The sequence below is a fragment of the Trematomus bernacchii genome, unplaced genomic scaffold (assembly GCF_902827165.1).
Source record: "Trematomus bernacchii unplaced genomic scaffold, fTreBer1.1, whole genome shotgun sequence".
Taxonomy (NCBI): Eukaryota; Metazoa; Chordata; class Actinopteri; order Perciformes; family Nototheniidae; genus Trematomus; species Trematomus bernacchii.
In genome coordinates this window covers 32,501-152,969 of record NW_022987617.1, presented here as the reverse complement: position 1 = coordinate 152,969, position 120,469 = coordinate 32,501, and the positions used below count along the sequence as shown (strand labels likewise).

The following is a 120,469-nucleotide window of genomic DNA, read 5'->3' as shown; positions in this document are numbered from 1 at the left end:
GTCCAAAATCCTTATTCTACAATCATTTAATCAAGACACTTGTGTATATTTTACTTTAATTTGTAATAAACAAAAAAATATGAATGGTTGTCATCAAGCTGGGTCGCCGGTAAGGCAGTCCATTCCTCCCTGTACTCATCACCACGACGCTCACACAGGTTATGCAATACGCAACATGCTGCCACCTGGATTTTGATATTGTCCATGTTGCAGTCGTTTCGCTTCATCAAGCACCGCATATCTGGAACACATACAAAGACACAAATTAGCCCTACATAACTCCATAAATCCTACATTAGATAGTATTAATGTGATTTACTGAACGTACCATTGCTGTTCTTTGGGCGTGATAACGGTCATCATCCTCAGCTGACGAAACATGTCCATAGCGTGTGCTTGTCGCCGTCCAGTCCTTTTGTTAAGGCTTCTTAACCGCGATCTGTATTTGTGGCTGAGTTATTGGCTTAAATAACTCAGCACCAAAACCACAACTTCAGTCAACTCCATAGCGTGTCTGACTGAGGTCGGAAGGTAAACACAAGCATACAGCGGAAGCGGAAGTTTTTTTTCTTCTTCTCTCGGTTTTTTGGCGGATTGCAACTTTAAGGTGCATACCGCCACCTACTGTACTCGCCGTGAAGTTGTTTGCGGCCTGCCAGGAAAAGCTAAGCAGAAGAAGTAGAAGTGACGTCAGCGGCTCATTTGCCTAATCCACCCCCAGGAACTCATTTTGGTGTGAACGCGATCTGCTTTAGTTCGTCAGAACTAAAAGAACTCTCATGAACTAAAGTTCTCAGGAACTACTGTGGGAAAAGTACTTGGTGTGAACGCGCCTTATAATACACCGTTTAAGCCCGGATGCCCCCGGGGGAGACATGCTAACGCTAACGCTACATTAGCATTGGCGATCTTTTCTACTTCTTGCCATCTGCACAAATGGTTAACATTGAACATTAAAAAGATCAGGCAGTTCAGGGAGAATCGAAGGAAGGCAGGCAGGCAGGCAGCTTTGCATGACATTCTTCTGGATATGTTTAATTGTGGTGATAGTGCAACCCAGTCTCACGGCATTTCGTGTTTATAGTCACGAAATTAATTTAATCTATTGATTCGTGTTCACCAACACGACTTTTGCATTTTTTTCGTGTCACACAGAACGATTTTAAAAGCAATGTATTTCTATTGGTAGTATGTTTCGTGCCTGCACCACATCTTTTTGCCCGGTCGGGTCTTGGAAGACCAGAAGCTGTGTGGTTCATAAAAACATTTTCTTACTCAATATCTTACCCTAAGCCTAACCCTAACCCTTTTATTTTAAATTGTATAATGTCGGAGTTTTTTTGCCGTCCGCGAGGAAAAGAAATGGGGCTCAGAGCCTCAGAATACTGAAATCTGTATTTAAAAAAAAAAAAATCCTTCTAATTTGTTGGTACAGGCACGAAACACACTACCAATAGAAATACATTGCTTCTAAAATCGTTCTGTGTCAGAATACATTTTTTTTTACATGCAATATTATCTTTTAAATTGACAAACATCATATGTGTAAGATAACTTTTCTCTCGCCATTGAATTCAATACATAATTTTTCCGAAATAAGGTCCCATGGAGGTCCACCGGAAAGGGAGGGACTTCGCCTCTTTATATGAATACCCGTGGATTTTGAATCATGTAAGTATATTTTTGTACTTTATTCTATTAACTCTGTACATCCCTGTTAGCTTGTCAGCTTAATGTGGATATCAAAACAAACGTTAGCTAACGTCAGTGTTTCAGCTTAGCAATTTAGCTAGTTAGCGTGCTAGCTAATTTAGCCTGCTGTCATGGACGAGGCACACACAACATGTAATACTTAGTGGTTTAGTAGTTGCTTCAAATTAGTTAACAGCTGGCGAAATTCACCGTTTTGAATAAAACATGTGGCAGTGGGGCATTAGTAGTTCAGAAGAGTTTTTTTGTTGGTGGTGTTCATTTTCAAATGCTGCTCGGTAGTAAAGCAGTGCGTCGCCAAACTGAGTTTTCCTTTACTGTGGGAGTCAAGTCAGTTCACTCACATGCATCCGACTGTGTGTGATGCACATGTGTGCTTTTATTTCCTGTGTACACTGAGACAGATAGCGGCACCAGATTCCTAAAAAAAGGGTATGTCACATTCACTGCCATGGACACTGCTCTGTGGGCCAGTCTGTGATGCGGCCTGTTTCACTGCAGCCTAAAGAAGGCGAGGGGTGATCCAGGAAGACTACTGGGAAGTTGAACTGTTGGTGCCTCCTTCTGTAGCGTGTTAAATTGAAGTTAAGCCATAATCTTTGTTTCCAATCGCTACAATAATTGACATGTCTGTTAAATAGCACCACGCTGAAGTTAGACAGAAGCCGCCCTCCCGCCTGGTGGAGCTTCTGGAAGAGTCTGCAGAGGAGCTGATTAAAGATAACCAGTTAAATGTTCTGCTTGATTTTAGTTAAAAATGTGTCTGCTGTCCTGTTTGTACATGAATATCTCTATTCTCTAAAGGTGAGTACATCTTTTCATTATGTGAAAAACCTCTTCAGTCTCCAGTTTTTAAGTTAACATTTAGATAAAGTACATTGGACTCTAATTTGACTGTATAATATTTATATATATTTTCAAACTTACTCAATTTCAATGTTTAATATTCTGATTCAAAATGGGTTTTTCAGGAGAATTGATAGTTTGAGCCTGTTGAACCCAATTATTTAATCAGGTTTACTTCCTGTTGGGAACAAAGCAAACATTTAATAAACTGAGCTTCCTTACTTGTAGTCATACTTTGACCGTAACAAATAAGAGTTAATATACATTCCCATATCCACACTGTGCACTGTGCATATGATAATAAAGCCCTTTGAACCTTTTGAAGCTTACCCCATCCCCCCTGCTTAAAAAGAACATGTACAATCAATGGCTACTTAAATACTAAATTAAATAGCTAACTCAACCCAATCAGTCTTAGTAAATTCACAGAAAAGTTTACAGTACTGTATGTTAACACTGATTTACATGTTTTGACAGAATGGAGGCAAAGATATCGTCGAAAAAGGACTATGCTGAGTGTCGTAAAGCTCCATGTCCCCCATGAAGTTCAGCAAAAGAAGACGCCACACCTCCCAACGTGTCCATCTCCATCAAGGGATCGGCGGTGCTTGATGAGGGTGAATGCCTGCCTTCTGCTCACGGACGTCATCCATGCAATACACTTAAGTAACACATCAAAGTTGAAATACGCTTCTGTCGTTTGCAAAAATCTTTCTTGAACTTAATTTCCTCAAGATTTCTCTTGAAAGTCCACATTTTTGCATAAGCAATGGTGTAATGTTGAGATACTTGATAATTTTCTATTCGTTGCACTTTATACTCCACTACAAACCAAAGGGAAATATTGTACTTTGTGCTTCACTATCTTATATAGAGTTTATAAAGTATAAGGTTCTGTTTTTTTATTTCCAAAAAAATGTAAATATTGTTAGAAATCCTTGAGCTATTACGTTTTTTGTTTGTTAATATTGGATTTTTTTACTACAGGGTACTTTTTACGTGTAATACTCAAACAGCATTTAGCTAATTATACTTTTACTTAAAGTGGACCTATCATGCTATTTTTAGGCAATAGCATAGGTCTCAGATATATAAAAATATATAAAAAACATGTCTATGAAGTTTTTTGCTCAAAAATACCAAACAGATCACCCATTCTAGCCATGCCTCATATCCCTCTATTTCACTTCCTGTTTCAAAAGTGCTGATTCGGGGTATAAAGCTTTAAAAAAAAAAAAAAGGAGGGGGTTGAGCTCACGCGGGACGGGCAGCTACTGTCTAAACTAAATACTGCCGTGATGAAACGCCATATCATGGATTATCAAGGATTATTTCTGAAACAGTATGGAGCTCAAAGGCTTTCTCTCTTGCTGGTTTACCACAAGGTGAGTTCCTTTTTATTTCCTGCTTCTTTACACATGTGCTCTACAGCAGCGGTTTTCAAAGTGTGAGGCGCGCCTCCCCTGGGGGGCGCCAGAGAGCTTCAGGGGAGGCGCAGCGTGAGAAACAAAATAACGAGAAAAAGACGAGTAAAGTGACACTTGCACACTCTTGGCTGTCTGTGGAGACCGAGTTCCCCCACCTCGCCAAATAGGCTGTAAAAGTGCTCATTCCCTTCACCTCCACCTACCTGTGTGAGTGGGGGTTTTCCGCATTGACTTTGATCAAAAGTAAGTGCCGGTCAAGGCTGCAGCCAGAGTATGATCTGCGTTTATTCCTGTGTGCATCAAAGACGCAGACTCATTGTTCCCACTAAAGTAGGGGTGAGTGTAATAAGGAGGCAAAGTTGACGTTCAGTGTGTTGCCGGGAGCATATAAGGATGTATCCACGATGTTGAAAATGTTAAAAAAATATGTGTTGAGAACACGGCGTGCGAGAATATACGGGTCGTGCTGCAGCTAGATTTGCCTGTCCTCTGTAAGAAGGTGTCGGCGACTGACATGCAAGGAAGAACGGCTGTCCGCAGGCTGTTCCAACTTTAACAACTTTATTAACTTCCAGGGTAGTGAATTGAACATGCAATTGTAATTGGGTGTGTGGTATATTTTCATGCACGCACACGCATGTTCCACAACACACAAACTGAACAACACTCAATTGTCCGATCGCTACTAGTGTCCTTGCGATCTTGTTATAGCAACAACAACAATAATAATAATAATAATAATAATAGCAATAATAATTGGGAGGGGGGGCGGGGCTGTTCTTATGTTCTCTGAGGGGAGGCTCACCTTCCCACACTTTGAAAACCCCTGCTCTACAGTACAGGTTAGCTCTGAGTGTTAGTGTAACGGGTCACAACTGTAAGCGACCTGTTATCATTCAGGAAACGACAGCGAAGCATCTGGGGTGTTTTCTGGCATTTATTCAGCAGCACTCACTTCAATGTGAGGGGAAAGCGGAAATGACATACAGGAAATAGAAAAAGATGTGCAACGGGAAAGTGTTCCCACTAGAAACATAACTCAAAAACATCAAAAGGAAACAATCTCATAAAAATAAAATTCACAACCTATTATACATCGTAATTTATAACTAATAATTATGTCTACACATTTTTAACTCCGTTACACACACCCCCACTGAATTTGACTGAATATGAGCATAGACTACATAATAGTCACCTGGCATTACACTACATCACAGAATAAACAACACAGAGGGGTTTTACATAAAACAAACCAACATGAAATGTATCCCTTTAGGATGAAGTGATATGAGAGCAGCGCTTATCTCTCAACCCAGCAACTGGTAACAGGGTGCCTTATACACCCCCACTAAAACCCCTACACACAGTGTAGTACAGCTCATCACAAAAGAAAAGAAAATCAGCAGAGTGTAACATCAAAGTCAATATCTCGGAAAACAAACAAAAATAGAAATAAACACATATTACTGTCCAAGACCCTTAAACAGTAAAAGCTCGAAATGCAGACCTTCAAACAGACTTAACATTAAACCTGACCGGTATAACGTCCTGTCGGGACATGGTCTGTATCAGTCTGTCCACGGGTTTGACCAGCCGGCCAAGTCGTGTTCTAAACTGAGTCTGCACAGTGGAAAGGAGAGACCGTGCTCGTGAAATCTGGTCAACGGAATTTAACACCTCTGAATCAGTACCCCGAGTCACGGTGTCAGAGTCCGACAGTCCCACTTGCGATCGAGAGTCCACAGCAGTCACAAGCCCAGAAACACAGGATACAGTGTCATCCGGCAAAACCGAGATGCCTCGGGGGTTAGAGGACGTACTCTGCAGGTCAGAAACATCAACTTCTGATGGACCTGGTGTGGACAGTTCTGTGATCCATGCTATGGTTCTCCTTTCAGAATCCACAGAGTTCGGACCAGTCAACGGGCTCTGACTTTCGCCATCAGGCACAGATGAATTCATGTCACATTCAACATCAAGACTCCCACCGGCTGCACTAGGAGAGACTCCACCACCCTGAGATTCGGACTCTTCATTTACCCTCACGAGGACAGCCTCTGAAGTCGACAAATCTGTAACAGGCTCGGATGAAGCAAGTTCAGATGAACGTCTGATCCGTCTCCAACAGGGAGAAAACTAACCAGCATCAACAGGTTCCTGTGGATAACTTTCTCCTGACCACTGACCGTGTCACGGATCCTGAATGTATGTGTCCCTTTGTTCATGTCCATGACAGTGTAGATAGTAGAGTCCCATCTGTCAGCAAGCTTCTTCTTGCCTCTGTCTCTCCTGTTGGCCATTAACACCCTGTCAATGGTAGAGCCTTTCACTTTCCTGTTGTACAACTGTGCATGTCTGCGCTGCTCCTTTCCAGCATGAGCCTGAGCGACCTTCAGGTCAACAGCAAGACAGGCTACATATTTGTCGTAACTCATCACAGCAGAGTCATGGAAGACTGTACTAAAAAGCACATCAACAGGTAGGCGAGGGACACGGCCAAACATGAGGTAGAAAGGCGCATATCCCGTTGTCTCGTGGGCTGTACAGTTGTACATGAATGTTAGGGTCTGTAACCGTCTTGGCCAGTTACTTTTCTCCTCAGGCGGCAATGCACGAATCATACCACCTAGGGTGCGGTTGAAACGTTCCACACTCCCATTTCCCATAGGGTGGTAGGGGGTTGTGTGTGACTTTCTGATGCCAGACACTCTGAGAAGCTCACTTATGAGATGACTCTCAAAGTTAGCACCTTGATCACTATGGATCCTCTCAGGAAATCCATACACACAGAAGTACCGATCCCACAGCACTTTCGCGACTTGTTTAGCTGTTTGGTCCCTACAGGGAAATTCCTGAGCCATCTTTGTGAAATGGTCTGTTACTACTAGAACATCGATGGACTTGTTCTTGGAGTCTTCAGCTGACCAAAAGTCTATACAGACTAGTTCCAGCGGCCTTGTAGATGTTATACTCTCTAGAGGGGCTCTCCCATCAGGCTCAGCTGTCTTACTCACTATGCATCTCTGACAATGACGCACATAATCTCTCACGTCTTTGTCCAAACTTGGCCAAAAGAACCTCTGTCGTGTTAAACTAAGAGTTCTGGACTGAGCTTGGTGTCCGGCTCGGTCATGGACCCCTTGCAAAACGATTGTCTTGAGTGAATCAGGAACAACATACTGGAAACGTTTGGCTTTCGTCTTGTGGTCTCTCGAAACTCTGTACAAAACACCATCATTGACAACTAATTTGTCCCAGTGTTTGAGGCACTTTGTGACAGTAACAGGCTCTCTGAACTTCTCTCTCCTTGAAGGTCTCCGACGCCTCTCCACATAGAACAAGACACGAGAGAGAATTCTATCATCGAGTTGCTTGTCTCGAAGGTCTTTCTCTGTATAGGATGGCAGGGTACCTGAGCAAGGTGGAACCAACTGAGGTAAGTGTTGCAACACCTCAACAGCACGGACTCTCGGACCAGAATCCCATTCAATATGCGACTGCAACACAGCTGCAACATCTTCCATCACAACAGATTGAGCCTGCACCTGAACTGGTGTGCACGTGGACTGAGGACTGCAACTCCCTTGACAGTGTGAATCGTGACCACAAGATGACTTGAATGCATCTCGGACCAAAACACATGACACTTTAGAAACTTCGTTGAGAAGACCATCGTAAGCATCCACAAGTAGTCTGTGACCAACACTCTCTCTGACAAAGGGCACACAGCTAAGAGCATCAGCTACAACATTTTGCGGACCGGGAATATACTTGATGTCAAAATCATAACTGGCCAGCTTGGCCACCCAGCGTTGCTCACAACAGTCCAGTTTTGGCTTTGTCAGGATATGAGTCAGCGGGTTATTGTCCGTCCAAACCGTGAACTTGTGGCCCTTTAGCCAATGACTAAACTTGTCACACACGGACCACTTCAGAGCCAGAAACTCCAACCGGTGCGCTGGATAGTTCTTCTGTGACTGAGAGAGTGACTTGCTGGCGAAAGCAATGGGTCTGGCACGTGTATCACCTTCCTGGACTTGAGAAAGAACAGCCCCTAATCCATACAGAGATGCATCAGTTGACAACAAGAATGGACGGGTGAAGTCAGGATGAGCCAGGACAGCACTGCAGATTAGTGAAGCCTTTAGGTCGCCAAAAGACTGCTCCTGCTCATGAGTCCAATCAGACTCACACAACCTCCTGCTCGACACTTTGACGTTAGGCCGTTTACTCTTTTCACACCTTTCAACAGGTCAAACAGTGGCTTGGCAACAGCAGAGAACCTTGGCACAAAATGCTGATAATAATTGACCATCCCAAGGAAAGATCTTATCCTCTTCTGAGACGGTGTCTTGCCATCCAACTCCATGAGGTCTGCACTTGTCATGTTCGCGATGCTCTCCACCTTAGATGGATCAGTTGAAACACCATTCTCACCAACGATATGGCCGAGAAACTTCACTGTTCTCCGCAGGAAGAAGCACTTCTTGGGGGACAACTTCAAGTTGTGACCGCCAGGGGCGTCGCCTGGACCTGAAAACATTCGGGGCTTAGCCCACAGTGGCGGCGGCACTACAGTGGCATTTTTTTACTGCAACACTCCCCACACGCACACACACAGTACACCCGCGACTGTTACAATGAAGGCTCGATAATAAGCTCACGGCATATAGGCAGGGGTAAAGTGGTATTTTTTATGAGTGACCAAGTAACCAAGTCTTCTTCGCTGCTTTTGTGGCAGACTACAGCGCCACTTACAGGCCTGGCATATGTACTCCAGCGCTTTCGAACAGCAATGGCCGTGGCTGTCTCCTCCTGATTGGTGGAGTTGGCCCAATAGCCGTAGCGCCACCGTCCTGACGTCAGGACAGTGTTCAAATCTGGATCAGTTTTTATCAGATCCGTTGCAGCCCCTTTTTTTGAGATTTGGGTATGGAGGAAAATAGAGAGGGTTGTGTTTTCTGACACTTGGTGAGTTCTCTGGAACACCGGGGACACATATTCATGTATACAAGACGTACAAAAGTGCATTTTGCATGATAGGTCCCCTTTAAGTGCCTTTAGTAACAAACACTTCTTAACTGTAAGTAGAAGCTACTTGAAATATACGTTGTTACATTTACTTAGGAAAATCGAGGTAAGAAAACGCACTCAGAAAACCTAAGTAAATCTTACTCTCCGTTTTTCTCTGTAGCAACCACGTTACTATGAAAACGCCGACACGGGAAATACTGTTTTCATGCCGAGAGTCGATGACGATAACTTCACATGGACACTGGCCAATCTAAAACCTCTTTAGTAACATACGTAGTACATATACATTTGCTTGACAAGAACTGAAAAGATCTTCGTATTCTCCACAAAAATGTGTGTTATAGTGAACTAAAAGTCGTGATAGAGGCTTGCTTGTCAACATCCGGGTATTTATGCACTGGTGGGCCATGTTAACAATCCTGTGTCACAATATCAATCGATCCAGCAGAGCAATAGCCTATAGGCAAAACACAGAAGTTCAACAAAATATATGACATAAAATGAACTTACCAAAGCTGAAGTAGATGGTCAACTTCATTCATTATCTTTCCGTTTTACTGATTGTAATCGCTATACGCTGCTCTCTCTCGTCTCCTCTTCACAACTACTATGTTCGCAGCACACGTACTTATAGCCAATCAGCTCTGAATTATGTGAGATGACATTTGGTGGGGATGCCAGCACAGTGCCCCTATGTGATTTTTTTTTTGCCGCACACATTGAACAGAAAAATACTGAGCATGCGTGGTGTAGTTTTTACAGCACCCATTCACTTTGACAGCAGAGAGAGGGGCTAGATCGGGGCTTGCCCCACATCGCTCAAAACGGCTCAATAGGCACACTGTGGACACTAATTAGAAGAACGCAGACTAAAACAGCAGTCTACAGAGTACAGAGGAATCAGATGATTAAACATGATCTTAAAATATATTTTAAGATGTATTTTTTTTTAATTATTATTTGAATTAGTTTCTGCTGACACTAGGTGGGACTGTGCCTGTGCTCCACCTGCCCCTAATGACCAGTCGCCACTGGAAATATCTCTCAGAGGGGCGTGGGGAGTGGCTCCTTATTTTCATCTAAAGTAACAGGGCTGAAACAGAGGGGATTATGGGATGCTACAATGATCTGTTTGGTATTTGGAGTCAAACACTTCAGAGACATGTTTTGTATATATCTGAGACCTATAATATATTGATGAAAAACAGTATAATAGGGGACCTTTAAATAATTGCGGTACTTCATCCATTTTAGCTAGGTGAACCTAACAAACTGAGAAACACTTGAAAACAGATGGATACAAATTTGATAAAAATGTTCTAATGCATATATTACCCGGTTTGTGATCAATTCTACTTCCATGCTTAGTTCTTCTATTTACAATAGTTTTTCCTCAGATTGTTGGGTCACCTTTGTTGGGTGCTTTTCTTACAAAAAGTTTTTTTGTACGTACCATTATTTTTTATATCATCCCTTCAAGAGTAGGTTTCTTTTTTGTTACTTTTGTATATTTAATATTTACTAATAGGATATGTCTCGAAGAAATGAAAAAACATGTTCTATTTATTCATGTGTGCCGCTGTGGACCGCAGCACGCAGAAGTGAACAGTTGAACTCAAACGCAGCACTGTCGTGTTGTCTTTACATTTTATTGCAGTTGAGGTTTACTTCGTGTTTACAAAACCGGAGCATATTGCAAGCGTCCATGGGGGGTGAGAGAGGCGGGACCTTCAGTGCTCGCTTCATCAGCATGCTGCGTCAGTAAAGGTATGCAGCTACACCCCGATATACACTCACACCTCATCCAGATACACCTCTACAAGCACGTATCAAATGCAAAAGGGACCTATTTTATGCAGCAGCCACTCTGTACAATTCCTTTTCAGTCGACCAAAAACAAATGTCATTGTTCTGCGTACAGGCCTGTCATTTTACAACTCTGTTTCTGTGTCCTAAGTTACATTCATGAAAAACAAGGCAACCAAAGAGAGCTAAAATGATACACAGGGTTACATGTTTACTTTATGCTGCGTGGCAATTGTCCTCAAACTACCACCACACACCTACTTTCTCACAGTGTTTACTCCCACAACCACCCTCACTTTCCTCCCCCACCCTCTCCCGCCCTTAAGCAGCAGTGAGCATCAGGGGTGAGGTCATGTGCTGAAGGTAAAGCAGATACAGAACTGATGGTTACTGCAACATTATAAAGTGACCATAGGAAGGCTCTATGTGTGTGCACTGAAAAAACTGAAACGTTGACTTCAATCAAATGTATTATGTCATCAGATTTCACATAACTGTATTAAGTTAGTTGAAAGGAATAATATTACGTTTAAATAAAAAAATATTAGGTTCAGCTTAATAATATTGCTTTCAACTAACCTAATACAGTTATGTGAAATGTGTTGAGATAATACATTTAATTAAAGTCAACGTTTCAGAGTGTGTGTGTGTTTGGGGGGGGGATAAAAGGTCAGCCAATCTCCTCATTGGTTCCCATTGTTGATGGTGTTGGTGTGGAGAGGAGCCGCTGATGAGGCGTGAGGCCGCTGCTGCTGTGGATGATGCTGATGGGACTGTGGAGGGAGCTGGGGGGGGCCCTGTGACTGTGGGTGAGGGGGAGGGAGACACTGAGGGTGAGGGTCAGTCTCCAGGTGTGACTGGCGCTGCAGCTGTGGTCTCTGGGGGGCCACCCTGGCTTCCCTCTTGGGGGTGTTGTTGAGGATGTCCACGCTGCGGCGGCTGGAAGAGATCACGTCGGCCACGAACTTGGTACACTCAGCGCAGACGTCCCGCAGCGTGCAGCCCTGAGCGTACAGGTGGGGGAACTCCTCCTCCACCGGGCGCCGGGACAGGCTTCGCAGGGACCTGCAGTGGGGGGGGGGGAGAGGGTTGTGTTCATAGGCGGCACTTATCCTGGGGACATGTCCCTCCCACTTTGCAATAGGATTATTTGTGAAACATGTTCTGATAGTAGTGTGCACAAAAAAGTGTACACAAGAGAACATGTAGAATCTGGAGGACTGTTCTCACTTTCTGGCTGTATTTCTGGTAACCTAAGTGGTGCACCCTCTCTGCTCTCTCATCCCTGTCAGAGGCAGAGAGTGGATTACTGCAGCTGGGTAATTATGACATAATGGAGGCTGCACTGATGACATAACAAAGAATGGGTGGGGTCGCCGCTGCTGATTGGATTGAGTCTGCTATCTGTGATTGGTCGGGTCACTGCTTACGCTGCAGCAGGTTAGCAATCAGCTGCAGACTGACATAGATCTGACCTGTGTTCTTAACCCAGAGCCGCTGTCCTTTGAGAGAACACACAGTGACCGGCTGAAGGTACGCTGATGACCTGTGTGTCACACAGAGGTGGGAAGTAACTAAGTACATTTACTCAAGTATTGTACTTCACTACAATTTTAAATGAGCTATTCTGCTCTGAGGTGGGAAGTAGTAAATAAATATCCTCCTCAGCATCAGAACATAGTCACGTACAGTGGAAAAACTATAATAAAGTAATGGGTCCTGCTAATGGGCCCTGGAGACTGACACTTGTGTTACCCTTTAACCAGGCTTGGGGAGTATCTGGGATTACGTTATCATGATACATACAAAGGTAACTTAATTCACCTACAGTGACATGGAAGATGTAATCCCATTCCGAGTACTGTTACATTTAAACAAATTGGGGATTACTAGAATAATTTAGATTTGAGTTGTAAAAACCTAAAAAGATCATACAGTGTTTGTTGTAAAGGATTAGATGTTATCTCTTCTTTGTAAACTGTACTGTTCTGTAGGATAATACTTTAAGCGTGAATCTATACTTCTACTGCCTGAATCTGCTTTATGGTTTCACTTTCTTTGCTTCATTTGTTCTGTTTTTAATCAGTAGGTCAACCTATATGTTCATAAAATAGTGGTTGTGAGTTTAACTGTGTGTGTTAAACTACCACTACTTGGTTTCCTCTTTTCTAAGGTCACATTGTTCTGTTATCTAACATAATACACTTTATTAAAAACATCTTATTGTTATTTCTTCTTCTTTTATTTATTTTCATTGCATTGGATATTGATGTTATTCAAAAGTAAAGGATCATATTTTGATTTTTCTTTCTGAGATTAAACTCCGGGGGCTATAAAATGTAATCAGGGGTGAGGTCAAAGTAATAAATTATACATTTTTAAATGTCAGAAAAATAGGTGTCTGATGCATGGACAATCTTTAGCCATTCTGCTCTCTCAGACCGAACCTTTAAATCGACCATAAATCCATCTTTATTGAAAAATAAACTTGCTGGTTTCCATTGTTTTTTTGGCTCATTAATGCACAAGGCGCTCATTTAAAATCAGCTTTAAAGTACACATGGCCCTGAAATAGATCTACAGTATTCAACATTTTAATATAAATTAGGTGTTAATAAACTGCAGTAGTAGTACTATAAGGAAGTGAAAATGTTGACTAACAAATTTCAGGAAATGTGGGAAGCAGCTGTCCCAATGAAAAGTTAGAGATATCTGGAAAATTATAGTTGTAAACGTGAATTAATAAATGATGGCGCTCCATATATGACAGATGTGTGTAGACAAAGGATACTGGCCTATGCTGAAATATCAAAGTCTCTGCAGAGCACGACACATGGCCAAAAAGACTGAGACCAAATGACCTTTGACCCTGACTGACAGTGTGACTTGAGAAAAGCACTGTCAATGACTGACTCTGGGGTGAACCTGACCAAACTTGACTTTACAACCTGACAGTGTGAGTGTGAATGTATGTCTGCATGTGATCAGTGCAACTGCATGATTTAAAACAATGACTAACAAGCATGTTTTTGGACTAACACATTATTCTGGGGCTCTGTGGGAAACGAGAGGTTTCCTAAAATTCCACAAAATTGGAAAACCGCACATGTGACCCGTTTCTAATCTACTTGATGATATTTTACTCCCACAGGCAGCGCCGGTTTGCAAAAAGTGAAGCTCAAACTACAATCTGAAGATTCTGTTTCTTTTAGGACTGAAAGATGGAGAGACACACTTCTTTTCACTGGAGTGTCTACTGTGGAAAATAATGGATGTAAATGTGTGAATAATGTTTGGTATTTTCTTATAATCACTGAAGGTTTTCTTCCCATACAGGATGTTGTTACACATGAGTTCATGTGTAAAAAGGGGGAGTGTGTGTATAATGTATTATATCAACATGGCTGTCAAATTCACAATCTACATTTTTCATTTAGGGATTGAAAGAAACCGGCCGCCCCAACTCGAATGTTCAAACTGATCATTGAATGATAGTTTTAGAATGAACCTGCTCCATGTCCATAAGATACTGTTTGATGAATGTTGACATGTTTCTAGATATTGATTGAATTATAACAGGTAACACAGATGCAGAAGCAGTGGCCAAGGGGCTTCTGTGAGAGATGTGAGTCCAGAATGGGAATACCAAAGAAGCTGACCTGTGATAATGAAACCATTTTGTAATGTGGATATTTTAACAGATATTAGAGTAAGTGGGGTTTGAAATGTAGAACGAACATATTACAGTTAAGTTAAGTCAAAACATAGTAATGTAATGAGAAGGAATTTAACTTAGACAACATCCTGTCTCTAGCCTGGTAAATAATTAGAAGTAAAAGCCATAGACTTTATTGTTTAGGTCATTATGGGGATAGAAATGAACACAAGACTAGTTTCACAAGGGCCATTTAAATTCATAATAGAAAGACACTTGATGACAGTATATTGGAATTCTGCATTCATTTTTTCAGCTTGATAATATCTAAGCAGTGACAGGTAGAAGCAGTATCACCAGGAAATCATTCACTTTGACAGTATCATGATTCTAGTTGTTATTGAATCCATAACATGAGTGTGTTTCTTTACCAGAAACATGAGCAGTTCATTATTATATTTAGATTTTAAATAGGATTTCAAGGATTTGATTTAAGAATAACACAGATGCTTGTCAGAAATTCAGAGCTATTGAAATATGTGATTTAGTTCACCTAAAGATGTTGGAGTTTTATTTTGTTGGCACAGTCCAAGTATTACGATTCTGAAGCTGCACTGGCAAATAGGAGGTCTACAATTAATTTAGAAAACATTAACATTAGAAATAATAAGCACACCATTTATAATTTCGGAAATGCAGTAAAAAGAAAAATAGACATAGATTAGATTCACACCTTAAAAGGTGTGAAAGGAGGGATTTGTGGAGTCTATTTTTATATAACATTACAAGACTGATTCTTATTATTACATTATATGCTTATTGTGCTCATGAGATTGCTATGACTATAAAATAAATAGACACAATCACTAATCCCAGGTTCTGATGGGTTAGATACCAACGAAGGGAATAGTCAGAAGAAAGTTTTCAGCTTGCAATAGAAAGTAGCAGAAGCCAGATGCAGGCACTGTAGAAACAATGAGTTTTTGAGGCTATGGCCTGGGTTAGCTCCGCACCCACGCATAGCTGGGAATCAGTATAACCAAGATTCCACTTTTCTGTAGAAGCTTCATCAAAACAAATGACGTATGATGGTGCCAGAGTAGGGAGGGACTTCCACAGGCCGGCCGAATGCTGATTGGAAGGTTGTGTTGCCAAGAGACCCTATCTGAGTCTGCGCACCAACCAAAGAGAACCAAGTCTAAACCACGGTATCTCTTCAGCTAGTCTTGACCAATCATAAATGTACGGGCAACGCGCTGTGTAATAAAATGTATTGTCGCACGTGGTTCGAGGCTCTTGACGGATTTGGTTGTTACAGATTACAGCTTTGCTGCCTGTGATTTCCAAGACGTGATGAGTCCTTGGCCAAGTCATATATATCTTTTGCTCTCTTTACAATAAATAGTTCAACTTAGAAGTTGTCTGTCTTTTCTGGAATTCTGAACCCAACAGTCTCCATGGTGACAGACTCACTTATACACTTGGCTCTTGTGTCCGTGGCTCTTCGGAGTGCTGTGGAAGCCCACAGTGTACACGGGGATGTGGGCCATCTTCTTCGAGGGGATCTTCATCTGCAGCAGAGGAAGAGGAACACAACAGAAGGCAAAATACATAAAGGTATTTAGTGGGTTTGTTCTAAGATAAAACTCAGAATTCTGACTTTGTTCACAGAACTAAAAGAGATCACTTTTGGTCAGATGTCATTGTCAAAATAAATGTCACACTTGTACTTTTTTATATTTCTTAATAAAGTGTGCTTGTCTCTTTCTTTAATATATAAGTCTACTCTTGCTCGTTTTGCCCTTTATCTGCACTGTACCTTTGCTGCTGCGGCAGGATAAAGGATTTCTGATTCTGATAACTCAGCAAATAACTACAACCTTTAGTCATCTCACTGAAGAACATGTCAACTGAACACACATGTTCAAACTGAATTATTATTATTTCAAACTGAAATAATGTTACACACCACAGGTTCAGGTGCAGGTTATTTATTTGTACCCGTAGGTAGATTCTGAGTGCAGAGGGTGGGAGTCATCATCTAATATGGAGCTGGATAACCGCTGGAACTGCCTGAGGTACAGGGTCTCCAGGTTTAGCTGTTGCTCACCAATCACTCTGCTGGACCACTTTATGATCTTACTCAGAGAGTTTCTGCTCTTTAAAGTCAGGTTCCCAAACCATGACATTAGTGAAAAAGACAGAATTGACTCGATAAAAGCACGATAAAACAAGATCATCATGGTTTTGTCAATGTTAAAATAGGACAGTTTCCTAAGACAGTACAAATGCTGGTGCCCCCTTTTGCACACAGCTTCACAGTTTGGATCAGAGCTCAATTTTGAGTCAATAATTGTCCCGAGATATTTGTATGATTGCACAAATTCTACTTTCTGATTCTGGATTGTTAAGACTTCATGTATGTGGGATGTCTTCTAAAATCAATGATCATGTCCTTGGTTTTGCTTATGTTCAGTTGTAGATAGGACTCCACACCACCTGACAAAGTCGTCAATGACAGGGCCGTGGCTGGTCTCATTGTCCTGGAGCCTACTAACAATTATTGCAGAGTCATCTGCATACTTTAAAATAGTCCTATTTTCCCACCTACTTTGACACATATTAGTGTAATGATTCACAGCACACACATCACCAAAAAACACTCAATTCAAACAGCCTTCAAACCTACAGAGCACAGAATCAGACATCCAACAGGGTCTGAGACTGAGGCGACAAATCAAAAGAACAAAAGACACCAGGGGCCTCATTTATAAAGCCTTGCGTAGGATTGGCGTGGGAAGGTTGCTTACGTAGGACAAAGCAAATAAATACGCACAGACATTTTCCGATTCATAAAAGACTGCGTACCGGCGCAGGACTTGCGTACGACACATCCTACGCCGGTTTCCCTTTATAAATCACAATCAACTCGAAATGCGGCGCAGCTTTTGCGGGCTTCACGTAACGCCCATATTTGCCTATAAATAGTCAAAGAAACGCCCATTCATTCATTTTGACTGACTGCATGAAGAAGATCGCAGGAAATTACGACAGAACAGCTAAAAAAGACATCTCACACCGTGTCAGATTTAGGTTATTTTGGGGAGGTGGAGATAAATCATATTGTTTGGTGGATGCAGTTTGAACCAGAGTAGCAGCATGGAGGTCGGATCGTCACCAAAATAAATAAATAAGTGGTCCGAAAAAAGTTAATGACAAAAAAAATACACATAACCTTCCTCAGGCAGTGTGTTTGTACCGGGGACAGGAGACCCCCCCTTGATGAGAAACTCTAAGAAATGATCGGGGAATCCCTCCGGAGTGGAGTCATGACGACTGGATCTGAATTATTGTGTTGTATTTGGTGGTTTGTGTTCCAGCTGTCGATCAGCAACTATATATCCATAATCCACCAGTTAAAGGAAATACAACTAATGTGTTGTGTTATATTAGCTGTACAATTTACCGCATATGGTGTTCTTAGTTTCCATACCTCCTGTGTTTTACGAGCGACTTATCAAGTCTTGGCAAACGGCATAAAACACGATTAAACGTGATAGTATATAAAACCATGCTCGTATCTACAACCTATAGAAATGCAAAACGGCGTCAGTTTAGACGTCATTCTGTCCTTCTGTCTACCGCATCATTTATGAGAAAACATTTCATAACATTAACACAACATATTCGAGGTGGTTTTAAATAGCATATCCGTATTTATTTATTTCTCCAAGTTATGTTTTTGTGTGCACTGAGGAGTCTCAAACAGGCGTTTGTTTAATCATTTTAAGATTGGCTTTAATCAATTTGTGAAAATGAATTCTTCATATTTGATAAATTAGAGGTAACATTTTATTTATGGTATTATTTCCACATATTTCTCTCCATTCTTCCTTCTGCCAACGGTGTCGCAGTTTCTCCTCTCTCCCGTTTGTGTGCTTAGTGCGTACGCATGGGTCAGAGTGTCCGTGGAGGACCGCACATTTTCCCGTCAAGTTAGTATTTTATAAATCGCAAACATTGCGTAGAAACTGGCGTACGCCATCTTTTGAGCGTACGCACCGTTTATAAATGAGGCCCCAGGTGATCAGAAACATAGACTTGAAATAAGGTGTAAAAAGCAGTAGATCAATTATCGGTATTGTATTACAAAACAATACCCAAATAACTTCAGAACCATACCTAAAAAAATACAATAAAGAAAAAAAAATGCCATCACAAAAAAAAAAAAAAAGTTACCTTTGCACAGCAGGAACTGCAGACAGATCTGTAAGAGAAATACAAATAATCATCACGCCTGTACCATGGATGTCAACAGGTCTGAAGTATCATTCTTACTAGCTTGTGTTATAATATGACCATGATAAATTAAAAATTAAAAATGTCCACACCGGGTCATTTGGTCACCGTGGAATCAGTTTAAACTACATTATTTGTATCTATAGTAATAATATAATAATAATCTTCTTTGCATAAAAAGTCCTTATATGTAGAGTGATCATTAAAAATATATATTAAAAAAAAAATCAGAGCGAAATATAAAATTAGTTAAATATTAATTTAATATGAAATTATACTAAAATGCTTTGATTTTTTTAACCGATTTGTATGAAATATAGATACTTAATTGTATCTGTTGAATTTGTAGGCCAGTCAATCTGCATGCAGCAACACAATCCTTAAACATTACATTTGATATTTTGCCTCTAACACATATTGAGCCTACTATGACTTCAGATGAGTTGTGCAGCCCTTTTATTTATGGCAAAACATTCATAATTTGACAGTATAGAAGCTTTGAGACAGCACGCACACATGCATGTTGTGAAATCAAACTAACAGAAAATACATGTTTCATTTGTGAACTGAATAAATGAACCATAGATGGTGGTGGGGAGTGCTTTTGCCTTGAAACAAACAAAAGAAAGGAACGGAACGTTATCTCTGATACCTTTTACACAGCAAGCAGGTAGACGGCCATGAGAAGAGAGGGAACTTCACTCTGCAGCAGCAGCACACCTGAGAACACACACACACACACACACACACACACACACACACACACACACACACACACACACACACACACACACACACACACACACACACACACACACACACACACACCACACACACACACACACACACACACACCACACACACACACACACACACACCACACACACACACACACACACACACACACACACACACACAACACACCACACATTGAGTCCTCCACTGTGAACAGAGCCCAGTGGAGAATGCAGTGAGGGCTCCGCTCTGTTACCCTGCCTCTCTTCAGGTTGTTGTAGAGCTCTTTGCTCTGAAGGAACTTCTCCATCTCTGCTTTCACCAGCACTCTGCGCACGTTGATGACCTCATCCACCGTCAGTGCCAGACTGCCCACAGGGTGGCTGAACTCCTCCTGAACACAGCAAGAGAAGAGAGGAGAGCCTGTCAGTTCACTCCACACATTACTCTGTATGACAGTCATGTGACACTGAAATCTCAAAGTCACACATTGCCACAACGAGCGTAGATGTTATGGTGGTTGTTAGTGAGAACTAAATGAAGCTCGTAGTAAAATAGATTAACATAATATCAATGTGTTGATTCTGATTTGTTTTGAGACTTTCTAAAAGTGTATTATTACTGGCATATTAATCTGTCATTTTGGAATGCACATTTTTTAACCAATATTACCTATTAAACGATCAACCAGATGAGTAATCTGAAATTTGTTGCGAGTACAGATTTACCATCCAACTTTGCAGTTCCATCAGCTCTAATGAGCGTTTTAGAGTCTTTCAACACATTGTTTTGGTTTTATGGCAACTAAATGTAAAGTTTTGGTAAAACCTCAATACCCTTATCGGCATCTCCAGCTGCACCAGACACCATTACTTTCACCAGGTGGACACAGACATGACTTCTTATGACTGCTGGGGTCTTTCTATTTCTTCTTGATGTGTAAAAAGGTGTCTGCAATTTAATAAGGTTTTAAATGCCACTGGGACTTGAGAGGTCAATAAGCCATACGCGAGCCCCCCTATACTTTAGGAGGAAAACAAACTATTACAAAACAGAAACTTAAAATCAATTTATCAATAAACAATAATCCAATAAAAAAAGAAATACTTAAAGAAATAAATCCACAAATAATCACTGTTTTGCTCATTTAGTAGTTCAGTGGGACTGTGGAGAGGAGAAAACATCACAGTATGACTACTAATCTTACTAAATAAGACGATATTAAAGGGTTGTTTTTGAATACTTTTGAAGGCTTTCTTAAATTAAGTGCGTTTTTTTTTCTGGAATTTGGTATCTCACTCTGTCATCTTATAATGCTATTTTTCGCAAAAATATTGGAAACAAGTTGATAAGCATTTCACCTGTTTTAAAAAAAATGAGTCTTTATGGACTCAATAATAGCTGAGTTGAATGGTGCTGCAGTGCTTTGGGCTGACTCACCATCAGCTGCAGCTCGTGTCCCGCTCTGGAGCCGGACGTGCTCTCGGACCCCTCGGTGGTCTCGTCCACTGAGCTCAGAGAGAGGCGGGCCGGAGAGGGGGGCACCCAGCCGTGAACCGGGAGGGAGGCTTGGGGAGGGAATGAATGAAAAGAGTAAAATATGGGTTAACTAAATAGGACCAAATCAAACAAGGACATGATCAGGCAGGGAATGAGAGGAGGCCACAAATCCCAGTCTGAAGTCCATGAATTACACATCAGCCTCTTTCATTGGGCGCCAGAGTGCATGTCCATCGACTCTTACTCTCACATGTTTTATTAATGTAGTTTCAGAGAGTGATTCTGCTACATCTGTAACCCAGATCCCAGTGAGAGGTCTGCTCAGCAGCTGCTCTACAAGAGGAGCTCAGGTAACAGACGGGGGTGGAAATCAGAATCAGAATTCCTTCATTAGTCCTGCAGCGGTACAGACGTATCGCTCGGACCCCCCACAGCTGAAGCTTGGTCCCTCCTACTAAGGGTAGGTGTAAATGTGGCTCTAATGGAAAGCAAACAGGCTGGAGGAGGGCTGGTAAACATCATCAGGACATCATCTGGATCAGCTGCTGACAGCATGGCTGACCTCATCACAGAGAAGACTGCAGAGTCCCCTGTTGGTAATGAACTGCAGAACACATCTGTTCTGCTCTATGACTAATGCAGGGGTGTCCAACTGATTTTAGTTCAGAGCCCACTGTTATCTCAAGTGGGCCGGTCCAGTAAAATCATAGCATGACAACCTAAAAAAGAACCACAACTCCAAATTGTTCCCTTTGTTTTAGTGCACAAATGTTCAAATTGAATGAACTATCTTATTACAAAACATTCTGAACAACCTGAAATGTCTTAAGCAAAATAAGTGCAATTTTAACAATTTGATGCCTCAGTTTATCATTTACACATTACAACTTACAGATCGCTGTGTATCTATAAAAATATTTAGTCACAGGTATCTGGAACGGTACAACATAGTATTTTACTTTATGATCAAAACGATTTGTCAAGATCTAGAAATGATTTTACATTCATTTCCACATCTGTGTACCGGTTAGTGTGCGAAAAAGCACACGTCCGATCGTCCGGGACGTGTTATTTACAATATCGGACAAGTACATCTTACCATTGACTTGTCCAATGGACAAGTGACGTTTTTCGCCCATATTTATTGACAAATTATTGATAAATTCAGCTTACAAAAGGCAGAACTCATTCGCAAATTGTTAATGTTAATGTCTTCTCTGTAATTTTTACACTTTGCAAAGTCTTCCCCTAGAGGGTCCAATCCGCCCGTTACAGAAGTGCACTGAGGGAAGCAGTTTGGAGGGTTACTTTAAAAATGTATTCAGTTTATGTTATCAGTACCCTAATACAAATATTACAATATAAAAGTAATGTAACGTACTTCTTATTTAGACCATTCATTACTTTCACAAGAATCTGTATGTAACTCTGAGCAATATATATGTTTTACTATTGTCATCTCGATGCTACCAAAATTACATTCTACATGTTGTATCTCATTTATTTTATAAATGCTGCGACCAACTTATCTACCTGAATGTGTACAACTGAACATTGTAATTATTTATATTTTAAATATTATGTGCATGCCTTTTTTATTTATTGTTAAGTGTCTATCTACACTTTTGCTGTAGATTACATTACATACATTACATATAATTTAGCTGACGCTTTTATCCAAATCGATTTACAATAAGTAACAACTGTAACAATGTAAATGTATCGACCGTGGGACAAATAAAGGAATTCTGACTCTGAAAACCTGATTACTTTCTGTTACTTTCGGATTACTTCAATTACAAATGCAATGTTAATAGATGCAAGAGAAAATAAATATCAATAAGATGTTTTTTACTTAAGTGTATAATTTCAGAAAACAGAACAATATAACCTTAGAAAATTATAAAACCAAGCAGTGGCGTAACAAGGTTGTGATCGGCCCCGGTGCAAATATTGTTTTGGGCCCCCCCCCCCATCGCCCCAAACATAAGCGCACACTGATGCGCTCACACACGCACGGACATACACAACCACTCAGAAGCGCCACATGTAGGCTATCAACAACAGCCTGCCCTGGCCTCAGACCACCACAGCCTGACAACAGCACAGCGAACTAAGAAGAGGATTACACCTGTTTCCTTGATATTTGTCTCTGGGGAATGGGTCGATAGGCCTACATGGACCGGTTGCTTTAATATAGCTTTTGATCTTGGCGTCGGGGGTCTCAATAGCGCCATAGAGTCCCCTATCCCTTGGGGGAACTGTTGGACCAGCACAGCCAAATCCAGCCTCTCCTCCTGGCTGGCTGGAGAAGAAGGTTGCACAGCCACGGCCACGGATACAGCTTCACTTGTGGAGCTAGATGGCAATGATGGTGGTGAGGCAGGTGAGCTATCGTTAGCCTCCGGCTCCCGTTGCACGTCAACATTGCTAACGTTAGCGCTCGATTTCGAGGACGATGTATGACAAAAAAACGGTCTAATTTCGTCAGTTTAGCTGTTACATCTCCTTGTTCTCTCTTGTCCTTTCTCTTTTGAGCGCTGCTCTTGTGCTTTGGTTTGCTGTACATTATAAATGCAAGCTATTACATTTGTTATAATGCTGCCGAACTTGCTGCTGCTAGCTACAGTACAGTACAGGTTGATTAAACGGTTCGCTCGTCACGCAAGGTATCACATGACATGAAAGGGAGCAAGGTCATTGGACAGACAAATTACAAATTAATTTAGGTTGCTTGGTTACTTTGAAGACTGCGTGAACCGGTCAATGCCATTGGGGCCCTAAAAAATTAAAAAGATATTTTTTATTTTTTTGCATGGGCCCCTGGCCGGCTCTGGGCCCCGGTGCGTTGCACCGACTGCACCGTCGATACTTACGTCACTGAAACCAAGATATTTAGGATCAAAATGTGTCCTCTAAATGATAGTCTATAGGCATACAGGACAGGACAGTAACGTTTACAAATGCTGTTTTAGTATAATACAGGTATTGAAAGCAAACATCATGTGTGTGTAATAAACCAGGTGTCTACCTACTGCATTCAACCAAAAAGATGTCTAAAATAAAAAAGAATGAAAATAGCTTAAATGAAAAAATTAAGGCAGTATTTGATCTAAAATGTATCGATCTTGTTTTATTTGTATTATTGTAACATTGTACAGTAATCAGTCAGACTGTATCCACACCTCTTTATGTTTGATCATGATCCATCCAACAGCTAAAGCTGTATCTCCCTGTCAGTAGAGGCTGTTGGTGTTCAGCACAGTGGACTGACACAGGACTCGCCTCTCATCCTGAAATCATTTCATGAGCTTTCAGTTTTTTCTCTCCAAAACTGAAAAATGTTTTTGCTTTTAAAGATTTAAATAAAAACTCTGAATGTGTTTTATTCCCAATAGTGTAGATATTACATTTCGATAGTTATGCAGAGAATAGAGGCAGTTGTTGTGTTTTGTGTTGACCTTTAGTTTATTCCTTCCCGGCCTCCAGGCAGAGGAGCTGGAACCTGAGGGTGATCAGACTGGTATTGATGATCTACAGTAAATGCACTCAATGTTGTGGGCCCGAGTTTAACATATTATAATATATTATTAAACTGCATCAAGCTTGTATCATCTGCCACAGAGGGCCGACAGTCTGCAGGTTGTTATTGCACGGAAAACTACTATGTAATACACTTATTTTAGTCGCAATAGTGCCACCAGGTGTATATTTATATAGAAATATAGATCATCAGACATTTTCATTTTCATTTTGAAATGAAAATGAAAATGTATGATGATCTATATTTTTTACTCACTTTTTATTTGAATATTAAGGCCTTTCAATTACAGTTCCTACTTGGAAGAACTTCAATGCGCCTTTATAAATGCATTAAGTTAAATAATTGTTTTCATCATTCTTTCAATTTGTGATAAAAGGGCCATGTAGAATAATATTAAAATAACAATATCCAGAACATCAACTGCATTTTCCTTGAATGTTTCTCATTCGTTTCTTACGGTGGCTGACAGGCGAACGCTCTACAAAGGCCCAAAACACTTCCATCAGAAGAAACACATATTATATTGTTAGTGATCACTGTGTTTGACAAGTCACAATGTCTGTTGGGAAAAATATCGATTTAATTGATGTTTCGCTCCTTCTCCCCCTGGTCATGTCAGCGAAGCCTCTTCACCGACTATACAGCTGCCATTTTTCAATATGAAATTCACAGTGAGTCATGGAGCAGTTTTTAATTTAATTGATATGATATGCATGAAGCTCGTTCAAGCAATCCCACAAAAATGTAATGGCAAGTTGACTGCAAGTGTTGCTATGGCAACATGATACTTTTAAATGGATAACTCAATGGTAATTAAAGGGACTCACTTATTCCTCATTCATTGGATCCTTTTGAATATGAATTGATTCTTGGTTGGGTTGATGCTGATATAATAACATTGACTACATTTGAAACTCTATATTTGCGTTCTCTATTGAAGTCAGGACTTGTTATATTTTCTAAAGTAACTGACCTCTGTGAGTAGGAGGCGGCCCGGCCCCGGTCAGAGTCCTGGACCGAGGCCTCTCCCCCCGCAGCCGGACCGCCCCCCCCAGCTGGGCTGTGTCAGAGAGGGGGGGCAGCATCTCGGCCCGCAGCAGGGCCAGGTCGTGCTCTGAGAAGGAGCGGTCTCTCTTCAGAGGGGTGGGGGAGCTCTCTGCCCGCCTCAGATCCCCGCTTTCTGGGGACTCCTCCTCCTGGGGGGTAGAAGGCAACACTGGATAAGAATGTAATTGTCATCTAGCTCATTAAAGAAGCCCTCCATTGGACTCCTTTATTTACTTCTGTAACATAGTGTCATCACTATGGAACACCCATGCTTCAATTGGCATGATTGGCTAAGGGGCGGACATCTCTAAGCGGTTGACCAATCACAACAGAGCCAGCTAACCAATCAGAGCAGACTGGGCTCTGGTTTCAGACAGAAGGTAAAAAGAGGTGCTGCAGCACAAGCAGTATGAGAACAATAAAGATTTTTTTGAACATGAAAGCATGGAGACATGTCCCAGTAGAGATAGTGGTGGTCTAATGGATAGTGAGGTGGGCTGAAGATCGGAAGGTTGTGAGTTAAAATCCCGCCTGGAACACCACCACTAGTGTGCCCTTGAGTAAGGCACTTAGTCCTTAGTTACTCCAGGGAGAATGTCCCTGTAATTGGTAATTGTAAGTCGCTTTGGATAAAAGCGTCAGCTAAATGAAATGTAATGTAATGTAGAGACACTAGATACTGATATACACCTGAACATCAGCAGGAGAGGACTCTTTAAAGTAGATGCACTACATACTGATATACACCTGAACATCAGCAGGAGAGGACTCTTTAAAGTAGATACACTACATACTGATATACACCTGAACATCAGCAGGAGAGGACTCTTTAAAGTAGATACACTACATACTGATATACACCTGAACATCAGCAGGAGAGGACTCTTTAAAGTAGAGACACTACATACTGATATACACCTGAACATCAGCAGGAGAGGACTCTTTAAAGTAGATACACTACATACTGATATACACCTGAACATCAGCAGGAGAGGACTCTTTAAAGTAGAGACACTACATACTGATATACACCTGAACATCAGCAGGAGAGGACTCTTTAAAGTAGATACACTACATACTGATATACACCTGAACATCAGCAGGAGAGGACTCTTTAAAGTAGAGACACTACACACTGATACACACCTGAACATCAGCAGGAGAGGACTCTTTAAAGTAGATACACTACACACTGATATACACCTGAACATCAGCAGGAGAGGACTCTTTAAAGTAGATACACTACACACTGATATACACCTGAACATCAGCAGGAGAGGACTCTTTAAAGTAGAGACACTACATACTGATATACACCTGAACATCAGCAGGAGAGGACTCTTTAAAGTAGAGACACTACATACTGATATACACCTGAACATCAGCAGGAGAGGACTCTTTAAAGTAGAGACCCTACATACTGATATACACCTGAACATCAGCAGGAGAGGACTCTTTAAAGTAGATACACTACACACTGATATACACCTGAACATCAGCAGGAGAGGACTCTTTAAAGTAGAGACACTACATACTGATATACACCTGAACATCAGCAGGAGAGGACTCTTTAAAGTAGATACACTACATACTGATATACACCTGAACATCAGCAGGAGAGGACTCTTTAAAGTAGAGACACTACATACCAGAGGTGGGACCAAGTCATTGTTTTGCAAGTCCGAGTCAAGTCTCAAGTCTTTGCGCTCAAGTTCAAGTCAAGTCCAAGTCCTAAACTTTGACAAAACGAGTCTTAAACAAGTCATTATGTGCTTTTCACCAAATGTAATGACATCAATCAACAGAATAATACTTAATAATCAAACTGCTCTTTATTAGTCACATTAATACTGTAATAATCTATTTTCTCTCTGCTGGTAAAGTAACGTGTTTTCTTCTATTGTAAGAGGGATCAGTAAGGTAAGGCTACCGTGACGGTTTGATTCAGAAGGAGTTTAATGTATAAGATCCCTGATGTTGAGGTGACCAGAATGTTTATTTCCACTGTGTACAGCATGTTATAAGGGACCCACAATCTATCTTTATGCAAGGGATAATGTGCAGCGAGGCGTCTCTATGGGGAAAAGAACACCTGAATCTAGATCCCTCTGCAGGTGGTACTTTAACTGTATTTTGATGCTAATACTTTTGTACTTTTACTTGTAACATTTTGAATGCAGGACTTTTTATTGTAACCGAGTATTCCTACACTCTGGTATTTTTACTCAAGTACAAGATCTGAACTTCTCCCACCTCTGACAATAAATTCTGAGTGGTTACCAAAAAAAAACCCTGCTCTGAAGGTTATTTTCATTTTACAAATCCTGCACTCAGCTTTGCTTTCTCCAATATCATTGAAATGCAGCCAGATGCTGCTTCTTTTTTCGGTTTTCGCTAATTTCTTGACTTTTCCCGACGCGCTTGCATTTAAATCCGTCTCCCCGTCGCTCTGTGTAGCTGGCCTGTACCACTACACCTGCTGTCTTTGGAGCGTCTGCCCCCCACCCTTCTTTCACATAATGGTATGATCCTAGTGTGTCCTCACATATGATTGGCCGCATGGTGGCCCAGCTAAATAAAGACCCGCCCCTGCCTGCAAGGATTCTCAGCAAGAGTTGCAGCGGCTGAAGATTCTGCTCTCCTAACGGCAGCTCGCGATCGGCGTGTTGGAGACCTCTGAATTAAATGATCAAGTCACCTCAAGTCAGAAGGCTCAAGTCCAAGTCAAGTCCCGAGTCAATGGTGTTCAAGTCCAAGTCGAGTCGCAAGTGTTTTGTGATTTTGTCAAGTCGAGTCCAAAGTCATCAAATTGGTGACTCGAGTCTGAATCGAGTCCAAGTCATGTGACTCGAGTCCACACCTCTGCTACATACTGATATACACCTGAACATCAGCAGGAGAGGACTCTTTAAAGTAGAGACACTACATACTGATATACACCTGAACATCAGCAGGAGAGGACTCTTTAAAGTAGAGATACTACATACTGATATACACCTGAACATCAGCAGGAGAGGACTCTTTAAAGTAGAGACACTACATACTGATATACACCTGAACATCAGCAGGAGAGGACTCTTTAAAGTAGAGACACTACATACTGATATACACCTGAACATCAGCAGGAGAGGACTCTTTAAAGTAGAGACACTACATACTGATATACACCTGAACATCAGCAGGAGAGGACTCTTTAAAGTAGAGACACTACATACTGATATACACCTGAACATTAGCAGGAGAGGACTCTTTAAAGTAGAGACACTACATACTGATATACACCTGAACATCAGCAGGAGAGGACTCTTTAAAGTAGAGACACTACATACTGATATACACCTGAACATCAGCAGGAGAGGACTCTTTAAAGTAGAGACACTACATACTGATATACACCTGAACATCAGCAGGTACTTGTTCATGTGGATAGTTATGTAAATTGTAATCCCTGTAATGATGCTGTATGATGTCCTTTTTGTTGTTCTGTTTATGTTTTTATGTTTCATGTGGAACCTACTTGAGCAGGTCTCCCTTGAAAAAGAGATCAATGATCTCAATGGGATACACCTGGATAAATAAAGGTTTGAAATGAAATGAAAGGAGAGGACTCTTTAAAGTAGAGACACTACATTCTGATATCCACCTGAACGTCAGCAGGAAAGGACTCTTTAACATTATTCTTTGGCTGAAATGTTAGGGTCTGTGTGAATGAACCTAAAAAACTCAACCAGGATTAAACTTTCATAAAGCTGACTGCCAGATGATATGTATATTTTACAGTTTATTTTCTGATTTATTTTATTTGTATTTCAATGCCTTGATTGCATGCTGCTCTAAAGGAAATCATTTCCAAATTGGGTTCAATAAAGTACATCTAATCTAATCCAACTTCACTAATCGCATCATAACTAACTAAATGACTAGTCCTATGAATTGATACATTCTTAAAAAAACAAAACTGTATTTCAGTCTGAAGTGAAGCTGCCCAACATGGCCCAGATCAGGAGCAGGTTAGTCTGGAGGGGTACGTTTCCATGGTAACCTCAAGGTTTCCTGTGGAGTTTTACATCTTTAGCGATGCAAAACTGGGTTTGTTTATCTCGTGCATGCATCTCACGGGGGCACACAGACAGCTGAAGCCACACACACTCCTACCAATAGTAGGAAGGAGAGAAACCCCCTCTGGAGGGAACACAGGGAATTTAGCCTTTGCAGACCATTTACATGCACAGAAGCCTATAGAACACACTAGAGGAAAGGGAAAAACCCAAAAAGAAGAATAGGGCCACTTTAAATCTTCTCGGTTTTCTCAAAATGTCTATTTCGAGCCAAACAATTACAAAACATTTGTCAGCTCTCAAGTATGGGAGACTAATCATTGAACGCCTAATCCATTGTGAACTGAAATTGGCCAACATCTAAAATACATTATTTAGCAGCCTCCAAGAAACTCAAATGTCTGTGGGAGTGCAGGAGTAACCCCTCTTCAACTTTTGATGTTAAACAACTGGAGGGGAAAAATAGACTTTGTGCAAAATAAAGGAGGATTTATCTAAAAAATATTTTCCCTTTCCATCTAACCCACCAGAGCTGGGAAACAACGCATGTGCTACTGTGACCCCTCCCATCTCTGTCTGGCCTCACCTCAGATATGTTCATCTCCTCCATCTCGGCCAGAGTGGGAGCCTTCAGCAGGACGCGGGGGCGGGACGGCTGCCGGGGACCGGGCTCCGATATGGACAGGTCGATGCACGAAGTGGATTTGATGTTAGAAGGACGAGTCTGAGCCAGGCAGGGCAGAGAGCCAAACGCTGAGAGGAGAGAAACCAGAGGCTTTCAGGGAACAGAGAGGTAGGAAACAGATCAGAGGGCAGCCATTCTGCTAGACCCTGTGGAGCTTTGTACCATAAAAGAAGAACTGCAGTCCCTGTATTGCTTGCCTCTATTGCTGTGCGTCAATGGGTCAGAGCAGTGCATTTGCTCTATTGTTTACAGCAAATTTCCTTCAAATGTATTGAGTATGTCTCCGTCAAATGTATTGAAACTCCTCCGGTTTACACCAATCACAAACTCACACAAATACTACTGGCTTTGGGTTCGTATCACCATTAAGAACATGATAACATTATTCAATAATTATAATGACATTTATTTTATTTAGATGACTAGTCCCTAACTGAAGACAGTTAGCGACTATTTGATGAACACTGTAGAGCATGCAGCAGACCACGATATTTCAGGAAAAGGTAAAGATCAAAACTGACCTTAAAGGAGAGTGTACTCAAATTCCCCAGGTAATTAATGCATAGCATACATAATATATTAAATTATTCTCGCAAATAACAGATGGGAGAATGAGTAAAACAATGGGTGGTGGAATTTAAATCTACTACTGTTATTTGTATTTGGTATTAACTCCAAACTCTCATAATAGACAATGATGCAGTTCACTGCTTTAAAAATGTCACAAAAGAGATCGGCGCCGTCAATTAAGCCCTGGCACGAAGGGCAGGGACGTTGTTCCAACAGAGGTGAGTCCATGTTTTTCCTACTTCTCGTTAGCTTCGCTCAGTTGTCTTGCTTGCTGAAGAGAAAAGGATGTCAGTCAGGAGGCGAGGCCTCCTTTTATACGGTGGGATGCGCGCACATTCAGGTAGGCCCGCCCCGGGGCCGGCTACGGTTATAGAAGTCTCAGTGGATGAATGCTTGCGTGATATGATCAAGGGGTAGTACCCATAGAGTCCAGTAGAGGCCGGAGCCTGTGAGAGATATGTTCCTCTAACCATTAGGACATCATTCTTTTCAGCGTACAATTAAAGTATTGCTGAAAATGTAATTTCCAGAATTCTGATACCCTGTGTTTTTGTTTTAAATATCCCATTGCAGCTCTGAATTAAGCAATGTGTGCAGTCAGTGTGGTGTTCTTTAGGTATTATTTTATCAGTGGCATTAAACTGACCTTCATTTATAAATAGCTGGTCAATATTAATGAAACACAATGCCACCTCCACATGTACTGCAGCTATAAATGGAAAAATACTCCTGTTACACACTCCAGCATAAAACTGCAGCTCTGAACTGTGGAGTGACCCTCAGCGGCCACAGGACAGGATAAGTCTGTCGTCATTGTTTATTAACTTGGCTTTGTCCATTCAGCTTCAGTACAACATTTATTTCCGCATAGAACAGCAGGAGCAAAACAGTGAAAGTCATTGTCATTATCGTTTGAGTTCCATCAAGCAACTATAACCTCGGTAAACACGTTTTTAACTAGTTCATGATCCCTGTCACTTCTTTCAAGTCTTCTTCAATACAGCGTGATGATCAGTGTGAAAATGGTGGTCCTATTTACATTCATAAAGCAGGGTATGCTTTGGGGCGTAGCAACCTCGTGATGACAAGCCGCTCTGGTTGAGTTGGTGTTCGTGTTTTTCTATGACAACTTTCAACCTTTCACATGAAGTTAGTGTTTGTCACCAGGGCCGTATCCACCATTGAGAATGGTGGTCCGGACCTCGGTAATAATTTCCGAGCTGTGTATATAACAAAACGTGTGAAATAACTGCACTAAACGGGGTTCTTTGTAGTACTTCCATTTACTGCCGATGGGGGCGCTGCATAACTACGTAGCCTCGATTAAAGCAAACAGAAGAAGACGACATGTATCAACCATCAACAAACCACCGCAGCTCGGACTTGTATCGCTTGTATCGGTCGGAGCAGCGGAGGAGTGATGAGGTATCTAGAGATCTGAGTCCAGCGGGCTGCTTGTGTTTCTGTTCCTCACAGGACATGACCAGCAGATCCTGTGTGAACGCTCTACGTTAGTCAGTGGACGTCCGACAACATGCACACTAACTTATATTGCAGCTATAGGCTATATATAATAAACTAGCTAGAGAGCTAAAGTTAATTACATTCATCCAATGTCAGAAGGATTACCTTTTAACAAACGTTGTAATGCTTTTCTTTCATTTCAATTTGAGTAAAACATTGAAGATATAACATTGTATTGTTTTCTTTTTACGCTGACTCAGATATAATGAAAAGACTACGTCAGTCGAAGCTCAGCTTTGGTAAGGAAGGGACAGGCAGAGAGAGAGAGAGAGAGAGAGAGAGAGAAAGTGATGGAAGTCAGGGAGGAACTGCAGGTACAGTCACACAAAAGAATGTAGGCTTAATAACCCTATCTATCTATCTATCCATCTATCTATCTATCTATTTATCTATCTATCTATTTATCTATGTATGTATCTATCTATCTATCTATCTATCTATCTATCTATCTATCTATCTATCTATTTATCTATCCATCCATCCATCTATGTATCTATGTATCTATCCATCCATCCATCCATCCATCCATCCATCTATCTATCTATCTATCTATCTATCTATCTGTCTATCTATAACAATAGTCTTCATTTACACTATAGACAATAGGCATAATTTTAAAACAACATATATCTATTGCAGTTATGATGTCATAATAACATACAATTGCATAAAACCACACAATTTTCTTACATCTTTGTTCTCTTTTGAGAATCAAACAAAACAGATTTTTATTTTAACAAGAATGCAAACAAACAAGTGAAATGAACTAAATTGCTGAATTGCTTTTAATTCACTGGCAGTGACAAGTGAGATGTGAGAAGGAGCAAAAAGTGAACAACGAGGGAGAGATTGAACAAAGAGAAAGAGTAGAGGACAGAGAGAGTAATGAACAGGAAGAAGACAGAGAGACTAAAGAAGATGGAAGAGAGGCTGCAGGTTATGGAAAGGAGAGAGACATGGAAAATGAATGTTGACAATGTTTTGTGATCATTTTAGCCTCTTCTGCATGTCCAGATCATTAAAGGTGGGGTAGGTAAGTTTGAGAAACCGGCTCGAGATACACTTTTTGTTTTTTGTTATTCCATGGAATGCTCTAAACATCCTGATAGCAATGAATATCTTAAGTGCAATGAGGGCACGAGATAAGTTTGTGCACAGATGGAAGGCTGACAGGCAGGTAGGCCATCCAGTTATTTTAGCTGGGCCGGCTTAAATGATTGGTCGTGCTTTTTACAGCGCCACGGCTTCCACAGATGAAATTTTTTTATGGATTTTTTGTCAAAGCACTTCAGATATTCATTGCTATCGGGATGTTAAGAGCATTCCATGGAATATAACAGAAAGTGTATCTCGAGCCGGTTTCTCAAACTTACCTACCCCACCTTTAATAGTAACAATCAACTGATTCTTATGCATTACACTTTCAAAAATAATTTATGCTGCAGCCCACTGACATGGTTTGAAATCAATATATTATCCAATTTGTGACCCCCCACAGGACTTAAAAAGCACCTAACTAGATCATGAAAATCCCAAAAATCTCAGGGGGGGTATACCCCCGAACCCCCTTATCATGTTTGGACCTCGGTATTTAGGAAATCCTGGATACGGCCCTGTTTGTCACCTAATGAAGTGACGTCTCATTTTCCCAAACTCAAGGCTTCAAAATGGTAGTCCACAAATCAATGGGCGACATCAGTTGTTCGAGTTATATATTCATTTATATAATTTCATAGTTAAACATTTATTTTCTTGCTGTTTTTGTTTATTGTAAATGTACCTTTTATTTAGTGTAATTTAAGTTAGTTGAACTAGCTGTTTTATGCTTTTATTTTGACGGCAGTTTTATGGATTTGGGGGATTTGGGCACCTCATCATGTATATATTGGAGACACGTGGTGGTGGGATTAGTGCTCCAGTATAGGCCATTTTTTGTTTTACAAGGGTGACCAAGGAAAGATACAGGAAAGGCTGCAGGACAATGTGGACTGGATGTGGATCATTTCCCCTGCGTCAGATTCACTATCTGGTGGCTTAGCGGCCATTTTATTTTGAGTTCATTTACAGTTTTATTTCCTTATCATTTTCGCCGCTACAGTACATCAGTGATACAGTCTGTGGCTCATCCCTCCCTTTCCATAGCCTTGACTACTCCAAATACCTCCTGGCTGGTCTACCTTTATTGCCATCCGACCTCTGAAGCTAATTCAGAATCAGCAGCCTGACTTGTTCTCCCACACTGCACTGCTCCTCTGCTCCCTTCACTGCCGAATCCTCTTCAAGACACTGGTACCCGCATACCGTGTTGTGAATGGATCCAGTTCTTCCTACATCCAGGACATGGTTAAACCATACGTTCCAGCACGTGCACGTCGCTCTGCAAGTGTGGATTCTTGGAGAGGTCCCAGTTCACCTGCTGGGCCCTGCCGTGGTGCCCTTGAGCAAGGCACCGGACAACCCCCACTCCCATTGCTCCCGGGCGCTGTACAATAGCTGCCCACTGCTCCTGGTACTAGGATGGGTTAAAAGCAGAGACTACATTTCACTGTGTGTGCTGTGTGCTCTGTTAAAGAGGGTTTCATCGTCCAATTCTATCTATCAGCCAATCAGCTCCCTACTGAAGACTTTTCTTTTTGCCGCTGCTTTTAATTGAACTATTCATATCTTAAACTGCACTGTAACTTTTATCCATGTATTTTTTCTTTTAATGTTTATTTTATTATCTTTGCTTTTTAATGACTGTTTTTAAATGCCATTTTTTGCGGTCTTTCATTGTTGTAAAGCACTTTGAATTGCCTTGTGTTGAAAGGTGCTGTATAAATAAACTTGCCTTGCCTTGCCTTACTCCCTCACTGTGAATGTGATCCAGGTTCCCCTCATCAAAAACACGCCTGTTTGCTATCCTGGCTCCTAAATGGTGGAACAAGCTCCCCACTAACATCAGGGCAGCAGAAAGTCTACATATATCTTCTGTCTTCTGAGTTTGTATTTTTATGGTTTATTGCACTCATTGTAAGATGCTCTGGGTAAAAGCATCATCTAAATGTAATGTAATGAGTTTGGTACAAACATGGTGGTCCCCCCCCCCCCCCCCCGGTTGTAACAGTGAAGTCCTCTTACGTCTGGAGCTGGGCAGGAGCACAGGCCGGAGCTTTCTCTCCTGCTTGATCCCAGCCAGGACCTTATCATGGAGGCACTGCTCCTGCAGGGGGGGAGGGGGGAGGCTGCGCTCTGAAACCTTACGCGGAGAAATAACAACAACACAACCATTATTTAAATAGGATAAGAAATCAAATGTGCTGACTTCTTCACGATGCTGCAGTGAAGTTCTATTAAAAGGCCAAACCCATTTACTGGTTTCAGGGGAGGTCTTGATCTGATGAAATCCAGTATGAGTTCATGGCCGTTTCTCTTCACTATCGTGGGAATGTCACCATCCACCTTAGTATTAAAAGAAACACAACACTGGATGAAGTTCTGTGTCTGTAATCACACAGTGATACAGCAAGCTGTTATCACACCATTGGCATATCACCTGATCAAGTTATTATGGCAAACGTGTTTATCCATTCAGACATGCAGCAGCCATTCGCTCACTTTTGAGCTCTGTTTTGGTATATACCATATCTTAAAAAAACGAAATTTGCAAAAGCTGCGAGTGTGAGCACATACACTTAACCTCCATACCTCCAGATTTCAGTCTCTAAGGGCAGGACAACTATGGCCGCCAAGGGTGTGAACATTTCTTGAAGAGAGAGCTTACTCAGATAGTAAAGTAAGTAAAAGTAGAAGTACCAGAGTGTAGGAATACTCTGTTACAGTAAAAGTCCTGCATTCAAAATGTTACTCAAGTAAAAGTACAAAAGTATTAGCATCAACATATACTTAAAGTACCAAAAGTAAAAGTAGTCACTGTGCAGATTGGTCCATTTCAGAATAATATATATGATATGTTTTATAATGATTGATCATTAAAGTGTTCTCAAAGCTGGTAAAGGTGCAGCTAGTTTGAATGACTTTGTATACTGCAGGGTAGCTTGTGAATTTACTCCAGGTGGAACTAAAGTCTGATTTAACACTTGATTATATTTCACATCATTCATCCACATCTGTGAAGTAACTAAAGGTATTAAATACATGTAGTGGAGGAAAAGTACACCATTTACCTCTGAATTGAAATGGGGTAGAAGTACAAAGTAGCAAGAAATTGAAATACTCAAGTAAAGTACAAGTACCTCAAATTGTACTTAAGTACAGTACTTAAGTTAATCTACCTGGTTACTTTACACCACTGTGAGCTGTTGGTCCTAGCATAATAACCATAAGCATAATTATTGATTATGATAACACTCTCTGCCATTTATCTGCCATTTTTGGAGCAGGCAGTGTACAGCGGGTGTACAGTGATATTATCAGAGCTGACTGAAAACAGCTGCTGCTGGAGGCGGGGTTAATCACAGCTTTGGAAACCAAAACAAATGGCTGAATGATGCTAAGATGCTGCATATAGCTGAGGGGGACTGACAGTTGGTGATGACTTTCTGAGCCTATGCTGAGAACAGAAGGCTCAGAGAAGCCTTCATTAATATCTGTGTGTGGAGGCTGAATTATGGATCTGCCCTTAAGGAAGGCCTCAAGGTGTTTGCATGTAACATAACATTTTCTTCCTGTAGTACAGTATATGCTGCAGTGGACTGCCTGAAAGAGAAAAGTGTTTTCAAGGTCTTCAAATGACAAACAGGCTCCACAGGCTCACTCTTGTCTGCCCTCCATGTCCTCTTGCCTCATTTCAACAAAGTCAAGTGATTATGAAAATATCATCAAGTCCTCAAGATCTGTGATGCTTTGATTAGGCTGATTCCAGCAGCTAACACTTTCATACATTTCCTCTGCTTCTAGCATTTATGACTGTGCCGAATACATTACCTTTCATTTACCATTTCATCTGCTTTCATCTCTTCAACTGACATTTCATATGCATACATCTCTTATGCTGCGTATACATTGGGCGCGAAGGAATTTATGCCTCATGTTACAAGCTCACTGAGTTTCACAGAGATGTATTCACTGCCTTCAGCAAGTCTGGCAACGGCTCAATTAGTCTTGTTCAACCAATAGTAAACCGATTTTGCTGTGATTTGTTTGTTGGTTGGTTGAACAAATGTATTACAGGGATGCCTAAATAACTACATACCGAAAGTGATTTCAAAATGAATTATTTGTCAGATCTTCTGTAAGAGGACAAGCAAACCACTCATAAAACTCTTGTTTTCTAAAAAGAGTGCGAATGCATCAGGGCTAGGCTAAGCTGAAATTGTAACTGCTCCATTACCACTTGATATTAAAAGATCCAGGCAAAAATCCAGCAGCTCCAGTGCCCACAGAGGGCTGCTGTTTTCCTCCAGTTCTGATCCAACTGAGTCAGCATGTCAATGAGAAAGAGGAGAATCTAAACTCTTATGGCTTCCTTTGATACTGCACCATGCAAAACCCGGCTCAAGTTAAATGATCTCAACTCACGTGATTATTCAAATCATTCAAATTTGCCGCTTCATTGCTAATTAGATTTGCGTTTGGTGTAAATGCACTACTTCTCTACAGCTGACATTTCACACATATTCATCCATTACTCTTCAACTGAGAATGCTGTCAGGCATTACCATTCTTCTTCTTTATGGTTGGCTTGAATATTTTAGACCAGGTCTCTCACCATGACTTTGCGGAGCTGGAACTTGCGTGTCTGGATGTCCTGCATCAGCATCTCGAAGGGTGTGAGGCTGAACTCGGTGGGCAGCAGGTTGAAGGGCTGCTCCTGAACCTTCTTCAGCTTCACCCCCTGCCTGAGGTCCTTCATCAGCTGCACCCACAGACGCGCCTGGAAACCAAACCACACACACATTAACATGTGTAAAAAAGACAATATAGCCTTCTTTAATCAAACACACAGCTGTATTGTCCTCCCTGTCTCTCACCCAGTCTCTGTGTTTCAGTGCGTCTAGCTCCGCTGCAGACCTGTCCTCCACAGATTCCTCTGATGTGATCTTCTTCAGCATCTGTGCAACAAATAGAAAAATAGAGCAATACTGCATGAAATGGTTTATTTTTTTATTATAATATTGCGATATCACCAGGGGGCACCAAAGTGGTAGCTTATAATAACTTGCGATTCATAGCCTTGCCTATTTGGTCTACAACTGTATAAATATTTATGTGTTTAGTAATAATATAACCCAAACTATTTCTTAGATTGAGAACATTGCTTAAATAAGTCCCAGAGGGAGACATTGAGGAGTCAGATAAGCAGACAAAAAACAAAAGTAAGTAAGTGTAAATGTAACTAAATTAAATCCTAGCAAACAGGATGTAAACAATGCAGAATTTAAAATAGTCAAAGTCAAATCAAATGTTTTTATAATTATTATTATGACTGTCGAGGTGTCATCTTCAGGCTTTCATTCTCTTCTCTTTGGCGATAAAGACTGACACCTCTCTAATGTCAAACTGTGCACTGATACAGGAGTATAGGCAAGGCAAGGCAAGTTTATTTATATAGCACCTTTCAACACAAGGCAAATCAAAGTGCTTTACAAAAATGAAAGACATTAAGAAAATGGCATTTAAAAAGAGTCATTAAAAAGCAAAGATAATAAAATAAATATTAAAAGAAAAAATACATGAATAAAAGTTACAGTGCAGTTTAAGATATGAATATATCAATTAAAAGCAGCGGCAAAAAGAAAAGTCTTCAGCCTGGATTTAAAAGTAGTAAGAGTTGCAGCGGACCTGCAGATTTCTGGTAGTTTCAGGGTATATGCAGGAATCCTGAAGTCAAATTGAATACCTTTTAAGACCTTTTTTAAGACCCTTTCCATACATTTTAAGACCTCATCGCCACTTCGAGTTTTAACCGGTTACATTGGTGAAACATTTACTATACACAGTATTGATTGTCCATCCTCCTTATCTTCCAACCATTTGGATGCAAACTTGCATTTCCCCATAACGATGTTGTTCAACAACCGGCGTAAACGGACCTTCGCGCGCTATCAAGCAGTGAGCGTGCGATGTCCTGTTCAGATGACGTCAAATCCAACGGGATGCCATAAATAAACTACACAGAATCACACTACACACCTACGCAATGATTACATTCAGGCAGACTGTAGAATACAACCTCTTTGGACAATTCATATACTTATTGAAAACAAGCTACAAAATGTAATACCTTGGAAAATGCCCTTTAATACTTTTTAATACTTTTTAATAGCCTTAATTTTCGCTAAATTGATTTATCAACTTTTAATACTTTTTAAGACCCCGCGGACACCCTGAGTTTGTTCCAGATATTTGGAGCATAATAACTGAACGCTGCTTCTCCATGTTTAGTTCTGACTCTGGGGACAGAAAGCTGACCAGTCCCAGAAGACCTGAGAGATCTGGATGGTTCATAATTTAGAAGTAGGTCAGAAATGTATTTTGGGCCTAAACCATTCAAAGCTTTATAAACCAGCAGCAGTATTTTTGAAATCAATTATTTGACACACAGGAAGCCAGTGTAAAGACTTCAGAACTGGAGTGATGTGATCCACTTTCTTAGTGTTAGTGAGGACTCGAGCAGCAGCGTTCTGAATCAGCTGCAGCTTTCTAATAGATTTTTTAGTGAGACCTGTGAAGACACCATTGCAGTAGTCGAGTCTACTGGAGATAATAGCATGGACAAGTTTTTTCCAAATCCTGCTGTGACATAAGTCTTTTAATCCTAGATATGTTCTTTAGGTGATAGTAGGCTGATTTAGTAACTGTTTTAATGTGACTGTTGAAACTCAGGTCAGAGTCCATGACTACACCTAGATTTCTGGCTTTATCTGTTGTTTTGAACATTGCAGACTGAAGCTCAGCGCTAACTTTTATACGTTCTGCCTTGGCTCCAAAAATCATTACCTCAGTTTTATCTTTGTTTAATTGGAGAAAGTTCTGACACATCCAGTCATTGATTTGTTCAATGCACTTACTCAGTGTTTGAATTGGAGCATAGTCTCCTGGTGAAATTGTTACGTAAATTTGTGTGTCATCCGCATAGCTATGGTAACTTATTTTGTTGTTTTTCATTATCTGAGCCAGTGGTAGCATGTAGATGTTAAAGAGAAGAGGCCCCAAGATGGAGCCTTGAGGTACCCCACATGTCATATTTGTCAACTCAGATGTGTATTTACCTATAGAAACAAGTTTCTGTCCTTTAAGTAGGATTCAAACCAATTTAGAACTGTTGCCGAATGTCCCACCCAGTTTTCTAGTCGGTCTAGTAATATGTTGTGGTCAACAGTGTCAAACGCAGCACTGAGATCTAATAATACTAACACTGAAGTTCTGCCACTGTCTGTGTTTAAGTGGATGTCATTGAAGACCTTTACAAGAGCAGTGTCAGTGCTGTGGTTTGGTCGAAAGCCTGACTGGAACACATTGAAACAGTTATTTAAATGCAAGAAATTACTCAACTGTTGAAAAACAACTTTTTCAATGATTTTACCTAGAAATGGGAGGTTTGATATGGGCCTGTAATTGTTCATTACTGAAGCATCTAGAACAGGGCTTCTCAAACTCCGGACCAAGGTCCGGATCCGGACCGAACTGCAAATCAATCCGGACCGAACCCTGTGTCCCATTATAAAAAAAAAAAAAAAAAAAAAAAAAAAAAAAAAAAAAAAATCTGATTCTGATAAATTAATGTACATCATCATGTACGCGCGTCTTGTGTCTGACGCGTTGTGAGATTGAACGTGCATATATATTTACTTGTGTGTGCGAGGGTGACACGCATAGCAGACCGCAAGTTAACCGGAAGTTTACCTTGACTTTCTGATGCTTCTAATGCCTTTTTTGCCGAGGTTCAAAGCATTGACTACAGACAAACAGTGCCATTTCTCCCACTAGTTCAAGCCACCATACTGTATGTATGTATTGAATGTGTGTGTGTATACAGGGGCGCCGTTTACCGACAGGCAAGGCAGGCAAGTGCTTGGACCAGAAGGGGTCCCCCAAAGAAGGTAGATTAAGAAGGTCCACAGCAACGACAACATGAAACACCCTTTAATGTACTGCAATGACATGTCGGGCCATATAATTTCAGTTTCTCCGCTCGGGGGGGGGGGGGGGGGGGACTTTACTGGCATTGATCCGGACCAGTGACCTTGTATAAAGTTCACAACTGGACCTTTAATAAAAAAGTTTGAGTACCCCTGATCTAGAATCTAGATTATTCTTAATGACTTTAATGACTGCAGTGTTCAGGGCCTGTGGAAAAACACTTGAGTGAAGAGACTTGTTTACTATATGAAGTAGATCTGAGGCCATGCAATGAAAAACATTTTTGAAAAATCATGTTGGAATAATATCAAGGCAGCAGGAGCAGGATTTCAGATGTTGTATAATGTCCTCTAGGTTTTTATCATTAATCTGATGGAATTGTGTCATGATGTCTGAATTGATTTTAAGTGGACACAGGGACAACACATCTGCTGTACCTGATACAGAGGCACTGACTGCTTGTCTGATTTTGTCAGTGAAGAAGGAGGCAAATTCATTGCAGGCCCTGGTGGATAGAAATTCAGAGGCTACTGACACTGGGGGGTTTGTTAGTCAGTCGACAGAAGCAACTAAGGCACGTGCGTTGTTTTTGGTAATGATGTCAGAGAAGAAAGACTGTCGTGCATTTTTCAATTCCAAATTATAAAGGCCAAGTCTCTCTTTATAGATTTCAAAATGAACCTGAAGAAAAATAGTAAAACATTTCCCTAGTATTTTCAGTTAAATATCGCTTTGTGGTTACCTCTTTTTGAACATTTTTGTGAACAGAAATAGAGCTCTCAAAGAAAACACAGGAATGATCAGAGAGTGCAACATCAGTCACCACAACCTTAGAGATATTCAGACCCTTTGAGATAATTAAGTCCAGAGTGTGCCCCTTATTGTGCGTGGGCTCCGTCACATGCTGAGTCAGTCCATAGTTATCAAGAAGAGAAAACAGTTCTTTAGCCCCTCTGTCCTGGGGGTTGTCAACATGGATGTTAAAATCACCAACAATGACTAGACGGTCAAAGTCAATACACACTATAGACAACAGTTCAGTAAAGTCATCAAAAAAGCTTGCACAGTATTTGGGTGGTCTATAGATATTTAGGAACAGAGGAGCATTTCAGCTGAAGGGCCACATATTCAAAAGAAGCAAAGTTCCCATAAGATGTCTTCCTGCATTGAAGGGAATCATTGAACAAAATAGCAACTCCACCTCCTTTCTTATGCATTCTTTCCTGACTCATAAAACTAAAGTTGGGAGGGGTTGATTCGATAAGAACAGCTGCACTGTTATTTAGTTCAATCCAAGTTTCCGTTAAAAACATAAAATCCAGATTGTGCTCAGTGATAAAATCATTGATTAAAAATGTTTTTCCTGCCAATGACCTGACATTTAATAAAGCTAGTTTAAGTTTGTTAAATACACTATGAGTCAGATTTTTTGTAACAAGCTGTGGCTGACATGGAATCACTGCTAAATTAGATAAACTCACACAAACGTTTGAGCGCTTCCTGTTTCTAAGCTGATTCACTGCTCTTAATCTATTACCTATCAACACAGATATCAGCAAAGCTACTGGCAGGCAGGGCCCCGGCTTGTCCTGGAAAGAGTTGAGAGTGCCATACCCCCTTGAGCCTGGACCCAGCACATATCAGTTAGACGTTGCTGCGTTTTGTACACACACATCCTTATCAGACTTCGGAGACCGCAGATGCTGTCTTGAAGGGGGGGAGGACGTTTTGGTCCGGATGATTGTGCATGGTGATGAAGACGGGGGAGATGGTGCGCGTCTCTGCTTCGGTGATTCTGGTGGGCGTCGTTGAGGGACGGGGGTCAAGGATATGCTGCTAACCCTGTGTATCGCCTTCATATTTTCAGTGAACTCCAGGAAGGAATTGGTGGCAACCCTGTGTATCTCTTTAATGTGGTCATCGAACTCCAAGAGGGGAGCGCTGGGGGATGAAGGAAGAGTATCCTCAAAGGTGTTGGTAGGGGGGGTGAAGGGCGGTGGAGACTCCTCCATTTGTCTCATAGGTCTCCCATAATCAAGACATTCCTCAGGCGGGTGCAGTGATACTTCTTCAAGGTTTTCTGCGCGATGTGTCTTTCTCCTGTTTTGATTCCTCTTGTTGCTTGTCCTTGGCAGAGGGAACAGATTGATGACGCAGGCAGTTGAATATGTTAGAGATAAATAATTTTACTCCTGACTTGTTCAGGCAGACTCCATCTGCCTTAAAAAGATGTCTGCGGTCCCAGAAAAAGTTAAAATTGTCAATAAAATGGACAGAATGGTCAGTACAGGCAGTTGAAAGCCACGTGTTTAGTGCAAACAATCTGCTGAATCTCTCCACTCCTCTTCTGACTGGCGGTAGAGGGCCACTGATGAACACCTCCGCATTTAGAGAGCTGACTGTTTCCAACAAACATTTAAAGTCTTCTTTCAGCACTTCTGACTTCACAACATCATTTGTTCCAATATGCAGTACCACATTCTTCACAGTCGGATGTTCAGCCCCAATATGCAGGATCTTCTCAGCCAAGACCATATCCTTGGGAAAACAGAGTACTTTGGTGTTGTTCTTACTACACAGACTTTTTACATCTCTTATAGCAGAGTCACCCACAATCAGAGTTTCAGGCCCAGTCGTTAGCTTTCCCTCTAGCCTTTTACTTTTGGAGTAGCTATTGGTCCTTACCCTGCTGTGTGAAGAGGACAGGTTATCCAGCTCATCAGAAAGAGGTTCTAGGTCAGCGGAGCATATCTGTTCTGGATTGGCACACTCAGTGGTATAGGAGGATTGTTTGTAGTTCTCCCTTTAGCAGCTGTCCACGGCTGTTTCCTAGTATGAATAGGGGTTGAAGAGGCGCTCTTCCTGGGTGATAACAATGCAGGCCAGCCGGTCGCATCACAGATTTCAGAGTGCTGGGCTCTGCCTGTTATTCGTCCTCCCAAATCCCATGGAAATGATTTACTGTTACGGGCCGTCTCCACGGCAGCGTTAAAAAAATCTTGGAGGTGGGCGTATCTGAGGCTTGGGGATTTTTTTGCGATCAACCAATCACATGAATATTCCTTCCGCGACATATGAAGCCAAAAAGCCCAAAGTAAACTGGATATAAACTCCCCAAAACAGGCGAAAACATACCACTGTCTCTGCCACCTCCCTCCATGCCTGGCTCCTCCGGTTTATATCCCGGTAGGTCTGGTCATAAAGCACCGGGTGATTGATTCGCTACCGCTAATTTCTCCTCCATGTTTTGGAATATGAGGAAATGACCTGCGGTCTGTCTCTCCCAGCATACACGCCGTTTGATTGGCTAGAGCTTGAACTGTCAGATTTGCGTACACAGGATTTGATTGGCTGACGCTTCCTCCTCAGCTTCAAAAGTTGAACATTGTTCAACTTTGGATCTTGAAAATCCTGAGAATCTCCGCTCGCCTGCCCACAATGCATTTCGGCGAAAGCGAAAAAAAGTGACGTCACCCCATTCAAAGTGAATGGGCAGAAGCGTTTCAAGATTTTTTAACGCTGCCGTGGAGACGGCCCGTTAGGCTTTGCACCCAGAGAATTCCAGGGAGGACTACCACTTGTAGAAGTATTACCCGGTACACAGCCCTCCTGTTCCTTGGAATCCTTGTAGCTGCTAACTAGCTGTGAGTTAGCATGCCTTTGTCCATTCTTTTGCATCACTGGTAAAGTGGTGTCATTCCCACATAGTCCATTCACTTCCACGTTAACTTCCAACCGTTACATTTTCATTTCCAACACGGCCATCTTCTGTAGAAGTTTGTGGAAGTCATCTGTAGAGAACTGTTAAGAATCGTGGAAAAAGGTAGGACCCAAATGCAGACTACAAAAAAAAGGTAAAAGGTCTAGAAACAAAAAGCGAGCTTTATTTTAAAAGCTGATGAACAAAAACATGGCATGAAACACATAGATAGCACAACACCAAAACTGACCGTGACCAACATGGAGGGAGACAGGAAAGACAATGAACTGACAAGGAACACAGGGGAAGACAAGACTAAATACAAAGAGGGGTAATCACAGGACAAGACACAGCTGGGCAGGGGAGGCAGAAACACAAGGGCAACAGGTGAACACAATCAGACAATCAGACACAGGAGGAAAAACACAGGAAGGAAGACAAGAGACAGGGAGAACAGAATTGCAAAATAAAACCCATAACAAGACAGACAAAACTAAAATCGTGACATAACACTAGGGTCATGACAGAACCCCCCCCTCAAGGGACGGATTCCAGACGTCCAAAAACAAAGACCAACACTTCCAAAAGGGTGGGTGGAGGGGGTCCGGAGGACGGGTTTGGGTTGACAGCCCGGAGGCAAGGCAGAGGAACAGGAGGTGGTCTCGGGCAGACGGCCCGGGGGCAAGGCAGAGGAACAGGAGGTGGTCTCGGGCGGACGGCCCGGGGGCAAGGCAGAGGAACAGGAGGTGGTCTCGGGCGGACGGCCCGGGGGCAAGGCAGAGGCAGAGAAGCGGCTAAGGCCGCGGCGGGCATAGTCAGCGAGCCGGGCACAAGGACGGAAGCCGCAGCGGCGAAAGTCAGGTGGCCGGGCTCGAGGGCGAAAGCCGCTGGGGAACTCAGGAGAGCGGGCACAATGTCGGGCAAGAAGGCGGCGACGGGACAGCTCCGGAGGACGGGCACGAAGGCGGTGACGGGACAGCTCCGGAGGACTGGCAGGACAGCTCCGGAGGCCAACGTTCGCCGCAATGGGACCCCTCCAGTGGCAGCTGGATTGCCGGAACACTGGGATTGAGAGCAGGAGCTGGTGGGACCCCTGTCGGGACAGGCGTATACGGGACCCTGGACGGAACATGGGCTGGTGTCAGTGGGACCACCGACGGAGCAAAGGCTGGTGTCGACGGGACCCCAAACAGGACAGGACAAGGTGTTGGTGGGACACTCAGCAGAACCCCCAATGAAACAGGACATGGAGTTGGGAGGACCCCAGACGAAACAGGTGTCGGCTGGACCCTCAACGGAACAGGACGTGGAGTTGGCAGGACCCCCGACGAAACAGGTGTCGGCTGGACCCCCAACGGCACAGGACATGGAGTTGGCAGGACCCCCAACGGCACAGGACATGGAGTTGGCAGGACCCCCGACGAAACAGGTGTCGGCTGGAGAGGGGACTTGGAAAGGGACTCGAGAGGGGACTTGAGAGGGGACTCGAGAGGGAACTCGAGAGGGGACTCGAGAGGGGACTCGAGAGGGGACTCGAGAAGGGACTCGAGAAGGGACTCGAGAGGGACTCGAGAGGGACTCGAGAGGGGACTTGAGAGGAGACTTGAGAGGGGACTCAAGAGGGGACTCGAGAGGGAACTCGAGAAGGGACTCGAGAGGGGACTCGAGAAGAGACTCGAGAGGCGACTTGAGAAGGGACTTGGAAAGGAACTCGAGAGGGGACTCGAGAAGAGACTCGAGAGGGGACTTGAGAAGGAACTTGAGTCTTGAGTCGGCGGCACCCCCGAGTCGGCGGGACCCCCAACGGTGAAGGACCTTGAGTCGGCCGGTATGCCGACAGGACACGAGGGGTTGGCGTCGGCCGAAGAGCCAACAGGAGACGGGGAGCTGGAGTCGGCCGGTACGCCGACAGGACAGGGGGGGTTGGCGTCGGCCGGAGAGCCAACCGGAGACGGGGAGCTGGAGTCGGCCGGTACGCCGACAGGACACGGGGGGCTGGCGTCGGCCGGAGAGCCAACAGGAGACGAGGAGCTGGAGTCGGCCGGTACGCCGACAGGACATGGGGAGCTGGCGTCGGCCGGAGAGCCAGTACTGGAGCCGAAACTGGAGTCGGGACCATGGCTGCTGGGGCCGGTACTGGAGCCGGAACCATGGCTGCTGGGGCCGGTACTGGAGCCGGAACCATGGCTGCTGGGGCCGGTACTGGAGCCGGAACCATGGCTGCTGGGACCGGAACAGGAGCCGGGACCATGGCTGTGTGGGCCGGCACTGGAACCGGAACCATGGCTGTGTGGGCCGGCACTGGAGCCGGAACCATGGCTGTGTGGGCCGGCACTGGAACCAGAACCATGACTGTGTGGGCCGGCACTGGAGCCGGAACCGCTGGAGCACGGGCTGGAATCCTGGCCTTGCGTCTCTTAGAGGTCTTTTGGAGAATCCGTGGACCTCCAAACGCCAGACGGGATCCCGAGAAAGGGTCAGAGAATGGAGACTGGCCCTCAGGGCTGCGCGAAAAAACTCTTGAGCAATTCAGGCAACAAGCTCCTCAACCATTGCATGTTGGCCACCTCCATTTGTGCCTTTTTGAGGACAGCCTCTTTGTCCCTTCTAGCCGAGGTTCTACTCCACTCAGCATGATGACACCGAAGAGAGTAATCTAGATCAAACAGATCCAAGTCAAAATAATAAAAATCCGCTGGGTCCATAGTTGGTCGGTTCATTCTGTTAAGAATCGTGGAAAAAGGTAGGACCCAAATGCAGACTACAAAAAAAAGGTAAAAGGTCTAGAAACAAAAAGCGAGCTTTATTTTAAAAGCTGATGAACAAAAACATGGCATGAAACACATAGTTAGCACAAAGTAGCAACAACACCAAAACTGACCGTGACCAACATGGAGGGAGACAGGAAAGACAATCAACCGACAAGGAACACAGAGGAAGACAAGACCAAGGTTGCGGTCGAATAGTCCATTTAGCTTAGGAACCTTCCTAACGGAGTGAAATGACCCGGAAGTCCCTCAGTGGCAGCCATGATAAGTGCCGTTCGAATTCTCTAAATGAAAGGAAAGGAGGTTTCAAACTTCCTTTATAACCTCCTTTAGCTTAGGAACTACTGGACCTCCCTAACCGAAAGGAGAGGAGAAAATGCTGCCCCACAGTGCCTTGCGGCCGCGGCATTTGCCGTCACACAACAGTCGGCCGTTCACGGAAACAACCGATTATGAACGAGAAATGATATCATGAAAGTTACGGTGCTTATTAAGCTTTTTAAAACGTATGTGGTAAGTTGCCAAAGTGCTTTGTTTTGAACGTTCATCAGTATTATAATCAAAAAGAGAAATATGAACGTTAGTTTTTACTGAAATGATCAAATAAAGTCAACATTTCACAGTCTTTACTGAGCTGTGTGGGGTTTGTACAACTTTTAAAAGATGTTTGAATGGTGATATACACAGTGATAGATGTTAAGGACTAACGTTTATAATAAATACATTTGTATTGATTTTAAGATCTTTTCATACAATCATACGTATTGGGATCATTTGTATTAATGTGGACCGGAGGGAGAGGGTGACGAGCATAAGTTTCACTTTCCTTTTTTATTTCAATTCCAACTTTGGTCATGAAGAATATGTTTCTCTGTTGTCCCCGTTCATAAAGCATAAAACAACAGCATCAGAGCACGGTGCAGAGTCTCTAGATGAGTTTACAGTAGTCCCTCGTTCTTATTAAACATCCATGTTGTAGTCCGCTGTATCGAAAATTGTAGTTTCCATATTTCCCCACAGCAGCAGGCGCACATTTATGACCGCATCATAAACACGTCGGATAGTGAAAGTGCAGTCGGATTCTCTAAAGTACCGCAGTCTCTTCTCCTAAGTCCTATTGAATTCTCCTATCCACTATCCCTTAACCCCATGACGTTTCACTCAGAGGTCAAGGAATAGACGATAGGGTTAGACGTTAGGAGCTGATTTTTGGACTATTCGACCGCAACCCAAATACAAAGAGGGGTAATCACAGGACAAGACACAGCTGGGCAGGGGAGGCAGAAACACAAGGGCAACAGGTGAACACAATCAGACAATCAGACACAGGAGGAAAAACACAGGAAGGAAGACAAGAGACAGGGAGAACAGAATTGCAAAATAAAACCCAAAACAAGACAGACAAAACTAAAATCGTGACATAACACTAGGGTCATGACAAGAACGGAGGCATTTTGCTGCCAACGAGCTTAAGCTAAGTAGCATGCAGTACCAGGCTTTAGCTGTTGCTAGGCCACGCCTAGGCTGAGGCTGAAACCCTCCATCTATTTACGAAGAATAACTGTCCCAGTGATAAGTTAATGTCCAGGAGCCGCTGCTCGAAGTTTTCCGAAAAGGAAAATAGGAAAATCAGCATAAAAAAGTAAGCAGAGGCAAGAGCAAGCAGAAAAGTGTCTGCACTGTAAGAAAGCAGGAAGTAATATAGATTACATTAGATTAGATATTCTGTATTGATACAAATTGGAAGAAAAAAAATGTGCAGCAGCATGTCAACAAGGCATTGCACATGGGTTAAAGTGTGCAAAGTAGTTGCATTTTAGTCAATTGAAATGCAATGAGGATGTGTGAGTATAATATGGAAAAAATGTATTGTTCAGGGTTATTAAAAGGGGAACATTCAAATGGAATCTAGTTTATTGAGGATATATTCTGCTCATATTCAGGTGTACTGTATATCAGTATGTAGTGTCCACCGCTTAGAGATGTCCCGCCCCTTAGCCTATCACGTACAATGTGTAAGAGCGCTAGCCAATAGAAGTGCCAGTGTTACATTAGTGATGTCATTATGTTACAGAAGTAAACAAAGTAGTCCAATGAATGCGTTTCAGGCAGGCAGGGGGGAGTGTGTGGGAGAGAAACTCCCTCTGGAGGGAACACAGGGATTTTAGCCTTTGCAGACCATTTACATGCACAACAAACCTTTAATTTCTGCTACAGTCAAGTTAGGACATTTTAGGGGACACATTTTTAAGTAGAGGTGATCTTCAAGGGTTACCTTAAATTGCCATGACAACCTAACGCACCTGCTTGGCATCTCTGATCTTGATGAGGAAGGTCTGCAGCTCGAGGGTCTCCACAAACAGAGCCCTGCACACAGCCTGGTAGTGGTCCGCAGCCAGGCCAGGGTCAGCCAGCCGGGACGCACACAGCGCCATCACCTGGCGGATGGTACACACCGGCCTGGTCCCTCCCTGCTGCTCCTCCTCTTCCTCCTCTTCCTCCTCCTGGCCGCTGTAGCCCTCATCTGTGGTGCCGTTCCTGGCCGTGCTGAGCCCCTCTCCGCCCTGGTCCCCCCCCGCCATGCGTTCGATGAGGTGCTCCAGCTGGGGGCTGAGCTCCCGCTCCTCGCTGTCATCCAGCCCCCAGTCCAGAGCTCGGTAGATGGCCACGCCCAGCGACTGCACCAGCTAGAGGTGTGGGGGTGGAGACACAACAAGGGAGTCAATATTGTCCTTGGCCATTTTCCATTCAGAACCAAGATGGTCAAAATCCTCCCAAATAGATGCAACTAATCCATCAGACCATACCTTAACATGCGCTTCACATAAAAGACTTCTGATTGAAGTCAGCCACTGGTGGAATGTAACCAAGCACAGGTCTCAGGTACTGGTTCAGGATTCCCATTTCATGTTACATTTTACTTTTGCTGTGCTATCAGAATCAGAATCTGAATTTTATATTTAAGTTTAAATGATAACTTTAAATACTTTACAGATTTAGTTTTTAATACAAAATGCAAATCAACTAATGAACTGTTTTGCAAGTTCAGTCAGGAAAACTAAGCTCTTCTAATTTCTCATGTTTACTTCCATCCCTCCTCTCATTCAGGCTCTTATCAGCTGGTCACATCATCCAAAGACACACCTACCATGTTAGTCCATCATATCGCTGCCGTCTGTTTTTAAATAAGATTAGATAAGACTTTTCATAAGGTTCCTGCTGTACATGTATGTATGCAAATCTCCATCTTTTCAGACAATAACTTTTAATTGTTGTACTTTAAGTATATTTTTAGGCTCATACTTTTAGTAAATTAAGTACAATTTTGAATGCAGGATTATTTAAACGGTGGTATTGCTACTTAAAGGTCTCCTATCATGCAAAATGCACTTTTTGATGTCTTTTCTACATACATATGTGTCCCGGTGTGTCAGGTAACTCACGCAGCGTCAGAAAATAAAACCCTCTCTCTTTTCCTCCGTACCCAAATCTCTAAAAACGGGGCTACAACGGAGCTGATCCAGATTTGCGTCCGATATGACGTAATATCTGAAATGTGGACCCACGGCCCTATCAGAAACGTTGCTATCAGAAACAATGCCCGACTGTTTTGGACGTAATATGGTCGGTGTTTACATTAGCATCGCTAACACTCAGAGCTAACCTGTACTGGAGAGCATGTGTGTGAAGAAGCAGGAAATAAAAAGGAACTCACCTTGTGGTATAACCGGCAAGAGAGAAAGCCTTTGAGCTCCATACTGTTTCAGAAATAATCCTTGATAATCCATGATATGGCGTTTCATCACGGCAGTATTTAGTTTAGACAGTAGCTGCCGGGTCCCGCATGAGCTCAGACCCCTCCTTTTTTTTTTTTAATCAATTCTTTTTTTTTTTTAAAGCTTTATACCCAAAATGAGCACTTTTAAAACAGGAAGTGAAATAGAGGGATATGAGGCATGGCTAGAATGGGTGATCTGTTTGGTATTTTGAGCAAAACACTTCATAGACATGTTTTTTATATATTTGTATATATCTGAGACCTATGCTATTGCCTAAAAATAGCATGATAGGTGACCTTTAATTTAAATAGGACTAAAGACAACAGATCATGTGATGATCTGTTGAAATTCTTTTTAATATAGGAACACTTATTTCAAGGTAGAATTTACTATATTAAAATGCATTTCATTGTAGAATTTGTCATCTAAAATATAAACAACATAGTGCTTTGTGTCTACTTTTCTTTTCTCACCTGACGCTCTGCAGCAGGTGGAGGAGGAGCTCCATCCGTGTTATCTGAGGAGAGAGGAGGGAACATGCAACCAATAAGGACCAAGGAAAAGACAAAAGATTTGACTCAAAAGACAATTCTCGGTGAACTTTGTATTCAATTCAAATCTTCATTATAGTTTCTACACTGGGTATTTTTGCCAAAACATTAGAGTTAATAATAAAAAACATTTTAAAAAACAGCATAGAAAATGAAAACTCTGACTCAGACTTGAAACGTTAATATAGGGTGATAAACTAAGAACCTGTAAAAATGTGATTAAATTAATCTAGTTTCTTAATTTTCATGTTTGTAGTTTCTCAGTATTCAAAGTCACTGGATTTCTTCATTTAAATCAGTTAGCACAAGTAAAAGATGGTGCTATATGTAACTGTTCATTTTTACTGTCCAAATGTTGTTTTCTTCTGGGTGTTCTTTTTTTCTCTCATTATTAATGAGCCCTAAATTGTGATTACAGCCATGTTAACATTTCTCACACAGATTTTTACAGTCCTATATGAATGTCAACAATTGGGAAGAGACTAAATAGAGACCACTTAAGGTAGTTTTTTCTTTGATTTCTTTTCAAAATAAAACTTTCAACTAACAGCTGATACATATTTATACATCATGTTTGATTTGTCACTTGCTGGGGTCGGAGACACAGATAGATATTACTTTAAGTGTTGCCAGGGGCATATTTTAAAAAAAAATCAGTAATGCTTTCACGTTGAACTGGATGAATACTCAGCAAGTTGTTGGGCATTAGTGGCTCAGGGCTTTAATGCTCCGATCTGGCAACCAGGTATGTCTCTGTATTAAAGTTTATGTTCATGTTCAGCTAAATAAAATGTAATGTAATGTAAAAGAAAAAACTGCTATCTGTGCGATGCTGTGCACTTTATGGCAATTGTTAAAACGATGTCTTCTCGTCATTAAATCAGACGTGTTACTCCATCTGTCCCACAGTCATAACTTAGGCATGCATTATTGTCGCAGCTACGTTTAGCGGGCCTATCTGATTGTGTGTGTGTGTGTGTGTGTGTGTGTGTGTGTGTGTGTGTGTGTGTGTGTGTGTGTGTGTGTGTGTGTGTGTGTGTGTGTGTGTGTGTGTAGCTGTGTGTGTGTAGCTGTGCGAGACAGTAAAAAGCTCTTTCTCCCAGCTCAGATATCAGTAATGACACCCGAGAGCCCTGAAACTCATCCATCAGCAGCTCTCACTGCAGAGCGTCAGGGAAACATCAGAGAAGAGAGGGTTGAAAGGAGTGAGAGATAGAAGAGAGGTGAGAGATCAGCAGAAAGATGAGAAACGAGCAGCGTGGGTCAGGAAGTAGTGATGGGGGTGTGTGGGGTCTGTCTTCCCCCACCCAACAGATTCCCTCTGGTCCCTGACAAACACAGATGCTCTTTAGTGTGCAACAAAAGCTCCTGACCCTGGAGGAGGAGACTCTATTCTGAGATGATAACATGAACCCCTGCAAACCTGTCAGACAGGTCAGCCCGTGAAACCATGATCCCTCTGCCACTTTCCCACAGACACAAGTCAGCAAGCACAAAGGACAGGAATCTGCATGGAAAACCAAGTCCTCACGCTCAGATGTTGGAAAGCACTATGACCCAGTTTGTTTGTTTGTAGCCTTTATTTAACCAGGTGAAAAATCCCATTGAGATCAACGATCTCTTTTTCAAGGGAGACCTGCAGTACATTGGTTACACATAAAAACAACAGAAAACAAAAAGGACATCACAACATAATTACAGGGGTATAAATTAGCAACCTATTCACAGTGACAGGTATCTAATAACAGTGAGCCATAATGACAGGGGGAGGATGCACTGGATCTATAACATCAGCTTTCACAATAGAAACGTAATGATTGCATCTCAAAAGCATTAAGGGGAACCACTGCAGATAAATAAAGGAATACTTTCAATGAATAGAACTTGAAGTAGTTGATTACAAATGAGGAATAGTAACTGTAGTGTGTTCTATAGGTTTCTGTGCATGTCAATAGTCTCCAAAGGCTAAAATCCCTGTTTTCCCTCCAGAGGGAGTTTCTCTCCCACACACTCCAGAGCTGGCCGAACATTGAGGCGATGTCCCCCCCCACTGTCTCCCCCTGATCAAGTCTATACCAGTGGCGGCCGGCCCATAGGGGCGCCGCCCCACCTCTTCCCACATTCTAATCTAGATTGTCATTCAAAAATATTTTTATTAAATTAATTGTATACATTTTTTTTGTAATGAACAAGGTACATATTATATAGTTGGTGTCAGTTAAATGTATAATCTACGATAAAATATCGATACAAATTGCTTTACGATGTCTAAAGTTACTGATAAGTCACGTGTTTCCTTGGGGCGCAGAAGTCTTTGCCCATTGGCGCAGTCCGCACCCCTTCAATGCAACAGATACAGATGGAGCAGCTTATTTCAGACTCCAGCTTACTGCTTCCTGCCTACTACCTGCCAGCTACCTGCCTAAGACCTGCCAAAGACCAGTATCTGGGAATGTTAAGCCCTCCCACTATTTTCCAAGAGGGCGTTGCCAGATTTTCAATTTCAGGATTTAACCAGGAGATGGCGCTTCCTTCACAAAAACAGGAAGACAACTTTCATGGACTTTCAGTTTTGTTTAGAAGAGCATTTGAACACATCAATATTTTAGATCAAATAAAGTATATCTAATCTTGTAATTCAATAATATATAGTCTTTATATATTAAATAACTATGGCCAAACTAAGACTTAGGCCCCGGCTCCACGAGAACAAATACGGCAAAACGCATCGGAGTAACGCAAATGCAACCGCAAAAAACCTTCCGTCCCCACGCAATATACACCGGATTGTGTCAAGCTCCATGAGACGGCTCCGTTTACATCCAAACGCTGGAAAAGCTGCAGTACATATGCCGAACCTGTACGTGGCGCTGTAACTTCCTCCACCAAAAGCAGCAACTTCCTCCACAAAAGCAGCGAAGAAGAATGGTTGTCATGGCTGCACTTCTGTTTATTCTCCGCGGTGGGGGCCAAGGGATCCGGGCAGAGTTTTTCGCCAGTCAACGTGTGTTAAAGTTTAAATCTTCCGGACAAAATTATAAAAGTGCCGGTCAAAGGTCTTCTTTGTTATTTATTGAGCTTTAAAACAAATGAATAACGACGATATAATGATATATGAAAATAAAATACACAGAGCCTATCTCTTTTTCCTCTCTTCTCACAGCGTCAGTGTCTGTCTCATGCAGCAGCTGATCCAGTAATGATGACTCGACAGTAAAAATAAACATATTTATAACTAGTTTAGGTAGTTTGAGAGGTAATTAAAATAGCTATTGTTGTTAACGAAACACATCAGCAATGATGCGGGGTACGCGGAGAGGTGGGAAGAGGTGGGGAGAGGTGGGGAGAGGCGGGGCTATGAAACGGATGACCGTATAGGCGACCCCACGGCCCCGCTGGACCCCCCAGAGCGCTCCGTTCCCAGATCTATCCACCTTTGGACCCGTTGTCGTTTGCGGGGTCTGTTTCTACGTTTCCCTTACGGCGTCGTCGAGCTTAGAGGGCTATACGCATGAGAAATATGCGGATTCAACCCGTTTTCGTCCTCGTGGAGCCTACGCCTTAGTTTTTCAAAAGAGAAAATGCAGATATTATATAAAAAACTAAAGTTAAAATCTTGTTTTTAATGCCCCAAGAGCAATAAAAACACTTGGTAAAAAAATACAAGCTGTAAAAATACTTACATGTATTTAATACTAATAACATAATGATTAATTTCAGATGATAATACTTTTCAGTGTCTGTCTCATGCAGCAGCTGACCCGGCCGACAGTAAAAATAAACATTTATAACTAGTTTAGGTTGTTTGAGAGGTAATTAAAATAGCTAAGGGTGATGATCTGACTTGAAGTGTGTGTTTTTGCTCCTAATTAAATGTGTACAAGATGTGAAGTCAACAGGTATTCACTCAGAGGGGGGTACTGTAGCTACTATTTATTTTCAAATGCATATAGGCTCAGTCAAGAATTTGAATGGGATGGGGAGACGTGTGTGATTAAAAATGAGTGTCCAAACTATGGCCAAACTAAGACTTAGTTTTTCAAAAGAGAAAATGCAGATATTATATAAAAAACTAAAGTTAAAATCTTGTTTTTAATGCCCCAAGAGCAATAAAAACACTTGGTAAAAAAATCCTGAGTTAGTCTTTCATAAATTGCATTTAGCTGACGCTTTTATCCAAAGCGACTTACTATTTAATAAATGATAAATGATTATTCATAACAAATATGAGTGATGTGTGATTATTATTCATGCTATATACTGATATAGGGCTAAGTAAGCAATCAATCCTGCAAATTAACCCTTAGTTGTTCAATATATTTATTCAGACAATGTGAGTAGAAATACAGAAATTCTGCTCCCACCTAAGGCCAACGTTGCAATATTACAACATTTCCCTAAAAACTTACCAAAACGTAAACATTTTTAAAACTTTCATTTCTGCTCCAGAGGCCAGGGGTTAAATTGGGATTTGATATGTGGGGGGGCTCTGTTAGAAGGTGCGACGGGGGGGGGAGAGTTAGACGCTCGTGAATTGTCAACGGGGGGGGGGGGGGGTTGTTGTCGGTCGCGAACCGTTGGCGTCCGGCCGTTCTGTGATTCTCCAGAACTCACAGCTGGCCAGCGGCCCACCGGGATAAGTCCCAACTCTCCCGACGGCCAATCCGTGCCTCCCCTGACTGCACGTTGCTGACACACACCGCTGCTAACTCTCTGCACGGAGGAGCCGCGGAGGAAGAGACACAAGTTCACTAAGCCGAAAAAACGATATCCGGTCACAGTGATCTGCTATTTTAAAGTAAATTCAACACATATCGACCCTAAATATAGCATAAGAACGAGAAAGTGTTAACATCGTTTTTTGTAAACATATGACAAATGTGCGAGGGTGATGACATCAGAGCATCGTCCTATGTGCCGGGGCTTAGCCCCGGACAGCCCCGGCCCAATTTAACCCCTGCCAGAGGCTATACAACAACATCTGAAAGGTCAAAAAAACAAACAGGGCTAGACAGCCATTTGTAGCATATGGGAGAATGGTGATGTGAACTCAACACGTAGTCACTCAGAGGGGGGTACTAATTATTTTCAAATGCGCATAGGCAATGCTATCTATTTACATGTACTGTAGGCTCTTTCAGTCAAGAATTTGAATTTGAATGGGATGGGGAGACGCTCTGCCAACACTGACCTAATCTTCTGCTCCTTACAACCCACTCACTGCCTGTGTTTTAACATTCGTACATTTCTGAATGAGGCCTAATATTCCGAGGTTATTCTGTATTTTCTGAGTTCTTGGTCATTTTCCACGGGGGCGTTGGGAGATGGCACATCAGCATAAATACAGCGCTGTGACACCACACCTCAGCAGGAGCCGAGGTAGCGTGCAAACCATAGGCGGCTACCCTGAGTTAGGAATTTCATGCTTAGTCACACTGCAGATGGCCGTTTTCCAGATTGTATCACGCTGCAGCATGCACTTCTTGATTCCAAACTGGTATTGAACAGTAAGAAAACCAAAGCAATGCTTTTTGCTCCCAAGTCAGCGTCCTCCTCTTGCCTCTCCATTGACACAAGTTTGTGACAAGATGAGAAGTCAACAGGTATTCACACACAGGGGGGTACCCAGATAGCAAGCGGATGTGGCCCACTTCAGGCAATGATGCGGCACTGCTGGCCTTCTTCTGGCCCGGACGAAATGGATGTGTGCCTAAAGTGGCCCACTTGTAAAATAGCAAATATGGCCCACATATCCCAAAGCAAATGTGGGCCTTTTTTGGCAAAGATGCGGTGCTCCTGCAATGTGTAATCTGGAAGTCACCCTAAAGTGGCCCATGTGGGAAATGGTGAATGTGGCCCAAATATCACAAAACAACTGTGGGCCACCTTTGGCAAAGATGTGGCAGAATGGACAAAGGCTAATCTGGGTGTAAACCAAAAGTGGCCCATATATGATGAAGCAAATGTGGCCCAGTTATCTTAAAACATATCTGGGCCAGTTTAGGCAAAGATGCGGCACAGTCAGCACTGGCTAATCAGACATTCAACTGCTACTCAGTAGTATGTATCTAATACCTAATATATATATATCATTCCAATAACTTGTATATAGACTCATACTGCACTATTCCACATCATAACTTTATTTCATTTTTATAACTATTATTATTTTTGTATTGCTCATGCTCTTATTGTTATTATGTTATGTTATTATGTTGCATTGTTGGAGAAGCCTGTGACATAAGATTTTCAACTGCATAATTACTCTGTAGCTATGTCAGATTGACAATAAAGAACCTTGAACCAGAGTGTGAGCCTAAAGTGGCCCACATTTGACATGAAAAATATGGCCCAAATATTAAAAAACAGACGTGGGCCACTTGTGGTAAGGATGCAGCACAATTGGTACCGGCAAATCTTGATATGAGCCTGAAGTGGCCAACAACTGATGCAGCAAATGTGGTCCGGTTATCTTAAAACATATCTAGGCCACTTTTGGTAAATATACGGCACACTTTTGGCGAGGATGCAACACTTTTGGCACAGGCTAATCTAGATGTGAGCCTGAAAAGGCCTACATGTGACATATAGTATAAATTGTGGATTGGACTGCCGTGTGATCCGAGATAGGGTTAGGGTAGTGGTCAGCAACCTTTACTATCTTAAGAGCCAATCTGCCCTCACTTCCATCAAATAAATGTTGTCTGGAGCTGCAAAACATATTTATACTACACTATACTTTATACTATATGTACAAAAACTAAAGTTTGTTGCATTTATAAAATTATAGAACGACTATAAAGAGAACTCTTGACATGTGTGTATTTACCCGTTAAAACAAATCAAATCAACAAACTCTTATGAAGAGAAAGTTTGCAATAAATTATACACTTTCCAGAACTTTCTGCATATTTGTGAAATATTAATAATAATTAATTTAATATTAATTAATAATCACTTACAAAAGTATCAAACTTATTTTACTGAGACTTTTCTTATTCTTAGTAAGTAAAGAGAAACATTAATCCAGGGTTAGCTCACTGAGCCGCTCTGGAGACAGATGTGACGTGTATTTGTGTGGATGTTGTGTGATGCGCCGTTGAAGATGGCCACATCGTCTTTGTGCTCCTCTCCAACTTTGCCCATTTTCGTATTTTGTACATATTTATTTTACTTTTGCCGTTTTACTTTTAACATGGTTCGCAACATGCAAGCCGACCGCACCTACTCTGCCATACAATATAGCGGAACTTCTTCAATTGCGAAACTTCGTGGACAATAATAACCCTCCGACTGACAATGGAGATTCGCCATGGCTACCTGTTTCTGTTCTACCTGAGAGACGCAAGAAGAAGACAAAGCGTGGGTGCCGGGCCGGGATGCTGGTCAGACTGAGGAAACGAGAGAATCGACCCCCTCTTCCGAGTATTCTACTGGCTAATGTTCAATCCATTGAAAATAAGCTAGCTCAGAAGCCGGATTGCTTTTCAACGGGACATTAAGAACTGTAACGTGTTAATTCTCACTGAGACTTGGCTCAACCCCGCTATCCCGGACTCCGCCATTGTTCCTGATGGATTCTCTATTTTTCGTCAGGACCGGACTGCTAACTCGGGGAAAAGTAAGGGAGGCGGTGTGTGTGTAATGACTAATAACAACTGGTGCTCAGATGTGAAGATTATTTCTTCGGACTGTTCCGCTCATCAAGAGCATCTCATGATCACATGCCGGGCTTTTCATCTGCCGAGGGAATTCACATCTGTTGTGATAACAGCAGTGTATATCCCCCCGCAGTCGCTCGCCGACAACAACACGGCACTCGATCAGCTGTTTGGGATTATTGATAAAACCGAGACTTCACGGCCAGATGCGGCGTTCGTTGTGGCCGGAGATTTCAACACCGCCAACATGAAGAAGGTCTTGCCAAAATATTACCAACACATCAGCGGCCCGACGCGCGGGGGAAACATACTGGACCATGTTTATTCCCCTTTCCGAAATGGATATAAGGCTAAAATGTAATGATGCAGTGGCTAGTTCATCACCACTATTAATAAATTATGATACAATCATTAAAAAAACGTTTGGTTCATCTGTTGTAACTTATTTGAACATTTATTGATGCAACTTTTGGGAGGCCATTTTGAAATTTGTATTTACTGTATGTTGAATATTGCTGTTGCAGAATCCATAGTGTCATTGATATTCAGTTACTGAGTCACCAAAGTTTTAATGGCTTTTTAGGGCTAGGTCTGGTTTATTTGGTTCATTCTTGGCAGACATGTGGCCATGACCTGCTTGTGGCACAGATCTGGTAAACATCACCCGACCGTCAAAGTGCCATAATTCCATGCCGCATTTGGGCCGGATGAGGATACGGAATGTGGGCCGGAATAAAAACTAACTGTGGCCCAGATTAGGGCCAGTTCTGGCCAACGAGTGGAACGCCCCAGTGCCATCACTCCATGCAGTATTCGGGCCAGATAAGGATATGGAATGTGGGCCGGATCTGGGCCAGAATGAAAACCAACTGTGGCCCAGATAAGGGCCAGTTCTGGTTTATGTGGTTCGTTTTTGGTTGACATTGTTATGGCTTGCTTGTGGCCCAGATCTGGCAAACAGGAGCGGAGCGCCCAAGTGCCATCATTCCATGCGGTATATGGGCCGGATGAAGGTGTTTTGTGTGGGCCGAATCTGGGCCAAAACTTTTTTGCTATCTGGGTAGGTACTAAATGCCAGCCATTTACATGTAGGCAAACAAAGTCAAAAATCAACATACAGTAGGGGGGTGGGGGATGGTGAACGGTATGTGGGACACTGAAAAGTCTATGTTAAAAAGCCTCAGTCACCTTAATTCATGTAATAAAAACATCTCAGGTCAGTAACACTGAAAGCTCAATGTGCAATACCATGTTCAACTATGTTACTATTTATAATGTTATTGTTGTTACAACAGAAGATGTTTTTCTTTATATTGAAGTTAAATGCATCAATCTGGTGCACTTTGAGGTCAAAATTAAGAGATTTATGGATACCGCTGGAAAAAGCTGCAGTACATATGCCGAGACTGTACGTAGCGCTGTAACTTCCTCCACAAAAGCAGCCTTCTGTTTATTCAACGTGGTGAGGGCCGAGGGAACCGGGCAGAGTTTTTCGCCGGTCAACGTGTGTGAAAGTTTAAATCTTCCTTATTGAGCTTTAAAACAAATGAATAACGACTATATATAATAATAAAATAAACACCGGCTGTTGTTATGCCCGCTGTAACGTTAAATTACTCCGTTCTCCGCTTGTAATTATGCCGTTACAAGCTTCATAGTTGTATTTATCATCTAAATTTGCCGAAACAAGTTTAATATTCTGAAAGCCAAGACTTTGTTTATTTGAAATCAGATGAAAACAAACTGTAACGGACCCTGCCGTGTTATCTATGATTACTATATGCCTTACTGTACATTCATAATTTCAGCCGGAGGGAGGGGGGCGGCGCTGTGGAAGAGCAGATTGCGAGTGAGAGGTGCCTGTCATCTTCCCTTTACAAGCTTCACAAATGTATTTATCGTGTGATTTTGGAAATAAAAGTTTCATATTCTGAAAGCCAAGACTTTGTTTATATATTATACGTGGGTAGCTATGACGTCAGAAGGAGTTACCATAAATGAGAGCTGCCGTAAAAGTGTTTCTTGGATTTCTAAACGAACTATTACAGCTGTTATAAAGCATTAAATAAAAAGTCATGAAAGAGATAAGGAGGAGAAAAGGTTTAAGGAAGTAAGCAATGAATACAAAATGTCGAAATCCTCTGTTTCACGCGATGTCGAACATTGAAGACAGAGGACGGCGGTCCCCCAATCTACACAGCGGGAGAAAGAAGATCATAAAGCAGATCGGAGGAGACATCACGATCTTCCCACATTAGTGCAATTCACCTATACTTAACCCCAAATAAAAGAACCCAATAAAAACAGTTGTTAAATAATAGTGAAGTCACGTTGTAATAACAATAACTGATCTCTCGGTTTGAGTGTTCTTTTTCTGCTTTGCCAAAAGCCACTGTGTCAAGTGTCTAGTGACTATTTCTCTTCGCGGATGCATGTCAATTTAAATCAATACATACAACTATTTTTTAAATCAATAAAAACATTTTCTAAATCCATAAAAGCATTTCAATTAAGATTGGGAGTCATGTCGTTACTTTGTTGAGAATGTGGCCATGTAATAAGCGGGATAATTTGCAGCGACTTGGTCATTGTGGGGAAAAATAACACCCAGGGATCCTGATCGTTTCAATGAAGTTGAATACAGAATATTCATATTTGTCAGTGATTTCATGTCAATTCGGCGAACATAAACATAAATGATCGTGGTGAAGATGATGATTAAATTAGGATTAAAAATCGGGAGAGCCAGCTGCATTTCCTCTCGTTCGTTTTTTTCGACTAAACAACATTATTTTGTTAAATAACAACATGGTGATGTTTTGTAAATGATTACATGTCTTATTTAGCACAGACTATGATCCTATCCGTGACATATGGATCTTAACAAAGATCCGCTATACAGTAGTACCAGACATACTGTACATCCAGCTTACTGTATCGAAGTTGATTTCACATGAGCTCCAGTGTGGAACCCCACTGCACCCCCTGGTGGATCAATGATCCATTGCAGCTGGCTTCACAATAATTACATTTATTTATCACGGGGACGGTATCAAGTCAGACTGGGGGCAGGCTCTTCATCACTAACCTTTCACGGGCCGATCACGGACCGTGCACGAGCCAACCACGACCCTCGCGTTTCAAACTGTCCTAAATAAGACGCTCCATCTGTAGGTGCAGCTCGGGGCGCACCAAACTGCGCCCAAAGCAGCTGTTGACACCTCCGACAACTAGGGGGCAGCAGGAGCGCCAGAGTGAGTGATTAACGTTTGAATGAGAGAGAGTTAGACGGGTGTGTAAACAAAACTAGATAGCGAATATGGAGAAGGAAAAGTATGTTTAATCACTTAAAGAAACACCCTTTGAGAGGAGGACACTGGAGGGAAAGCTGAGAGTAAAAGAGCTCGGACCTGATCAGCGTGACATAGGCAGGAGTTAAGGACAGAGGAAGGCAGTATACATGCTCTTTTTCAAGGAGCTGGTTTAGCGAGAAGGCTAACTACCTGTAGCAACACCAGTGCTATATGTTGCTTCCCCTGCCTCCCTTTTCAAACGTCAGGATCAGACCAGTCTATGGACCAGACCCAGCATGGATCCAGACAGATGTGAGTGACTTAAAGCAAACTAGAGTCCACATGGATGATGCTATGCGACTAGCCATGTTTAGGAAAGTAAACACTGCTGTCCAATGAGGGCTACAGGATAGGGATCAGTAAGCATAATAAGGAGGTTGACAAAAACAGGCACGTCCTATCTAAAATAATAGACTGTATCAAGTTCTGTGGTGCCCTTGAGCTAGCCCTGCGTTGTAATATGACATATGCTTTGAGTTTGTGTATAAGTTTGCTTAAATTTAGTTAGAGCCCCCCCTGGAGAAAAATGCACCAGCCGCCACTGCTCTATACATCTCTAATAAAGGCCCTCTATGGCCAAAAAAAGACGTTAAGTAACGGCAAGTTCAAAATGTAAGTTTAATTTAGACCTATTTGTATCCCTCCAAAACCAAGAGAATACTTTCAAAATATACATTTTAAAGTAAAAAGTGAAATAAAATGACTGTATTTCTTATTCTTTTTTTTCTTCTCTTTGTCTTATCATATGTTGTAACAACAGCACCTTGAACCTACCTCTATGAGTCAAACATGCTTTATAGATAAGACTGCCACACATTACAGCTGTCCACTGAAAGGACCTTTGTCCCATACAGCGGGTGGAGTCCTCAGACCTGCACCTTCATGTCCAGTCACTTTCTCTCAAGTCATTATCAGGGATTGCAGGAGAGCAATAATCAAGTGTCCGAGTGTTTGTGTGTGAAAAAACTGAAATGTTGACTTTATTATTATGTCAATAGATTGTTGAAGTTGAAAGCAATAATATTAAGTTAAACTTAATATTTTTTATTTAAACGTAATATTGCTGCTTTCAACTAACCTAATACAGTTATGTGAAATCTGTTGACATATTACATTTATTTAAAGTCAATGTTTCAGTTTTTTCAGTGTAATGACAGCTGTATTTAAGCTCCCCTCTGTGTGATAAATGTGGCTTAATCTCATGAGGAGCACATTAATACTATAGTGGTTAAACCTTGCACCTGTTTCATCAATCTGAAATAAAAGAAGTTGACATCTGCAACCTTGTTTTTTTATAAGATATTTTTCTTGAAAGTGGGAGACAGAGGGGACGAAATAAAAAAAATGGTCCCAGGCCAATTCAGCCAATCCAGCCCCAGGACCTCCACAAGGGGACCGAGCCCCAGTATGGACCTCCAACTGTACCAAGTGAGCTATAGGCCTGTGATTCAAGCTTTTATCTGAAAGAAGCCACATGAATATGGACTTTGACATCACACTGGCCTCAAGTGAACACAGTGATTCACATCACCTCTATCCTTGTCCTGCAATGTGTTTCAGCAGCCTGCAAACTAATCTGAAGTCCTTCGGAATCTCATCCGTTACTTCATATGTTTATTGTTCACAGACTAAGATGCAGCTCTTTGACCCAGGAGAGATATCAAAGTTAAATAGATTACAATCAGGAGCTTTTCAGCACCTCAAACAGAGGTAAAACTCTCCACTTTAGAATACGAGACGACGCAGCTGCAGTGAGCACAATCTGTTTTTACGAGTGACAATACAATTTCCATTATACCCACTTAGTCATAAATGTATTAATCAGGATGAATGGACTGTGCCATTAAAGTGATCCTGACCCACATTAGGGCAGTGCATGGGCAGGACGAACGTCACAATCCTCAGTCTACAATAAAAGTGTTTCCATTTGGGCTGACTACTATGATCAATGCTTTTGCAATCTTACTTATGAATACAAATAAGCAGAAACTACCTTTAGCATTCTTTAAAGCAATATAATGAACATGCCCAAGTTTATTGTGAAATGTATTTTCTTCTTGTCTTGTTTTACTTGCTGTCTGATTGCTTGCTTCACCCTGGTTCTTTCCACCTGTGTGTGATCTCCTTGCCGCCCTTATGTCCTTCCCTGACCTCTCCACCTGTGTCGTGTCAATGTAATTGTCTCTATATATTCCTGTATCTGTAACTCTCCAAGTGTTCTGTGTCTGTCCGTCGTAATGTTTCCAGCCTTCATCGTCTTCCCCGGTGCGGTTCAGCTTCCTTTTCCTATATTTGGATTATTCATCAAGTGGCATCCTTGTTTGTAACTTTCAGTTTTTTTCTCACTTTGTCTGTTTTTTTAGTTTTTTGAACCTGCTTTAATTTAATAATGCTCACTTTTGTTTAGGGGTCCAGAATCAGAGGGCATTTTTTGTCCAACCTTAGAAATTAAAAAAAATCCATGCCCAAAAAGCTAAAACGTGCACTTGTGTTAAAATGTAAATAAAGTTGTCCCTCCTTCTTGGTGACCAACTTGCATGTCAAATAAAAGCATTTATAATATAATTATATATGAATAATTTATAATTATTTACGCTTTCTTTTGCTATTCATTTGTATATATGGCTCCTGTAATGGTCAAAGCAATTTGTTATATCATACATTTATTTTAAGTAATAGTAATTTTACACTGAAGGTGTGTCCCACAACATTCGCGCAACCAAAACCAATTAAGCTTGGCAAAAGAAGTGAAAAAACTAGCAACCAACTTATGTACCTACCAGAGTTCCCGTTAGAATATTTTTTTGCCGGTCAAAATGTCCGTTAAAGTTTAAATTTTCTGGACAAAATTAGAAAAGTGCCGGTCAAAGGTCTTCTTTGTTATTTATTGAGCTTTAAAACAAATTGATATGATTCGATATTAAACAAACTAATTATAGTAGATTAACTACATTATTAAAAAGTGTACTGTAACTTACAACTAGAGAATGCAATTCCTGAAGAAATTGCTAGTGGGAATGCTTTATGCTGAAAGGCTGACTGATGTAATGTGTAAGAAGAAAGTGAAGAATTTAGATTGAAATGATACATGAACACTGGGGGCTTGAATGTGTGATGAGAGAAGAAAAGAAAGTAAAAAGGCTTGGAAAAGCAGCAGAATATTTGAACTGCAAACTTTTGAACTAACTTGATGGCGAATGATCTGTCGCCATGCCAACAGCATTTGATGACATCCCATAATACGCTTAGATGCGTTGATGGCTGCATCGTTACCAAACCTGTGAAGTTTTGGGCCGTTTGGAGCATTTTCACTGAAGTTATGAGAAAACCGTGTTTCAAGGCGAGCATTGTGTTGCCATGGCAACGGCATTTGAAGAAATCTCAAAACTGTCCCGTAGATGTCTTCACAGCTGGACTGTTGGCACACATGTGAAGTTTTAGCACTTTTTGATAATTTTCATAGGAGTTATAGCAATATCGTGTTTTATTGCAAGGGATGCGTTGCCATGGCAACAGCTTTTGAGGAAAACTCACAAATAGCACATAGACATGTTAAGGACTGGACCATTAACTGTCATCTGAAGTCTGGTGGTGTTTGGACCATTTGCATAGGTATCATGACAACATCGTGTTTTAAGGCGAGGGATGCGTTTCCATGGAAACAGCCTATGGTGAGATCTCAGATTTGGCGTAGAGCTGTTGAGGCATGGACCGGTGATATACAAGCGAAGTTTGGGGGCGATCGGACCGTGTCCATTGGAACTAAAGCGACATCGTGTTTCATGGCGAGTGGTCTGTCACCAGGGCAACGGCATTTGTTGACACCCAATAATACGCTTAGATGCGTTGATGGCTGCATCGTTACCAAACCTGTGAAGTTTTGGGCCGTTTGGAGCTTTTTCACAGAAAACCGTGTTTCATGGCGAGCATTGTGTTGCCATGGCAACGGCATTTGAAGAAACCCCATAATTGATGTAGAGCTGTTGAGGGCTGGACCGGTGATATACAAGCAAAGTTTGGGGCACGATCGGACCGTGTCCATTGGACTTACAGTGACATCGTGCTTCATGGCGAGTGGTCTGTCGCCATGGCAACAGCATTTGATGACACCCCATAATACGCTTAGATGCGTTGATGGCTGCATCGTTACCAAACCTGTCAATGTGACATCATCGTGTTCCATGACACAGGTGTTTATATTTGAGCTAACGACGACAGCTGTGTGTCACCAATAATGTATAAAATAGGTGGAACATGTTGAAGTCAGTATGAAGTCTCCATCAGACAGAAAATAATAGGCTCAGACAGTCTGTTAAACTCCAGTGACCACGTCGTTAGCTCAAACACGAACACCTGTGTGTTATGACATCATCGTGTTCCATGACACAGGTGTTTATATTTGAGCTAACGAGGTGTGCAGAGATCAAAGGTTTCCATTGTTCTGAATGAGAGATAAACCTCTTACATGTGAACGTTTTGTCGAAGAACCGTAACAGATATCTGTGAAATTTCAAAACGTGAAGCATGTCAAGGAAGTTGAAGTGTAATTTTTGTGTACTTTCGGGTTAATAATGTGGCCTTTTTGGCAGTTTGACTAAAGGTGTGCGGCTGCTACCGTGAGGAAATATCAGCCAGAAATTACAATGGGCTTTAATGGAGGCATGTTGAACGTTTTTGTCACTTCATGCCCTCAAGAGGCATTTTGTTTAATTATTTTGCTTAAAGTGGACCTATCATGCTATATTTAAATGATATATTGTAGGGCCATACCTATATAAGGTATATTTATACGTTTCTGTTTTCAAAATACCAAACAGATCATGCATTTTAGCCATGCCTCATTTCGCTCTATTTGCTGTTTGCTGTCTACGGGGCTGATTCTGTGAGCTGCAGCTGACCACGCCCCTCTGCAGGAGAGGGGAGCCCTGCTCTGATGAAGTCAGAAGAGGGGGAGAAAAATAGATCTCCGTCCTCCGTGTTTTATTATATTATTATAGGCCTATAGAGTCGTTATTCATTTGTTTTAAAGCTCAATAAATAACAAAGAAGACCTTTGACCGGCACTTTTCTAATTTTGTCCGGAAGATTTAAACTTTAACGGACATCTTGACTGAACTGAAACTCTGCCGCACGGTCCCCTAGTTCCTTGGAAGAGGCGGAGAGGTGGGTGTTTGTCATCTGCTGGTGGACTAACCGGAGAGAATTACAGTGCTTGCCTCGACGGGGAGGGATTGCATTGAATTAAAGCAGCGGGAGCAAACGCTTGCCTCAGGGAGGGAGAAAAAAAGCCACAGCGGAGAATAAACAGAAGGGTAACCATGGTAACGGGAAGTCTTCTTCGCTGCTTTTGTGGCAGACTACAGCGTCACTTACAGGCCTGGCATATGTACTACTTTTCTGACACTTGGTGAGTTCCCTGGAACACCGGGGACACATATTCATGTATAAAAGACGTACAAAAGTGCATTTTGCATGATAGGTCCCCTTTAATTATTTGTCATTTTTCAAGCTACGAGATGTTTTCCTACGTTTGTCATGAAAAATTATGTCTCAGGAATGTAGGGTTTGGGAATTATGGCAGTTTTAAAAAAATATATGAAGGCAAATTTCAAACTGTCCTCCACTCTAACTCTGACATCACGCACTGTTAAAGTTAAAATGTTAAAAATGTGATGAATTATGGGCTATATCTCTGGAATTATGAAAGTTATGAATGAAAAAAGTAATAGCCATCGATTCCCGACCGAGCTGAACGTTTTGATGTTTGAACGGAGTTTCTGCGATGTTCAATGCGGGAGGAGAAGAGGTGCAAAATTCCGGCGGAATAATAAAGAATTTCGTGCGTAGAAGAACAGATAGTTGGAATGCTGTTAACAGCATTCCCACTAAATAACACAGGAATAATAAACGGAGCGCTCTCTCCTTCTCCTGACAGCCCGCCAGTATCATGCAGCTCGCGGATCCAGTAATGAGTGACCCGACAGTAAAACTAAACATATCTATAACTAGTTTAGGTAGTTTGAGAGGTAATTAAAATAGCTACGTGTGATATTCTAACCTGAAGTGTGTGTTTTGTTCCGCTCACCGCTGCAGGTGATCATGCAGAGCTGCGTGTCGACTCGTCAGCAGCAGCTGATCTCTCTCTCCCGTCAGATTAGACTTTACTCGCGTTTATAATAATAATAATAATGCATTTATTTTATATAGGCGCCTTTCAAGGCTCTCAAGGTCGCCGTACAAACACATAAAAAACAAGATACACAATACATAACACCAGCACAAGAGACATAAACAAGACAATGCAGTATATAAATCAAACAAATAAATAAAACAGAGGATGTGTGATGGATAATGATCAGGGTGGATATGCGAGTGTGAAAAGATGTGTTTTGAGATGTGATTTGAAAATGGGGAGAGAGTCAGTGTTTTGCGGAAGTCAGGTGGGAGAGAGTTCCAGAGGCGGGGTGCAGAGCGGCTGAAGGCTCTAGACCCCATGGTGGTTAAACGGAAGGGGGGTGCAGTGAGGTGGAGGGAAGCAGAAGACCTGAGAGTGCGGATGGGTGTGTTGATGTGCAGGAGGTCGGAGATGTACAGAGGAGTGAGGTTATGAATGGCCTTAAAGGTGAGGAGCAGAATCTTAAAAACTATACGGGATTTGACGAAGAGCCAGTGAAGTTGCTGAAGAACAGGAGTGATGTGGTTAATGGAGGGGGTTCTGGTGATGATGCGGGCGGCAGAGTTCTGGACCAGTTGAAGTCTGTGAATGGATTTGAGAGGGAGACCAAAGAGAAGGGAGTTGCAGTAGTCAATGCGGGAAGTGACCAGGGTGTGAACAAGAATGGCGGTGCTCTTAGGGTTAAAGGACGGGCGGAGGCGGTTGATGTTGCGTAGATGAAAATAGGCAGACCGAGTGATATTACTGATATGAGATTTGAATGAAAGTGTGCTGTCGAGGATGACACCCAGACTCTTAACCTGAGGGGAGGGGGAGACTGAAGAGTTGTCTATTGTAATTGAGAAACTGTCAGGTTTGGTTAGGGTGGATTTTGTGCCAATGAGGAGAACCTCGGTTTTATTGTCGTTAAGTTTGAGAAAGTTAGAGGAAAACCAGGATTTGATGTCCTGTAAGCAGTCAGACAGGGAGGATGGAGGGAGGATGGTGGTTGGTTTGGAGGACAAGTAGAGCTGGGTGTCATCCGCGTAGCAATGAAAGTGGATGTTGTGTTTACGGAAGATATGGCCAAGAGGAAGTAGATAGATGATAAAAAGAAGAGGCCCCAGGACAGAGCCCTGGGGAACACCGGTCGTGACTGGAAGTGGCTGTGATTTGAAGGTTTTGAGTTGGATGAACTGAGTGCGGCCGGAGAGATATGATTTAAACCAGAGGAGGGGTGTGTCAGTGATTCCGATGGAGGTCAGTCTGTCAATGAGGATGCTGTGGGAAATGGTGTCAAAAGCTGCACTAAGATCAAGGAGGATGAGGATTGTTAATAGTCCGGAGTCAGCTGCCATGAGGAGGTCGCTAGTGATTTTCACCAGTGCTGTTTCTGTGCTGTGATGGGGGCGGAAACCAGATTGAAATTGTTCGTAGAGGTTATTGTCAGACAAGTGGGTATGGATCTGGGATGCAACAGTTTTTTCCAGGATTTTTGAGAGAAATGGTAGGTTAGATATGGGACGGTAGTTATTAAAATGGTTGGGGTCTGCACCAGGTTTCTTCAGTATGGGCGTGATGGCGGCTGATTTGAAAAGTGAGGGAACAAGACCAGAGGTGAGGGAGGAGTGTATGATGGCAGTTATAAGGGAGGACAATGAAGGTAGACAGGCTTTTACCAGGGGGGTAGGAAGAGGGTCTAACTGACAGGTAGATGGCTTGGATTTACGGATGAGGTCAGATATTACAACAGCAGAGGGAAGTGTGAAACTTGAAAGAGAATGAGAGAGAGGGTCGGTGAAAACAGGTGGTGTTAGGAGTTAGTTGCTGGTGAATGTTTTCTATTTTGTCATTAAAAAGTGACATGAGGGAGTTACAGTAGGCAGTTGAATACTGATGAGGTGCAAGAGAGTCCGGTGGTCATAGTATGTTCTTCACTGTAGAGAACAGGACCCTTGTGTTCCCTTCGCCAGAGTTGATGAGAACTGCGTAATAGGATGATTTGGCTGTAGAGAGAGTGTCCTTGTAGTGGAGAATGTGGTTATTGGACATTTCTTTGTGTACAACAAGTCCAGTTTTTTTGCAGAGACGTTCTAATCGACTGCCTTTTGTTTTAAGTTGGCGTAGTTCAGGTGTAAACCAAGGAGCAGAATGGGTGAAGGAAACAGACCGGGTTTTTAAAGGAGCCATGGTATTGAGCAGTTTATGAAGATTGTTATTGTAATGAGAAACCAGTTCATCAGGCGGGGATGAAAAATGTATGCTGGGGAGGTTGTCAATGCTACTGGAGAGTGTAGTTGAATTAATATCCTTGATGTTGCGGAAGGAAATAACACGTGACAGATTTGTTTTGGACAGTGTTAAGTTGACAGTAAAGGATATTAATGAGTGATCAGAAATTGGAAGATCAGTTGCAGTACATTTAAGAGTGACACCAGAACAGCAGATAAAGTCCAGAATATGTCCTTTGGAATGAGTCGGAAAATCTATATGTTGCTGCAATCCAAAACTGTCCACGCAAGATGTGAAGTCCTTTGTGAGAGCATTGTTGACAGTATCCATATGTATATTAAAATCTCCCAGCATTATTATGTTAGGTGAGAGTGAGCAGAGATGTGTGAGGAAAGCAGAGAATTCGTTTATGAAATTGTTATTAAGCCTTTGTGGACGGTAGACGCTTGCAACTATTGTAGGGATTGGCCCATTGAGTTGTAAGGCAATGTCCAATGTCCATATTGATCAGATCTAGCTAGTTCTAGCTAATGATATGACTACCTGCTTATTAAAAGACACCTAAACAATAAGCGCCGCTATGCAACCGGGTGAGGCCACAAAGTATAGCGCAGCATTATGCATTTGTTTACATGCCCACCGGAACCCCGAGGCATTACCAACAGATCAACGCACAATCAACCCATACAGGACATCTCTTTCTCCACATTAAGTGTTAGACATTATAATTGACTATTCTTGTCTGTCACATACTCTTTTGTCTGTCACATACTATTCTTGTCTGTCACATACTATTCTGGTCTGTCACATAAGTGGCGCAACTGATGCGGTATTGCGCTAAGGGGAAATTATTTTGACCGGACATTTTGACCGGAGAGATTTTGATTTGCCGGTCTTCAGCATATTTTACCAGTCATAGTCCGGTAATTACCGGCTAACGGGAACTCTGGTACCTACACAAACACAGTAACAGTTGGACAGTGTCAGTGTGTCACTATGGAAACGTGTTAGGGGTTATGTTTTTTAGCCAGAAAATAAACGACACACACCAAAGATAGACATTTTTTCTAACACTGGGAAATAGCATTTCTGCCTAACTTAAAGTGGACCTATCATGCTATATTTGAATAATATAGTGTAGGACCATACCTATATAAGGCATATTTATACTTTTTTTTTTTCAAAATACCAAACAGATCATGCATTTTAGCCATGCCTCATTTCGCTCAATTTGAAAAATGTTAGCTCTGTTTTTGCAAGGGCTGATTCTGTGAGAACAGCACCATCTACAGGCCTGGCATATGTACTACAGCGTCTCCAGCGCTTTCGAACGGCAATGGCCGTGGCTGTCTCCTCCTGATTGGTGGAGTTGGCCCAATAGCCGTAGCGCCACTGTCCTGACGTCAGGACAGTGTTCAAATCTGGATCAGTTTTTATCAGATCCGTTGCAGCCCCTTTTTTAGAGATTTGGGTATGGAGGAAAATAGAGAGGGTTGTGTTTTCTGACACTTGGTGAGTTCCCTGGAACACCAGGGACACATATTCATGTATTAAAGACGTACAAAAGTGCATTTTGCATGATAGGTCCCCTTTAACCTGTTCCACTCTGAGCCTGTTTTTCAGGTCTCAGGCTCGAAAATGACATTCCCAGAACAAATGACCATATCTTCCCTTCTAAAAGGGTTAAATTAATAATCTTTTTTCTCAAAGTAATGATAAACCTGTGAGTTGGATGTAGAAGTGTCAGAATCAATATAAATGTTTTTTATTTTAAAGAAAATTCAGATTTTACATAGTAAAAAACTGTAAATTATAGTGTCCGTCCAAAAATTATTTTTTACAGATAGTGAAAACTACCCTTGGATGATGGGTTAGTAGACTAAAAGCTTTAGAAATCCAAAGTACAACATATAATAAGTACCCTGTATCAAGATTGATGCAAAACAAGTGAAATTTGACCTTTTTAGAGAGATTTAGCCAAAAACTGGGCCATCTGGGGTCATTTGGGTGGATTTGACCTATCTCTGGCCCCCCTTGCTCGATCTGGTTGGTTGACATACCCTTGTGACCGTTAGAGCCAATAGAATCGAAGGAGGAGACTCACATACACACACATTGTAAAGAAAAAATGTGGCCGCTTCGCGTGTGGAAAGCGAAACTAAACTGGAGGAATGTCTCCTTCTGGAGTTTGGAAACTAAAACGCAGTTGTATTGCTTATGGATTATCAGAAATAATTTCAAAGAAGGCACAGACACATAGGATGAACCTATGGATTAACTGCAGCATCGTTTTTTTATCGTTTTAATGTCATTGAAGACCACTTTTGACCAAGGTAAGCCATATTTACATGTTTAGCTTCTTAGCTCCACATGTGATGATGTACGCTTTCGTTGATAGCGTCGCGAATGTTTATCACTGAGTGTTGAGGTGGGCACCGGTAGATTCAGTGTCTCCAGGACACCAAAAAAGAGTGTTTGGTTGTGCATCTAGGATAAGTAATAAGGGAGTTATGAGTGAGTTTAAGTGCCTTTGTAGGTCCCGTTTTTTCGATCGAGGCTAATTCAGAGGCTGAGTGCTAGCATTGTGGGGTTTTTTTTGAATTTTTTTTTTAAAAAGATCAGTTAGCTGAGTTTCTTCCCGTTACATGGATATAACACATTCATAGTTTTATTCAATATTAAGATTCCTTAGACGTTGTTTCCTGCAAATCACGCGTTTATCCGCCCGGTACCGGGGGGAAGGTGTGAAACAGGTTAAAGGTAGGGTAGGTAAGAATGGAGAAACCAGCTCGAGTGCGCTAGAATTTGAAACTAAGCAGCCAAAAAAAATCTGCCCCTTCCTTCAGACTTCCTTACAGAGCCCCTCCTCCAACACACAAGAACGCGTACATGACCAATGAGGGCACGAGATAAGTTTGTGCACAGATGGAAGGCTGACAGGCAGGTAGGCCATCCAGTTATTTTAGCCGGGCCGGCTAAAATAATTGGTCGTGCTTTTTACAGCGCCATGGCTTCCACAGATGAAATTTTTTTATGTATTTATTGTCAAAGCATTTAATGTATTCATTGCTATCGGGATGTTAAGAGCATTGGAATATGACAAAAAGTGTTTCTGAAGTGAATTACCTACCCCACCTTTAAGCAAACTGCAGAACCATGATTCAGTTGGTCTACAGCTGTTATATCTCACACAGGCTCCGCCCTCTACTGGACTCTATGGGCACTACTCTCTATCATGCTGTGCGTGCTTTCACCTACTGAATTTACGTAAACGTAGCCGGCCAATCGGGGCGAGCCTACCTGAATGCGCGCGCAGGCCCACAGTATATAAGGCGGCTAAACCCGCCGCCCCACTATCCTTTTTCTCTTCAGACGAGCTGACAACCGAAGAGTTAAACGTACGAAGATTAGAAGATTAGAAGAAACGAAAAATGGACTCACCATTACTGGAAACTCGGCCATGCCCCACATGCCCTGGTTTGATCGCAGGCACCGATCTCCACCACCTCTGCTTAGAGTGTTTGGGGGACCAGGATATGGCCGAGGCGGTGCCATTCACGTCGCCATTCCAGCGGGGCGGATGGCTCCGTTTGCCGTTGTCGGGCACTTCCGGGTTCGGTCCATGGAGGTCCACCGCCCTAGGTGATGACCATGGCGGCGGAGCGCAGCTGCTCCCAGCGGGCAGCAGGCTGGGCAGGGAGCTGAAAAGAGCTATGCCACGCTACCGCGTGACAGGGCGACTGCAAATAAACACGGGTGTGTTGGGCATCTCCCTCATTGCTGGAGATGCCCCCACCTCACCAGATCAGAGCGATTATTTGTAGCTTGATCGTGGCCGCCGCCGTTGTCTGCCGTGTGATATCCCGGTGCATGGCACTTTCCGAAAAGGACCGTGTTGATCTCCTGGGAGCCCCCATGTTTACGGAGGGGCTCTTTGGATCGATCTCCTTGGTCACGTGGGTGAGGAGTAGGCTGCTTCTTGCTCATCCCCAGCGGAAAGAACACTGTCCCACACTCCCCGCCCCCTCTGTAAACTCCAGTAACGGAGCCAGCAGGTGGGCGCGTGCACGTGAGTGGAATAAACAACCGTAGTGCTGTCAAAGCACTGTGCGGGTTCAAGAGAGTGATATGTGTGTGAGAAATGCATTCAGTAAAAACGATTGCATTTATCCCAGAGTAAGAGTCATATCTCTCCACAATTCCACATTTTCCCATGATGTCTCGTTGAGATCGGCAAGGCCGTTTTCATACGATGTTAATTGGACACCCATTATGAGGCGCGGCCCCCGTGAGAGTGGCCGCGGTGCGTTCAGGGACCTCCGCAGAAGAACAGTGGGTTACGTAGTGTAACTCTAGTTCTAGAGTGATATGTGTGTGTAAAATGCATTCAGTAAAAACGATTGCATTTATCCCAGAGTAAGAGTCATCTCTCTCCACATTCCACATTTTCCCATAATGTCAGTTTCAAAGAGACAGCATTATGACGACGCGCGGCCCCCCCCCGAGAGCGGGCCGCGGTGCGTTCATGGACAGAAGAAGCTCCGATTAATGCCTCTTTCTCTCTAAGAGAAAACAGCATTATGGCGGAGCGCGCGCGAGCGTGCCGTGGTGCGTTCATGGACCTCAGTGAAAAATCGGCCGTTTTTTTCTCTGAGTGGAAACTGCATTATAGAAAAACGGCCCTTTCTGTGTCAGCCCCCCATGGGTCAAACTTCCTTTTATGGAGGGTTTGACGGCGGAGTGGGCCACCAGAGAGTACCACAGCTTCATAGCTGCGGCTCCGCAGCTGATTGCACATCCCCTAACACAAAGTTATGGGGAATGGAAAAGCAGTGGTGTATTAACAGAGCGGATGGACAGGACACTGAGACTGGGTTATTCACTCCAGTTTTGCAGCATCCCTCCTCCGTTCAGAGGCATGAGAGAGGCAAATCTGTCATCCCAGGAGGAGGTTTCCTCTCGGCATGTGCACTCTCAAGTCAGAGAGAAGGGGCACTATTCCCTGTACTTCCTGGTTCCCAAGAAGACAGGAGAATTCAGGCCCATTCTGGATCTTCAATGCCTGAACCAGCACATTGCATGCAAGAAGTTCCATATGTTAACTATGAAACAGTTACTGGGACTGGTGCAGCCAGGCGATTGGTTCACAACCATCGACCTGAAGAACGCTTACTTTCATGGCGAAATTGCTCCAAGACACAGAAAGTATTTGCGTTTTGCCTTCCAGGGGGTAGCAACAGAGTACAACAGACTGCCGTTCGGCTACTCCCTATCCCCACGCACGTTCAGCCACGACGCTGCAACCGCTGCGGGACCATGGCATGAGAGTGTTCTTTTATCTGGACGACCTCATAGTCATGGCCAGGTCCAGGGAATGGGCAATGTTTCACACAGCCCAATTGATCCTACACCTAACCAAGTTGGGTTGAAAAAGAAGTTGCGGTCAATTGGAAGAAGAGCTCCCCCATACCTCACCAGCAGGTAGAATATCTGGGGGTGATGCTCGATGCAGGCAGACTACGTGCCACCCTGACAGAAAGCAGACAGGCATCCCTGCTGCGGGCAGTCTGCAGGCTGCGTCGGGGGGCGACGGTGACAGCTTTGATCATCATGCAGACTTTGGGTCTCATGACGGCTGCTCACTCCGTAGTGCCACTCGGACTGCTGCATGCACGTCGCATGCAGAGGTAGTTTACCGGCCTTCGTTTAGATCTTAAGACACAAACGACGTCTGGTGACCACCCCCCCCCCCCCCCCCCCTCAGTAGAGAGCAACCTCCGATTCTGGGGGTCCCCAGAGAATCTGCGGAGGGGAGCTCCACTGGGGTAGGTAACCTCCTATATCACAGTCTTCACAGACGCTTCAGTGACAGGATGGGGGGGGGGGCGTGCCTAGAGAGAGCTGTGGGTGGTTGCTGGCCTCTGGCAGAGGCGCGGCACAGCAACCTCCTGGAGCTGCAAGCAGTGATGTTGGTCCTACAGCACTGCAAACCCTTAATACAGGGCAAACATGTGCTAGTAAGGAGCGACAACCGCACCACAGTGGCGTACATCAACAGGCAGGGCGGAGTCCGCTCAATAGCCTTGTTGACCGCAGCAGAGAACCTGTGGCTGTGGGTTTCATAGATTGTGTTGTCTCTAAGGGCCCTGCACATCCCGGGACGGGAGAACGGGGGGGGCCGACCTCATGTCAAAAATGTTGAGGCAGGTCAGCCTTCAGTCAGCCGCTTATGACGCGGTTTTTGCAGGGGGTCAGGAGGCAGCGCCCGGTAGTGCACGCCTCCGCCCCACAGTGGGATCTGCCGTTGGTGCTCGAGGCTCTGGTCACAGAACCATTTGAGCCTCTGGAGCTTTCCTCCCTGAAAGCACTGTCATGGAAGACAGCATTGCTACTTGCCTTGACTTCGGCTAAAAGAGTGTCCGAGCTGACCGCTCTGTCGGTACACCCAAGTTGTCTTTTGATCCGGGGTGACCGTAGCGGGGCGACACTCAGGCCGACACTCAGGCCGAACGCCTCCTTTACTCCTAAGAGTATCAGAAGTTCATTCAGATCAAGGGCTATTCAGTTAGGTGGCTTTAATCTTCCACCCCATATTGGGGCTAGGGAGGCTAAATTGCACCTCCTCTGCCCAGTGCGTGCGCTAGCATGCTATGTAGAGCGCACGGCTGCCATTAGGCGCACTGAACAACTGTTTGTGTGTTTTGGGGATGGTGTGGCTGGAAAAGCCCTCTCAAAGAAGCGCCTAACAGGATGGCTATGCAGGTGCATTACACATGCCTATGGACGGGCGGGGAGAGCCCTCCCCACTGGGGTCCGTGCACATTCTACACGGGCTGTGGCTGTGTCAACAGCCTTATTCAGCGGCGTGAGTGTAGAAGATATATGCACGGCGGCGTCTTGGTCTACGCCAGGCCCCTTCATAAAATGTTTATCTCCTGGACATGTCTGGCTCCTTCTCGTCGTCTGTGCTTGCCGAGGCAACGCATGACTGGTGAGAGGGGGGGTGGCTGTGGGCGGGGAGAGCCTTCCTCACTATTGTCCATGCCCACTCTACACGGAGCGTGTGTGAGTGTGGGGGACGTGGTGCACTTATGTTTTCCCATGCTCCTGAGGGACCTGGGGAACATGGTGCGCGGTATGCTCCAGACGGAGTCTCCGCACAATTTTTTCCATGCACACTCTACACGAGGTAAGCGTGTGTGAGTGTGCCTTATCCAAGTTGCGGACCCGACTTCTCCACGGTTACAACCGGATGGGAGGAAGTGGGGATGCAGTGGATGTTAGCCAAAAGCCGGTCAGGGACGGTGTGGTGGGTCGATGTTGTTGGACGACAGGGCGTTTATACATCGGGGCTCCGCCCACTGTACCCATAGAGTCCAGTAGAGGGCGGAGCCTGTGTGAGATATAACGGGGGGTTACGTATTGTAACCCTAGTTATATAAGCACAGGCGGAGCCCTCTACCTGGAGGCCCTGTCTTTCCTAGTCCGCTCGCTGAAGAGTGTATAGGATAGTGGGGCGGCGGGTGTAGCCGCCTTATATACTGTGGGCCTGCGCGCGCATTCAGGTAGGCTCGCCCCGATTGGCCGGCTACGTTTACGTAAATTCAGTAGGTGAAAGCACGCACAGCATGATAGAGAGTAGTACCCATAGAGTCCAGTAGAGGGCCCCGTCTGTGCTTATATAACTAGGGTTACAATACGTAACACAAACCCCCCGTTTCACTAGGGAGCGGGTTAGTCTCTGCATCAGTAAACTAAACACACACACACACACACACACACACACACACACACACACACACACACACACACACACACACACACACACACACACACACACACACACACACACACACACACACACACACACACACACACACACACACACACACACACACACACACACAGATGGTCTGTCATGTGTTATTCCAAAGGAGATTTAGGATGAAGAAACAAAAGCAGAAATATTGGTGAGCTCAGCTTTCTGCTCTCAGGTCAGATAGCACTACCCAGCAGAATGTTCTATGATGATTCTATCTCTGTAAGGATAATACATTTACTTTTTATCTCATTTTGGCAGAATTTGGGTATATTTGGTTGGGAGTTGTGTTGTTGTTTTTCTTAAAGTAATTTTGGGGCATTTTCTGCTCTAATTTAGAGAGGTGACAGAAAAGGAGGAGCGAGAGAAAGAGGAGGAATGACATGTGACAAAGGTCACCTACCAGAATTAATCCATGTCCTTTTCTAAACACATTTTTTTGCTATAGTTTTGAACCTTTATGTTGTCTTCCTGTCAACTGTGCCACTTTTGTCGTAGTTTGATTGTTTATGAAGCATATCGTATAAATCATGAGCCAAAGCCAACTTCATTCCAACTCATAACCAGAAGTTTTACTTATCTCTGAATTATGATCTAAAGAGCTCATTGACTCTAGTTAAACTTCAGATTGAGTTTTAAAAAAAAGAAAAAAGAGTGCATTATTTTGACTATAGTTAAAAAGGCCATATTCAGTTTTTTGGGGTTTTCCCTTTGCTGTAGTGTTTTTTATTTATCTTTTTGTGCATGTAAATGGTCTGCAAAGGCTACAATCCCTGTGTTCGCTCCAGAGGGGGTTTCTCTCCCACACACTCCTGTAATGGAAACTTCTGGAGCCAGGAGTTGAAAAACAATGAAACACGGGAGAGCTGGAACTTGATGGCAAACACTGAAGGTTTATTTGAAGTTACAGCCGGAGAATTGACAAAGCTGTTGCTGCAGCCACAATGTGACTAGCTCGTGCCTAACCAATTCTGAAGATCTCTTCCCCAGTCCCATGTATTTAGCTGGTTCTGAGAGAATAATCAACATTCTGCATACCAAGAAAAAACAGGCAAATCACTATAACAAATCTATCAGCTGACGCCAACAGGCAGAATAAGGAGACAAAACCCAGAGAGCGCAGCAGCCAAGGTCGCAGGCCTGTGCTCAGTGAGAGTAGATTTGATGACTTTGGACTCGACTTAACAATATCACAAAACACTTGCAACTCAACTTGGACTTTAACACCAATGACTCGGGACTTGACTTGGACTTGAGCCTTCTGACTTGGGGTGACTTGATACTTTAATGTATTCAAAATACATTTTACCCAATATATTTACAGAATCAACAAACTTCTTGATTAACTTTGGAAGTTGACATGTAGCATCTAATACCCAGGATCCCCCTTGATTTAGCTAAAATCCTATCAGGTTACAGGACCATGACGCTGCGTGACCTAGCACCCAGCAAACATTTTTATCCCTAAGGTAATCGCATTCGGCTACAGAAACTACGACGTTTTAAATAAAAAGCATACTGCAGAATGCAAAACATATGGCAAAAGAATCACAGATGGAGACGCAACAACCTCGAACTTTGTTCACCACCAATTGCATAAAGAACGCTAAGTCAAGTCTACTATTTCGTTTTTTCAGCTAATGCAAACTTTAGCTTAAAAGCTATCCGTGTTGTCTATCCAGCTAAATAGATGCTGGTTTTATATACAGTCTTTGGTTAAAACATACTGTGGCATTGATGACACAATGTAATATGTTAGCATTAAGGAGCCAAATCATAGGAAAACGTAATGTGGCCGTCCTCCAGTGAAAAGTAATGAGTATCCCGCGTATGAGATCCAGTTGTTGTGATTTGATTCTGTGTGCTGGAAACGGTCCAGCAGGTTGTCATCATTTTGTCTAGAAATATATGCTTCATATATATAAAAAACGACCAGAAAGGTATTTAGTTCCCTCACTTTCACTGATGGATGGCAGTAGGGTTGCAGCCAGAGATTAGACGGACACCGCTTCTCTTTCTTCACTCGTCTGCACTCTATTTTGTTGTTCCAAGAGTAAACTCTGAACACACACTTATTCTCTTGCCTACACTGCTCTGCTGCTTCACTCAACTTATTACTATAAACTCTGTACTTATTTAACACCACAGAAGAAGACGCGTCCTTCTTCTTCTACGTCTTCTCTTGTCTACTCTAAGGACTTGGTCCCACCTCTGTTGGTTATCCCTTGAACACATTGTATGTGATAGGCTATGAGGCGGGACATCTCTAAGCGGTTGACCAATCACAACAGAGCCGGCCAGTTAACCAATCAGAGCAGACTGGACTCTGGTTTCAGACAGAGGGTGAAAAGAGGTGCTGCACTAAATACTAAAATGAACCTGTAAATGAACAGAATAGAGCCTCTTTAATATCAAAAGAATTGATGGATTATCACAGACTTACATGTGTCAAAGTTCAGTATGGACTCTTTTAAAACCATTTCAAATGTTTTAATACATATGCACATAATGACACCCAATGCTATATATTTAAATACAACACACATTATTCAATACAATTCAGAGATCATTATTTTGTATTGCTAAGAAAGTAGTTCTTTTTTTGGCAATTAGATTAAATAACCTGTTTCTCAGACATAAACATTTGGAAGTGGGTCAAATTTGACCAGAGGACAACAGGAATGTTATAAATATAGTATACACACACAAGGGGCAAGGGGGGGGCGCAACAGCGGTAATTAAAGTTTAAAAGTCTCAAAAATGCTACAACTACTGTCACAAACTGGATGAATGTGAAGTATTTTGTTAAAGGAGGATGAAAGCGTAATGAAGGAGCACTATTGGAGTGACTTTGATGGTTATTGGACTCAGGATTAATTCATTTGGATTCCCGCTGTATGAAGAAATTAAAGGACGGCGCAAGTGGAAACAATTCACAAAGGATTTAAACTGCTCAAAGTAAGCCGGATTTTGCCGATGTGTTTATATGGATTCAAAAGTCGTAAATAATCTACAAAATGGAGGAGACCGATCTGATCGGAGCAACTGTGACAAATAATCTGAAACCGGCATGGGCAATGACTATGTTTTAAAAATGCGCTTATCCAGAAAAGCCTGGTTTAATAGCTTGCATTTATATAGCGCCTTTCAAGGGACCCAAGGTCGCTTTACAGTAATAGGGCCAGGGTTTGGACACTTTACGGGCAGAAGAAACATTTCTATTAAAGAAAGAATTATACATTTCTGTCTTGTTATGCCTATAATAGCTACTAACTTGAATTTGTATTCAAATTAATTAATCAATAATTTTTTATATTTTATTGTAATGTAGAGACAAGGCTTTTAGTGACAATCATGTATTGCGTTACAATTATATGTAAAAAAAATAAAAAAAAATAAAAAGTCTTAATATGATATTTGGCCTCAAATCATCTGAGGCCTGGCGCCCCCCCTGTGATCTTTGGCCCCCCCCAGGTTGGGAACCACTGCTCTAGCATACCGACATGCATTAATAATAGAGACAGGCTCACTATAATACACTCACTTCATGTTAGTTAAGGGATTTGCACCACTACTGTGATAATGTTTGTGTTTACTTATGTGAACACACACAGGCTACAGTGGTAAACAGCTGTGATAATGAGAGCTCAACATCTCCTCAGTGAGCGCTGACAAATGAAGATCACAGGAAGTGTTTGCAACTTGGTGCCATGAGGGGGACCAATGGATGCCCAGAATAAATAAAGAACATTTCATAACATGTCATCACTGGTAACCCCTCACTACAGTATGCACCAGGGTAAAGATGCAAAATAGTTAACTGATCCACTAGTCAGACATAACTCCAACTATTTAGATAATCTCTTAAGAGTCCCTTAAATCCTACTTAAAGGACAGAAACAACTTTGTTTCTATAGGTAAATACACATCTGAGTTGACAAATATGACATGTGGGGTACCTCAAGGCTCCATCTTGGGGCCTCTTCTCTTTAACATCTACATGCTCATATAATGAAAAACAACAAAATAAGTTACCATAGCTATGCGGATGACACACACATTTACATAACCATTTCACCAGGAGACTATTCTCCAATTAAAACACTGAGTAAGTGCATTGAACAAATCAATGACTGGATGTGTCAGAACTTTCTCCAATTAAACAAAGATACAACTGAGGTAATGGTTTTTGGAGCCAAGGCAGAACATATAAAAGTTAGCGCTGAGCTTCAGTCTGCAATGTTCAAAACAACAGATGGAGCCAGAAGTCTAGGTGTAGTCATGGACTCTGACCTGAGTTTCAACAGTCACATTAAAACAATTACTAAATCAGCCTACTATCACCTAAAGAATATATCTAGGATTAAAAGACTAATGTCACAGCAGGATTTGGAAAAACATGTCCATGCTTTTATCTTCAGTAGACTCGACTATTGTAAAAAAACAAAAAAATCTATTAGAAAGCTGCAGCTAATTCAGAACGCTGCTGCTCGAGTCCTCACTGACACTAACCCCTAGATTCCACCGGGTCCGTCTGCGCCGCGTTACGGCCGCGTTACGGCCGCGTTACGGCCGCGTTACGGCTGCGCCGCGGCGCTCACGGCGATCGCGGCCACTCTAGTCAATGGGTGCTATTCCACCACACGCGGCGCGTTACGGCTCAGAAGCGTCCCAGAAGCGTCCCAGAAGCGTCCCAGAAGCTTCTCGGCGTGTTGTTCATGGATGAGACCCAAGCCAGCATACAGTTTAAGGCCCCTACACACCAAACTGACACCAAAGAGCACGTCCTGACGGACCCGACTGTTGTGTCGCCTCACGTCTCCTGCGTCTTGGCCAAACAGTCGCACTGGAACACACCGCAAAGACTTCAGCCAACGGCCAAGTAGCACGTACGAACTGCGCATGCGTGAGTGGCAATAACTCTCCTTACCAGCAGGCGGCGGTAGTATGTATTCGTCATTCAAAAGAGGCAACCGGAAGACAGACTGCGTGATATATACAAACAACAAATAGCTACATGCTACAGCTCGAGCCAAGCAGCACAGGGATGAACTATGCCAATATTTTAACCTGTTAAGCACCAAGCCTGTTTTTCATGTTTCAGGCTCGAAAATGACATGCCCAAAACAAATGACTACAACTTAACTTCTAAAAGGGTTATATGAATAATTTATTTTATCAAAGCAAGGTTACATCTGTGAGTTGGATGTAGAAGTGTCAGAATCAATATAGATGTTTTTTATTTTAAAGAAAATTCAGATTTTACATAGTAAAAAACTGTAAATTATAGTGTCCGTCCAAAGTTTCTGTGCTAATCTGACTTCCCGAAAAGGATTCTTGAGGACAACCTGGCTAATTTCAGTGTGTGTGTGTGTGTGTGTGTGTGTGTGTGTGTGTGTGTGTGTGTGTGTGTGTGTGTGTGTGTGTGTGTGTGTGTGGGGGGGGTCTTCCCTCCAGCCTTTGAAGTGTCCCAACAGTATTAGCAAAACGGGACGCTAGGGTAGGTTGTTCAGCAGCTCTATAAATAATTAATCATTTACCGGCATACAAGTCATCCTTGCTGGCAGAGAGAGTGCGACACAATAACTGTCCTGATCATAACACTGTCCTGGTCATAATACTTTATTAATAACACTGTGTCTGTTTGTGAAAGGTCAGTTTAGGTCCTACACAATCAGAATCAGAATCGGTTTTATTACCAAGTAGGTTTACACATACACGAGGAATTTGCTTTGGTATAATTGGTGCATTCAAACCAACACAGTCTCACTCCCTGATAGTCCAATAGCGACGCTTGGTCAGGGTCCTTTGGCGTGCAGTTGTGACGCGCCGAGTCTCCTTCAGCTTCATAAACGGACACAAAGAGCTTTCAACTGATTGCAATGTATTCCCATCGGCGGCGGTATTTGACGCTCAGGGAAGCACCGCATCGGTCCATGTCGGCGGAAGTTAAAGGCAATGTGAGCGTCCATTCCCATTGGATAACGGAGAATTTTACACCCGGTAGTAAGTATTCTCCTTACTGTCGATTGATTTTACAGTGATATCTGCACTACTCATCAACTCAAAAACACCAGATTATCCTTGTTAATTACACAACATTGATTCGTTTAAATTGTGTACAATGCTTTTGTATGTTTCCCCTTCGATTCGGAGAAACAAATGTTTTTTCTGAGTTTAGGATTGCCGAACACACTACACTACCCATAATCCTCAGCTATCGTTCCGCTTTGCTCGACAAACCCCGTGATTAGTCCTCAAGCTCTGTGATTGGTTGACCTCCAACTGCATTCCATATGAAAAAAACGTTTCGTAAAAGATCAAATCATACTTTATTCAGCAGTGCTTGCTTTACTCTTTGAAAGTCATCACATGAATGCATTGTAATAAATGGTTTGGCTGCATTAAATATTACACATCTGTCGTAGTTCTTTATTTATCTACAAAGATTGGGCCTCAGAATAAACCGGAAACTATTCTTTTACCGTTCTGTTTTAATTTCACAATAAAGTTAGTAGTAATATTTTGTTTTGATATTATTGTTTTTTATTAACTAGACCGCTGGATCGTGTTAAGACAATCTTTTCTGTGTTGCTGTGGGTTTTTTCCATCGCTTTTGTGTTACAAATATCAAAACAATATATGTGTGGACACAAAATATATCCGTCGTAAACTAAACCGGAAACAGCAGTATAACTTATTGTGTTAAAGGTCCCATGTCATGGCCATTTCCACTGATCATAATTCCATTGTTGAGGTATACTAAAATAGATTTATACTGTGCATTTTTCCAAACTCACATTGGTTTCGCATACAGCATCTCTGTCAAGGGCGCCGGAAGCGGGGGGGCCAGGGGGCCATTGGCCCCCCCACTTTTGAGCCCTGCCCTACATTTTCGCAGCGGCGGATGCCGCAGAACACTGTACACATCCCGTTTCAATAATTCCCCTCTACTCTAAAGTCGCATCTAAAACGCGATCTGATCTAGCTGTGTATATTTTGTTATTTGTTATTGTTATAGTCAATCTCATTAGCTACAGGCATTTTTGAAGCTTGTAAAGGGAAGATGACAGCTCGCCTCTCACTCGCCACTCTGCTCTTCCACAGCGCCGCTTCCCCTCCCTCTGCTGAAATTATGAATGTAATTAAAGCGTATAGTAATCATATATAACACGGCAGGGTCCGTTACAGTTTGTTTGTATCTGATTTCAAATAAACAAAGTCTTGGCTTTCAGAATATTAAACTTGTTTCGGCAAATTCAGATGATAAATACAACTTTGAAGCTTGTAACGGCATAATTACAAGCAGAGACCGGAGTAACTTGACGTCACAGCACGCATAAGAACAGCCGGTGTTTCTTGTGAGTGTTTTCCCCGGGAAACAAACACAATACACACACAAACGCAAAAATACACAAACACGTATACACACACTCGCGGACTTCCCCCAGACCAGTAATCCAAACGAAAATATCTTCCCTCCGTTACTACTTTGATCATTTGCTCCGCTTCCAGAGAAGAGGAAACTTTAAAGGCCTTTTTCTCAAAATGATGACTCTGTAACAGTCATTATATAATGTGACATATTTTGCTTAATATTTGGGAGTACAAAAACTATCCTGATATCATTAGAAAGCTAGGAATCTCCTCTTTCCAACAGTGTATACAACTCAAAATGTGTATTCGCGTCAATGCGACTGATTTCGATGGAGCAGGTTTGCTTTAGGTAAAATAAAGCAGGCAGACATAACAGGAAGAATATGTCAATTTTAACCCAATCAAATAGGACATTGTCACACCATTCAAATGTATCCATGTAAATTACAACCAATAAAAAAGCTTAGATGTGTTTATTTGTTACGTTGTTTACTTTATTTGTTACGTTGTTCTGTGTGTGTCAGCCGTTAAACCAGATAGAAAGAATAGATACACTTGCAAACACGTCAGAAGAACCAGCGCAGAAGAAAACTAAATACAGTTAATCTAAACGTACATTTAACAACTGGAAGGTCACATCCCTGACATCCACTTCTCCGGAGCCTGGACCTTCATCAATCATAGAAGAACCAGCGAAGCGAGAATAGATAAACCCAAAAGCAGCAGCTCTGCGGCCGCAGAGACTGTCAAAACCGCCGCCGCCACCCCCACCGCCATCGTTGAACCGAAACAGGCTGGTTCTGACTGCATGGAGGTTTGTTGTCGGGACATTGAGGCGGGTAAAGCTGTACAGCTAACTGTCGAAAAAAAGGAGACCGCTAGATCGTCTGGGCAAAGAGAAAGGTACTTCAACGCAGAATGGTACAAAAACAGAGAGTGGTTAATTATTTGCAAAACCACTAAACGGGCCTTCTGTGAAATATGCAGATTTGCTGCTGTCAAACGGCTTGTAACTTTCTCAAAATGTGGAGATGATAGCTATGTTAATACCGGAGTTAATAACTGGAAAAAGTGCCCAAGCCTCCATGAACAGTTGTCTCTGACTGTACGATGGTATCAGCTGATTATGTTGTCCATGAAGACTTCATAGTATGACTGTCCTAAGACTGACGCAGAATCAATAACCCACTGATAAACTGCGATGTTAAAGCTCCCATGTCATGCTTTTCCGGTTATTACCCGTCCCCTTGTGTGTTATGAAGGTTTTTATGCATGTTAACGGTGTGCAGAGTCAAAACCCTCAAAGTACACCCTGTAGCGAGTAAAACTCTAACACAGAAAATACCTCCCCAAAACGCCTCGTTGGAGATACGTCACTGCCCATTTGAGTCTTCCATTTAGTTCCGGGTACCGCCTGATGTCATGCGGTACCCGGAACGAAATGGACCAATCCCGAAGAGCTATGGCCACACCAGCAGCGGCGTGTTCCTCCTCCAGAGGTTCGAAGAACCGGCATTTCACAGACGAAAGCTTCCAAAACATTGCCCAGTTTGAGGCCGGATATGCACAGCTTGTTTGGACCGTTTGGAGCAGGGGAAGATCTGGGTATACAACCTGTAAGTTTGCATTGTTATTTGTGTATTTATCAAACAAGACTGTTTAAATGTGTAAACTGTGTTGGACTGCTAAGCCATTGACACAGTGCTAACTGTGCTAACTAAGTTGCTAGAGTTTCCATATATCAACTCTAATATCAGCAGATGGCCTTGCATACATGTATCTCATAGCAGGAGAATGTCTGCATTCACACACACGGAATACTCATACAGTATACTGTACTGTGATTTACCGTACATTGTGACCGTACATATACTGCATGTAGCTAACGAGGCTAGCTGTATGCTAGCGCAAAACAATGTATTCATGCAAGTTACATTGTATGGTAGCAGAATACCCGTATACGATTGCAATTATAAACACGTTATTGCTAGCCTAATATGAACCACTAGCTTTTGTTCATAGTAGTTTTATTACACTGCATTATAGTTGCCTTTCCTCCAAGCTAACGTTCATATCGTGTTAGCTACCAAGGTAAACAAAGCTAGGTTAGCATATTAGCAGGCAAGCTGTTCATTACACAACTACTACTAACGAATGTAAAACAACTAAGTTTCTCTAATATTTTGTGATTTGCATTTGATTTCGTCCAGCCAGATCCTGGCGGACAATCCATGACGTGCTAAAAGGCACTTCTACTACTACTGAGGCGTCGTGCTAAAAGGCACCGCACCGACTGTGCGCAGGCAAGATGCAAGGAGGAGGAATGGATGATATACCGTGTATATATGTATATTTATGTTCATTTTGTACATTTCTAAAAATAAAGTTTAATGGAAATACTTAGTAGGCCTATCCTTTCTTCCCTGAATTCATATATAGCAAACCATGATTTGATTTCTCATCAAACAGTAGTAGTTTATAACGGGTAAAAATAACTTACTCTTTGTTATGAGCGGCTCGTAGGCCACAAAGACAAGGAGACATACACGAGTTTACAAAACCACGGCACATTTATTGTGGTAAATGCAGATAGGTGGTTGAGAGGATCGCAGAGTTAGTCTTCCTGCAGCCGCTTTGGAGAGAGACTGGGGCCGTAGTGTCCGGAGGTGTCCGTGATCGTGCTGATTAGCCTCTTCAGCTCCACCCCATCGTAAGACAAAGGCCCTGGGGCCGTCACACTCTTCTATAACAACAGTTAAAAATATATATGTATATAAAATATACGGCTGTGCTGACGCCATGATAAGACTGATGTTACGCTGAGAGCAGCCGGGAAAAGCACTGTTAGACATGGGCGCAGCCTCTCTGGTGGTTGACTAATCAGAACGAGTGGCCGAGCTGACCAATCGGAGCACACTAGGCTCACAGGGAGGGGGGGGCAAGAGCTCCAACGAGTCGTTTAGTGGAGAAAGTGAATACTGCTGAATACACATGCTTGACAGAGATGCTGTATGCGAAACCAATGTGAGTTTGGAAAATTGCACAGTATAAATCTATTTTAGTATACCTCAACAATGTAATTATGATCAGTGGAAATGGCCATGACATGGGCCCTTTAACAACCTCATGATAACCTCATATGTTTTTAACTTAGGATCATAGGCTACCTGTGTTTAGTCTAGAAAAAGGTAATTGTGTGCATTTTATTATAAAGTTGTGTATATTTACAGACTGTTGCAAAAACTAATAAGCTTATAAACATAAGGTTTAAAACTAAAAGAGCTTTACAAAAAAGTAACACAATTAAAGATGCTTGGAGTTTTATTTGAGTTATTAATTTACATTTTTTGTCAAAGAGATGCTGATTTGAAACCGTTGTAGTTACGGCATTTCCTGTTTCTGCCGGAGAGAGGGGAGTTTGTCCCAAAGCTTGCCGCTGTCTCCCTCCATCTGACAGGAGGGAGCCTCATGTATTCATGCATTTTTATAACTATTATTATTTTTGTATTGCTCTTGCTCTTATTGTTATTATGTTATGTTATTATGTTGCATTGTTGGAGAAGCCTGTGACATAAGATTTTCAACTGCATAATTACTCTGTAGCTATGTCAGATTGACAATAAAGAACCTTGAACCTTGATGTGTCACTCCACGGAGTTCACTCCGTCACGGAGGGGGAGTGTGTCGGGCGTAGTTTGGGATTGGGCCATACACACGCACTTTTTTGGCCCCCCCACTTCTAAAATGAATCCGGCGCGCCTGATCTCTGTAAAGTGTGTGTATTCAGCAGTATTCACTCTCTCCACTAAACGGCTAGTTGCAGCTCTTGCCCCCCCCTCCCTGTGAGCCCAGTGTGCTCCGATTGGTCAGCTCGGCCACTCTGTTCTGATTAGTCAACCACCAGAGAGGCTCCGCCCATGTCTAACAGTGCTTTTTTCGGCTCGCTCTCAGCGGAACATCAGTCTTATAATGGCCTCGGTACAGCCGTATATTTTATACGCTAACTAACCGAACTGTACCTACAACTGTTGTTATAGAAGAGTAAGTTATTTTTACCTGTAATAAACTACTACTGTTTGATGAGAAATCAAATCATGGTTTGCTATATATGAATGATATGTTATAGGAGCAAATCATTCAGGGAAGAAAGGATACTAAGTATTTCCATCAAACTCTATTTTTAGAAATGTACAAAATGAACATGTGTAAATATACATATATACACTGTATATCATCCACCCTTATAGGCGTTTTCGGCATCTTGCCTATCGCAGCTTTGTAAGCGGCTGCCGGGGCTTTTTAGGACGAGGCATCAGAGTGGTCATCCCGTCATGTGTTGTCCGCCAGATACGCCAGGAGTTTCCTGATCTGGCTGGACGAAATCAAATGCAAATCACAAAATATTAGAGAAACTTAGTTGTTTTAGATTCGTTAGTAGTAGTTGTGGTAGGAGTGTGTATCTATCTAATCTATCTATCTAACCAACACAGTTAGCTTGCCAGCTAATATGCTAACCTACGTTTGCTAGTTGTTCAGTGTAATATGCCAATCTACTATGAACAACAGCTAGTCTAGGCTAGCAAGAACATGTTTACAATTGCAATCTTATACGGGTAGTCTGCTACGTTCGGTCATTCATTGTAGCTGGCATGAAAACAATGTTTTCCCTAGCATGTCTAGCTCTAGGTAGCCTTGTTGTTTAGCTATGTAGCATACACGCTATGAACGGTAGCTTGGTAGCATACACGCCAGGAACGCCAACTATAATGTACTGACCGTACGGTAAATCACCCGGAGTATACTGTCTATGAGTATTTCGTGTGTGATTGCAGACATTCTCCAGCTATGAGATACATGTAAGGCCTTCTGCTAACATTGGAGTTGATATATGGAAACGCTAGCAACTTAGTTAGCCCAGTTAGCATTGCTTGCACACACACAGACACACACACTGCTGGAGGAGCAGACAGGCTTGGCGATAAAGCTAGAACAAGCGAAACTCATCCTGAGCACACACAAACACTCACAGCCGAAGTAAAAACAATAAGTGTGGCTTGATATTGAGTAAGAAAAGGTTTATAACGCTGTGAGCATGGGTCTGCAGAGAGCATTTAAACGTAATAGTCAGAAAAAAAGATTTACCCATTTAAACAGTCGTGGTAGATACCTTGTTTGTTTTAAACATCATAAATACACAAACAACAATGAATACTTACAGGTTGTGTACCCGAATCTCCCGCTGGTCCAAATAAAGTAGGAACAGCATCGTTCTTCAGTGCCCTACGCTGTACATATCCGGCATGAATCCTGAAAGATTTTGGGAAGCTTTGTTACGTGAAAGGCTGGCAGAGGGTGCGGCCATAGCTCTGGGCGTGGCTACTGGCCATCCCTACGTCACGATACCCAGGAAGTAAACAATGGAAAATGAGAAATCTCCAACGAGGCGTTTTGGGGAGGTCTTTTCTGTGTTAGAGTTTTACTCGCTACAGGGTGTATTTTGAGTTTTTGACTCTGCAGACCGTTTACATGCATAAAAACCTTCATAACACACAAGGGGACGGGTAATAACCGGAAAAGCATGACATGGGACCTTTAACACTGTAAACTTGACAGCTTTTTAACCCAAACCACTTACTGGTTAAAGCACGTTATTACACGTTTAGAGTAATTGCAATGCAGGTAGATTGTGTTGCTTCTTAATGACTGTTTTTAAATGCCTTTTTCGTAATGTCTTTCATTTTTGTAAAGCACTTTGAATTGCCTTGTGTTGAAAGGTGCTATATAAATAAACTTGCCTTGCCTTGCCTTGCCTAAGGTCTGCTGCATGTTTTTTTGAATATGTTATATTTGATGAAAACATTTAAATATTAAGAGTACATACAAAATAGGAGGAAAGTAGAAGGTCAATGATAGAAATATAGAATAGAAAAATATCAAGAAGATACTGTAGTGATCTCTACAATAAAACAGTTAAGTGCCGGATGTACACAGATATTAATAGGAGGATGTGCAAAACAGACAAACTAATTAGGCTTTATTAAAACATTAAATAATACTTTAGGTTAAGGTCTTCTTTTAAATACATGTAAGCAAAAAGCTTTGGGGGTATCTACAGCTAAATATTAAGCCTGACAAAGTACTTAACGTACTTAACGGACTTGACAATCAACTTTCCTGCAATGTTAACTATATTGAAGCACTTATTTTAACCGATATTATACATTATGTATTATACTCTTATAAGATGTATGTAGATAGTATAAGAAATGTGCAGAATATGACAGTTTAATGGTGGAAGTACACACATATTGATAGATGTCTTGTAATGCACTGTTGAGGAACCTGCGACCCAAGTTTTTCATTCATTGCATAACTACACCGTAGTTGTGTACAGATGGAGCCTCTTATTTTGGACCCCAGCATACAGCTTCCTGCCGACTGCCAGCCAGTTGCCAGCCAGTTGCCTGCCAAAGACCAGTATTCAGGAATGTTAGGCCCTCCCACTATTCTCCAATTTCAGGGTTTAACCAGGAGATGGCGCTATATATTAAATAACTAAGACTTAGTTTTTCACAATAGAAAATGCAGATATTATATAAAAAACTAAAGTTAAAATCTTGTTTTTAATGCCCCAAGAGCAATAACATCTTGTCACAAGCTTTTTGGAAGAAAAAGACTGACTCAAGAGACCTGTAGTTGACTAATTACAGGCCTCAATAAAGTTCTGCCATTGGTTGTGAAAAACAACGGTGGACATAGTGGAAAGTGAAATTGACATTGTCGAATTTAATAAAAATACAAAATAATGTATCTGTGTACGTGTTTTACTATGTGATCTGCACTTATCAAACATCTAATTAAGGCGAGACACCCCAGGTGAATAGGGTATTTTTAACTTAAAGATATCAGCTAAATATTTCTCCAGTTAATTACTTACAATAAGGCAATTGTTTTTTGTATTACAAGTTTTCTGAAATAGCATGTTTAAATATCCAAATGAACCATTATCTCATGAAATATGCGCATATTTTAACACATTTCAGGAACCGAAATCTGAACTTTGGATAAAGCCAGGATCAAAATTATTGTTTCATTTTGTAGTCATATTAGTATCTAAGGCTTTTACAGAAGGGATTTTGGATATCTCTTTGTATCACTCCATAAATCAGAAAATACTGTCAACAGCCCTAAAATATCAATTTTCACCATGTTTTTAGGTATAAAATGTTATATAATTCAGGCTATGAATTATATATGACCAAACCCTTCTGTAAAAGCCTTCATAATATTGATAGGAATATAACTGGAAGGTTTGGTGTATGTAACTGCTGAGTGATTCTACAATTTAGGGTACATTCCATGTCCATTGATGTCCATTGATGATAATTATAATTATTCTAACTATTTTCTTCAAAAATATCATATTTTGCCTATTATTGGAAAGCATGTTATAATATCACACAAACATTATGTGCATCCTATGCTTTATTTAGCTTGAAATGTGTCATGATGTTCTTAAATTGTCAGTTTTTGCTATGTCCGTTTTTCAGTTGAGGGTGTCTTGGATTCAAAATAATGAATAAAAACCATTAAAGTAAATTTAAAAAATGATTCATTTATTTCAAAAGTCTAAATACTAAAGAATAATAACATATTTTTAATTGATTTCCCCCTTTAAATAATTTAAATATCTTAATATATGAATGTCCGCAAAAGTTCTGTCAACTATGTTACTAACAGAACTTCCCCCTTTAACTCAAAAATTGTTTGTCCCAATACCATGTCACCAGCATCACATGATGCCATGTTCCTCTTTGGCAGACATTTTGAACACACTGTGGTGATTGTCCTCTACATTTTTACAATATTTTATGTATAATAGCACATGGTCAATTAATATACTCATTGACAATCAACAATGTTACGTACATTGTTATGGTTTACAATTGTTTAATGATTTTAATTCAATTATATGTGCAAATGTGATGTTAACCTGTTCAAGAAAATGACATGTGGTCATCCAGGCAAGGCCTACCATTGAAATGATGGATCCAGTCAACTATGTTATTTGCGTCAAATGTTTGACTTTCATTGTCAACTATGTTGCACCTCATTTTTTCAAATTTAAAATATCTAAAATAGTGCTTCTGATATCCTTTATAGTATAATGTATATCTACACAGGTTGGAGTTTTACATGACATCTCTTAAAACTATCAAAATGACCTGTATGGTAGTTTTATAATACAAAATATCCCTAAACTTAATGACAGTGCTGAACATATCACATGAAAAAACAAAACTTTAATACAATTATTTTTTAAACTTTAAAAAATCTTTGGATATATGGTAGAATAGACTCAAGAGCCTTTCAAATTTGATTTTACTTGAAGTGCAGGACTTAATCAAATGATTGTAATGACATCAAGTTTGTCCGTAACATAGTTGACAAACTGAGTAGTGAAAACATCCTTTCCCTTAAAATAAAAAAATATATAAAAATGTTTAAGCTTTGCAACTAGTGGATATGTTACACTGAGGAATATACTAACTTGAACCACTGATTGTTCTATCTATACATTTTATTTGGCATTAGTAAATAATTATGCACATTTACAGATATTTTACATGATATGAGTGATAACACGTGTTATAAGGGCTATTTCGCACAATAGGTGTGCCTTGAGATTTTTACTTGTCCTTTGGTGTGCCTTGGGCACAAAAAGTTTGGGAACCACTGCTGTAGAGAAATGTAAACGTTCACCATCCCCCACCCGCCTACTGTATGTTGCTTTTTGACATGTAAATGGGTAACTACCCCCCTCTGAGTGAATACCTGTTGTACCTGTCCGGGGCTAAGCCCATAGGACGATGCTCTGATGTCATCACCCTCGCACATTGGTCATATGTTTACAAAAAACGATGTTAACACTTTCTCGTTCTTAATATATGCTATATTTAGGGTCGATATGTGTTGAATTTACTTTAAAATAGCAGATCACTGTGATTCACTTCTCCGCGGCTCCTCCGTGCAGAGAGGCCCCCCCCCGTTGACAATTCACGAGCGTCTAACTCTCTCCCCCCTGTGAAGAGATATCACAGGGGGGGGTTGGGACACACACATTCCGATGGCCAATTCGTTTTAAACAAAGAGTGGGGTGGGGGCTGGTGAACGGTATGGTCAATGTTTGTAAACACTGTGACATTTTGACTTTATTTGATCATTTCAGTTAAAAACTAACGTTCATATTTCATATTACTGTTTTGCCTGGCTGGACCTGTAATTTACAGGAAAGGAGTGCACGCTACTAAAGAGACACGCTACCATGGAAACCAAACAATGGTGTTGCTGTATTGAAGTCCGAGTGGAAACAGTCATATTTGGAGCGTTATGTTAGAATGAAACAGCGAGGTCGTGACTCACAAAAAAAAAGTGTTACTTCACTAACTGTAAGCTTGTCACTCAGAGTAACCTACAGTTAACTTAACTGTTGGAAAAGAAAGATCAGAGTTAGGAGTGTGAACACACAGCTGAGAGCTGCCGTTTCATTCTGACTGTTTAAAAAACGGTAACAACGGACTATTTTTCTTAGCGGATGCATGTAAATTTAAATCAATACATAGAACTATGTTTTAAATCAATAAAAATATTTTCTAAATCCATAAAAGCATTTTAATTAATATTGGGAGTCATGTCGTTACTTTGTTGAGAATGTGGCCATGTAATAAGCGGGATAATTTGCAGCGACTTGGTCATTATGGGGAAAAATAACACCCAGGGATCAAGATCCCTCCGCGACGCGGAGGGATCAGTAATTTTTAGTGAATTACTGAGTTTAGGCACGTTAATAACATTTTAATGAAGTTGAATACAGTATATTCATATTTGTCAGTGATTTCATGTCAATTCGGCGAACATAAACGATTAAATTAGGATTAAAAATCGAGAGCCGGCTGCTGTTCGTTACGGTAACCCAACTAGGACACTTGACACAGTGGCTTTTGGCAAAGCACACAAAGAAAACAAAAAAAACCGAGAGAGATGAGTTATTGTTATTACAACGTGACTTCACTATTATTTAACAACTATTTTTATTGGGTTCTTTTATTTGGGGTTAAGTACATTGTCAGAATAAGTGAGAAATGGATTTAACTTCTGTTAGACAGCTATCATACTGAATAAATATTTATGCAAAAATGTATGGCATTAATAATGTATATCTAATTACATTTAAAAATGTATGGCATTAATAATGTATATCTAATTACATTAACTGTGAATGTCTTTCATTTTATTTAAAATGAAATAAAATTACATAAAACATTTTCCATAAAAAAGTTGATTCAAGAACAAATCAGTACTTTTCTTATATGACTATTATTGCTAAATTTGAAAGGTCTTTACCAGCTTTGGAATTATATATATATATATATATATATATATAGCACCTTCTGCCATCCCATCTCTACTGACATATGGATCTTAACAAAGATCCGCTATACATTAGTACCAGATATACTGTACACGGACATTTTAGTGAACCAGACCAGCTGTTTCCGCCGGGTCTTCGCTTCCCGGGCATCACGTTGTTTACAAGTGTGTTCAGATGCTAAATGACAAGTGCAAGTGACAATTGTTGTCGTCTTCTCTGTGAACGTTTTTTTCTCCGTTATTTTGCCATTTTCAGATTTAAATTTCGAGCGGAAAGCTAACCAGGAAGTAATAATTACTTAAGCGGAGAACGGAGAAAGTAAACGTTACAGCAGGCATAACAACAGCCGGTGTTTATTTTATTATAATATATATCATTTGTTTTAAAGCTCAATATATAGTTCTATCCGTGACATATGGATCTTAACAAAGATCCGCTATACATTAGTACCAGATATACTGTACACGGACATTTTAGTGAACCAGACCAGCTGTTTCCGCCGGGTCTTCGCTTCCCGGGCATCACGTTGTTTACAAGTGTGTTCAGATGCTAAATAAAAGTTTAGCTTGTACTTTTGATACCCCGCCTCTCGGCACCACAACATCCAGTTTACTGTATTTCACATGAGCGATGTCGAACATTGAAAAGTCCTTATAAAATCTCTGTTATTAGATCAGATTAGATGTCTTAAACACTCCACCATCATTCCTGTCCCCAAAAAGACAATCATCACCTGCCCCAACGACTACCGCCCAGTAGCACTCACCTCCATCATAATGAAGTGCTTTGAGCGGTTAGTCAAATTATTCATCACCTCCTCCCTCCCTGAATCTCTGGACCCCCTGCAGTTTGCCTACAGAGCAAACAGGTCCACAGACGACGCCATAGCCCTCACCCTCCACACTGCCCTCTCACACCTGGACCCGAAGAACAGGAACACATATGTGAGAATGCTGTTCATTGACTACAGTTCAGCATTCAACACCATTGTGCCCTCCAAGCTGGCCATCAAGCTCAGAGACCTCGGGCTCAACAGCGCCCTCTGCGACTGGATCCTGAACTTCCTGACGGGCAGACCCCAGGCAGTGCGGGTGGGAAACATCACATCCTCCACCCTGATTCTTAACACCGGTGCCCCTCAAGGCTGCGTGCTCAGCCCTCTCCTCTACTCCCTGTTCACCCACGACTGCGTGGCCACACACAGCTCCAACACCATCGTGAAGTTTGCTGATGACACGACCGTCATCGGCCAGATCACAGACGATGACGAGACGGCATACAGAGAGGAGGTCGAAAACCTGACATCTTGGTGCCAGGAGAACAACCTCCATCTCAACATCAGCAAAACAAAGGAGCTGATTGTGGATTACAGGAAGCAGCAGGGAGAGGGACACGCCCCCATCGCCATCAATGGGACTACGGTGGAGAGAGTCAAAAGCTTCAGGTTCCTTGGGGTCCACATCACTGAGGACCTGACATGGTCTCTTCACACCACCACCATCACCAAGAAAGCTCGACAGCGGCTCTTCTTCCTCCGCAGGCTGAGGAGGTTCAAAATGGATTCCAGGATACTCTGCAACTTCTACAGGTGCACGATAGAGAGTATCCTCACTGGCAGCATGACGGCCTGGTACGGCAGCTGCACCGACCTCGATCGTAAGGCTTTACAGAGGGTGGTGAAAACTGCACAGCACATCACCAGGACGGAGCTGCCATCCATGGAGGACCTTTACTCCCAGCGGCTCAGGAAGAAATCACTACGGATTATCAAAGACCCCCATCACCCCAGCCACAAACTGTTCTTTCTGTTGCCGTCTGGCAGACGTTACCGCAGCATCCGGGCAAGGACAAGAAGATTCGGAGACAGTTTCTTCCCGCGGGCAGTGAGACTGTTAAAAAATTGAACTGTTGAAACAACTTCAAACATTCAACTGCTACTCAGTAGTATGTATCTAATACCTAATATATATATATCATTCCAATAACTTGTATATAGACTCATACTGCACTATTCCACATCATAACTTTATTTCATTTTTATAACTATTATTATTTTTGTATTGCTCTTGCTCTTATTGTTATTATGTTATGTTATTATGTTGCATTGTTGGAGAAGCCTGTGACATAAGATTTTCAACTGCATAATTACTCTGTAGCTATGTCAGATTGACAATAAAGAACCTTGAACCTTGAACCTTAGTACTTTTCTTATATGACTATTATTGACTTGAACACTGAGAATGTATTTATTAACTTCAGACATTTGAAATATTTGAAATCAGATGAAAACAAACTGTAACGGACCCTGCCGTGTTATCTATGATTACTATGCCTTACTGTACATTCATAATTTCAGCCGGAGGTAGGTGGTAGGCGTTGCGGAGGAGCAGATTGCGAGTGAGGTGCCTGTTCTAAACGAACTATTCCAGCTGTTATAAAGCATTAAATAAAAAGTAAGCAAGGAATACAGAATGTTTCGTTACGTAACTTTGTTGAGAATGTGGCCATGTACATGTAATACATGGGATCATTTGCAGCGACTTGGTCATTGTGGGGAAAAATAACACCCATCCTGATCGTTTCAATGAAGTTGAATACAGAATATTCATATTTGTCAGTGATTTCATGTCAATTCGGCGAACATAAACATCAATGATGATGATTAAATTAGGATTAAAAATCGGGAGAGCCGGCTCGTTCGTTTTTTCCGACTAAACAACATCTATTATTTAGAAGTTGATTTCACATGACTCCAGTGTGGAACCCCACTGCACCCCCTGGTGGATCAATGATCCATTGCAGCTGGCTTCACAATAATTAAATGTATTTATCATGGGGGCGGTATCAAGTCTGACTGGGGGCCGGCCGGCCATCACGGAACGTGCATGAACTGATCACGACCCTCGCACTTTAAACTGTCCAAAATAAGACGCTTCATCTGTATATGATATGTCAATAAACCTTAGAAAATCTTGAAATCTTGAAAGGGATGTGCAAAATAGCCTACAATACAGCAATAGCAATACAGTCTTTAATTAACTATTAGTAGAGAATAACGAGTAATGAATATGCTTTATAGGGATCTGCAGATACATTTTTAGTCTTCTTCACTATCAAATATCTCGCCTGATTGTTTGCACTTGACAATCACCTTCACTGAATTGTACTCAGGTGTAACTAAAGTCTGATTTAAGGGTTGTTTATATTTCACATCATTAATCCAAATCTGTAAAGTAACTAAAATAAATGTAGTGGAGTAAAAATACCAGGTTAACCTTAAAGAAAGCCCTCAGGATTATAAAAGACCCCCATCACCCCAGCCACAAACTGTTCTGTCTGCTGCCGTCTGGCAGGCGGTACCGCAGCATCAGGACTAAAACCACCAGACTCAGGGACAGCTTCATCCCACAGGCAATAAGACTATTAACCTCTTAAGCACGGCGGTCCCCCCATTGGACCCCTCCCACCGTTTTTTTTTCGAGATAATGTCTCAGGGCTTCTTAACATTTATGAAACTATTAATGTGTAGCACTAGATTAACGGGAATAATCTCAGCTAACTGAAGATATGAACCATTTTTACCAAAACAAAACACAAGTCTCATAAGAAGCGTCTAAATGACCCCTGAGCGAAAACATTCTAACGCACTGCGGCACACAATTCAAGATAAAGATACCCTTATTACTTATCGGAGCTGCACATACAATATAGCCGATTAAAGCTGAGACTCCACTGATTATTTAGGTATAGTATCATCACTGAGCGATCCGAACTTGTGACAGGGGAAGCAAACACAGACATCACAACACGTACCTTTACGGAGCATTTACGGCAGATCGTCTCACCGTAGCTGTCAATTAGGTCAAAAGACGTGTTCAATGGCATTAAAACGAAAGAAAAAAAATGCTACAACTGTTGATCCATAGGTTGATAATGTACCTGTGCCTTTGAAAAAAATATTTATAATCCATAATTCCATTTTTTATGTAAAAATCGGAGCGGAAAAGTTAGCTGCTAATGGTAGCCACCAGAGTGTATGCAGCTTCCGGTTTTGGTCACTCGTCACTCTCACTCCTTATTTGTTAACGTTTTGGTGTGTATATAACTTTCCCTCGATTCCATTGGCTCTAGCGGTTATAAAGAGATTTAATTCATCAAAATCGAGCAAGGGGGGCCAGAGATAGGTCAAATCCACCCAAATGACCCCAGAAGTGGGGTTTTTTGGCTAAATCTCTCTAAAAAGGTCAAATTTAACTTGTTTTGCATCAATCTTGATACAGGGTACTTATTATATGTTTTACTTTGGATTCCTAAAGCTTTTAGTCTACTAACCCATCATCCAAGGGTAGTTTTCACTATAAGTAAAAAAGAATTTTTGGACGGACACTATAATTTACAGTTTTTTACTATGTAAAATCTGAATTTTCTTTAAAATAAAAAACATCTATATTGATTCTGACTTTTCTACATCCAACTCACAGGTTTATCATTACTTTGAGAATAAAGATTATTAATTTAACCCTTTTAGAAGGGAAGATATGGTCATTTGTTCTGGGAATGTCATTTTCGAGCCTGAGACCTGAAAAACAGGCTCAGGGCTTAAGAGGTTAAACACCTGAACTTTGAAACAACATCCATAACATTCATCTGGCTGCTACTTAAAAATTATGTATCTAATATATCATATTCCACTCACTTGTTTATAGACTCTTATTGCACTATTTCACTATTTTACTATTTTTATTTTTGTATTTACTTGCACTATTTTTTCTGTTTAGCTGTTTTATTGTGTTGCACTGTTGGAGGAGCTTGTGACCTAAGATTTTCATCATCATAACTACTAGGGATGTCCCGATCCGATCACGTGATCGGGGATCGGAGCCGATCACGTGAAAATCACGTGATCGGGGATCGGGAGAAAAAAATCGGGGATCGGATTTTTTTTTTTTTTTTTTTTTATAAAATATTTTTATACATTTTATTTAATGTTACAAAACAAAAATGACCATGTTCACGTCTTAAAGTCATCCTGAGGCCTTAGTTTTGGGTTAAAATTACACAACATCATGTATGTGTTGCTTCTTTTGGGCTTGTTTTCATAGACCTGGTTGCTTATTTCTCTCAAATCTGGCAACAGAGTGGGCGCAGTGTCTAATAGTAGCAGTAAGCTAACAAGAGGCTACGTTCAGCTGGTGACTCGGGAGTCGGGACAGAGAAAATGTCAGGAGTTTGGAAGTATTATAAAATTGAAAGCGAAGGCAGTGTAACAGCCAGATGCAATGTTTGCAAGGCGGAGGTTCCGCGTGGTGGAAAGAACAGAGCTACGTTCAACATGACCAATCTAATACAAACACCACCAACAACAACACGACGAGTACACAGCGGCCACTCAGGTAACGGCACTGAAACAACCGACACTTTCAGAGACTTTTAAAAGGAAAGAGAAACTACCCCAGAACAGTGAAAAGGCCAAAAAAAGAACAGCCAAGATAGCTGAATTCATCGCGTTGGATGACCAGCCGTTATCTGTTACCTTTTTTTTCCTCTTAATGCATTGCATAAAGATCGGATCGGGAAAAATCGGTATCGGCAGATTGTCAAAATCAAATGATCGGAATCGGATCGGGAGCAAAAAAAGGTGATCGGGACATCCCTAATAACTACACTGTAGCTATGTACGCATGACCAATAAAAGGTGGGGGTGGGGGGGTGGACACGTTCGAGTCCTGTTTTGGATAGTGTGCCGTCGATGGGTTTCATTCCAGTTCAAAGTTTGACGCTCGGCGTAAACTTCGTGCACTGCCACTCCAACATCCAATCACAGAGCTTGAGGACTAATCACGGGGTTTGTCAAGCAAAGCGCATGGTGTAGTCCTAAACGATAGCTGAGGATTATGGGTAGTGTAGTGTCTTCTGCCATCCTAAACTCCGAAAAGATATAGAGAGGCGAATTCCCTCCCTTTCCGGTGGACCTCCATTGGACCTTATTTCGGAAAAATTATGTATTGAAGTCAATGGCGAGAGAAAAGTTATCTTTCGATCCCGTTTGAATTGTGCCACGAATTACACATATGATGTTTGTCAATTTAACCTGTTAAGCTCTGAGCCTGTTTTTCAGGTCTCAGGCTCGAAAATGCCATTCCCAGAACAAATTACCATATCTTCCCTTCTAAAAGGGTTAAATTAATAATCTTTTTTCTCAAAGTAATGATAAACCTGTGAGTTGGATGTAGAAAAGTCAGAATCAATATAGATGTTTTTTATTTTAAAGACAATTCAGATTTTACATAGTAAAAAACTGTAAATTATAGTGTCCGTCCAAAAATTCTTTTTTACTTATAGTGAAAACTACCCTTGGATGATGGGTTAGTAGACTAAAAGCTTTAGGAATCCAAAGTACAACATATAATAAGTACCCTGTATCAAGATTGATGCAAAACAAGTGACATTTGACCTTTTTAGAGAGGTTTAGCCAAAACCACTCCACCTCTGAGGTGATTTGGGTGAAAATGTTTTTTCTTTCATATCTCTGGCCCCCCTTGGTTGATTTTGATGGTTGACACCTCTTTCTGACCGTTAGAGCCAATATGATCGAAGGGGGGGGCCCCCACACACACTCGTTGTGAAAACAAACGGTGGGGGCTTCCCGCATGCAGGTTTGTACCAGAGTGAAGCGATCTCTCGCTCTGACATTTGGAAACGAAAAAGCAGTTTTATTGCTTATGGATTATCAGAAATCATTTCAAAGAGGACACAGACACATTGGATTAACCTATGGATTAACTGCAGCATCGTTTTTTTATCGTTTTAATGCCATTGAAGACCAGTTTTGACCAAGGTAAGCCATGTTAGCGTTTGTAGCTACCTAGCCCCACATGTTTTGATGTACGTTTTCATTTATAGCGTCGCAAATGTTTATCACTGAGTGTTGAGGTGGGCACCTCCAGATTCTGTGTCTCCAGGAGATGCTAATCGATTGGTTGGCTGTGCATATAGGATAAGTAATAAGGGAGTTTTGAGTGAGTTTAGGTGCAGTGATAGGTTACATTTTTTCGCTCGTGGATAATTCAGAGGCTGAGTGTTAGCATTGTGGATTTTTTTTGGAAAAAAAAATTAAAAAGATCAGTTAGCTGAGTTTCTTCCCGTTACATGGATATAAAACATTCATAGTTTATTAAATATTAAGATTCCTTAGACGTTGTTTCCTGCAAATGACGCGTTTATCCGCCCGGTACCGGGGGGGCGGTGCGTAGCAGGTTAAAAGATAATTTTGCAAGTAAAAAAAAAAATGTTTTGCGGTAAAACTTTGAAGTAAGACTTTTTTTTGTGTGAAACCGCTCAATGAACTACATCTCTGGTCTCGCACAACAACACACGTCACCAAGATGGCCGTCACTACTGTCTTGCCAAACAAGGGATTGACTACCCTCACTATCACCACAATGAAACACGTCCAGAAGAATGTCATGCAAAGCTCCCTGCCTGCCTGCCTTCCTTTGATTCTCTTTGAACTGCCTGATCTTTTTAATGTTCAATGTTAACCATTTGTGCAGATAGCATGAAGTAGAAAAGATCGCCGATGCTAATGTAGCGTTAGCGTTAGCATGTCTCCCCCGGGGGCATCTGGGCTTAAACTGTGTATTATAGAATGATCACACCGGTGTGACAGTACTCTTCAAAGGGTTCACAAAATATGACTACTACTCTTACTGTTTAACATTTTGGGTTACTTAATGTTACTTCATGTTAAGGCTAATAAAAATGTCAAGGCTAAGGCTGTAATGCTAACTAACGTGCTCACTTACGCGACTCTGGTATTTGTAGTCTTTCTAGTTGCGTATTTTTCATAGTCTTATATTTCAACAGTTTTACGACAAACTGTGATTTTTTTTACATGGAAATTATTTTTTAAGATTGACAAACATCATATGTGTAATTCATGGCACAATTCAAACGGGATCGAAAGATACGTTTTCTCTCCCCATTGACTTCAATACATAATTTTTCCGAAATAAGGTCCAATGGGTCGGAAGTAGATGGGCGGGACGTCGCCTCTCTATTTGTTTCTCCGAATCGAAGGGGAAAAATACAAAAGCATTGTACACAATTTAAACCAATCAATGTTGTGTAATTAACAAGGATAATCTGGTGTTTTTTAGTTGATGAGTAGTGCAGATATCACTGTAAAATCAATCGACAGTAAGGAGAATACTTACTTCCGGGTGTAAAATTATCCGTTATCCAATGGGAATGGACGCTCACATTGCCTTTAACTGCCGCCGACATGAACCGATGCGGTGCTTCCCTGAGAGTCAAATATCGCCGCCGATGGGAATACATTGTAATCAGTTGAAAGCTCTTTTCGTCCGTTTATGAAGCTGAAGGAGACTCCAAAGGACCCTGACCAAGCGTCGCTATTGGACTATCAGGGAGTGAGACTGTGTTGTTCAAACACACAGAAAGAAAAATACGTAGAAAAAAATATTTACACAAAAGAATATTATCTCAGAAACTGGGTACAGTATAATGAAATATGACAAATACTATCTATATTCAAAGTGGAGAGCTGGGCTATTATTAAACTGTAAATAAAGCTCAATGAGGCTGGGATATTAAGTTGTTTGGGACGGGATAGCATATGCGTCTCTCCTGTGAACAGGATGTTCCTGTGTGCCAAACTCAGTACGGAATTCACTTTCAAGTAGCATTGCTTTATTTCAAGGTCCCTGCTACATTAAACCTTATTCAATAGCCTATATTAAATGAAACAATGGTGGACATGGTTTAATTCCGCACTGTTGGTTTGTAAGTAGGATGTGTTTAAGAATGTACACATGAATATGTGTCTGCTCAGTTAAGTTGCAGGTGTTATGGCGGAGTGATTTGAAGGAGGAAGACAGCGGGAATCAGTCGGACCAGTTAAAAACAAATTTGTACTAAAACAGTGCTGATTTGTTGACATAGATATAAGCCGAATTGAAAAGTGGCTCGTTATTTAACACATAGGCCTAATAGTGAAACGGTAAGCGATAACTTAATTGGTACAGAACAGGCAAATTGTTCAAATGTATATTTCACAGTGACTGTTTGTGTCAGAGCTGTAACAAACAGAGCAGAGAGAAGTTGGTGTCAGTTACATCAGTAACGGACAGCTGTCCTACCGTGGTGTGGGGTCTCCTGCGGCAGTGACACGGTTCCGTCCCGGTGCAGGAGGATGGAGGACGGGTCCTTCAACCTACTGAATCCCCCGGCCGGCGGGCGGGGCAGCCTCCTCAGCCCGCTGCAGCACTGGTAGCACACCGCCCATGCCTGCTCCTCGTTGATGGGCTGCTCGTAGGACTTCAGCACCTCCTCCAGAGACAGTTCCCGGGGCTCGGCCAGGTCCCGCGCCTCTCCGCGCTCCGTGGGGGCGGTTACCCGTGAGTCCCCGTCCTCGGCGCTTCTGTTAGTGGATCTGGCCATGGCTGAGATAGCGTGGAGCCCATTCTTTACTCCTTAGGCACCGAGGCCATTTATGCTGTCCCCTGTCTCCTGTTGGGCCCGGTCTCTTCTCCTGTCCTCTACTTGGCGTCTACCGCTCCTAAACTACCGCAACTGCACCTCGTCACCAAAACATTGTCATGGTAGCATTTCGGAATGCAGCACTTCCGGTCCAAGTTTTCAAAAATAAAATCATAAAAATGTAATTATTTGTTGAGTTAAGTATAAAAGTAAAATACTATTGTGAAAATTATGTTTTATCACAACAAATATTTATTTATGTTATTTTTTCTGTTTTCCTAGAAAAAAAGCTGGTGTTTTCCGTATGAAAATGTTGGAAGGTAACTAAATACATGTAATCAAGTACTGTACTTAACTACAGTTTCGAGCTAGAAAACTTGTACTATACCTGAATATATCCCTTTAATACTAATTCATAATTCTACCCCACTGCAATTTGAAAGCACATTTTTTCCCTTTTCCCCTTTATTAGCTTTAGTTAGTTAATTTGCAGGTTCATAATACAAAATATAAATCAACCAATGATCTATGGCGTAGCCTTCTATGATGGATTAAGATTCCTGGTAATATAAAAAGACAGTAAAGTCAGGTCCACCTTCACCAGCTGCAAAGTTAAAATAATAGGCTACACATGACATCAATCACTCGTCATAGTAAACTGTTTTCAAAATAAGCATCCCGCATAATGAATACTTTTACTTTTTGTACTGTAAGTATTGATGCTAATACTTTTGCACGTTTATTAAAGTAACATTTTGAATGCTGTATGAGTATTTGAATATTTATACACCGTGGTATTAGGCTACTATGTTTTACTTACATCTAAATTCCTTTTCTTCTTCATTTACAAGGGTCAAACATTAATTGCATATAATCATGGTTGGAGTTTCCCTTTGCTTTTACTTTGACAGTAAAACAACTAGGTTTCCGGTCATAGTCTGGCTTAATATGGCTGACTTGATCCAGCTTGTTGCCGTATCAGCAGATGATGGGTCTGCGGGAGAATGTCAATCACCGGCCGCTGAGCGGGACCCTCCTCCGGGCTGTCGCATTATCCACATGCTCCGGCTGAACACTCATCTTCCTCATCAGTTCTAATGATGACATATTATCACAGTGATATATATTATGTGGGGGATGAGTGCTTGTCTGCAGACATCACGCTCATTCTCTCCCCTTCATTCTTTCACTTGTTTTCACCTGACAATTCAAAAGAGTAAAGTACAAATTCCCAACATCTTTAGAAACAAAGCCGTTACTCAATGATTCAATAATTCAATCAGTTTAAAGATTATACATTTCATTTATCACCAATTTATTTTTACTTGATCAAAATATGAATGTTTCGGGGTTTTGTATCATTCAGTCTATGCTATCAACAGTCACATGTTTGCACCTTGAAGGCAACATGTCAGAATGTTTCCTGCTTTACAGGTGATTTATACTGTATTTTTGTGTCTTTATAATGAAAATAAATTGCAACCAAAATGTTACTTGTGCCACATTATTTCTCACATAAAACTAATGTTTTTTTTTTTATCATATAACTCGAGCAAAACAGTAAACTGCATAAATGATTTTTGTTTTATCAGTAACCTGATTTAAGTATCACAATACCCGCACCCAAACCTTTTTCCTCTCAAGGGCCATTTACATTTGTCAACATCCTCCGAGGGCCGTACAAATCATTGACCTCTGCTTAAAAATACTAAAATCACAGCCCATTCATTTCACCTTTCTTTCATGCTGTGCAAAGAAAAAGCAACCTCTTAATCCAGATATCTACCATGACTCGCGTATGCATTCACGTGCACGGTTGTTGCATGACCACCAAAACAGAAAGATATGGACACAAGATGTGTGCAAATGTATTTAGTTTTTTATTCATGTTGACATGATTTAAGTGGGGGGGGGGGGGGACCTAACCTCCTCTAGGGGGGTCCGGGGGGCATGCTCCCCCGGGAAGATTTTTATTTAAATGTTGAAGTTCAAAGCATCAATCTGGTGCACTTTGAGAGCAACACTAGGAGATCTATGAATACATCTCTCAACACCCATATGAAACAGAAAGTAAGCAGATTTTCTTTATGGATATTTTACAAATAACTCCCCTTTTAAAAATATTCTTGTTTATTAATAACTTTTTGTTACTGTCATATAGTATTTTATACTTGTTACCTTTATTCTCTTATTTTTTTATAACTATAATGATCATATAAAGATATGCTTTTACCTCACTGGTTGGAGAAAAAGCTTCTTATATTCGTTAGCATAGCTAGCTAACCAGATGCTAATAACAACAAAGTTATTGACTGTATGATCAGTATGACAGATGAACAGATCGCCACTGGGCTTACAACTAAAGACACAGCCACGCACAAACTGCGGCATGTGTACGGCTCCTTATGGGTACTGCAATTTGTGAAGTCCCGTCCCGGAGCCGCATTCTGGTGCTCTCCGTCAGAACTGCACTCCTGTCAGACGGGACATATACCACGTGATGACACGTTAGGCTCGTGTTGTGTTCAAGGACCCTGACCTAACCCAGGAAAAACAGGCACTCGGTTGTTTAATTTTTTTGCGGTCTAGATTTCTTAATTTTTTTTCTTTTTTGCGTGTGTTTATAAATTACCTCGAGGGCCGTACCAAATGGTCTCGCGGGCCGTATACGGCCCGGGGGCCGGAGGTTTCCCACCCCTGCTTTACATCATATTTGTATTACAATACAATGCAAATAAATACAAGCGACTATAAATATAAATAAGATGTATTCATGTAAGAACACAGAACAATGTAACTTTTGAAAAGAAGAACATATATTTAGTATCAAAATAGGTCGTAATAAGAATAAAGTTGACTAATTCTGTTTTACATGATTAAAAAGCAAACACAGTATTTTTGTTAAATAAATCAGGTGCCACCTACTACATGAAAAAAATACATTTAAAGTAGAATAAAGAAAAATGAAAGTAGTCAAAATGAAAACCAAAAGACAATTCAGACAGTACAGTACGTACCTACACTGTAAAATATTACCATGATTTCACAATATTTAGCTGTATTATTTTACAATAAATTACTGTTTTACCACTTTACAGTCTTCACCTGTAATGTTCACAATATAATACTGTAATTTTGAATTTCACAGTGAAATCAATGCAGGCACAGTTAATTACTGTAAATGTACAGGATAAATGATTACCAGGATTTCACAACATGTTACTGTATTATTTCATAGTAAAATACTGTATTCAGACCATCCTCTGTGATAACACAACAAATTAAGTGATTTTCTTGCTTTTATCGCTCTTGCTTGGCTTTAAATACTAATTTCTGTCTTTGGTGCAGGTTTTACTTCAATTGAAAGGGGCACCGCTGCCTTTATGTGCCTTCAAAGAAACGATGCAACATATACATCTATGTAAAATTGAAATTGTTGTCTTGGCTTATTGTTTTCAGGTGCTTCCTTGGGCATTAATCCTGAGACGGGCTCGAAAGCCAAAAAGAGGCATGGCAATTTAAACCCCCATGTCAGCACATTCTTCACACAAATTGTTGACTTCAAGTGGATGTCTGTGTAGACAAGTGCTCCCCTCCTTGTTTTCTTTTCTGTCTCCCTGCTGCAGGTGCACCTGGGGCCTATACTACGAAGCAGGATTTTCGCTTAGCGAGCTAACTTCCTGGATTTCCGGTCCTACGACGCTGGTTCACTTCTTAGCGGGCTAGATAACTTATTCTGAACGGCTAGCCTCCGGAGCAGGATAGGTTCCAGGATAAAAGCACTGCCTGCTGACCAATCAGAGCTCAGTGTGCGGAGTTTAAAGCGATCAATTCATATGACAGGAGAAAGGAAATACAGTTTAAACTGCCGTTGCAGGAAAGACGGCCGGCCAAAATCACCGACTGTGTGAACGTGAAAATTAATAGAATATCACCTCCCATCTTCAGAGCAATCTGACTATTATAACATTAGCGTTAAGAAAGCTTACTTAAATATCTGCCACAACATAAGCAACCGGATCAGAGTAACATTACGTACAGTCCGCGGCACTGTGAGTGCAGACGTCGATGTGTCCCATTATCATTCATATCACATCACATCATAATGTATCATATATTTCCTTATATTTTTGCAGAAGTGTGTTTAGCCTGGAGGACCTGAGGCCGGGGGGCTATACTACGAATCTAGTTCAACATATCCTGGATATGTTTTGAGTTATCCGGTTGACTTAATCCAAAAAAAAAAACGCTCTCGCTAAACTGTCCTACGACGCTGGCTATCAACTCGATCGCAAGCCAGCCGTGTCCTATCTAGTTAGGTGCGCGTTCACATAAAATGGGTGGTATCTGGAGCATTCGACCAATCACAAACATGGACAAGTATGGGCATAGATATGTCTCATAATTATTTGTGTGAACAGAAAAATAATTTGTGTGTAAATATGTGATTTGTAAATGTAAAACACCATCCACAAATGCATTTAAAAGATTTGCAAACTCACAAATAAATGTGCAAATGTAAAACGGATCTGCAAATGCGCAAAATATTTTTACAAATAAAAAAAAGATCTTTGAATATCTCTTTAACATTTACAACTTTAGATCAGGCATTTGTGAATCCATTTTGTATTTGTCAACCAAAAATGCGCTTGTGGATCTCACGTTTCTGCTTGTGGATCTCAAATCTCTGCTTCTGGATCTCAAATCTCTGCTTGTGGATCGTCTTTTTACACACACGGAGTTTTGAGACAACCTTTCCGCCGGTCTCGGCTAAAATCTACTCGTGTCACTCGGTTATTTTCGGAAGCCACGTGATGGCCTGCTGATGACGACATTTCCGCATGGTTTTCAAAGTAAGAGCATGATGGTTTGTTTAAAGCGCTGTTTTTTTAATGAACAGCGGAACGCACCCCCTGACGGAGGACAGGGAATCTGCACGTCCACAAGATTAATGGAAATATAATACAAATATAATAAAAAAAAAACTAATTTTCGGCATTGATGTAACAACATTCATAATTAAAGGGCCCATGTCATGGCCATTTCCACTGATCATAATTACATTGTTGAGGTATACTAAAATAGATTTATACTGTGCAATTTTCCAAACTCACATTGGTTTCGCATACAGCATCTCTGTCAAGCATGTGTATTCAGCAGTATTCACTTTCTCCACTAAACGACTCGTTGGAGCTCTTGCCCCCCCCTCCCTGTGAGCCTAGTGTGCTCCGATTGGTCAGCTCGGCCACTCGTTCTGATTAGTCAACCACCAGAGAGGCTGCGCCCATGTCAGTGCTTTTCCCGGCTGCTCTCAGCGTAACATCAGTCTTATCATGGCGTCGGTACAGCGGTATATTTTATATACATATATATTTTTAACTGTTGTTATAGAAGAGTGTGACGGCCTCAGGGCCTTTGTCTTACGGTGGGGTGGAGCTGAAGAGGGTAATCAGCGCGATCACGGACACCTCCGTAGCCGGTGCTATTAATCCCAGCGGCCCGGAGTCTCTCTCCAAAGCAGCTGCAGAAGGACGAACTGAGCGACCCTCTCCCCTCGACCACCTGTCTCTGCATTTACTACAATAAATGTGCCGTGGTTTTGTAAACTCGTGTATGTCTCCTTGTCTTTCCGTTGTGGCCTACGAGCTACTCTCATAACAAAGAGTAAGTTATTTTTACCCGTTATAAACTACTACTGTTTGATGAGAAATCAAATCATGGTTTGCTATATATGAATTCAGGGAAGAAAGGATAGGCCTACTAAGTATTTCCATTAAACTTTATTTTTAGAAATGTACAAAATGAACATAAATATACATATATACACGGTATATCATCCATTCCTCCTCCTCGCATCTTGCCTGCGCACAGTCGGTGCGGTGCCTTTTAGCACCCTCAGTAGTAGTAGAATCCCTTCCCCGTCATGGATTGTCCGCCAGGATCTGGCTGGACGAAATCAAATGCAAATCACAAAATATTAGAGAAACTTAGTTGTTTTAGATTCGTTAGTAGTAGTTGTGTAATGAACAGCTTGCCTGCTAATATGCTAACCTAGCTTTGTTTACCTTGGTAGCTAACACGATATGAATGTTAGCTTGGAGGAAAGGCAACTATAATGCAGTGTAATAAAACTACTATGAACAAAAGCTAGTGGTTCATATTAGGCTAGCAATAACGTGTTTATAATTGCAATCGTATACGGGTATTCTGCTACGTTCGGTCATACAATGTAACTTGCATGAATACATTGTTTTGCGCTAGCATACAGCTAGCCTCGTTAGCTACATGCAGTATATGTACGGTCACAATGTACGGTAAATCACAGTACAGTATACTGTATGAGTATTCCGTGTGTGTGACTGCAGACATTCTCCTGCCATGACAAACATGTAAGGCCATCTGCTGACATTGTAGTTGATATATTTAAACGCTAGCAACGTAGCATCACAAAAATGTTTTTCTGATCGAAACTAGCTCTAGCTCCGTGTGTTAGATCGCTACGCCAGCTATAATGTAATTACGTTTCGCGACTGACCGGCAAATCACCCGGAGTATACTGTCAATAGGTATTTTGTGTGTGAATGCAGACATTCTCCTGCTATGAGATACATGTATGCAAGGCCATCTGCTGATATTAGAGTTGATATATGGAAACTCTAGCAACTTAGTTAGCACTGTGTCAATGGCTTAGCAGTCCAACACAGTTTACACATTTAAACAGTCTTGTTTGATAAATACACAAATAACAATGCAAACTTACAGGTTGTATACCCAGATCTTCCCCTGCTCCAAACGGTCCAAACAAGCTGTGCATATCCGGCCTCAAACTGGGCAATGTTTTGGAAGCTTTCGTCTGTGAAATGCCGGTTCTTCGAACCTCTGGAGGAGGAACACGACGCTGCTGGTGTGGCCATAGCTCTTCGGGATTGGTCCATTTCGTTCCGGGTACCGCATGACATCAGGCGGTACCCGGAACTAAATGGAAGACTCAAATGGGCAGTGACGTATCTCCAACGAGGCGTTTTGGGGAGGTATTTTCTGTGTTAGAGTTTTACTCGCTACAGGGTGTACTTTGAGGGTTTTGACTCTGCACACCGTTTACATGCATAAAAACCTTCATAACACACAAGGGGACGGGTAATAACCGGAAAAGCATGACATGGGAGCTTTAAGTAAAGATAACACCCTTTTCACCCCGGTTACATTTTCCATTTCCCCTGAGAGGCTCAGTGAGGTAAAGGACTGTTTAAATAGTTCACTTTAGTCTAAGTTATCTCAGTGGGTCTCAAACGGTTTGGTCACAATTTATGTAAACAAATATTTCCAAGGCACTCCTTTATAATTATTAGGATAAATAAAAACAGGTTTGAAATCATTCCAATGTATACTATAGACAGTAAACCAAAAATATCCTTTAAAACTGGAGAGATTAAAAAATATGCATAAATAAATAACTGTTAACTACGTAAAATAAGATATAAATGAACAACAAAAATAAAGTACGTTACATTTATTTGTTATTGGCTATGGTAGGTTATTGGTTATGTTCACATACTTATTTGATTATTAAAATGTAAACCGATCTTCTTCATATGGGTGTTTTAGAGTTGTACCCCCTAGATCCAGTCTCTTGTAATTATGCTCAAAGTGCTCCAGATTGAAGCATTTTACTTTAAAATGTTAAAAACAATCTTCACGGGGGGGCATACCCCCGGACCCCCTTAGAGGATGTGACGTGTTAAAACATGTTAATACAATACTAAATACATTTTAAGCCTTTTTATATAAGCTGTCCAACATGTCAATAATGCGGCTTTCACACCAGTGCTTTTCCCATTCTAGCTCCGAGCTAGAGCTTTTCTGGTTCAGCTCCGGTTTCCCTTTTCTGCTCCCGCTCTGTTCACACCGCCCAGAGCCCGACTGGTGCTGCCGCTGCTGCGTCATGACGTCACCGTTTACATCGCTGATTTGCTCCCCAACGGCGCTCACAACAACAACAACAACAACAACAACAACAACAACGGGGGACTGCATCGGGTCGATGATCGTGTTGCTTTTAATCATACGAAGCCAGATTAAATTAAATAACGACTTCTCCAACCTTATACTTTTCTCCAGAGTGCCGTGGTTCATTGTTTATTAATGTGTTTCAGCGGCATTTACCGACCGCTGCAGTGGCTGCTCTTCCACGGGAGTTTATTCTCCCGTTAGCTCCGGGTTAGCTCACACGGCTCTAAAGTATTCACTGTCTGACTGTCACACAAGCAGCTGATACATATCCCCAGTTCCCCTTAAAGTGGACCTATCATGGTATATTTAAATGATATATTGTAGGGCCATACCTATATAAGGTATATTTATACGTTTCTGTTTTCAAAATACCAAACAGATCATGCATTTTAGCCATGCCTCATTTTGCTCAATTTGCACTTTTTTTTAGCTCTGCTCTGCAAGGGCAGATTCAGTGAGAACAGCACCATCTACTGGCCTGGCATATGTACTACATATGTCACTGTCTGTCTATCTGTCTGTCTGTCTGTCTGTCTGTCTGTCTGTCTGTCTGTCTGTCTGTCTGTCTGTCTGTCTGTCTGTCGATAGATAGATAGATAGATAGATAGATAGATAGATAGATAGATAGATAGATAGATAGATAGATAGATAGATAGATAGATAGATAGATAGATAGATAGATAGATAGATAGATACCCATGAAACAGAACTGTAAACAGATGTACTTTTTCTTTATGGATATTTTACAAATCACTCCCCTTTTTAAACTGTATTCTTGTTTTACTGTCATATAGTATTTCATGCCTGTTTTTCATTTATTCTCTTATTGTTTTATAGCCTAACTATAATGATCATATGAAGTGTGCCTCGGAAATACTTGTTTACATAAATGGTGATCAAACTGTTTTGAGACCCACTGAGATAACTTAGACTAAAGTTAACTATCTAAACACTGAGAGTCCTTTAGCTCACTGAGCTGACGTTATCTGACAGGAGAGGACTTTCCTTTCACTTAGTTGTAGAAACAGCTTCTAATATCGGTTAGCGCAGCAACAACAATCTTGCTCTCTCTCTCTCTCTCGCTCGCTCACTCGTGCCACACAGACACACACGGAGCCGAGCTTGAATGAAACACCCAGAAGTAGGCTACTTGTACTGTACTGTAGCAGCATATCATTTTCGAATCAATCATTTTTCAAATTACGAAGTTCACATATATTATATTATACGGACGGACAGACGGACAGACGGACAGACGGACATATAGATAGATACTTCATTCATCCCAAATTGTGAAATGTGTGGAAACAAGTATAAACATAATAACATGAAATACAAATGAAAGCAATAGACAGGAATATATGCATATACAGTAGAAAGGACACAATGAATATTATAACATTTGATGTAGCCTTACTATGAAGGCTAACCTAAATACGGTGCTTTTTTACAGATGACCTTATCTGTACTGGTAAGGTAAAACTAGGCCGATTAATAAGATGTGAAGTGCTTTGTAACTTTGACCCGCTTGACTGAATACACAAAAAACAATGAAGAAAGAGTTTCCTCTGGGCTGCTTCGCTGCCAGCTGCTCCGGGACCCGAAAGTGGCAGAGCCTGTACTTCAACATCAATGCATACGAATGTGCTCGATATATGCTGTATTGAACCAATAAACTAACACAAACTAACTGTATCACTATAACATGATGATGATGGTGATGAAGAATGCATCTAACGTTCCGCTGTTCATTATAATACAAAAACAGAGTATTAAACAAACCATCATGCTCTTACTTTGAAATCATGCGGAAATGTTGTCATCAGCAGGCCATCACGTGGTTTCCGAAAACAACCGAGTGACACGAGTAGATTTTTTGCCGAGACCGGCGGAAAGTATGTCTCAAAATTCCGTGTGTGTAAAAAGACGATCCACAAGCAGAGATTTGAGATCCACAAGCAGAGATTTGAGATCCGCAAGCGCATTTTTGGTTGACAAATACAAAATGGATTCACAAATGCCTGATCGAAAGTTGTCAATGTTAAAGAGATATTCACAGATCTTTTTTTTATTTGTGAAAATATTTAGCGTATTTGCAGATCCGTTTTACATTTGCAAATTTATTTGTGAGTTTGCAAATCTTTTAAATGCATTTGTGGATGGTGTTTTACATTTACAAATCACATATTTACACACAAATTATTTTTCTGTTCACACAAATAATTATGAGACATATCTATGCCCATAGACAAGCCGTGTACTGACAGCGCAGCACGTCATATATTTCCTGAATAGCAACTAATATTAGACAATTATGAAGACGTTAAACTTTAAACATCCATGACTTAAACACTTTATCCAGGATAAAAGCCACATAGCTGCACCTGCAAGGTGAATACAGAACAGCTGGTACAAATAAAAGTGTTTGAATGCGTACATTAACAGGTTTATGATATCACTGCCCCGTCCAAGACACGAGTGGATCTGACTTTAATTACATTTGACTCGAGTGTTTCGTCAACTTAACTAATTAGTGCGAATGCTGTGCCACAGCATTCCACTATAGTACTTCAAATCTTTATTCTTCCCCTTATTATTTCAGCCAATACTTTGGCACTCCATAACTTCAGCTTATTTTCAGCTACAGAAACCATTCAAATATTAAACTATTCAGCCTGTTCAGGAATCGATGGGAAACCTTCAACTTTTTAAAAATATTTTATACTTTTTGAAATGGATGGAGCAGCTCGTTAAGTCTAGAGTGCTTTGATCTCAAAACAGAGTGGAGGGGTGCTTCAAATTCTCCTCAAAAAATGTTTTAAACTTGCCATAATTCCCAAACCCTACACTCCTCAGACATATTTTTTCATGAAAAACGTAGGAAAACCTCTCCTAGGTTGGAAAATAAAAAAATATGAAGAAAAAATATTAAACAAAATGCCTCTTGAGGGCATGAAGAGACAAAAAGTCCAGCTAGCTCCCAATTGATTCCCATGTTAAATCTTTCCGGAACTTTCTTCAGAACAGAGAGAAGTACACTTTAGACAAACTGCTCCCATCTCCACATTTTACACACAAAACCAAAAAAAACAACATATATCAGTTCATTGGGGTTCCCTGATGCTAACGGTCTGGTCATTTTTTGATAGGAGCCATGGTTTTTGAACAGGTGGCAAAATTGTGAGATACAAACCTCAATGCAGTCTTAATGGGACTCAGTGCTGCAGTGGGTAAATTGTCATAAGTCGTCACCATGGTAACCTTTCATCTCTGGGTTTACACACACAGGTGTTTGTAAACATTCACCTCTCTCTCTCTCTCTCTCTCTCTCTCTCTCTCTCTCTCTCTCTCTCTCTCTCTCTCTCTCTCTCTCTCTCTCTCTCAGACAGACACACACTCACACTCACACTCACACTCTTCTATGTATTACTCCTATGAAAATGTTCAAAAAGTGCTCAAACTTCACATGTGTGCTAACAGTCCAGCCATGAAGACATCTACGGGACAGTTTTGAGATTTCTTCAAATGCCGTTGCCATGGCAACACAATGCTCACCATGAAACACGGTTTTCTCATAACTTCAGTGAAAATGCTCGAAATGGCCCAAAACTTCACAGGTTTGGTAACGATGCAGCCATCAACACATCTAAGCGTATTATGGGGTGTCATCAAATGCCGTTGCCATGGCGACAGATAATTCATCATCAAGTTAGTTCAAAAGTTTGTAGTTCAAATATTCTGCTGCTTTCCCAAGCCTTTTTACTTTCTTTTCTCATCTTAATACAAATTCATTCACTACTACTTACATCTGATATTTAACTCCTTCAGCCTATTTTCAGCTGCAGAAACCATTCAACTATTACATTACATCAAGGCTATACATGTTTTTTTAAACCTTTTCTTTTAAATATTAAGCTTTTTCTGCATTTTTTTAGCTAAAAGCAGCTACCATACAGCTAATAACAGATTCAGCTTTTTCAGCTAAATTCAGCCACAAATGTTCACAGTTTACAGCATTCGCACGCATTTTCTGCAGGAAATGCATTTTCTAGTTACCCTTCTGCTTCATGTCCTTGGGGCCTGACCACGCGGTGGGTAATATGGGCCCGACGCCAACATGCCCAGACTGCCAGATGATCCCCCGGCTCACACGAGAGCATCGTGGGCAGCACTTCCTGGTGAGGGCTACCCCGCAGGAGGAGTCGGAGGATCTGGAGCTCGACGTCGTGGACGTGGGCGATTCGGGGAGCGAGGTGACGTCGTCCCGGTTCTCCCTTCCATGGGACCAGGCGGGCTTGGTTCCGATGGAGGACGAGGAGGACGCCTCGCTATCCGGAGGTCCAACTCTCAGGTCTGCGCGGATCGATTTCCCGGCGGTGATGACTCTGGCGGCAGAGCGTGTAGGCTTACCGCTCCCCCCACCGCTGCCACAGAGGCCTGTAAACCGCCTGAGATTTACGGCCCGGTGCGTCCGGCGCAGCCGACCTTCGTTTCGCCCCAGCTGCCAGAGGTATGGCGGTGTGTGGAGGCGACATGGCAGCAGCCATTAAAAACGAAGGCCCCGATAGCTGCCATGGCGGGTATCATTAAGGTGGTGGATCGCTCGGACACGACATGTCCAGGTGTGCCCCCCCTCGATGAGAGCCTGGCGGCCCATCTGCTTCCGCGGCTGGTTGGGCGGAGGGTAAACGTCCTCTGCCCCGCTGCCCCGGGACCGAGACACCTGGAATAGTTGTTCAAGCTCGGTACGCAGATGGCGGCTGTGGCCGATAATCTTGGCGTTTTGGCGTCTTCCTGATCACCCTCAGGCAGACGCCCCCGCCCTTCCGTCTCAGGACGAGAGCGATTATTCGGACCACGCTGTTAGTCAGATGAATAATCTGATTTATGGAGTCACCGCAGCAGGGCGGATGATTTCCCTGGCCACAGTGGCGTCTCGTCACGTGTGGCTAGGACTCACGGCCCTTTCTAAGAAGGACCGAGAAGATCTCCTCGGAGCCCCCGTGACCACGGAGGGGCTCTTTGGGTCGGTCTCCTCGGTCACCCAGCGCTTCAGCCGCCTAGAGGAGGAGAGAGTCCAGCTTAGCCGCATGCTACCGCTGGCTCCTCCTCAGGCCCCGCTACGTGCCCCCCCTCGCGTTGCCATGCAGGGATGCGATAGTGAAGCGGAGGGAGAGGCGCCGGCACGGGGGTCCCGTAGCTGCGGCGCCCTCCACCTCTACGACCCACCCCGTGGCACTGGCATACCGGCAGTCACGGGGAAGGGCTGCCCGACCGAGGCAGGCTCCGCAACAGCAGAGAGCACCCGGGTGGGGAACTCCATCTTCGCGGAGTTGACTCCCTATTTAATGCCCAGATCCCTGTCAAAACTTTTAAAAATAAAGATGGTGTTGATCTATATCCAAGTCTGAGTGTCCTTTGTTTCCACAATACACTTACACATGTTGATGACTGTACCAATTCCCCACTCGCCGCCCCAGCTGTAGCTCCTGTTAGGGAGGAGGCTAGCGGGAGTGCGCAGATGAGTGATAAACTGCAGGCAGCGCTATTATGGTGCGATGCAGGTACAGGGACATTATGGCCAACATTTTTCTGTTAGAAAACA

The 120,469-nt window shown here is 42.0% G+C and overlaps 1 protein-coding gene across 1 annotated transcript; it reads right to left on the bottom strand.

Moving 5' to 3' along the window:
- Positions 1-11,437: 11,437 nt before the first annotated feature.
- spire2 (spire-type actin nucleation factor 2) lies at positions 11,438-106,933 on the bottom strand. The gene is made up of 15 exons (XM_034132664.1): positions 106,515-106,933; positions 52,248-52,291; positions 50,299-50,682; positions 38,416-38,496; positions 38,154-38,318; positions 35,798-35,884; positions 35,564-35,681; positions 30,251-30,417; positions 25,533-25,755; positions 20,956-21,083; positions 19,772-19,909; positions 19,433-19,500; positions 18,721-18,748; positions 15,955-16,052; positions 11,438-11,891 (listed from the first exon to the last, which is right to left on the bottom strand). Exons 1-15 carry the CDS (start codon positions 106,813-106,815, stop codon positions 11,510-11,512), a joined length of 2,412 nt encoding a protein of 803 aa, XP_033988555.1. The 5' UTR covers positions 106,816-106,933; the 3' UTR covers positions 11,438-11,509.
- Positions 106,934-120,469: the final 13,536 nt, after the last annotated feature.

What these genes read in the sequence shown, in the direction of transcription:
- spire2 (XM_034132664.1), bottom strand. Translation starts at nt 106,815, where the DNA reads ATGGCCAGATCCACTAACAGAAGCGCCGAGGACGGGGACTCACGGGTA. An exon ending in AGATCAGAGATGCCAAGCAG is followed by an intron (nt 38,497 to 50,298) that starts GTGCGTTAGGTT and finishes TTTGTTGCACAG; the next exon opens with ATGCTGAAGAAGATCACATC. An exon ending in ACCTGCTTGCTGTGTAAAAG is followed by an intron (nt 18,749 to 19,432) that starts GTATCAGAGATA and finishes TTTCTCTTACAG; the next exon opens with ATCTGTCTGCAGTTCCTGCT.